The sequence below is a fragment of the Calidris pugnax genome, unplaced genomic scaffold (assembly GCF_001431845.1).
Source record: "Calidris pugnax isolate Ruff unplaced genomic scaffold, ASM143184v1 scaffold13, whole genome shotgun sequence".
Classification (NCBI taxonomy): domain Eukaryota; kingdom Metazoa; phylum Chordata; class Aves; order Charadriiformes; family Scolopacidae; genus Calidris; species Calidris pugnax.
In genome coordinates, this window is record NW_015090810.1 from 15,373,106 (window position 1) to 15,493,794 (window position 120,689).

The 120,689-nt window shown below is 35.9% G+C and overlaps 1 protein-coding gene across 2 annotated transcripts; it reads right to left on the reverse strand.

The window, feature by feature from the left end:
* Positions 1–39,777: 39,777 nt before the first annotated feature.
* Positions 39,778–112,263, reverse strand: CDH7 (cadherin 7, type 2). 2 transcript variants are annotated; one of them, XM_014938707.1, is made up of 11 exons: positions 111,855–112,263; positions 81,757–82,051; positions 73,930–74,049; positions 71,546–71,713; positions 70,010–70,197; positions 60,592–60,845; positions 55,660–55,796; positions 53,553–53,674; positions 52,031–52,148; positions 49,804–50,055; positions 39,778–42,422 (listed from the first exon to the last, which is right to left on the reverse strand). In XM_014938707.1, exons 1-11 carry the CDS (start codon positions 112,062–112,064, stop codon positions 41,929–41,931), a joined length of 2,358 nt encoding a protein of 785 aa, XP_014794193.1. In that variant the 5' UTR covers positions 112,065–112,263; the 3' UTR covers positions 39,778–41,928. The 2 variants fall into 2 exon arrangements, with proteins under 2 accessions (XP_014794193.1, XP_014794194.1); XM_014938708.1 differs by lacking the exon at positions 39,778–42,422 and adding an exon at positions 50,628–50,676 and having other exon boundaries at positions 49,926–50,055; positions 111,855–112,250.
* Between the last annotated feature and the right edge of the window lie 8,426 nt (positions 112,264–120,689).

The following is a 120,689-nucleotide window of genomic DNA, read 5'->3' on the forward strand; positions in this document are numbered from 1 at the left end:
AGCCATAGTAACTTAAAAGAAGGGGATTTTAGAAGTGGCTGGGAAATTATGGAGACCTCTTTCTGTTCTCCTGCAATGCAGAGAAGGAGCCTGGGTTGGGCATACAGCTGGAACCTAAGTGACCCCAGTAACATCAGTTTCAGCAGCTCTTGCTAGCTGACTTACTATAGCCCATACTGAGAATATGGATTGCCCACCTCACTGCTCTCGATCCAGATATTATTGCAGAAGCACAGGTTGGCGATGTCATTGCTTCCTCATTTTTATCAATCTTTGCTACCCAGAAAGTGACACAAAATGACACAAAGTTACTCTTATCAAGCTGTAGATTTCTTTTTTTTTTTTCCATCTCTCTGCGCCACTAATTCAAGTAATTTTTGATGTTGCACTCTATTTACTACCCTGGAAGTCACATGCACAAAGTCCAATGAAGAAAAATCTTCTGATCTTATACTATTGTGTACAGTTAGTTGATTCAAACAAGGAGCACAGACAAATAACAAATCCTAGTACAGTATGAAAAATACTACTACAACTTGTTACAATTATTACAAATCTGAGAATGAGAAATGTGTGTAGTAGAATCATAGAGCAATTCAGGTCAGAAGGGAGCTCCAGAAGTCATCTACTCTGATCCTCTGCTTAAAGCAAGTCTAATCAAACCAGGTTGCTCAGACTTGTGTCCAGCTAAGCCCTGACCACCACCAAAGTTGGAGACACAACATCTCTAGGCCCATGCCCCAATATTTGGCTACATTCAAGATAAAATAAATGAACAAAAAAAGAGAAAAAAATGAATAAATAATTCCTAATATATAATTAGGATTTCCCATGTTTCAGTTTGTGCCCATTTCGTCCTTTTGTCCTATTGCTTTGCACTTAGAAGATTCTACTCTGACCTGGCTGTGGTCTTCTCCTGGCTGAACAGAACATCTCTCTCTCAGCCTTTGCTTGTATGCCACACTCTCCAGCTCCCTGACCAGCTTGGTGGCCCTCTGCTGGGCTCATTCTAGTACCTCAGTGTCTTTTTTTCTGGTGGGGAGTCCAAAACTAGAGAGAGTTCTTCTCCAGATTGATGAAACATTATGTGCATTTAATTAATTTAATAATTTCAATTCCTGGAACTAAAAATAATCTTGAAATGCATTCAGTTTGGATTTGAAAAGTGTAATGTTTCCAGCATTGTAGATGTCAAAGCAATTTCACTGGCTGATTCAGCTTCAGTTTTGGCACAATCAGCAGACTGGCATCTTGAGCATTTAGAACTCGACCAGAATATGAAGAAAGAACAGCTTGTTAAGCAAAGAGAATTCAAGGGCAAACAAAGTCTGGTGAGCAAGAAATGTTTTAGAATTGATTCTGAACCTGCATGGGTAACAACAGAGTGAGCTAAAAAAGATACAGAATGTGCTGAGTCATCTCAGTGTTATTATTTAGGTATGTGGAAAATAATTTGTCCTTAATAGCATTAGGAGACCAATAAGAAATTTATAATTAAAGATGGTCCTGATGTAGTAAAATTACGGTTGGTTTAGGTACATGAAAAAATATAGAGAGCTACTTACATGGCTAAATGTAAGGGCTATCAAAATGATCAGAGGACTGGAATACTTCTCCTATGAAGAAAGGCTGAGACAGCTGATGTTGTTCAACCTAGAGAAGGCTTCAAGGATACACTACTGCAGCCTTTCAATATATAAAGGGGGTTTATAAGAATCATAGAATCATAGAACTCATAGAATTGTCTCGGTTGGAAGGGGCATTTAAGATCATCTAGTCCCACCATTAAGCTAACTGACAAAAAAACCCGAACAGTACTAAACCATGTCACTAAGCACTATGTCAACCCATCTTTTAAATACCCCCAGGGATGGTAATTCAACCACTTCCCTGGGCAGCCCATTCCAATACTTAATAACCTTGTCAGTATAAAAATTTTTCCTAATATCCAATCTGAACCTCCCCTGGTGCAACTTGAGGCCATTTCCTCTTGTCCTATCACCTGTGACTTGGGAGAAGAGACCAACCCCCACCTCTCTACAGCCTCCTTTCAGGTAGTTGTAAAGAGCAATAAGGTCTCCCTTTAGCCTTCTTTCTCTAGGCTGAACAACCCCAGCTCCCTCAGCCTCTCCTCACAAGACTTACTCTCCAGACCCCTCACCAGCTTTATTGCCCTTCTCTGGACCTCAATGTCCTTTTTTGTGGTAAGGGGCCCAAAACTGGACGCAGTACTCAAGGTGGAACCTCACCAGTGCCGAGTACAGGGGGATGATCACCACCTGAGTCTTACTGGCCACGCTGTTGCTGATACAGGATGCTGTCGGCCTTCTTGGCCACCTGTGCATACTGCTGGCTCGTTTTCAGCTGACTGTGGACCAGTTCCTCCAGGTCCTCTTCTGCCAGGCAGCTCTTCAACCTCTCTGCCCCAAGCCTCTAGTGCTGCATGGGGCTGTTGTGACCCAAGTGCAAGACCCAGAACTTGGCCTTGAACCTTGGCCCATCGATCCAGCCTGTCCAGATGCCTCTGCAAAACCTTTCTATCCTCCAGCAGATTAACACTCCCACCTAACTTGTTGTCACCTGCAAAGTTACTGAGGGTGCACTCAATCCCCTTGTCCAGATCACCGGTAAAGTTATTAAAGAGAACCGTCCTCAATACTGAGACCTGGGGGACACCACTCATGGCCAGCCACAAACTAGATTTAACTCCATTCATGACCAAGAAAGGTGAAGGAAGACTTTACATCAGTTCCAGAAGTGACAATACAAGGGGCAATGGTTTTAAAATAAAAGAGGATAAATTTAGATTGGACACAAGTAAGAAATTTTTACAATAAGGTTGATGAGTTAGTGGAACAAGTTGCCCTGAAAAGTTATGAATGTCCCAGAATTGGGAGTGTTCAAGGTCAGCCTGGTCAGGGCCTTGAGAAACCTGGTCCAGTGGGAGGTGTCCCTACCCATGGCAGGGAGGTTGAACTAAATGACCTTTAAAGGTCCCTTCCAACCCAAACCACTCTGTGATTCTATAGTATGTCATTTGATTGCCATCCATCAAAGTAATTTAAGTTACGGGAGATATAGCAGGAAAAAATAGGCAAATATAGCAACTAGTGTTAAAACTTTATTATATATTACTGTTCATTATCACATAAATATTAGGTTTTCTCAGGTTTTTGTCAAGTCATCAGCAGGTTCTTAATCCTGGGTACAGTTACTTCACCACTAATTAAAAGCTCTTTGATATAAGTTCCAAGATCAGTGGAATTTCATTTCTTTCAGTGTTATTTTTAATTTAGTTAATCCATCTAGCACTACTGGACATATAAAAGACAGTAGGATAATAATGTTTTTATTATATATTGAAAAAGCTGAGTAAATCAGCATATTTTTTTCTGGACAGCAATGAAAGCCTGGATCACTCAATCAAACCAGAGAAGCTAAAGGGAACAGACAGATAACAAAGAGCAGGAGACTTATAACAGAACCCCTGGACATCTCAATACATGTTGGACATACCACAGATAGCCAAAAAATAAAAACTCTCAGTATAAGACAAGATCTAAACCATTCTGAATCACTGCTGGAGAAAAGTCACCTCCACTGACAACCTCTAAGGTTGGTCCAGGAATCCTGCTGTTGAATAGCTAGAAAAGATGGGACTTGAAAATATGTATTGTTTTACTGGGTATTGCATTAGGTAATTTCAGATCTTTCAAATAATTATTTTCTTCAGGCAGATTGCCCAAAAAATAAGGTAGAACATACAAGTTGGAAGATGAAAGCATCTTGAGAGTCCAAACAAAATCAGGAAAGGAAAATAAAGTGCACTTTCAAAAGTCATACTCAATTAAAAAAATTAACCACGTGTTTAAGTTAATTTCATAATATTGTTAGTGTGAAATATTTTAACTAAACATTTTATTTCCTCTCAAATGTGTCAGTGAAATTATATGTTGAAATAGTAATAACATGAGAATACATTTTTTTTTGATACATCATTTTTCTTTTAAAGTATAAAAAAAGTGACAGTTAAAAAAGTTAAATAACCTTGAAGTGCAGGAGTAAAGGGAAGAATCAACTGAGGATGCTAAACAAAGGGTAACATGATTTTATAGTCTTTGTAAAGAATAGGTCTGTGGAGCTAGAGATTATGGGAGGTCTTTCACTCTAGATGCCTCTGGTTTGGGAATGATATACTAATTGAAATTTCATGTTCAGTAAAAAGAGCAGAATTCAGGACATGAGGTGAAACTATGATTTGTCTCTTTTTGATCTTAAATTCTAAATCTAAAACTATGGTTAACATGCAAGTAGCTCCAGATAGTTTTACTTCCTTCAGTGATTACAAAATGGTTAAATAAAAAAGGAAAATTACCCATAAAGGAAGGCTCTGTAGAAAAAAAGATCTGTGAAAATATAAAAAGGTTCTGCCTGACTCATAAAGGTCATTTAGATTCAAGTGCTTTAAATAAATGGATTAGCATAAATGGATTAGTTAGCCAAGTTTTGCACACTACTTTGAAGATATATAGGCATCAAACTTGTTCCTAAATGGCCTATATAAGTCATGCAGAAATTATTTTTCTCTGGGTCAGTTAACTAATGAGATATGATTCCATTCTTGGGTACCAAATAATTTTGACTTAGTTGTTATATGAATTGTGTATCCATATCTACATAAGTGCATGCCTGTATGTGATGATTATATAATTATATAAACATTGTGATTAATTCATTCTTAAAATCTTTAGATATTGTTATTTTGGTCTTCTAATGCCTTATAACAGATAACAGTACATAAATATTTAAATTAAGAAGCACATCTTTAGTAATTGTAAGATTCATTTTTATGATGCTTTCAATTAGCATGAATCAACTGGTTAGTTGGAAATGTCCAACTCCTTGCACATAGTGAAATTGTTTTATATTAATCAAAGATAATGCAATAATGTAATAAAAAAAGATTAGATGCTTCAACAAAATTATAGATATGCCCAGAGAATTAATTTCTGAGTACCTCAATGTCTTCTGCAGAAAAGGAACAGAGTTCCTAAGTTATTAAGACTGAGACCAAAGGAAAAGCATTTACTACCTCATGTCTTATATCTCCATTCAGTAAGCATTCCAAACCTAAATTCAGTTCTTAATTTTCTTAGATGTTCTTAAACTTTTTTCAGCTTATTTGATCCTTCCATGTAGCAAAGCTTTCCAGTAGCAAGAACATATTTAGTAGAGAATCTTTAAGAAATGCATTCTCTCTGTATCCAATTTCTATTTCATGTTTTGTATGCCACTGACTTTGACCTTGTAACTAGTGACAATAAATGCCACAGTCCTCTTTGACTGCATCGTATTTCATGATATACTCTTTGAGCATGTCTCTCATAAGTACATTACCAGTGTGTTATGTGCCATACTCTTATACCTCTATTTGCCATGAAGAGAAGGGAGTGAATTAGACCCTGGAGAATAGTTAAACCATTGTCTTATGCCAAGACAAGCCAGAGAGATTGTACTGGTGAGCTGACACCTTGCAGGTCCATAGAGCTCCAGGGCTCGTGCTGAAGGGACATGGTGTCTAGGAGACAATAATGTGGCACTCTGCAAGAATGCAAACATTGTTACATCAGTGACAATGGTTTGAAGGTTTACAAGCTATACTTTCCTTCTGGTGCCTGAATTGAATCCACTCCTGCATAATACTCCTGTAGGGCTTTTTTTTAATTATATATTATTAGTGTGCCTCATTCTGATGGCGTGTTACAGCAATAAATCATCAGTGCACTGCTGCTCTGATGAGCTGTTGCTTCAGCATGCCATTGAATCTGTCATGCAAATGATGTATTAATAAGGCATTCCAATAGGGTGCTCTGCAAAAGATGACACTGCCCAGAAAACAAAGGGTTTAGGAATGTGCTCAGTATGACTGCAAGATAAAAAGTCAGCCAGCGTACAGCATGCCAGGAGCTGGTTTCCCAGCCACACTATATAATCTTGTTTTTCCAAACTATTTTGGGCATTATGCTTTGCAAGCCTAATTTGCAGGGAACAGGCAGGGGAAAACACTTTCGAAAAGTACTATTTCAGTTGAGATAAGACAACCGGTATAAAAACAGCTGCTTGTTTCTTACCAAGCAAGAGGTTTTAACTTCACTATATAAAGAATGGGGCAGAAGAGAAAGTACACAAACACATAAATTTAGTTCTATGAAGCAGCTAAATGAAGGAGTAGAAAACTGCTTTGATAGATACGAATCTTACATACATATTTAACTATGTCCATGAGTAATAATCACAAGATCAAATCTCTTGCTGTGACCCTAAAATTATGTCCTTGATATTAGTAATACCATAAGAAATCTTTTAAAAAATGATCACGTCTCCACCCTAGTCTTTTATTTTAATCTAGATGGAATAGAAGAAAACATTGTAACAGTAAAAGAAATCTGTGATCTTTGTAAACACTTTGCTAATACTTTGCTAAGTATTAAATTATCATGACAGATAGAAGGCCATAGAATCTTCCCATTTTTAACTTCTCAAGGTTTCTTACTTGAAATAGATATATCTTTGAATATCAGATATTCTAAATATTTTGGAATACTCTCCAACAGACCATACTAGTAGAAACATACCAGTATAGCCATACTTAAACTAAATTTTAAGCATTTTTATCTGATTTGCGAAAGCACAATGTAGAAATTTTAACTAACCAAAATTTGTGTGAAAGAATATTTCAGTAGCCTTTAGATTTTGCAATTCAAAGAATTTTCCAGCAGACAATGAAAAACTGTTAACCTTAATTGGACACAAATCTGGTATTTTGTCAAAAAACTATTGACTGTTATATAGGCCTGTTATATTATGGACAAGAAGCACCTATTTTGGATTACACATAATACAAGATCTGAAAAATGGTGAGACGAATTGTTCATAACATAGTTATATAATGGTATATAGTGGTGTCAGATTGGTGCTATATTATGTTGCAAATATGATAATATTTTTTCAAACTACCAGCATTTTGAATGCATTTAATAACACATATGTGAAAGTAATTTTCAGTATTTTCTCAAGTGAGTATTGCCTGTTAGTGATAAATATATGTTTTATTCTGGTACTTAACTTCCCTCCTTCTTGTATGATTTATTGTGTTTGTTTATTTTTTTGGTTTTTATGTTTCTGCCAAGTTTGAGCATTTATAGAAAAGACAGAAGAATAAAGGTCTAACATGAAAAATCTGTGTGTCCAACTGTTGTTATAGATTCAAATTATATCTTTCAGTTAAGTATCAGAATTAAATATAGAGAAAATTTGAAAAATAAGCAAGTAAAATAAAATATATCCTTGACCCAAACCACAGGTGTTTTAAAGTCATGTTTGCAAAATGTTTTGATTATTGAATTCATTGCTTTCATTTCCAAAAGTTGAAATGTGCTTTCCTATCAACAGTAAACATTCTCTGTCTAATGTGGAACATATTATTTTTTTTTGTTGGAAGTAAGTATTTTGACCCTTTTTAAGTTTTCTGTGAAATAAATCAATATCAAATTAGAACAAAGAAATAAAGTCTGAAGGGAAAATTGCCTGGCCATGGACTAGACAGATCACTGGTGAAGATTTAAGAACATGAACTACCTTTGCAATGTATGCTACCAATTCACCATACTGATTTTCTGAAATAATCCAAATCCTGGCATTTAGAAGAACCAGTGGTTTCTTCAAAGATCTCTCTACCAATTTACCATTTTACCTTTTTTCCTGTTTTGTAAAAAATTAAATGATTTAGCTGACAGTACAACAACAATATGAAGAAAGTAGAATGTGCATGACAGTTTCTTTGCAAAGCAAATATTTTCTCTGTCCTTCAAATCCAACACAGTAAACCAAAAGGAATAAGAACTATCAGAGACACCAGAATAGCAGCACTGCGAATAGTCTAAAACTTAAAATATAGAGAATCTGAAACAAGTTTTATAGGGAAATGATCTTTTACAAATTAAAACGTAAATTTTGTACTTAAAGATTATAAAAGTAGAATGCTTTGACCATTTTAAATTTGCTCTCATCTCAGTTTTTAATAAATACAATCATTTTGTGGGAATAATTTAAGTTTTGACATTTCATTTACTGTCAGAAGCATTTCAGCGAAAAATTTCCAATCAATCATTTCATAAACTCTCTTCTCAATGCTGTCATCTAATTTCCACATGAAATGGTGTCCATCAAAACTGTGTCTGGTTTCTCTCTTTAGCTAAAAAGCAATACTTTTTTTTGTAATAAATGTTTCAAGATTAGATTAAGAATCTCTGAAAAAAGATGGTTTGCTCATTGTTCACAGCTTACAGGCTCCTGCCAAGATTTCACTTATTCTTGGTTTTGGAATCCCCATCCATGAAATTTTTGCAAAAAAAACCCTGCTATCCATGCTATTGTCTCTTTACATCATTTCTGGCTCGGTGCCCGCTTGATCTTTCTGCTTTCTGAAGGTTTATGTGGTAGTTCAGACCCTTGCAGTATGTAGATGGAATGAAGCATCCCACCTATTCTCTTACATGGGACGTCTAAATGGATGGCAGCAGTGAGGGTGTGTAGCTTCATGAGGGATGCAAGCTGGCATCCAAGGTGACAGTGTGAATGGCAGAGCAAGGACATCATGGAGGTGGGATATGGTCTCACAACTCCCAAGAAAGATCAGAGCAGGACTGGTGCCACAAACTAGGAGTAGGCACTGCCCCAGGGTGGCTGGGTAGGCCTGTGGGGAGGATAGCAGTGGATCAGGATCCTGGTCAGCAAAGGTGCCTGGGCAAGGACCAGGGCTGAGGGACTAAACTCCAACACAGCCCCCATTGGAGAAGAGGTCCCACAAAAGTCATTCCCAGACTTTCCTCACCACAGCCTTGTCCCAGATCACTGCCACACTGCAGCAGAGATAGCCCTCATCTTTTTCATAGACAGGTATTTTTTTATTCACACAGTTTTATGATAATTTTCTCAGTCTATATTTGAAAAACTATTTCTAGAGAAATAGAAGTTTCTCAGAAGGTAACACTGCCATTTGATAGAAGCTAAAATATGTACAGTAGATGATGTACTTTCAGATGCAACAGAACCTGGTGTCCATACATGAGGTATAATGACAATTGGCTTACATAAAAGATGCAAACAGTGTGGACGCAAGCTGAAAGCTAAGTTAAAAGAAAACATTTGATTTCCAACAGATGTGTTGAAGGAACCTTTGTGTGCAGATTGGCTAGTCTTTTATATTAGACTCAAGCAGCTGCCATGCAATAGTCACTCTCAGCAGATATATTAATCTATGACTACATAGGAAATATTTTAGAATAGGTATTTCCTTTAGGATAGATGAGAGCAAAATATATCTAATAGGAGAAACATTTCTCCTCTGAGCGGGAAACAAACATCCTTTCTCTGCCTGTTACTGTTTTGGTGAAATTTCTTAAATAAATATTTTCATGAGTTTTGGAGAAAGTAATAGTGCCAACACTCAACAAAGTGTTAAGAATGTTGATTAGAATGAAAAATCTCCAGAAAACCAATCCTTGGTCCAGTAGACTAAAGCAGGTACTCAGAAAGACTTATTCTTTACGTGAGATTTTCCAAAAGTGAAAAAATTATTTTCTTATATTTATGGAGCTAAGCAATATTACACAAGTATTTACTACTGTGATACTACTATGATACTACTTTCTCAAGAAATACTCTTTTTTTTTCATATTCTGCAAACAGCAAAAAAAAATAAAGAAATATACATGGATTAACATTGTTTTTCTGTAATTGACAAAGCAGAGTAAAAACAGATATTTCTTAAGAGTTAAATAACATTAAAATTGTATTTTTGAAGAACAATACAAATCAGCCTCTAATGAGCAAGATTCATATTTTTTGAATAAGAGCTACTTACAGTATTAAAAAAAATTAATCCTTTTTGTATCTTTAAAGATGTAGCTTATGCATTCATAAGAATATTTTAGATGTTGCTTAAATATAAAGTGGTTTCCATTATGAGTGCATAAAAGGAGAGAAAAGGTTGCTGGAGTCTGTTAATTCTATGGCAGCCCAATTTGTCTGTTTATTAAAATGACTTATTCATCATTTGAAAAACACTTTTCACAGAGAGTCTATGAGAGTCATGGATTGCAGCTCTGCAGCGATGAAATTATAAATACGTTTTATAAATATAAAGGAATAAATAGGAATTTACTATAAAGTTATAATCCTCTTTCCTGTATGACTGTTCCTTTCCTACCTTGAGTTTAACTAATACCAGAATCAAAATATGAAGATTCACACACAGTCTCTCTCCCTCTGTCCCTACTTTGTCTCTCCCCCTAATACTCTCCACTCTATTTCTCATCATTTGAATGACAATGTTTGGCAAAATAATGCTAACTAGTAGGCAATAAGCTACTATGAGATGTCTCCATGATATGATCTGTTGTTCAGATTTTATAGCTAAACTTCAAACGAATATTCCCTGCAGTCCAAACATACGATTCTGTTTAGCATGCAATAAAATATTAACTATTAAAAAAAAACAAAACCCAAGACCTCTTTAGCCTGCTGGTACCCCTCTGTTGAAAATACATTTTCTTTGATTGATCACTACTGCAAGGCTGGGTTTCAGGTTTCATTCTATCTGTCTGTGCTGATCTCTCTCCTTTTATATTCAGGTGAAGTCAAAATTATTAGCATGACTCTGACAGAGATGCTGACATGAGGTGTTTGAAACAAAAGTTTTTGAATTGTGAATGAAACTACAAGGACAAAATCAGATGATTCAATGGAAGTTGGGATTTTCAAAGGACCAATAATAGGTACTAAATTTTGATAAAGTTCCACAGTAACACTGAAATGCGCCATTTCATTTGCCGTTAACCTTTTTGATATGCTGCTCTTTGGAATTTAACTTCTTTAATAAAGGTTGCCTCTTAATTACAAGAACATGTGACTGTTCCAGTTAAATGAACATAACTAGAACATGGCAAGGGAGTTAAAATCAACAGGGATTAAATATGAAGGGATACAGCAGACCTAGAGGATACCACCAAAGACAGAAATGAAAATGGCAATGAAAAACACAATGAAAAAGGTCTAAATATCTTCTCTGAAGAGGTGCTGAGAAGACTTCGTTCTTAAAACTCTTCATGTGCAAATATGCCAAGCACTGATGAGGAAGAGACAACACACTCTAATGTCACTTGGAGGGTTAAGACTGGTCGCTAATCTCATGCTGTGTTGCAGGACCTGGGATCTGAATTCAAATTCTTGTTGTTTTGTGTAACTTTAGGCAATCAATAAGAAGTACTCATATGTTTAGAGAGAGACATACACCAGGTAAGCAATATATTTAAGACTTGAACTCTTTTTTAAACCGGGGTGGGGGCAGGGGGTAGGTGGTTATAAAATTGGTGGAATGCTCTTCTACTGAACGAGTCCAACTTGGTTATTTTTTTAAAGCAAAACTGTAGGGATTTTAATGAAAGTTTATAAGTGAAATTATAAAGAGTATTTCAACAATTGGCATAAAAATTATGAATCTTTACTGCTTGAAGTTTTTCTAAACAAAAAGCATCCAGGGTTTCAGCTGCTCCCAAATTGCTGTTTCATAAGCCTCTGATTTCTACTGGGAAGTTTGCTAAGCCTGTGATTTGGGGAACTCTTGGGGATGATACTTTTCTTTATGGAAAAGGCATGAAAAACTGATGACAGACTAGTAAGAAAAGTCTTACCTGAGACTAACCTCTGTCCTTCAAAAATATTCCCTGTACTAGATAGTTACTGCTTTTCTTTCAAGCTATAAATACCTATACATATCTGCAATCAGCAGCCCTAGAGGCAGCTTATTTTCACTTCTTAATCACTGGCTTCAAAAACAACCTTATCATCATGTTGGTTTATCTCCAGTCCTTCAAAGATTAACATTTTGTATTTATTCATTTTATATTTGGGCCACCAGCTCCCAAGCCTTTTTATATGGGGTCTTTGGGGAAAACTTCTAATGCTCATACCATTTTTTTAATTCCCTCTAACAATGTTCTGATAAATGTTATCATAATTCCTTCTTTATTCTCTGTTTTTCCTCTTGTTTCTTTTATGTACATCCCTTTTTTTCCCTTTTGTTCATTTTTAAAAAAAATTACTTCAATGATTTAGTAGAAAAGTATAATGAAAAACTCAATAAAAAGTTAAGGAATTATGTTCAATTTTTATTCTCATTTTCTCTATTTCATTCAATAATTCCATTTTTTCTGCCTTTGGAGAACCATAAAGTCTTGACCTATACTGTTTATACTCTTCATAGTCTTGCTTATGGGTTTGAAAAAGCTAGTTACTCAAAAGGGACAAATAGAATTAAATTTTCCACAGCAGATGTGGTTAAGAAGAATCTCATTTTTTACATGGATAGAAATTCTTAATTAATATGAATGAGCTGAAATAGGAAAAACTAGGAAGAGAGTCATTTCTGAAGCTGTATGTGGTGACTGAAAGACAAATTACTATGAGATGCATTTGGAAAAAAGAGTGAACAAAGTGTCTATTTCCTAAAATCTCCTTTCCATAGACTTGGTGGACAAGGGCAGAGCAACAGATGTCATCTACCTGGACTTATGCAAAGCATTTGACACTGTCCTGCATGACATCCTGGTCTCAAAATTGGAAAGTCATGGATTCAATAGATGGACCGCTCAGTGGATAAGGAACTGGCTGGACAGCCACACTCAAAGGGTTGTGGTCAATGGCTCAATGTCCAAGTGGCGACCAGTGATGAGTGATGTTCCTCAGGGGTCAGTACTGGGACCAGTGCTATTTAACATCTTTGTCGGAGACACGGACAGTGGGATAGAGTGCACCCTCAGCAAGTTTGTTGACAACACCAAGCTCAGTGGCGTGGTTGACACACTGGAGGGAAAGGATGCCATCCAGAAGGACCTGCACAGGCTTGAGAGGTGGGCTCATGCAAATCACATGAAGTTTAACCAAGCCAAGTGCAGGGTCCTGCACCCAGGACATGGCAACTCCAGGCACAAATACAGGTTGGGCGGAGCATGGCTGGAAAGCAGCCCTGAGGAGAAGGACTTGGGAGTGCTCATGGATGAGAAGCTCAACATGAGCCGGCAATGGGCACTGGCAGCCCAGAAAGCCAACCACATCCTGGGCTGCATCAAGAGAAGCGTGGCCAGCAGGTCACGGGAGGTGATTCTGCCCCTCTACTCTGCGCTTGTCAGACCCCACCCGGAGGACTGTGTCCAGTTTTGGAGTCCTCAATACGGGAAGTTATGGACCTGTTGGAACGGGTCCAGTAGAGGGCCACGAAGGTGCTCAGAGGGATGGAGCACCTCTCCTATGAGGACAGACTGAGAGAGCTGGGCTTGTTCAGCCTGGAGAAGAGAAGGCTCTGGAGATACCTTATAGCAGCCTACCAATATCTGAAGGGAGCCTACGGGAGAGCTGTGGAGGGACTCTTTGTCAGGAAGTGTAGTGACAGGACAAGGAAGAGGGGAGATTTAGATTAGATACCAGAAAGAAATTCTTTGCTGTGAGGGTGGTGAGGCACTGGAACAGGTTGCTCAGGGAAGTTGTGGATGCCCCATCCCTGGAAGTGTTTAAGGCCAGGCTGGATGGGGCTTTGAGCAACCTGCTCTAGTGGGAGGTGTCCCTGCCCATGGCAGGGGGTTTGGAACTTGATGATTTTGAGGTCCCTTCCAACCCAAACCATTCTATGATTCTATGATTCTAAATCCAGAGGTCAAATAGAGGAGGGATTCAATCACAAATATGGATTTGTTTTGGCTTATAATAATTACCTACTCTGTTCAAAATATATCTTGAAAATTATTTTGAAAAATTAGTCTGAGTATTTGCTAAGTAGGGGAGATTTGATAGAAAATTTGTAAAAATTCTCTGCTCAAAACCTACCACTTTATACTTACTGTAGGTGTTTTTAATCAATAGACAGTTATGTAAATATGTCTTGGCGGAATTTACTGCAGCACCTAGACTCAGGAAACTTTATTACTGTATTAAAAGTTGATGCTGCCTAATAAGAATATTTATCTACATCACATCACTTTTACAGGACATCTATATTTAACTGTTTGTATAGTGTTCCTTTTATTGCATAGTCATACAAGCCTCATCCAGAAACCGTCCAATTCTAGTTCAGTGACTGTGAGCATGAAAACTGCAGGGTGCTGTTAATAAAATAGGGAGTATTCACAGATTCTACACATTTGGAAGGGAATTGTTTTGTAAGATTAGAAATCTAAGCAAATATAAAACAATCCCCAGTAAAACTTTTATTTTATAAAAATGTATTTGATACCTTGTAGACATATCAAATGAATAATGATTTTCTAATGCTGCTAATTAACAGAAGGTCAGAAGTAACAATAAATAAGGTGGCATTATACCTGTTAAAACACCCAAGAGGTGGTATTCTCTCTGCTTTTCAGATGCACATGCTGCATCTTGCAAGCGGGAAGTGAAAACTATTTGAAAACATAACTAAACATAAGTAATTCAAAATATGTGGTTTTTTTTTCATGTAAAAACTGTCATTCCCCAGAGAAACATTGCTTGTGTTCAATGGGAGGATGGTTACTTGTTAAAAGGATGGGCATCTGTAAAACTGATGAAGAAATAAGACAGTGCACAAATAAGTCTTGGACACTATATTTACTGTTCCAAAAAAGTAGCCTGCCTTCCAAAATCTTTGGAACACAATGGTTTTACTGGTAAGTGCAAGAAACTTAATCATCTTGATATTCAATGAAGATTAACATTTATCCTATACTTTTTACTGAAAACTAAACCTAACACTGATTTCTACTAATTCTATGTTCAGAGGGTTTCTTCTTACCAAGACCATCTGTAAGAACCTCTTCAATATTTATCTCTAACAAAGAAAATGTCATTTTTTCTTACATATCTTTAAGAGTGCAATTAAATGTTTGATAGTTATCTGCTTTGCATGACAGGATATGAAAACCTACAAAAGAAGAAATAAATTAATCCACTCTCTTAACCTAATTCTGCAAAATATTTACTCCAATTTTCAAAAGCTTTCAAAAGTAACCCTAAACATGATTTACAGGTGTGTCCCAATAGGAGATGTCAGTAACATTCTTTCAGTATTTCTAGGGCTTTTAAAGGCTTATGCATTCAAGGGAGACTTAATTGCTTGGCAAAGGCAGTGTTAAAAAGGAGTTGAAAAACTCACAGAAACATGAAAATGAAGTGATGAAAGGGAAAATCTGGTGAAAAAAAAAAATATATCTGCTGCATTTTTGGGATATCAGTTAGTTTCCCAAAGGGTAATTCTTTACAAAAGATTTTGTGAGTGACAGCTGTTCCTGTCACCCATAACTTATGGAATAGAGGTAAATGCTCACAGAACAGCGATGGCAGTACCAGGGTCAAAGGAAGAAACATGGCAAAATGTATAAGTAACATAATTATGGGAAATCAGAAAGAGAATAAAGTGGTAAATATACTAATTATTACTGTCTCAACTCTTTCTATTCTTCAGTTACTTTTTAAGCAAGAGAAAACAATGTATCAAATGAAACACCAGATGTAAAATGCAGTGGAATTTCAATGAGTCATTTAAAACTTGAGATAAAGATAAATTAAAAATATCAGTGGTCAAGGGGTTTTGAGAATGAACATTAAAATCACTACTGAAGAAAGGCCTGTGCTCATCAAGTTCATTATCACTCACAGAAGCATAGATAAGTATAGGTTCAAAGGAAACTCTGAAGCTCACCTAGCCCAGCCTTCTGCTGAAAACAGGGTTAAATTCAAAGTGAGATCAAATTGCTAAGAATCTTGTCCAGCTGAGTTCTGAAAAGTTGTCAATAGCAATAATTATAGCAGACAGACTGGGAAATTCCAAAACTATAAACACGAATTTCAACAGCTTGACCTAAAAAGTCAATCTTTCAACAACTCTTATGTACTTATATATTCATATTTTTCATGAAATGAGGAAGGTTGGGTGCTTAGCTCACATTCACCAGTCTGCTATAGTTGTAATTCATCTTTAAAAGGGATTAGGTTAGCTCCAACCTGCACTGTGTAATAAATTCTGGTGCCGTACAAGTAGGTCTTGTAATGCTCAGCATTATGCTAACGAGGGCAACTTTAACTGTGTCTGTACCTGACACTGTATACAAAAGAAATAGAAGCCCAGCAGCACAGTAGCTGATTGAAGGAAGTGTTCTGATTCAGAATAAAATTTGAGGAATAAATTAAAGGAATCAAAGGATAGGAGAAAGTAGTTTACATTTGAAAAGTGAGGAAGATATGATGAGACAGCAAGTATCCAGTAGAGAAAATTTGTTGCTCAGACATCTCAAAAAGCAAGACGTAGAGGATAAGGTATTGCTAAGGAACACTTCATATTCTGTTGTCAGCACAAACATAACATTAACAATAGCAGCTGAAGAAAAGATATTAGCTTTAGAAGAAAACTCAGAAACCTAAAAAAATAATACTTAATATATTGCAAAGTGCTAATCAAGAGCCAAAAAAGTAAACTTTTTTCACTTTTTTTTCACTTTCAGTGAAACTTTTTTCCCCCTAAATATTTTTCCCCTATGAAAATTAATATTGCAACTCAAAGGCTCAACAGAGTTATTCTTTTTAGGTTGTATGCATTTTCCCCCATTGTTTCTCCAGTGCAGTTGTTAATGTGTCTCAGGTGATAATTACTGTTCCTCGTTCTGCAGTCTAAAACACCTTTCTTAGTTCTCCCACCTCAAGCATTATTTTTTTTCTCCTTGACACAAATCAAGTCTAACAGCATATTAAGATATTAAGTAAACATAAGTAAGTTAAACTCAGGGTGTGATCTGACGTAGTTCTTTCCACATTTGTTAGTTCCCAAGGCTTCTAATTATTCTGGATCATTTGACTCACCTGGTTTATATTGGTGGCCTACAAGCATTTTCTGTCACAGCTGAGGCACCCACAAGTTGTACGAGGGATCCTAGAAAGGAAAAGCCAGGAGCATGAAAAGCCAGGGGAAGGTATATGAACCTTAACAGCCACTACTAGCCTGGCCTTCATCTGAGGTTTACTTTTTCTCTTTTAGATACAAAGAAGAGGTGACAGGTTCAATAGTTTAGTTTTCATAACTGCATGATTTTTTCCTAATTAAGAATAGTAGTTTTCACTGTAGCCTTGTCTCACTTTCTTCTACTAAGTGTTGTGTTTAGAAAGTGTTATCTTCTCCTTCTCCATTTAAATTTCAGAATAAATATTTTAATTTTCAGTTGCTAAAATCCTAGTTGGAAAACAGAAGAATTGAATGGCATTCAGTTTTTAAAAGGCAAGTTTCTCTTATAGTTTTGACTGTGTCTTGGTTTTTCTTGAGTTCCTGTAATTAATACAATAGAAGTATACTTGCTATCAAAACTGCCTGATGTAATTTCACAGAAAGCTTCCATTTTCCAGTATGCAGGTTTTTACAGAAGTGGGGATCCCTGGGTAGAGATGATGACTGCAGACTGCATTGTCCTTGTTCTATTGTGCTCCCTGAGGCAACCAGGGACCAGGGACCTTCGCACAGAGAAGCTACAGCTACAGTAAAAAACTTCTATACAGATGTACCTCTCCTTGAAATGGTCACAGCAGCACTATTCAGCAGGGCCTGGAGCATGGGTCCCTGATGAGGACTGAGGCCAGTCCAGACCTGACATGGCTGAGGGGATCCTGTCCCTGTGGAGCCCTGGGGAGAGGCCCTGATGCCCTGTGGTGACGCTCTGGACTGACCTCAGCTTATATCTGTCCCCACAGGCCTGCCTTGGGCTCCACTAAACCAGATCCATCCACGGACCCATGTTCCAGCCCAGCCTTATCCTGTTCCTGTCCCCAGGGAGGTGGCTGCCCCAGTGCCCCGCCAGCTGCCTACTCCAGGCTGGGGTGGTGGGATGGGCCCTGGCTGCCAGGTCCAGCCCTGACATGGCCCCCGATCCCCACTGTACCTTGACACACTCCTGCGAAGAATCAGGAATAAAAATGCAGATAACTTTCAACTTGCTTTCAGCCTGCGCATGAACTTACCATAGTAGTAATATCAAAATTAAATAAACACTGGAGAGGAACAAGAAAATGGGAGGTACTTAATTATTTTCAATTAATTTTAATTGCTGACATTTTGAGCAGCAATTTAGTTTCCTGAGCTCTCCTCTTCTCCCTGCCCCCTCTGGATGACATTGGGATTTCTGCCAGTTTTTTATTGCTTTGGGTTCCCTCAGTGCTGTTTCAGAAAGAAGAGCTTTAACAGGTGAAAATTTTAAAATCTGTTTTAGTCAAGTGACTACATAGAGGCAGGATAGCATATGAAAGCTTAGCACTTTATTTCAGGGAGGGAAGAGGTATAAAAGGAGCCAGCTCATCAGCAGTAGACTGAAATCCATCTTGCCAATTTTGTGTACTGATGTTATATATAGCGAGTGCAGCCATGCACACCTCATGCACTATACAAAAACAGCCTTTGGAACCATTTGGACTAATAAAAAAAATGAGTCTTGTCTGGCATAAAAAGGGGGTTGGATGTTTTTCTTCTCTTCAGCTGCTGTTGTTAAAATAGGACAAGCATTTTAAGGTAAAACTTATTAGACAAGATGGAAGAAGACCAGCAGGCAGAATTAACAATAACAGGCATGTGCAGTTTTAGATACCATAATCCATTTATAGGTATAGTCATTTTCAGATGAGTATTTCTTAAGAAGGCACTTGCAAACATTTGCAAAACTCCCCGCAGTTGTCAGCTAGATGTTTAAAAAACATACTCTCCTACCCTTCACTATGTAAATGCTGACACCCTCCTTTTTTTCTTAAATCCATGAGCCATTAATTACTGAAAATTTGCCTTCTGCCTTTGAGATACTTTGGTGACTATAAGATCTATTCCAAGTTCGAAGTTAAGCATCTTATGTTATGTCAGGATTTTGCTGCTGCTGCGGTTGTTTGCGGATAAATAATTGAAATATTCCACCTGTCTCATCTGGGTCAATGTCCATGTTTTATTGTACCTGTACAGCTCCACACCACTCATAGATTTCTTGGAGCCAGTGTTTCCAGCATTACAGCCAGTATAGTCGTTGACTATGCACATTAACCATCATGATCGCAAACTTCGCTAATCTACTTGTTTCCTGTAAGACATACTGCTAAAATAAAACCCTGTATAGCCCTCATGGTCAAAAATTGCCAAATGGTCAGTAATGGGTTCACTGAAAATGGCAATGAGTAATATTGATTTTCCTGAAAGGGAGAATTTTTCTATCTTACAAATAAATAAATAAATAAATGAACATTCCTATAACTTCATCCTGCATTTTAACAGCTATAAAATGCATCTACCAAATGTCTGTATTTATAGAAAATGGTCACATATTATACTTAGATAAAAGCACAGCTGGATATTTATGAGGTACCAGTTTTCTATAAATATAGAAATTTGGTAATTATCACTGTTGTGCAGTAGTAATAAGCACAGCTGGGGAATGCTACTGCTGTTTTTTCATTGGCTACAAAGCTAAATTTCAGACTTGCAGGTCCTTTTTTGCTCTCATTTGTTTTTTTATTCTATATGGAAAAAAACCAACTTCAGGACATCAGACTTAAATCTATGCCTTGTCCATACATCTTGTCATCAATGGCATGTTCCAAGGCAAGTGGAGTCAGAATGACTGCTTCTGTGCCTTTGGATCGAGCCACAGATGTTATTCAGAACTGAATCGCTGAAATCCCTAAGCAAAAAGCTGAACTGAAAACAACATTCTCTCTTTCTTCCCCGCCCCCAATATGTAAGTCTCCTAGCTGTTATAATTAATGTCTTAAATTACTTCATAGCTCTTAAGACTTGCATACTTGCTTCCTACCTTTCTGTCTCCTTCCTTCTTTACTCATTCCTTCTTTTTTATTAAGCATTCAAATATCAGTGGTGTTGAAACTAATAGCCAGTATATCATGGAAGAACACCAGCTAATAGTGTTCTATTACTGATAGACAGCTAACCTCTACAAATATTCAGAACGCCCAAATTATTTTGAAATTATCTGGACATGTAGGTGGCTGGTGGCTAATATTGCAAATTGTCACCTACTAATTAAATGTGAGACATTCATGGACAGACTTCATTTACAGCTTGTAAAGCTTGGAACTACCTGACTTGATAGAAAGTATAGTTTTGGGGTGGTCTTTTTTGTTTGGGTTTTTTTGTTGTGTTTTTTTTTTTAAAAAAAAAACAAAACAAAACAAAACATTTAATTGCAGTATTTCTTTTTATTTCCTCTCACTTTGGACTTCTAGAACTAACACGGGGCTGGAGCCTTTTGGAGGGCTGTTTGATTCTATTTTGGAGTATATCCTTCATGACCTGATACAATTATCCTTAATATCAGAATTTACTTTATATACGCACCTCCCTTTAGAAACAAAATGTCAGCAAAAGACAATTAGTAGAATGGCCTTTGTTGCCCCTTTGCACTGCCCTTCCAAGCTGGCTGGCCACATAGAGGACAGCTGCACTTCACACTGTGAAAGCCATTGTGGATGCATTTCACTCCACTTCCTTTTCCTTTTTAATAACCAAGAAATACATTTTCCTTTTTGAATCTCTGCCCTTGATATTTCTTTCAGTTTTCTGCAAACTATGTAGATGGATAAGTCATGTAACCTCCAAGTCAGACTAACCACTGAATTTCTACTGGATTCCACCCCATGATTTCCAAGAGGTTCCTATAAGATCTACAACGTAGAAAAAACCAGACTGAATTGGATCCTCTTGATGGAAGGCATCTTGTTTAATCACTGTTAAGGGAGACATTTTTGGAACTGGCTCATAATCTAGCTGTACTTCAGTTTTTGTTATTCTTTCTTGTAGACCTCTATGGCCTGAAATTGCTGTCTGTAAAACAAACTCTTAGGGACCACATCTTGGTATGTTATTTGGGGTGTTTGGTTGGGTTTTGTTTGTTTGTTTGTTTGCTTTGTTTTGTTTTGTTTTGTTTTCAGATCATGCAGAAGGAGGATATATGATAAAATAGAAAATAATAAGAACAAAGGAGAAATAGACAAGGTAGGAAGTAGTGTCATAACACAGTAGCAAAAATGTAGGAAAACTTAGTGCAGACCTCCTAGGAAGAAAAAGTGATTTTATTAAAAACAGAACCAAACCAAACAAACCCAACTAATTTAATTCATAAACACACTCACATACTCACAAGCACAAAGACCTTCGTGTCTTAGCAGCCTCTCCAGTATGTAGTGGCCAAGGTGCTTATACAATAGCAGTTGGTCCCAGGATGATACATATTCCAAGGAACACCAGTTTCTCATAATCTCATCAGATTATTTGTGATTATGTGTTATTTTTGCATGTGTCTGTTCGACTCTTCAGAGATTAATCCCTCCACCCTGTCCAACCTCACTGAGTCCTTAAATTTTACTCAGTTTTTTGTCTATTGATATGGATGTTTTAAGAATTAAAATATAGGTGTGTGTGGGTCTTGATGACCACATGATAATCTACATGCTACCAGCACATGCTATTCTTATAGGCATCACTTTCTTCTGTTTTTCTTTCTGTTGCTTCTACGGCTGAAATATACTGTTCATTTTCCATTCACACTGATCTTAATGATTTTACTGCAGTTCTCTACAAATGGAAGTTGCAGAACCAATTTCCTTTCTTTCTGTTTGTTTCTCTTGTATCAACTAATAGATTAAAGCTATTTCTCAAAATGCAATGGTATGTTTTTTACTTAGTTTTTAAGCAAACCACACAGATCAGTAAACTTTACTGTCTGGCCAGATGTGACGGCTGACGAGTATGAGTGAACTCATAAAGGTCCATGGTTCTCTGACTAGTAAGTTGATCATTACCAAAGCATGTGAAGTCTCTAAACTGCAGCATGTTTATACAATGACAGGCAAAGTATTTTGAGGAAAACAGTCTGACTGTGATAAAAGCCAAGAAGCCTGTCACATCTGCCTAGAGATGTGACAGCACTTTCCATTCCCAGCTTTCCTCTGGTAGACAAGGACATAAAGCTGCCTTGAGTCCTGAAACTGCAATTCCCATCTCAAGGCTGAGAAAGTCTTTTGAGAACATTTCAGCACATCCTCTCCTTGCTAGGTTTCTTCTATATTAGCTTTTCACTTCTGAATACAGGGCCTTCAGTCTGAACTATGGTCATTCTTATGTTCTTATTTTTGTGGATATTAACTTCTTAATCTTGTCTGTGTTCCAACATATATTTACAAATTTTCAAGGCTTCTTTGAATGATATAATCTTCTTGTTACCTAAAATACTGATGCAATATGAAGAATTATTCACATAAATATATTGTCATTTCACAAAAATACAGCAGAACATGAATATTTTATATTCTCTGCACTTTCATCTAGACTACAATTATTGCCACATAAGGCCAAGAGTGTGTGAGGGGGGAAAAGAATATGAATGACAGATGATTACTCTCCATTGTAGTGCTGAAAGGCAGCCAGCCACATCTCCTTTGACTGTAGGCCTCTACTTTCAATCTGTGAATGAAAAATATAAGTATGAATGAGAAACAAATAGTTAATCACATCCCATGAAAGCTTTTGTGGGACCTCATGCAAGAGCAAGCCCACAAAAAAGAAAACATTAAAATGGCAAAGCTGCAAACCACTCAGAGTATTTGACAAATCGACTAAGGCGCAGCAAGATATACTGATACTATAAAAGATTAACAAGTAGGTGTTCCATATTCACTTTGTTAGATATTTTAGTCCACTGGCACTCTGAGCAAAGTACTAATAGGTACATTATAGCACCCCAAAATAATACAGCAGGAATCTAGTTCTCTAAATCTGTGCACAGGTTTTAAATAGATCTTCTGCAGAAATGATTAACTAACATTTTTTTCAGGTATGCTACAAAAATGTAATTTTTAGTGGGTTTTAATGGATTGGTAATCTACTGGAAAATTTTATACAGTTTGAATATTTTAACGTCTGCCTGAATTCATAATTAAAAATTGATTAATGCTATTGCAAACACTGGGAAAAAAAGGTGAGAGCTCATGAAAATGGATGTTTGTTATTATTCTGTATTTTCTCACTTAAATATTGATCATAAGGAAATAATCCTCTTCCCTGTCTTTCTTGGTCTGATTCTACGTCACCTTAGGTAATCACTGTCTTGTGTGCAAAGAAGTGCAAGCATGATCAGAATAGTAGTATTTTACATGCACACTGAGAAGCTCTAAGAAACTACACAGGCTTCAGGCAGTAGACAACTGGATTCCCTGCCTATGGACCATTGTACACTACTGGCTAGTACCCGGTTTTGCAAAAGTAAAAGATGCACAAAAGATTTATAGATAGCTGTTCTCTCAGGCAGTGAAGCCTTAATCAAATACTCTTTCCTCCTGACTTTCTTATTAATTTATTTTTGTTCCTGTTTTATTGACATCAGAAGAACAGATCACTCTGCAGGAAGAAGAGATGGAGATTGCTAAAAGACTGCACTTATTTTCCTGGCAAACTTTTGCTAGTGATTATATAAAAGCCTGTGACAAGGAAAAATTCACCTAAAATAACTAACTGCTGGTGTTAGAAATGTTATGGGTCTGAATGTCTTTCTGCACTGACTCATCCCTTGAAAGTTACACCTGCTTTTGGGAATTACTGTTCAGAAAGGCACATTGTGTTACCTCGGAAACAGCTGCGACTGCATGTGTATATTTAGATAGGAGGTATTTCACTTCCTTCACATTTCTGTCTGATATGCCATTTACTTTTTATTTAAGCTGTTAATGTACTGAGTCCTTTACTATCACATCTGCTCTCTCTTAAGTCTACCCAACTGCAAAAGATGGTGCTGTAAGGTTGCACCTCTGGTGGCACTGCCACATTTCTGTTATATCCAAAATTTCTACAGAAGAGAGAGTAAAAGAATATTATTAACATATCTAGGACCAGAAAGATAAATTCTATGCACCATCTTTAGAGGATTCAATATTTCATCAAGACAGGTCAGCTAATAAAATCACACAAGGTGACTTCATTTCCTTTCATTTCAGTTCACCATAGAGAACAAGGGTATTTGTCTATAAGACAGGTGCTTGGCAGGAGTGAGGTCTAGCTAGGAAAAAAGGAGCCTTAAATTACGGAATCTTATTTTTGTCACTGGAATTGAATTGTTTGGCCTTGGGTAAGTCACTTAAATAGTCTCTGCCCTGATTCTTAGCTGCTTCTGTGTAAATAGAACTCTAATACTTGCCTAAATGCTATAAAGGTAAATTTTTATCACTATGATTATTATTCTCATTCTACACTGACCTTTCCCTAACTAGGGGAAACAATTACATTGGTGATTTAAAGGTAACATGATTCAGCTGTCAGTGAATCTAATATTATAAGGTATTCTGCTTTCTGTAGATGAATGATATTTATTTCAAAAATATGTACTTTGTAAAGTTATTATGTAAAAATTACTAAACAGTGCTTTAAAACAGACAACAAAAGAACTGAGAAGATATAACCTTCAATTTTCTGCTACTTTCTTGTCATTTTGGAGCCGAAAAAGCAATGGAGAATACAAAGATTAAGAAACTAAAAAAATGTTGTCATATAAACCTGTTTCCACACATTTGTTTATTTTTGCATATAAAATAAGTAAAACTTCAGACTGAAAGTATGAAAATTTTGTGTTTCCTCCTCAGTATTAAAAATATGAATTTCCCTTTGTTTCTTTTTTTTTTTTTTTTCCCTAACAAAACCCCTTCACTTTTTCCACATTTCTCTTCTGGAGGACAATACAGAAAGATACTGCAGACACCTTCTGAATTTCTTGGTTTTCTGTACAATGATATGTGGAGCTGCATTAGTCATGGTAACCGAGCGAAAAAGACTCCTCTGTGCAAATGTCATGAGGCTAGAGAATGCCAGGGTGACCTGTCTTTTCCCAATTAAGTACTGGGAAAGTGGTCTTGAGTGGGTAGGGGAATGACAACAGGTAGTTTCAGATATTCATGCAGAAATGGCAGAAATTGGGAAAGGCAAGATGAGTGCAGAGGAGGGCAACGAAGCTAGTGAAGGGCGTGGAAGACAAATCATATGAAGTGCGGCTGAAGGAGCTGGCACTGTTTAGTATGAGGAAGAGGAGGCTGAGGGGAGACCTCATCACTCTACAACTACTTGAAAGGACACTGTAGAGAGGTTGGTGCTGGTCTCTTCTCACAGGTAATTAACGACAGAACAAGAGGGAACGGCTTCAAGCTCCAACAGGGTAAGTTTAGACTGAACATTAGGAAGGAATTTTTCACAGAAAGAGTGGTCGGGCATTGGAATAGGCTGCCCAGGGAGGTGGTTGAGTCACCATCCCTGGATGTGTTTAAGGGACGTTTAGATGTGGTACTGAGGGATATGGTGTAGGGGAGGACTTTGTAGAGTAGGGTAGATGGTTGGACTCGATGATCCCAAGGGTCTCTTCCAACCTGAATGATTCTATGATTCTATCAGTAAAAGTAAAAAAAAAGAGAAGTCAATGTTGCTTAACCAAACCCAGTGATTTTGTCGGCATATGCATATGTAGTGTTTAAGAGAGTTTTACAGCTAGAATTTGGTTCTTTATAATCTCAATCCTAAATTTTAAAATATTGTCCCAGTTTGAAGTAAAACTGAACCAATTTTGTGTGCTGTAATTTTACATTTTAGCTAGGCCTCCTCTAACTCTCTGAAATTAACAGCATATTGTGGAGAAAACTGCTCATTCTCAGAATGATAATACCAATGTTTGTGCTACATGCCAAGGAATGATATGCAGAGAGGCTCTTGCTTGTACTTCTTGCTGTAACAACCAAGGTCAGCCAATTTTCATTATTTGTCCGTTAGAGGGTCGGAAACAGAAAAATGCAGAGGGGTCACATCTGTGGGGAGGAGTGGACAGGACAGGTGACCCAAACCTGACCAGCTGGGGTATTCCACCCCATCTGCCCCATGCTCAGTATAAAAGCTGAGGTGATCAAAGGGTCAACTCTCTTCCTGCACTGGCCGACGTCCGAAGAGGACCCTGTCTGTTCATCTGCCTTTGATCCTGATACGAGTGTTCCTGACTCCAGAGCTGGAATCCAGTTCCCATCCATTGCTGAGTCCTGTGTAGGACTTCCCCGGTGCCTTCCGGTGATGGGACTATCATCCTGGGAGCTTGATATGGTTTTGTATATATTGTATCTATTTCATTATTTTCTTCTTTTTTTTTTTTTTTTTAATATTAATTCTTCATTAAAGTAGTCTAATTCATTCTAAACTTCTGAATCTCTTTATCTCTTCCTCTCCTCTTTTGGGGGATGGATGGGTCATCTATTGGTCCGGTTGCGGTGATTTCGGCTGAAACCGCAACAAATATTCCATGAATTTCATCTAATCTCAAATCAGATTTATACCCATTCAGTAACACAGACCCAGAATGCTGGTTTAAGGAACAAGACTTGTGCTCTAGACCCTCCACCAGCTTTGTTGCCCTTGTCCAAGGACTTCATTGTTCACAGGCAACGAAGCTGGTGAAGGGTCTAGAGAACAGGTCTTATTAGGAGCAGCTGAGGCAACTGGGATTGTTTAGCCTGGAGAAAAGGAGGTTCGGGGGAGACCTTATCACTATCTACAACTACCTGAAAGGAGGTTGTAGCAAGGTGGGGGTTGATCTCTTTTCCCACATAACAAGTGATAGGATGAGATGAAACAGCCTCAAGTTGCACCAAGGGAGGTTTAGATTGGATATTAGGAAAAATTTCTTCACCGAAAGGATTATCAAACATGTATAACCTTGCCTTGTAAAACAGATAACTCTTGTCCTTCTTATATTTGCACACTTACAAGGAAAGCAATCTTCTCTCAACATTATTACTGTCTCTTCTAACATGATTTCTTAGGGATTTTTCTATTCTTGTAGTCATCTGTATAGTCTTTTTCTGCATTTAATTCAGATTAATTTCATCATTATCAGATGAGTAATACTGTATAGAATATTTTGAGTAAGATCCTGCAAAGATGTTAAAAAAAAAGGAACAGTGTTTTCTTATCTGTACTGAGAATATCTTGCTTGATGCATCCCAGGATATCATTAGCATTTTCACAGCCACATCACATTGCCATCCCATTACTCACCAATGGATTCAAATTTTTCCTTTCATTTGTCACATACAGTCAATGTAGTTTACTTTTATAGGCTCAAATTCTCATTAATCCTGAAGTATATGTCTTTGCACTTTTTAATTTTAAATTTAATTCAGTTTTGATTGCTTTAGTCCACAAATTCTTCTGTTTCTTCAATTTATTGGTGTGTCCTCCAGAGTATCGATAACACTTTGTATTTACACTTTGTATCACCTGCACATCTCAGAGCACCCTTTTACTTCTTGCATGAAGGTCTCTATTGAAAATATTAAATAATTCTACTGCGAGAATAATGTCTAGGAAAATCACTGTCTAATCTCTTTCCAGTCTGATTTGTTTGATGTAACTTGTGTCACTTTCCTGTTACCTAGCCATTCATAATTTCTGATTAATATAAATCCATTTGAAATATTATTTTCTATAGGGAGCCGTATGAAGTGCGTTTATAAATCTATATAGATTGGACTGACAACAATGATGATCTAATAGCTCATCTGTCAGAAAATATGTATATAAGTGTACTTGCAAATATATATATAGAGGGAGAGTGAATCTTATGTGCTATCTAATGCAATTTTGTAACTTGCTCAAGAGTCTGAGGAGTTCCGTGGATTTGGTAATTTTTTTCTCCAAAATGTTTTGAGCTGTTATGCAGCACTGAGTTCTATTATCCTCTGCTGTACATACAGTGCTGTATTTCCTGCTCTCCATTCAGAGCGCATTGCCATCATTCATTTCTAGTAATGAACTTTCAATTTCAACTAATGATTCTCTTAAGGAATAGATTCTTCAGGGACAGAGACTAATGGAATATCCTGATTTTGTCAGAAAATGCAGCCTAAGGTTTGTTTACATGTCAGATATCCGTATTTCTGTCACAATTTTTTAAATTTTTGTTTTATGATAGGTTACCATTATTTTTCTGTATAGCAGTCACATTTAAAAAAAAAAAAAAACTGAGACAAATATATTCCTTTGGCAGCTGGAATAGATTAACCTTGATATTTATTCCTTTCTGAGCATATGTTAGTATCACTTTTCTTCTGTTTCCTATCCCTGATGACCCTTTTCTATTTTTATCTTTGTCACTGACAGCTGTAATTTTCCTTAAAAAGTTCATCTTAACTATGTTTTGACTGTTTTCACTTTGCTTCTGTACTTCCCTGCAATGATGTCATAAGTTTCCTTCTTGCAGATTCTTTTTCTGTACTTTGTTCTTGCCTTCTTAATATTATTTTGGATATGTTTGAAATTGTTTCATTATTTTTTTTTGTACTTCCCTGCAATGATGTCATAAGTTTCCTTCTTGCAGATTCTTTTTCTGTACTTTGTTCTTGCCTTCTTAATATTATTTTGGATATGTTTGAAATTGTTTCATTATTTTTTTTTGTACTTCCCTGCAATGATGTCATAAGTTTCCTTCTTGCAGATTCTTTTTCTGTACTTTGTTCTTGCCTTCTTAATATTATTTTGGATATGTTTGAAATTGTTTCATTATTTTTTTTTGTACTTCCCTGCAATGATGTCATAAGTTTCCTTCTTGCAGATTCTTTTTCTGTACTTTGTTCTTGCCTTCTTAATATTATTTTGGATATGTTTGAAATTGTTTCATTATTTTTTTTTTCATTCATTCATTTTCCATACCAGTTATTATGCCCTCTTGCTTTGAATAAAAGATCCCGTTCAAATTTACCCTTTCCACAGAAAATAATTCTTTGTCTGTTCCACATTCAAATCCTTGTGTTTCTCATTCAAGCCAATGAATATCAACAGCTAGAAGTAGGAAACTAAAACGTCAGAGGATTGCATTTTAACACATCAATAACAGATTACTTTCTCTGGCTAATTCTGTTAGAAATATACTTTCTGATCTAATAGAATTTTCATTTCAGTATTTTGTGGAGATATCTGCCAGTTCTATGTACAAGAATATTTTTTCCCCTAAAATTATTATGATATCTATTTCACAATACATATCCAGAAAATTGTAGTGTTTCATAATTGTTACTTATTACTTCCAGAATTTTACTGAGATTATTCCGTAGTGAACATCTGCAATATCCTATAGGTTAAAGGAAAAAAAAATATAAGAAAGAAGACATTGGAACCTTGTGAAAAAATGCATTTAAATTCTATCTAAATATATACCAGGCTTAATGGTTACTTTTGACCTGATTTGAACATAACCGCTAGAAGTCTTGAAAGTTGAACAGAGAAGCTGATTAAATATCAGGAAGATATTATGAATGACCTTGACTTGAATTATTTTTGCTTACTCAACTATTTTCTTTTGTTTCTAATGCTATTATAAAAATGCTGAATTAACAGTCCGTTAACATCTGCAGCTTTCTTGATCTTGTTCTGTGATGGCTAATACAGGTTTTCTTCACCAATGGGATTGAAAAAAATGACCTGAAGGGAACATTTTGAAATCAGATGGAAAGAGAGAGGGCATTTTAGTGTGTATTAATTCAATACTTTTTTCTTTATGGAGACTGCTGACAAAGGTGCTAAATTAATGGTCAGCATTTATGTGAAGACTTATTCTCTATGACCTAGTTTCAAAACACAATCCATGTGACACAAGCTTCCTGATAGCCAGCTGAGTGTAATGCAATATCTTTCAAATAATACACAGGTAGGAGGGTCTTCCTAATTAATAATTAACTTCCTGAGATGTGAAGTCCATTTTCTTACTCTGTCCTTTCCTCAATACTGTCCCCAGTACCACAGTTTTTTGAAAAGTCTTTTTCTTTTAGAATTCGTAGAATACACAGGTAGGAGAAGAAGACATCAAGCAGTGTATTGGTTTTATATCTTTTGCCTGACAAAAAAAGGCAAAATCCTGACCACATGTAAACACTGGTAGAGAACTTTGGTGGATCTAGAAGACAGAAATACCAGAAGCACAGATAAGAAACCCCAGTGCTGCAATTTAATCTTGCAACCCGAATAGTGAGAATACCTGGTACATCTTAACCTTTTAAAGACTGAGAGGTTGTATAATAAAATAGATTTATTAAAGGAGGGAAGTAGTGAAGGGGAATAAGGCTAGGAAAAATAACACAGTAATGTGAAGGAGCATGGGCCTAACAGAAGTCTTTAAAATCATTTGACCAGTCACTTATTTTTAAAACTGCCAGTATGGTTAACCTACATAATACTGATGGACTACCACTTCTTGTTGACCTTTAAATTGTATGCTAATATTATATGTTATATCTATTTTAGAGCTAGGAGAAGGTTAAATTTATTTCCTTGCAAACTATCATTTATATAGCAGTGTCCCACGTTCAATTACATTTTCTGAAGTGCACTAAGTTTAATAATTCATACTTAACAGGTCTCTGATGAATACACTTTGTTGTAAACAACATGTTCTGTTTCTAAGCTGGTTAAAATTGCATCCTTTTAGTCTAATATCATGTCATGCCATCTTGCACATACTCACTCTTCTGTCCATTGACTTTAAATAATACGTGTCTACAGCTCCTTGGACAATATGTATTAAAACCATTAAGTTTGCTCTTGTAATTTAAAAGTCAGTAGGATCTTATATATAAATAAAATAATAAAAATTAAAAAGAATAGGATGTTTCAGGAACTATTACAGTTTTGTCCTAAGCCCAGCTATCTTGTTATTCTTCTAAACACAAGATATTCTGATTTCACACTTCAGCTCACATCGAATATCAAAAGATTATATTCTATTAAAAAAACGAATGCCAAAAAGAAAAGCTTTATTACTGACCTATTGTATGGTTCTTTATGCAGCAGGTGGAGAAAGAAGGCACAGCAACTGAAAAATAATTAGAAATTATAAAAGACCATTGTGAACTACCAAGAAAAAAATCCCAAGAAAAATTAAGGAGAGTTTCTAAAGAATTTAGGTTATGCAATTTTAATGGGAATTGTGCAAATAAAGTTTCTTGCAATACTTTGGTTATTTGTAGATAAAAGACTGGTATGATCTCTTTCATCATAATAACAAGATATGGAAAGGCGAAAGTTGTATACGACCTTTTTTTCTCTTATAACTAGATTGTCTAAGGTAAGGAGTCTTGTTACATTTCAATGTCTAAAGAGTGTTGTACTCAGATGTCTTGTCTCTAGGGAATTTAGAATATGAGGGAACAGTTCTGATCCTGGCCCTTAGAGGTGTTTAACTACCACATTGTCATTGATCACGTTCCTAAATTGCTCTGAAGATCTGAACCTGGCCTCATCGTCTGAAAGACATATTGTTCTCTGGGTCAATTCACTGCTGCTCTTGTACAAAATTATTGCTGCTATATTGCAAAATTATGAGCTACTGGATGACAAATAAAACAGCTGCTGTAGTTATGGAAGTCCTGTTTGAGGTCTTTGAACTCTTATGTCTTCTATTTCCTTAACTTTTTTTCATTTAAACATGTTGAAAGCAAACAGTGGAACACATGTTCTGTGAGATCCCATTTACTTCAGAAAATAACTTTGGTATCAGAGCATTGGCATCCTTTTTAATTCACTCAGCAAAAATTTGAGCAGTTGTTGTGGTTGAGGCTGGGCTGGCCACTAAAGAAATGACAGGTGCTCTGTTTAACCTCTCTCCCTCCCCCAAAAGAGAAGGGGGAGAGTTCTTTTCAACTTGGGGGTTGAAAAGAAAACGAAAACTATATTAATGAAATATTAATACTAAAAATAAAATATAATAATATCAATAAGAAAATAATGAAGTACATACTAATATATACAAAACTAATGTCGAGCTCCCAGGATGATGATCACACCACTGGCAGGCACTGGGAAAGCCCCAGACTGGCCTCAATGGTAGATGGGAGATAGATTCTGGGTCTGGATTCGGGAATGCACAGATCAGGATCAAAAGCAGATGAACAGAAAGACACCGGCCATTGAAGAAAGAGACTGACACCTTTGATCACCCAGCTTTTATTGTGAGCATGATGCAGATGGGATGGAATATCCTGCTGGTCAGTTTTGCATCACCTCCTCCCCGCAGGCGCAATCCCTCGATACTCTTCCACTTCCAACCCTCCAACTTCGTACATAACAAAGTTAGCCACCCTTGTTTGTTATATCAATAAGTGCAAGCAAGAACCTCTCTGCATTCCATTCCTTGGTATTAACTGTAAACATCAGGTTTTATCACTCTGGAAGCAGACACTGTCTGAAAAATATACCATTAATTTCAGAAAATTGTTAGAAGAGACTTAACTGAAAAGTGAAATTATTGAAAAGAAACCTGATTCTGTTCTACCTCAAGCGAGGACAGAAGTCCATCTTTATTGGCCTGAACCTTGATAAATTATTTCACACAGAATTTTTTGGAACAGTATGATCACCTTTAAAATTAATAATGTATCAATTTTGTGTGTGTCAATTTATATAATTTCTATCCACCATAAAATTACAAAGATAAAGTGATAGAGCAAAACCTGTCTTGTTACTGAAGTTGATAATAGCTTCCCTGAGCTGTCTCCACTTTGGTTTTCTAACAGAGCAGCAATTCCTGGTGTACATGGCAGATAAACTTTAGATATTATTCAGTGGAGTAGCCTGTTCAACATCATTAGCTTTTCCCCCAGTTTTCCAATACAACTTGATAGTGAGGGAGCCATTAATTTATTTCTAAAGGGAGGGCAGATTTTTAATTTTACAAAAGCATTGGGGTTTTTTATGATTGAAGGCAAGAAAAATGAATTAATTTTCCCTCCCCAAATGGAGCTTCCATGTCAATAAACTTTATATTTATGAATCTCAGATTAGTTAAACCATAAGTTTTACAAAGATACATGTTTTACTTTAGGAGTGGATTTTAACAAGCTTCAGGTGCCAAAGTAAATTAGCTGAGGAGAATATACATTCTCAAAATCTTTTCCGGGTACTTGTGAATATGGCTTCTTCTGTATTAAAACATCAATTAAGTATTTATCTTTATCTACATGTATACTCAGCAGAAGGACATGAAACTTTCTTTTACCTCAAAACAAAGTGTATACTAGCCCTCCAATATATTTATATGTCACTGTTTTGTCATGGATTTGAGAGAACACTAACTTCAAAGACAGAATGAATAAGAAAATGAATTCAACCTCTCTGTCTGAAACTCTATGGAACACAAGATGTATGAAATGAAAGTATTGGCAGCCTTTATTTTTGCTTTTTTTCTACAACATTCTATCCCACTGATGTGACTATCATATGGCATTCATGTGCCTTCCTAATGCCAAATCATTTTCAGTAATGCTTGTTGTCTCTTGATGCTCCCTTGTCCTCCCATATGCAACACTGAAATTACATTATTGCTGACATTGCCTCAGGAATAGTTTACTCCACAATTAAGACAGGACTGAATTCTACCCACTAGTATACTTCATATTTTCAATTTAAAAGAGAAAACAAGCAAACAAAAACACAAACACACTACTACATAGATGTTACCATACTGATTTCATTCTCCAAAATACTGAGAACCCTCTGTTCCTCTTTTGGCCTTTATATCAGCAGATGAAAAAGATGAATCAACAATTATCACAGGAAAGATCAGTGAAAAAGATGAGCAGATAACTTGATATTCTGATTCTAAGGCCACCAATGTCTCATTTCGGCTGCATTTTTATTACTAGTAGTAAGAGTAACAGTAGTATCCCTATTTGCTTAGAAGGTCCAATCATCATCTGTGACTAACTGTATGAAGTACTATACAGAAAGAATTAAAAAAGATAATATTTTCCTCTAGAAAATACCAACTAGAGAAAGAGATGAGCAGTGGATGTAAACAGGAAAGGATGACAAATGAGACATGGTCTCAACATACCCTCAGTTTTATATTGTGGGTTAAAGCAGACTGACAGTCAGCCCCAGCTTTGGTATGTATTTGCTTTAACTCTTCATGAATGCAAATTCACCAGAAGACAACAGAAATCTTTTCAGTTTCTGAAGTTGTTTGGGGTTTTTTTGTAGTACACAAAGGCCAAGCTAAAAACAACTCAATACAGATGACAATAATTGGCTAAAAGAGACTGATTAGAATGCATGCCGTTGAAAGATGCCTCCTCTGCTTCTGTCTTGCTTTCAGTTGTAGTCAATTTGATTTACATACACATTCACCACAGGTGTTAAGTTCTAAAAGCTTCCTTTTCCTCTCTTCTCTGTATATGTTTATCTGTTCCCAGAAGGACAAGAAGTCTTGATTGTTTGTTTACTCTGTTTATTTCCAAGGAACTGTGGATTTTGAATGTTGAAATAACCCCACATTTCACAGTAGCTATTTGAATTAAAATCCCTTCATGAAAGTGCTTTCAGCATGAGCCAAGGTGTTCTACGTTAATCTTTGAGTCACAATGAAGTATATTGACCTGTGGTAAGCCACAGAAAAAAAATATACATAATACATTTCCCATGATCAGCTGTTACTAAGTATCCATTTTTCATATTACTTTATTGTTATCAAATAATAATTTACACTGAAAGATAAATCATAGTTTTTACTCAATGCCAGTTTGTCAAGGTCATAAAAAGAGTAAGAAACTATTAAATCTTCTTCCCAATTCCCAGGCTTTAACTTTGACGCTGGCTTGTTTGCCATTCACCTTCTACATGTGACTACTAGAAAAGATAATGAATGTGTACCCAAACGAGCAAAATGATATATTACCAAAAACTTTAGTTTCATACATTATCTTTGAGGGTACAGAGGATGGAAGAATAGAAAAGAAGAGAAAGAAGGAGACAAAGTTTTCATCTTTTCATTAACCTGTTATAAAGAAATTATTTTTTACACTGCTTGAATCTTCACAGTGTCCTTGGAGGTAAATATACTGTACTTTTTCATTGCTGTAGTTGTTTTCTATATGTCACAGTCAAACTTTACTAAAAGGGAAGACTGAAGGGGAAAAAAATATGAACAAACATCCAGCCAGAAATAGTAACTGCATTAAGAGCTTGTATGTCCTGTGAGAGCTTCATTCATGTGTTAATTACACATAAACTAGGAAAACATAACATTTTGAGGAATAGCAAATTTCTTGTTAAGCTTGTCACTTAGATATTTAATCTTTCTCCTTAATAGTTCCTTCTTCATATTTGAATAAGAATATGAGACCAGGCCAAGTACTGTAGACTGCTGGAAGATATTGTTCCACAGGATGGAAACATTATTAGCTCAGAGGAAATTGTATTCCAGTAGCATCTGGTAATGTTATTTTTCACATCATATGATCATGCATGAAGCAATAAAAATACCAGGAAAAACTCTTAATCTCTCTGTCATTTTGTTGCTTCAGCCCCTTTCTATGTCCATAAAATCTCAAGCAACAAGGAGATAACAGACTGCAAAACAGGAAGATTATGATCCATTTGGATTGTATCTACTGTCATGGAAGTCAACAAAGCTACAGATGGTCACACATCTGAGGAAAGGTATAATCTTTTGATTTTATAGCTCAGAAATTCTATATGTTCTTAATTTTAGGGAGAAAGAGATACTTATTTTTTCTCCAGTTCATGTTTCACCATTGGTACTTCATCAAGTGTAAACCCTTTGTAACACTGTCTGTATTTTGTATGTGCACAAAAATGATCTTTGTGAGCCAGGGTATAGTTTGTTACAGCAAGGTTATGTGTACTATGCTGATAGTAAGTAGTTTATGCCATTAAAAACACCCTATTAAGCTACTTGCATTACCATTAAACGACACAGATTGTGGCTTCTAGAACACAAAATTCAGTAGAAGAAATTGTGTAAAAAGAAAGGGTATCCAGTTCAAATTTAAAATATTGATGCTGTAAGTGGTCATTTATCAGTCTTCCCTAACAATGTATAAATCTTGACACCTCTTGAAAACCATAGGGAGATCTGCCAAATAATTTAGCATGATCAGGATTTCTCCTAGCATTTTTTAGGTGCATCAGTAAACACTTCTTTCTCTGTACAGTTTCAACAGTGTGATGATAATAAAGGATGTTTTGATCATTAAGGACATTAAAATTCAGACTGACCATTCTTGTCAGACTTGAATGGTCTAATGTAGCTTGAAAATCTTGCTGAATATCACACTTACCCTAATTGATGAGTAGTTAGTCTCAATGAGAGGAAAAGCTATCAATGTATTAGGAAGTGCTAAGGTAAAGCAATAAGTAAAACACTGCATTAAAAGTCAGCGCACTTAGGGGCATTTTGTACTTGTGCTGCTTTTCCCATTATAAAATTTGATTTTGCTTAATGTGTAAAAATGTGTTAGTGCCTGAAAATGACAGTATATTTTAAAGTTGTAAGATTAGCCCCATGTCATGATTTGAATGGTGTTAATGGCAGTTTAATTATATTGTGTGTGAGCTCGTGTTTAAAGTTACAGATTAGTTTCACTGTAGTCGGTTGATGTTATGTTTAGCTTTTTCTCCATAGCTCCTTGACATCAAAGAGAAGGAACATCTCAGGACTTTCTTTTGTGCTATTAACATGAGAGAAAAAGACAGGTTTGAAGTCAAAATTGAAGAAAAGTCAGGTTATACCTGGCTGGTATGTTTTTGACCAAAGAAAAAGAAAAACAAAAAATCCAATTAAAAAAGTCAACTCATCCAAATGTAAACTTTTCACCAAGAATACCAGTTTTAGCAATAACAGAAAAAGGAAAAAAAAGAAACCAAAACCAAAAACAACAACTTTACAGGTGTCAGTTAGCATGACCTAGGAAACAAGACATCATCAGACAGGAATAATTGAATAGAATGACCTAGTAAACAGTCATTTTGTGAGGAGCAGACCAAGATCCAACTCCCTACTGTGTCTAACTTAGACTCAACATGATTGTACTTTGATGTACAATGAAAGAAATTCTGACTTCGGCAGAGATAGTGGGGACTTGAAGGAGAAAATAAATCTGTTCCTTTATTCTAGTCCTTATTCAGCATTCAGCTTGCTGTTATTATGCACCATAGATTTATTAACTTAGTTAATCAACCAAAAATTAAACTCCATTAAACTTTATGCCATTTCTACTAATAGGAATTTCAATATGATACAATTTTATTATAAAACAAGCTATGGCTTTTAGACATTGTGGAAATAGCAGTCCTTGCAACACTTCTAACAGCTTCTAAAATGTTTTGAGTCAAAATATGAAAATAATTTCCTTTTATTGTGGGGGCATTCTTAAAAGTTTTGCCTGAGTCTAAGTCATATTTTTCTACTTGATAGACAAAGTTTTTGAGAGTGCGGTTAATTTTTTTGGATACTCTCCAGTCATGGATACCTACAATGTATCCATACAATAGTCATCCATACAATGAAGTGTTTTTAAATATATAGTGTGTGGGTGGAATGTTTAAATATACATATAATTTTATGAAATATACATTCACATATGAGGTAAGAGAAGAAACATGTAGTTCCAAATTAGATTTTCTTCTGATTTCCAAGAAACTCCTATGCTGTTTTCTGCTTTTATTGTGTTTGATCAGATATATAAAGATTCCAATCTTATTTCATATTTCATATAATACTTATGTAAATCAAGTTATCCTCAACCAATATATTTCGGTCTGCAATTGTATGGTCTAAGTTCTCACAGACTTTTCAGTAAAAAAGACAGTACACTTTTAGCTACATTGCTATTGAACAGAGGAAGAATTCTTGGTGTGGAAGAAATGGTGCTGGGGTGTAAATATATCTTAGGATATATCTGGGACACTTACATGTCTGAGATGCTTAGTGATGCCACAGTTAAGACTGCATCTTGTAGACCTCTGGTTATCTGGTAGGCTTTCCTATTTCAGCTAAATAAATAAAATGACATTTTTATCTTTTGCAATGCACTTTTAGAGTCACAGACTATCACTAATGAGGTGAATACAATTGTGTCTCACACAAGTATTACTCTATGTAGATCCTAAAGTAGAGAAAAATTCTACATATGGGAAAATAAAATCATCCACATGACAGGCTGCAATCCCTAACTTAACACTAGATTTGATATAGGTAAGTGTTTTCATCTTTCAACTCTTTAATGATCTTAGAAGTCAATGTAATTGTATGTTTTATAATATATTTATTTCTTTTTCAGATTGACAAACTACTACTTTTCTTTATATCATACAAGAATACTTGCTCATAAAAATAAGATGCTGACGTTATATTTCATAACAGGTTTCATCCAAAATCTCTAAAAAGAAAAATAAACAAAACAAAAAACCCAAAACCAGGAAATATGAGTGCCAGCACCTGAAGGCTAAATAGGACAAAATTGTTGAGAAAAGATTTTAACTTTATAGGGAAATTCTATGAATTCACCCCCTCTTTCAAAACAATAAAGAAAACAATTAAAAAGGAAGCTTTTTTTTTTCCTCTTAATTCTTAGGGAGAAGGAGAGGTTTCAGCTGGTATCATCAAATTTCATGAGTCCTGCAGTGATTGTATTAACCTACTTATCAGAATTAGTAGGCTTAGAAAGGCCTATACTATGTCTTGATGGGGATACAAGCTAGTAGGGTAAGTACACTCAGTTTATTCTTTTGAACAAAAAATATGAGTCATAATGTCCACTGTTTAACTCTGTTGAGTTCAGATTTTTCAATGGTCAGAGGAGTAACAAGTCTTGACCTAAATCTTCTTCAAATGGGTTAACTTTATGTGGATTTTCTCAGTGACACTCTGAAAAGCGCACACTTTTCAAGGCGCTTAGAAATCTCAATTTTAAATTAACCTCTTCAGTTGTCATATGGAGGAAGAAAAAAGCTGTTGGAATTTCGCTATAAGATGGGAGTGGTTGCAATGTTTGACATACTTTTTAAAGAGGACTTGTGGCCTCTAGTTAGGTACTGGAAATTTCCAGAAAGTTAAATAAATAAATAAAATAGGAAGTCTTTTTAAAAGGCCTTTCTAATTAATTTTCTCAGATAACTTCATAACCTTTCCAGGACATAGAAAATATTTTCCTCTATATAGTCAGTAGAATATACTTTATGGCATTAGGCTATGCAATATAAATAACACTGAAAGAAAGAATTTTAACTAGATTATAAGATGTGAAAACCTATAATGACGGTAACTTATGGAGGGCATTATATAGTATGTGTATTATGTAGACCATATGTATATACTTTAGCAACGTCTGTCATCAAACATCAGGGATTTCCACCTTACTTTCTTACGGCAATAATATAATCAATAGGCAACAAATTTACTCTATTATTTTAGAACTGTGCAACAGATAACATACATATGCAAGAATTTTCGTGGTTTTAGATTAAAGCATATTTCTCTCCATAGAAAATATACCAAAACAACCAAACCCTAACATAGTTTCATAACAGGAGAGCTTTTTAATTTTTTACAGATATAGAAGGTGGTAAAGCAGGGGAATCGTGCTGTTTACTCTAAGCCACATCAAAATCTCCTTTGAGTGTTATGTGCTAAAATCAGCTTTTTTGACATCTTAATCCAGATGCATGAGTTATCTTTCCACAAACAACAAGGAGATTAATAAAAAACTGTTCTCTCAGCACCTTGCTGATTTAGTAACTGCTTAACTCTTGCAGCATATCTCACTGTCATTAAACTACATACACGTGGCTCATTTTGGGTTTTTTTAATTTTTTTTTTATTGAAAATCTTACATGTATGACTAAAAGTCATGGGTGATGTCTTTCAGTTCCATTACAAAATCTTTCTCATATATATATATATACCTATATATATATATTTAATACAACCGGAAGCAAATCTACTGAATTATGAAACAATGATTGTCTACCAAAATGTAACTCAAATTAAAAATGTTGCAGATAATTAAAATTATTTTGTTTTCTCGGATGGAGCTGAAGGCCACTTTCACATAGTTAATTGATAATGCTGGGCTGCAAAAATTACAAAGCCTTAATGATAATTTCTCATCTTCCAGCCTGGTGTCACCCATACATTAGGATTTTAGTACAAGGATCCTTCTTTCAGAAAGAAGTACTTTTAGACTGAGCATCATCCTCTATGGAGTACCTTCTATTCACAAACACAGTCCTGCAAACAATTCTGTACGCCTCAGTAATTGCAGGCAAGTCAAGTCATTTCAAGTCAGGTACAAGTGAAAAAGTTTGCAGGAGCCTAGTCTAACTTAGGAACTCATCTACAGATTATCTAAAACAAAACAATTTGAAATAATACTTAAAACCACTATTTTACTTGAATATATTCCTTATTATCTAGTAATAAATCATGAAAGATGAAGTATAAATATAGTCAGAATCATAAAAAAGTTGTCTTATTCTAAGAAATCCTACTTCAAAATCATACAATATTTTAACCAATAGCAGTTGTCCTTCTGTTTTGGCACTCTTGAACCAGCGTAGAAATTATGTGTAGTGAGTTAACACCTTTGGGGAAACATACTCATGTGCAGCAGGATCTAAAGATGATTTCTGGAGTTAATAGTATTACATTGCTTAACATAAGAAAGAAATTGAAAAGAGTCTTTTACTGTGATTCATCAGCAGCAAAAGAGAAAGGGAAGGAGAAAAGCAAAGTGTTTAGAGTCTTTGAAGCATACAGCATACTTAACCTTCAAAATTAAATCTTGCATTAAAGACACTCTCAGCTATCTCTGTAGTCTTCTTTCCAAAAATTCAATGTACAAATATTTTATTTAAATGTCTCAGACTTTGTAATGGCTCAGAAGAACAATTGCATGTCCTTGTAGCTGCTCTCCTTTCTGAGAGATGAATGGCGGGTGAGATTACTTTACTGTAATTTCTCCATTTCCATGCTTCATTTCCTACATTTATCTGAGACCGGAGAAAAATCAGCATGTTCTGACAAGTCTAATACCATGAGGCGGTAAAATGGACCTGAATTTAGAGGAGATTGGAGCTCCAAAATAAATATAACACTTTATGACAAATAATAATAAAAAAGGATAAACTCTCCTGTACAAATCAGAAGAGATAATAAAAAATAGCAAATAGATAGCAACTTCTTTTCTATACCTACATGGGCATCACAAAACCTTTCAGCTATAAGAATACCCCTCCATATTTCTCATTTTATGTGGTTTGTAAACTACTTCAGTAAGTTGATGACAAACATTGTGGAATTTCTTTGTACAAACAGTAATTTTTCATAAAACTACCCAAAAATTACAGAGACTTCTAATTAAATAGCTCTGAGAACAGAGAAAAGCAAAAAAAAAAAAAGATCTGCTGGGCTTTTTTTTGTTTTCATGTCTGTCCTTCTCCTTTTTGACCTAGCAAGCCGCATGCAGCAGCACTGCAGAGAAAATTTGTTAAAAAACCCTTACATCTGTAAATACTACACATTGTAATGTTATATTGAACTATATATTATATTTGAAAATTTGTTTCTTCTGGCATTTATCCATACCAGAGACTCTGTGTTCTGGATATAGCAATACTGCAAAGGCATCTACAGAGTATCATTGGCTCATTGAGGTCACAGTGCATAACATACTCCTGAAAGTGAGTTGCCTCTGCAGGTATCTGAGGGTTGCTATCTATTTGAACGTGGCTGAGCATTTCATTTTATCAAAAATGCCACCAGATGCTCATATTCTGTGGGGTCAGTGCAGTCCCTAGGACAAGTCTAATGAAGGTATGTTCCAGCAAGGCAAAAAAACCTAAAAGGTTAAAAATGGAGAAATATTTACAACTTTCTTCAGTCTGTAAGGTTGAGTTTTCTGGTTTAGTATTCTTCAGTGCATTTTCAGAGAAAGGTTCCAAGGCTATGAGTATAAGCAGTCTGGTCCAGTCCCATACATATCCGCCAGCCTTTTAAAGCGAGGGCCCCAGTCACTGAGGTAATCGTAGTTCTGGTCAGAGTTTGAGCTGATCGAATCTAAAGAACTGAGTGACTCTGCCACCGAACCATTTCCCTCAAATGCATATGTCTGCAAGGAGTCGTAAGGTGGTGCGCAGGGGTCCACATCAGCTTCTTTTAGTCTTTCCCAGATAAATTCCCTAAAAATGACGTTATCTGGGATGCTTTTAAAAGTCGGTCTGCTCAGGAACTGAATCTCAGGTGTCACGTCCCTTCTGGTCTTGGTGTCTCGGATAATATTGAGGTTTCTCAAGGCAGCCATGTCAAAAGCCTCGGTGTCTTCTTCTCCACCACCCTCATCATCATACCTGACAATGTTCTCTCTGATATCTCTCTCTTCATCAAAAATGAGGGGCTCTTTTTTCCGTCGCCTCATGGTGACAATCAGCAAGACAAGAACTGAAACACAGAAAGACTGGAGTTTTAGCAATGCTGAAGCTTCCTTATATTTTTTCTAGCAGTGGAAGTACTCATTAATTTATATGGCAAAGACCCAAGGACATAGGAGGCAATTTATGCAGTTAGATTTGAAACCTAGCAGCTTCTGAAACAGCTTTTAAACCATAAGCTTTTTAGACATTAAAGAATCTATTTCCAAAACCATTCTGGATTAACATCTTCATCTCTAATTCTATCTCATATGCTGTCCACTAAACATAAATTTTAAGGCTGGTTCAGTCTGACTATTACAAACTCACAGCCATGAAATAAAAAAGGACCTTTTCCTGAACTCTTAATTGGCCAAGCGATAAAAGCACATTCATAAAGTCACTGAATAGAAGTTAACAACCGTGGTTAGGGAAGTGACTGAATTAACACATATGCCCAAACTCTGCTGAAAAAAAAATGTTAAAAAGTCATAGATTGGTGAACACTGAATTGTTAAGCAATGTGTAAAATAAGAGTTCATGCATTAAAACTATTTCTATATAAGATCTCACTTTCCTATAAAATGCAAAGTACTATACTTCAGGTTTATGAATTACATCTAATGTGAACTGCTAGGGCTGGAGTTTATTGGATGAGCCAGTGCTAGCAGTGTAATTATTTTTTTAATTGTAATCCTTAAAGTTTCTCTCAGCTTGAAAGGTAATACTAAGTTGCAGTGACAGCGAAAAGAACTGGGAGAAATTAAGTCAAGTCTCCTCTTGTTCAAATGTAGTTTTGGTAGAGAAACTTCATTACAGACATACAAAATATGAAACCAGTAATATGAATATTGCACCCATCTGTGGGACATGATGGAGTGTGAATTGACCTCCCACAAAAATACTAATACTGTGTTGTAGCATCTGGATAACATTTTCTGAGTTAATGATACTCCTAGAAATTAATAGGCATCACTAGGAGTATAAAAATAACAGTACGTGGAAAAGTGTCATTCCACATTCAATTAACCTTTTCTGATTTTATGTTTATTTTTAATCTTAAGAATAAGTGACATGCATTCATATGTCTAAGGTTTACAAAGTTTACTTACAGTATTTTTATATGCCAACTAAATGCTGTATAAACATCTGGAAAAGCAAAAGTTGACAGAGATAAAATTAAGCTTAGGCTTCCCTCATTAGTCTCAGAAGTTGCCTCCATAAATTTTGTAATGTAGGGCTAACATTCTTGAAAGCCCTCCTTTTCATGAAGGAGTTTTTAAATCAATATCAATCTAGTCATCATGAGGCATGGTTTAATATTGGGGGTCACGTGGTTAGAATAAACCAGTCATGGCAGTCAGACTGAACATGTAGAAAACTGTATCACACATCTACAGATGTTACGGTACTATGTGGAATTGACTAAAGTGTAAGATGACTTTAAAAGTGGACTTTTTGCAGATATTTTTATTTTTCTTTGGAGCCATGGAGCCAAGTTCCATTTTTTTCTGAACTTTTTGACAAATATATTAGGCAATATTTTTCCTCCTTTTTAAAGTTGCTAGGAGGCACACATCTAATGATCCATCTACTAACAGATGCCTTGTGACTCTATATTACTGCAGCATCAGCAGCACGCTTTCACTTTTTTGCTCCTGGCATCTTCCTCATTCGTGCTTTACGTACTGAATTCAGAAACCACCAGTTTGCGGCATTTTTCTTTGAACAATATTTACATAAGTAGTTTGACAATATAAGATTTTGACCTTTAAAGTGGCTTTTGTGAAATTTCAAAACATTCTGATATTTGTATAATACAAATTGAGCTGTGAATTCTACAGCAGAGAACATAAAATTGTCATCACAGAGACAACAATTGCACTCCACTCTTAATGCTTTTCCTTATTATAAAAAGTATTTTGAAGGGAAAGAAAAATTAGCTTGCTGACAGTAAAAATATACATTTAAGCTGAGATTTCTATTGACATAAATTTTCAAATAATATTTTTATATTTACTGCCACAATTTTTATTGCCACGTAAGTAAGCAGCTAATTATTTTGTTTACTCAAGTGTAAATGCATATTCACACCACTGTCCCTCTTAGCATACCTCAGTTTGAAAGTTAAACACCTGCTAATAACTGAAAATTATGCAACTTAGTAGGCAGGTCTGCCTAAAGGTACAATAAAAATCAAGATATAATGAATGTTTTATATAGTATTCCTTTTATGTCCCACAATTTCTTGAAGCCAAGAAAAATATGGAATCTTTGTGAAGGTTAAATATTTTAGCATTTAGATGGCTTTATGAGATTATTAATTTCTAGGCTTTCCAACAACTGTGAACAATAAAGTTTAATCTCTAAATGAACAAAGCTGTAGCTGTAGTGCTAGAACTGCAGAGATGAATACAACCCCCAAACAAATTTCACTGATATCTAAATGAAGTAAAATTAGTTTTAAAGCTTATGTATTTCTCATGAAGTCATGGTCAGTTTTTTCTCCAACATGTATCAGTAAGTAGAGATTAAGTCAGTAATTAGTGAGTGGCTGAACACCTACAAAATGTAATTTTTCGCTTATTAGAGAAGAAATAATGGAATGGAAAAGCTTTAGGGCCATACGTACTGCACATTGATGCCACAACTTTGGTTCCATACTACTACACTGAACCCATGCTGAAGAGTTGAAATGTCAATGCTGGTTTCATATGTAATTTAACAAATAAATTGATATTAGAAGTAACTAGTCATAAAGACTGAATAATCAGAACTAATAAAGACAGATCTAAACTAACCTTTTTGTTCGGATTTACCTAAATTGTTAGAAATGTTGATTTTGTTTAACAGGTACAATAGCCAAGAGAAAATGTCATTTGTGTTACATTACCTGTGGTAATATGTAGTTTTACCCTTGTGTCAGTATAGATGTAATCAGTAGTTTCAGTCCACCTTAATCAGTCTTTAAACAAACACCTCTGAATAGAAAATGGATTTCTGCTTCGCTATTATGAAGTGTGCTTTGTGGAATTATTATGATCTGGTAAAAAGTCAGGTTTAGGTCACCTGAGCATATTTCTCTGTTTTAGTATTAATCTTTCCTTTTGTACTTAAGGCAACTGCAACATAATTGGAAGGAAGTCATAAAAGCCCTGAGACAACCTGAGGGAGAAGACTACATGCAGAGCTATACAGTAAGGGACAGAGCTAAATCATAAGCATTATCATGCAGTGTATACGCTATACCCCTAAGCCTGGCATTTACTACAGCAATAAGCCCTATCAGCTGCAAGCAAATCTGCACATTGGTTTATGCCTTAGGTCTGTCATGATTCATAAAGCTGAAGACTGGAGATACTCAGCCATCTAAGCAGCACACTAATAACCTATTTAGTTATACCTTGCAGTTGCCAGTAGAGTCAGGCGAGATTTGGGAATTACTGAGGCCAAGACTCAGGAAATCTGCATTTAATTCCCAGTTAACAAGCTTCATATACAAGTGTTGTTTAATCCATTTGGACTGATATTTGCAAAGGACCGTGACCTTTAGATGCTCACATTGAGTGACCCTATAACTTTCAGAAAACAGCTTTTGCTTTGCATACTCAACCACATTTTAAATGACCTAACTTGGATACGCCCAAATTAAATCAGTTATAGATTTATCACTTTTAAAAGTGCTAGACCAAAACTCACACATACTACATAGTCACATGCTGTACACATTTTACCTATTTAGAGAATAAGATCCCTATGACTAGGCCTGTTTCTTCTTCTTTACAAATCACACAAGTATGTGTGCTGACTAAATTAGATTATTTATTTATTGTGATAATAATAAAAAAATCCTCATCTTTCAACTGAAAAAATAATAATTTAAATCTGTATTTTGAAGTTTAATCAATGTATTATTAACTTGTAAGCTCTAGTACAACACTAATAGGAGGCTTTCTTTAGTGCTTCTAAGAAAATAGGTGGTACTAATAGATTATATTCAGAAGTATGGAAGAAAAAAATCATGAAAAAGCATTATGTCAATCTAGCTTTCGATTGTTTCAATATAAAGAAAATCTTTAACCTCTCAAATATGATTTGGTTATCATTCTTTTTTTGTGTGATTTTATATACACATTTTATGCTAAACACTTGTTACAAAAGCAATTATTGTGTCTGGAAGATGCTAAGTGAAAAACAAATTACCTTGAATTAAATTACCATATAATTTTCAGAGGAGTAAAAAATTTTCTACTCCTCTGAAAATTATCTACAGTCTAAAATGAATACAAACTAGCTTTTCATGTGCTTTTACAGAATGAATTGCAAGCACCTTTTTTTTTTTTTTAGTTTTTCTTTAAAACATAGCCTCACTGCAGAGTGAATAATTATAAAACTGTTTTGAGTAATTAACAAAGTACTGAAACTTTCTTGCAGAATAAAACATAGAATGTAATCTCCACCAGTCAATATGAGGAAGGAGAAACATTTTGGTAAAATGCTTTTAAATTTTAAAAAATATTTTACTTTGAAAAACTAGTCTACACCATGTTATATGTTATTATAATGAATTAGAATTATTTAGTAACCCTCTTCCTTCTTAGTATCAGTGAGAACATTGCGCTTATCTAAAACTGATTTGTTACTTAAGTAGTAACACTAAGAAATCCCACTGAGACAATCTGATTCTTGGTGAAAACAAATGGTTATTTATTATACAAAGGAATCTACGAAGCAAGAACAAATATCAAAGTACATCATACTAACTTGCAGAAGAGCTTGTTGAGAATTCAAGATATTAGTGTCAGAATGCATGTATCCATGATACTTATGCAAATCTCATGTCTCCTCCACTTTACAACTGTCACTCACATTGAGATGACATTGATGAATGTGACTGAATTTGCGCTGCATGTTAGTTTTGGGTCAGAAAATTATTTTGACATCGTAGCCTGTCTCCTCTTTTCACTGATAAACTCTTACACAAAGAGGTGCCTTGGTCCCAGCCCTGGAATCACTTGCCAACAGCTGAAGCTTACTTTTTATGCTGTGCTAGTGGATCTTCAGGATTTTTTCTCAGGAATGGATGTGAGAAGAAAAAGGGAGAAAGAGAGGGTAAATTCCTAGTAGTACTACTATTCAGCTGCTTCCAAAAAAATGTCTTCTAGGAAGAAATGAGAGAAGAAGAAAGGCTCTGGGACCAGACAAGGAACAGCACTTGACTGGGGTTTCACTGGGCAGCAGTGATGTGTAGGCACCTCTTCCTTGTGAAGACTGGCACCTGGCTGGGAACAAAACAGCAGCAGGATACAGTACCAAAATGAAGGACTCGAAGCCAGGCTTAGCATACAAACATACCCTAAACTGTGCCTCGAGCTTTGAACTGTACCCAAAAAGGAACAGTTTAGATTGGAAGTGATGACTGCACATAGAAACGTCTATTTGGATAAACAGTGGTGATGAATCCAGACAGCTGATTTTGGAAGTACAATTCATTGGCAAATTAAATCAACGATAAGGTGGTCGTATGCCAGATTCCTCTTCAGTGCACAGGGCATTATTCAAACACTATGTTATGTTCAACACTATGTTATTCAAACACATGTTCTATTCTTTACCAAATGCTTGTTTGACACACTCTAAAAATGACCGGAATAAAAACACAGGTTTCTTGATTTATTGGTTGTATTTGAATCCTGGTGTACTAAGTAGAATAAGCAAGTTTTTGTCTGGTAACATGCTGTGTGTCCACTCAGTGCTCTTGTTTAAGATATGTGACACCTATTTAAGAAAAGCTTATTCCCAGGCTAGGCTACAGTAGTTTTTTATGCAACCTTCAGAAACTCCCTTTACATATATAACAGAAATTGTGACATTTCAATTTGGGATTAAGTAATTGCTAATGTTACAGAACTTTTCTTCTTAAGTATATTCGACCAAAGTTTTGAATGGGTGTTTTTCCAGCTGATAGAAAAGAATCTTTTGCATATCTTTTTGAACTCTACCATTTAACTTCATGTCCAAATAAAGTTTATTTGGGTGTATAAATGGCCTAGAAATGCTACTAGAAAAACAGTATTTTAAAAATGTTCATTAAAGCATTTGGCAATCATTTCTTTCCATTTCTCCTTTAACCTATGCCTACGCTTTGAGTGACTTTAAACAATCTTATGTTGTTAGGTTTTTTTGTCACAAAGATGGAAAACTCTGGAAATCCCACCTCCTAGACAGAGCTTTTGAGTAAATTGGTTGGGTTAATTGCAGAAGTAATGATTTTTCTTACTCTGTAACAACAACGCAAGAGGATTTTCTTTTCTGCATCCTTTAGAAATGTTTGTGGCAGAAGGGACTTTTCCTTCTAATGGTTTACAGTGAGGTGAATCAAAGTCAATAAGAAGAGAAATCCATACATTGTTGAAATAATGCCATGAACAGAAGCGTGGATGAAAGTCTCTTGATTTGACCTATCCAAATTACTCGGATAACAGTGACAGATAAATCACCACTGGGATTTTACCAACCTGAGGAGACTATGGTCTTTCCTTGTCCCTTAGACTAATACATAGAGCCATGGAATAGAGAAATCTCTCCATTGATAACATCACTCAAGAAAATTCTTGTGTGCTGAATCTATACCCTTGTTAACATTTGAACTTTCTGACAAAAAGCAAAGCCGCATTTCTGCTCTCCTGCACCTCCACCCCGCAGGTTGATCCTTCATCTTTACCCCTTGATTTGGGCCTTTTTATGTTGTAAACACTTTATTTAAGGACTAGGTATGAAATAATAAATGCTGACCAAACTAGGATTTTGACACTGTTCCACCATTTTCCACTGTCTTTTATCTAGTCGTAGTTTCACTGCACAACATAATCCAACTGTGCTACCAGTTGCAGAAGTAACAAAAGATCAATCTGTAGAAGATATTCAATTAAATATGACATGCATCAGTAAATTACATCTGTTGTATTTTCTGAATGTCTTTTGCTCTAAGCAAATCAGTAAATGGTTAAAAATAGTTATGTTTCTGAAAAAGGAACGCACACTGATACTGGCTATACCAAGAGTAGGCGGAACCAAATACTACCATAAATTACATTGTCTGTCTCTTAAATATTATATTTGATGCAACTGATCTTTTTTTCTTTTACTACTATTTCATACATACATCTGGAGGCAGTTTGACATAGAAGCAAAGTATGTGAACTATATTATCCCAAACTATAGATTTTGTTTCTGTCATGATACAAAATCCTGTTCTGCCGGCAATATTAGGCATTTCTGTTTACAGAAATTGAGGCAGGGCGAGGGGGGAGATGTTGAAGCTTATATACACACACATACACGCATATATATATATTTCTTTTGCTACTATACACTGAATGGAAAATAAGGATAGCAGGAAGAAGACATACCTAGCAATGTCAAGACGCAAGCCAATATTGCTATCAGAGCTCCAGTGCTAAGTCCCGCAGGCAAGATATACGCTTCTGCATTGCATGTCTGAGCAATACCATCTGCATCACAATCACAGACTCTGATGGTGAGGGTATTGGTGCTACTAAGTGAAGGTGATCCACTGTCCACAATGAATATTGGCAAGTAGAAAACAGACTGCTCCTGTCTTCGGAACCCATTTCTTCTGGTTAATACTGTTGCAGTATTATCTAGATAAGGGAATAAAAACATAAAAGACTTATAAAGAAAAAAAGACTTAAAAGACTTTATAAACACTTGTATATTATTTATATTATTTCTGGTCGTCTATTTTTGAAGCTGCAGGGAGAGGATTATTTGAGAAATGATACCAAAGAGGTCTATTTGGTTTTAGTTAAACTCACAGTTCCACACTCTCGAGAGACAGTTGAAGATGAAATCATTATAAAAAAGAAAAAAATTACCCTTCAGTGATCAGATTAAGTATCTCTATATCTGTTTCAGGTCTAATTTCCAAGGATCTGTTTCAATTATTTACAGATATAGATTTCATATTAATGGAAAAGATGAACGTATTAATAGGAGAATAAGTTCTGAAGACCAGTGAAATATTTTTTGAATGAAAAAAAATCCAGTTAGTGCACAAATACAGGTAATTGCACATGTAAGAAAGACATGCACTTGTTTTCAGTCTGACAGTCAAAGTGACTAATATAATCAATCTAAAATACGTGGCTCGATGCTGCTCTGAGTTGGGTGATTGAAAAGTCCATGTGTTCCAGAAAACATGTGCAAAACTCACTGTGTTCAATACAGGTTGACAGCTCCTGAGAGGTAGGGAGTTACATCTCCTAGAATGCATAGAAAAGGTCGGTCGGTCGGTCGGTCTATCTATCTATCTACTTATCTATCTATTAATAGACAGATATATCAATAGTCCTGTAAAGTTATCTTATTGTGTCATCTATTATGACCTATCTGGAAAAAATATGCAAGAACTTTTCTATATAGCATCAGATGAGATATGCATAAAATTAACTAACATTGAAAGAAGCAACTGCTGCTGTGTTGATTTTACTGGTATTGGAAGTCTATTATTACTTTTTCCCAATTATAAGTTCTCTGGAAGGGGGCCTGTCTTTTTATTAAATACTTTACAGTACTTTGAACAATGTTAGATTTCTGAACTGAGTCTTATTCTAATGCATTTTTATTATTTTGATTATTATTACTATTACAGTCTGTCATTTCGAACTTCAAGCTGCTCATATGAAGAAAACAAAGCATGTCAGTAACTACATGCAGGGTAAGGCAATAAATAGCTGCATGAGAGAACTTTATTAGTCATGTTATACTTAGTGAATGTTCTTCAAATTCTTCTGTACAAACAGTATACTTTAGTCCACCATATGTCTGTTTTTCTTGTTTTATTAATAAAGTTGACTTTGTAGATCTGGTTTAGTACTGATCCATAAAAGAGCAATGCAAGAGTAATATAGTGTCTATTTAGTTCTATTTGCTTCAGCTAATAGCTAAACTGACTGATACATGCTCAGCTGCCCTACTATGCAGTGCAACTAATGAGAACACTAATTGGAGTGTGTTTTAACTAATAGAAACGTGATGTCAATGGGAGTCTTTGCAAAAGTCTTTAGGGAAATAGTCATAAAAAGACTGTGTAAATATTGTAGGCAGCTTCCATTATCAAAAGCATTCTTCAATAGCTGGTATACTTACTGAAAAGAGGCATTTTTCTAAAAAAAACACCCCCCCCCCCAAAAAAAAAAAAACCCAAACCCAACCAAAAAAAAAAAACGAAGAAACTCCTCATGATTTACCATTCACTCATTTTTTATGCCCTAAGTTACATTAATAGAACATGAATTCCTGGACATTTTTCAGTCACTGCCCCAAGGTAAAATCTAATTTAGATAAAACCCTACAAATACAAGGAAAAATTGTGAGAAGTGTGACTTAAGGAAAAAAAAAATTAAAGGTGCTCTGTTTGGCTGAAGGCTTTAAATGTTTCAAACAACATCTTAATTCCCTTGACAAATAATGTACAGATAAAATTATTTTGCAGTATGATTGTAGTTCGATTTATGTCCTTACCAGAATAAAAAATTAGGTAGGTCATAATCAGCATGGTATATTTGAAATGAAAGATGTTAGTTGTGATTATTTACCCAAATAAAATGTCCTTACCTTTGTTGTCCTGCAGTGTAAAATTGTGGTTATTTGCTGCCTCCGCTGTTAAACTGAAGTAAAACTGATGGCCATTTGGTGGGTCATCTTTATCAATTGCACTGATTTTCTGGATCACCTGTTTTGAGATATATTGGGTTTCATCATTTGGCATGGTAAGAAGCATGAATATGTATGTACATTGTATAATGCTTCTATTACTTATAAAAGTACCAATCCTCCATTAAGTCCTGCTCATATTGCATTTTGGTTTTCTAATCTCCTAACCATGTACAGATACTATTAAAACTAAAATGTGACTCAATACTTTATTTTCTATGTAACAACTTTATTGGCCAAAAGCAATGATCTGCAGGGCCTGTGAGAACGTTAGGTCCTGTCATTCACCAGGGCTTGGAGTAAAAACTACATAGCAGTGGAAGAAGTGTATCTTCCGGATGGCCCTTGCTGTAGTTATCAGTGGCTGCAATCAATGTCATAAACTTTCGCAAGGAGAAGATTATATGCTTTTAAGCATTTTAATGCATGTATTTTTAAAAAATATATATAAAAACCCCAAGTCATAAGTATATTAATATTTTCTGCGTTTTCTTTTTTATTATCGTGATTATTTTTCCAATTTTATTTCTTAAAACTTCGTCAAAATCTACCTCTTAAAAAAGTGTCACCATTGTTTAAAGCCCATAAAGAATGACTACTCAGAGCTAACAGTTCTGATTATATCACACAGAAAACAAACAGGTTCTGCAATAAGAACACACATATTCTGTGTTACTCATGGACACAAGCTAATAATCATAGTGTTTTGTGTTAAGTATGTAAATTATGCTATGATTTTGAAATGTGCAATAAACAACATCTGCCACAAGAAGGACAATATTCTGGGAAAAGACACAAAAGTGCAAAGTCTCCCATGCAGATTCTGTGTGGGTGAAACATCTACTAGTTTTCTGGAAGAGAGAAAGAGAATTTTTTTTTTTCTGAAATCCTACAAAGTGGAGAGGAAACATCCATATATGAGAGACACCAAGGATAACCAACACCTGTTACTTTCAGTTGGGTCTACGACTCCTTGGAAGAAATTTGGGGGGTTAAAACCACTGGGTAATACGATAGGAATACATTTCCCTTGTGTAATTTTGGCCTTATGACCCATACATCCTAAGGGAAATAAAAGTGTGTACTCATTTTAGGAATGGTAGACCTTCAGTCTCCAAATAACCTCTGTGTTCCTAGTAAAATTAGGAAATACGTATTCTTAATATTATTCAAAATTAAGTGAGTTTAGCAAAATATGTCCAATTTTACCAGTATCTTCAACAAGTAATTTTTACACCTGAGTCTTTCTCTTCAGAGGTATGGTGAAGACATTAAGGTTTGATTAATATTTGTTTGTGCTGCACATCAAAACATCATTTTTGCTGGCATAAGCTGATTATATTTTATCTTAAAGCTGGCAGACTTTCATAAGGAATGGCTGCTTATCTGATAAAAATAAACATAAAAAACTACCAAGCCATACCTGACCAGGTTGAGCATTTTCACAGACAGTTGTCTCATACTCCATGGCAAACTCAGGAGCATTGTCATTGATGTCAAGGATAGTAATGGCTACATAGCCTCTCCCAATCTGTGCTGGATTCTCTACAGCAAAAGAAGCCAACAAAACAATCAAGATGAGCTCCATGCAAGTCATTCTTTGGGTCAGTACCTTTTCTTTTGCATTCTTCTTTTGCCTATACATGTCAGATCAATTACAGTCCCTCCTAGAAAGACAAAGGAAGCTGTGGCTTGATCTTCTGGACCTAGTGGAAACAGTGTTTATGTTTTCCAGCAGCTTCAATTAAATTACAATTTTGCTCTCAGGTTAAAATGGAAAATCTATCTCATGAATCACAGTGTTGAAACACATCATAAGGAAGGATAAGAGCAAGAGGATGTGAAACCATTGCTAGGCAGGTATAGCTAGCCAGAACAGCAACTATTCATATCAGAAATAGCACGGTTATCATGTGTTAAAGAAATTTTTGTTGCAAATCTGATCTATCAGGCTATTAAGAAGTTAAAAACAGAATTCCATCAGCTACATATAACAGAAAAAAGAGGAAGCTGTATTCCCAAGCAAATCCCAAAGTGTTTAAAGTACACACATAACTATTTCAACACTGTCATTAACATGTTGAACATCTTAACTACGAATCACATTCTTAAACTGATGAACATCTCTAACTATAATATGAATCTATTCAGGGTCCAATGTCATCATTTAATCTTAAACAGTAGATATTTTTGGACCAAGCATAAGGAACATCAATGTGTGCTATACTTATTTGTCTAGATAACGCTTCTGTTTTGGAGCAGGGGAAAGAGAGGTTGCATTACTTTTTTACCAAAATTGGTGATAAAATGGTGATGGTTGGACTAGGTGATCTGAAAGGTCCCTTCCAACTTAGGCAATTCTATTAGTGATAGAGCAGGACAGAATGGAAAACTATACAAACCTTCAAATAGGTATCTATCTTTTTATAGGGTACTCCAATCACATTTTAGTAAATATTTAGTAAATATTTTAAGCAATGCATCCAAATGTAGATCACGAAGTGTTTTGTTCTAGTTTTGTCTTCCACATGTGAAATACTGGAGGAGGAACCAATTTTGACACCAAATTTCTGACACTTTTTCTTCTGCTGACCTAAGATTATTGAAAGCCAAGCAGGCCATGAACATAAATTGAAGCATTGTAAGGTATCTATCGCTTGTGCTCCTAGACTCTCACTTGTGTCAGGTATGCTCCTTGGCTACCTTGTCAGTCTTGTTACTATCCAGGAAAATTTTTGGTGTCCATTCTGGCCTCCTAGACAAAAATTTTACTCCTGAGAATACAAGATAAATTCATATAGACACTAAATGGGAAATGTTAGCTTTCAGCTTAAAGATTAAATTAAGCTCACTGAAAGTAATAAGTGAGTTTTTAAAATAGCAGGCCAGAGAACTGGTAATTCTTTTATTACCAGAGCCCAACAGAGTAGTAATAAGGTTCGAAATTTGAAGAAATAAATTCTTCAAATATAAAGGCAAAACCACATAGTTTTTCACAGAATGTATTCAGAGCTGAGCTAGTTCAGGTTTATTTTTATTCTTCAAGACTTTTCATCTTACACCAGAGAAGGTACCAAGTACAAAATATCCTCTACATTCTTACCTTAGAGTCAGGAAAGTGAAACCACATAAGCATTCACATTCTCTTTCCTACATATCTTTAAAGAATGCTGTGGTTGACCAACAACAATCAACCCTAAGTGAGCTAATTGCTTTCCTCTATAGTCCATATCACTTTTCCTCTAATGATACTTGGTCTGAGACTGCTCACTTAACATATTTCATCTTTCTTTGTACTTGTTTTTCAGAAGTCAAAAGACTACACAAGGTATGAGGCAAAGACAAGAGCCAAAATATAATCAGTTGTATTTCTTAATTCTGATCACACAGGTTTCTTTTACATTGAGTAAGAAGTTATTTTTATCTCCCATGGTTTGAAACTGTCATAATTTCTCTGAATGCAGCTGGTCACAACCAAGCCTGAAGTTTTACACACAAAGAGCCAATAAAATCTTTAAATTATTACTTACGACTCTCCATAGCCAAAACTGTGATATTATGAACAGCATTAGTTTCCCTGTCCAAAGATTTGGCAGTTGTAATGACTCCACTGTTGGCATCAATATTGAAATACCTCTCCAGGTCTGTGTTTCGATCTATTGAGTACCTAGGTGAGGATGAAAGAAAAATTTTGATTTATGTTCAATTACAGCTTGTTAAAATTTTTCATTGATTTCTTACTAGAGAGAAAGACTTTCCACTGTTTCCCCAGTTTGAGCTTTGTTTTGTCCATTATCTCTGGGGTGTCGAGAGAAGCAAAGCTGTATGCAAAGGCGTTACACAGCAACCTGTGCTGACAGTGGTGGGCTCCATTCCCACAGTGTCCTCTTAAGTGAGGATATAGATATTCCCCTCTCTTTTCTTTCTTTGTCTCTGCTGTAAGGTGATCTTTCTTTCTTTCATGGAATAACATCCTCCTGAATGCCATCTAAGGAGAAGGTGAGTTGGAAGTTTGCAATGTGGCTGTACCAGCTGGGCGCTGCTCACACTGGGGCTGGCAGTTTGAGCACAGAGCTTTCTACCACCAGCATAAGAGCTCCCAAGTTACCCAGAGTTGGGTTACTCAGGGATAAAAAGGAAATTGCACAGATTAGGTCAAGGGACAACATGTCTCATCACTGTCAACTCCTGGTGCTTCACTGTCATTAGACAAACACAGGCTCATGCCCTTAACTCTTTGGCTTAATGTATCTTTTATCTCCAAATTTGTTTTAGGAAGGAGAAATGAGCTCCTTACAAACAGAAAATAGAATACAGGAAAAGGTCAAAATGCCTGTAGGTGTTTTGCTTGTAACCCTTTTGAAAGAAAAGGACAGTTGATTAGGCAGATTTAGAATTACAACTGAAATATTCTTGACATTTGATTTAGTATTGGGTCAGATTCTTGCACTCTCATTTAGATCAAGTATGTACTCCACAGCACTTCCCTACACTAGGAATGAATTAAAATGTCCAGATCAGACCAAGTGTGATCATTAAAATTACTGTCATTGCCCAGGACCTTACACTGTCAAACTGATGATCTGTTAGATTAGTGATATAACATTAACTGAATCCTTTGAGCAACTTGGAAGAAAAGAATTTTGGAAGGTATAGTTATAAATGGGACTTCCCAGAAATAATGATCTTTTGATTATTTTTTTGTTCTATGTTGTACATACATGCTTCTATGTTGTTGTATTACTCTGCTTTTATCTATTCCTCTTGGCTGCAAAATCTTAGAGCAGGGACTTGTTACATAATTGGAAATGTTTTACTGCATTATATCACAGTGAGAGAGAGAATGGAGTAGAGTTGTAAGAACAACAGTAACAGCAGTTTTCATGGATTAAGGCTCTCCCTCTTTCACTTTTTTTTGTTTGGATTTTTTTTTTCATTTCATGTCAACTGTAGTTCATTTTTTTCATGCCAGAACTGTTGTTTATTTGGTCAGCAATGCTCTTCAGCTGTTTTGTGGCTGGCAAGCTTCCCCATGAGACTATGCTTGTCACCTCTGCTATGTAGTCAGTCTTAGCAGGCCCTGTAGCTGGGATTCAATCTCCTGCCAGCTTTTAGATTTCCCAATTATTAACACTATCACTATGCAATTTAAAGAGCCAAAGACCTTTCTTGACAAAATAGTAAGAAAGAAAGAGAGAGGAGAAGGAGAAGGAGAAGGAGAAGGAGAAGGAGAAGGAGAAGGAGAAGGAGAAGGAGAAGGAGAAGGAGAAGGAGAAGGAGAAGGAGAAGGAGTGAGGTGAGAAAGACAGAAAAAGGAAAAGAAAGTAAGAAAGTGATAAAAAGAAAACAATAAAAAAGCAGAAGGAAGGGAAGGGAAGGGAAGGGAAGGGAAGGGAAAATAAATAAGTTATATAAATTGGACAACAAACAAGAAAAAAATATTTTTTATGCATAGGAAGCAATCAGTTTCCCTTAACTTATTTACAAGTGTTGCATCCATATTCAAATTCTAAAAAACCTATTTAATATACTTTTAATCCTTTAATTCCTTGCAGCCATTAATACTTGAAAATCTTTGAGCTGCAGGAGTTTTAAATCCTTCATTTAAGCTAGTTCAAACATCAATAGTTCTCAGGTCCATACAGATAACCTCTTTTTTTCAAACTATTTATTGCTTCCCCCACCCCGTGTTGTCAAGGTTTTATTTGTGTCTGATCTTGTAATTTCAGCATTTCCTGAATTGTAACAAGTTAATTTTAATCAATATCAATATAATTCAAAGTTCAGAATTTAGAATACTTATTTATAGATTAATAATTTAAACTTCTTAAATAGATCATGAAAAGTATTATGTATTAATCCTCCTTAACGCATTCCAATTTTAGGTGAATCTGACTCTGATGTACATCATAGCAGATGCAGGACAGCTTTAAATTATATGATCTGTCAGTAGCCCAAATGATGTGCATTGCAAGTTCACAGCCATATAGATACACCCTCACCATTTCTCTTTTTCCTCCTTCTCAATTCCAAATGACTTTGAAGCAGAATAAATCCTCAAGATGTTAGTTAAAATGGCAATATAACTTTTTTTTTTTATAATAGAATTGTAAAAATTGACCGGATCAAGGCCAATAAACAGAAGTCAAAAGCATTCTGAGCATGAACTGCATTTATGGAACTGAATTTAATCCTACTCTACATGATTCGCTAAACCTGATATTATACACCAGATGCTGACATCAGTGCCAGAAAACACTGCCACAGCAAAGGAAGAGCTCAGCAAAGATAAATTTCACAAGCAAATCCCTGCCAACCATCCATCTAGGACTTCTTTATATATGATAGGAATCAGCTATTTTGAATATGTTGCAAATATATAATGAAAGAGAGAGAGTGAGCACTTATGTCACTTCTAGGAGTGAAACACATGATTTATTTTTACAACTTAAGACTGCTGCTTTAGAAATTAAATACCTACACTAGATTCCCAAGTTCATCTCCAATACATGAAAGTCAAAAATTTAACATCACCAAAATGGTGACATCCAAACGAGTTCTGTACCTGTGAAATTCTTTTCTATATATGGACTAAATGAACAATAATAATGAAACTTCACTTGTGCAAGTCGCATGAAGTTTAACCAAGCCAAGTGCAGGGTCCTGCACCCGGGAGGGGGCAACTCCAGGCACAAATACAGGTTGGGCGGAGAATGGCTAGAGAGCAGCCCTGAGGAGAAGGACTTGGGAGTGCTCATGGATGAGAAGCTCAACATGAGCTGGCAATGTGCACTGGCAGCCCAGAAAGCCAACCGCATCCTGGGCTGCATCAAGAGAATCAGAGCCAGCAGGTCACGGGAGGTGATTCTGCCCCTCTACTCTGCGCTTGTCAGCCCCCACCTGGAGGACTGTGTCCAGCTTTGGAGTCTTCAACACAGGAAGAACATGGATCTGCTGGAACAGGTCCAGTGGAGGGCCACAGAGATTATCAGAGGATGGAGCACCTCTCCTATGAGGACAGGCTGAGAGAGCTGGGCTTGGTCAGCCTGGAGAAGAGAAGGCGCTGGGGATACCTTATAGCAGCCTACCAATATCTGAAGGGAGCCTACGGGAGAGCTGTGGAGGGACTCTTTGTCAGGAAGTGTAATGATAGGACAAGGGGAAATGGTTTTAAACTGGAAGAGGGGAGATTTAGGTTAAATACCAGAAAGAAATTCTTTCCTGTGAGGGTGGTGAGACACTGGAACAGGTTGCCCAGAGAAGCTGTGGATGCCCCATCCCTGGAGGGGTTCAAGGCAAGGCCGGGTGGGGCTTTGGGCAACCTGGTCTAGTGGGAGGTGTCCCTGCCCATGGCAGGGGGGTTAGAACTAGATGATCTTTAAGGTCCCTTCCAACCCTAACCATTCAATGATTCTACGATTCTATGAAACTTAGTACTAGCTTTTAATTGTTCCTCCTACTGCAGATGTTTAAGTTTGCAAAATTCCTGAGTCGGAAGTATTATCCTGTAGATCCTTTTTATGTTCCCTTGACAAATAATATTACCGCTCTGCATAAGAAAAGTAATCAGTAACTCATTACTGGTTTAACTTAAGTGGTGAGTCTTTTCCTTGGACTTTAACCTTAGATACAGGCAAACATAAGATGGATACTCTGTGTTTTCTTATGGTTTCTCTATGTTCCTGGACATTAGAATGTGGAAAACTTGCAGGGTCTTCACACAGCGAAGACAAAGGAAGAGGCCTTTGATGGTTTCAGTGTTCATATCTCTTCTAATTCAAACTAAAGATATTTGGCTGTGGCAGTATTTAAAAAAGCCAAAAGAATGTGGCCTTTAACCATCCTGACCAGGACAGGACACGTTTTGTCCTATCCATTTCTCTCACATTAAGTGTTTTTTCTAAGTTGTTTTTTTGGGGGGGGTTTGTTTGTTTGTTTGTTTGGGGTTTTTTGGTTTGTTTGTTTGTTTGTTTTTCCCAGGGAGACCTCAGCTGTGGTTTACTATGCAAGAGTCTATGTGCTATTAAGATCTTGTGCATAGTGCATGCAGAATATGAATCATTATGCACACACACACAGACACACATGCATATATATATTATATACTTTTTTTTGGTCCTGGTTCATTTAAGATAACAAAATTTGTTATAGATAATAACGGACTCTTCCTGAACTTAGAGAGAAAGAAATATGGGTAATATGTTGAGATTTTTTTCTTTGGAATCCTAAAATTATGTGCTCTCTTCTTTGTTTTACAGAGGTTTAAATATATTATTTTTTTAAAGGTTCTCTAGTTCAGGAGTATAAAAGTCAAAATACACAAGCTCTTAGAACATCTCAATTTCCCTCTACAAGGGAAAAGACTAATTGCTTTTGGTATAACCAAAGACCCTCCCACAATAAAATGAAGAACAACAATATAAAGGCTAAATAAATAAACAATTAAGACATCTTATAGTTACCTGACAGGACTATTTGAGGCATCTGGATCATGAGCTGCTACAGTTCCGATGATAGTGCCAACCTTTGCTGCTTCAGACACCACCATGGAGTACAAGCGTGAAGTAAAGACAGGTGGTTCATCAACATCTTCTACAATTATCTTCACCGTTGTCATGTCACTGAAGGGTCCCAGACTCAGGAAGCGAGGGTCAACATGCATATTGGCTGCCTCTATCCTCAGGGTATAGCTTGTCTTAGCTTCAAAATCCAGCTCCTATCCAGGTAAAGTTATTTGGAAATGTTATTATCTAGTGATGTTGCTGCAAAACTATTTCACTTAAAAATACCAAGAAGTACAAAATGAACTTTGCCATCTGTATCCAACCAGCACTTTTGATTGGCAGAGTATGGTTGATGCCTCATTTTTTAGCTTTCTCAAACACTATTTGCAATGTCTCGCTAGTGAATGACTTCAATGGCAAAACTTCCTGTGATTTCTGTGAGGATCAAATTCCCTGTAGGATTTCATTATTGTGAACGAATACTTATTTTTTTCTTATTCATATTTTATATAAGGAATGTCAAATTCAATATGTCACACTGCTCAGACATTAGAACTAAATACAATATTCACTGGTGAAAACACTTCATTCAGAAAATTGTGGTGGTTTTTTTTTTTGCATAGTGTTGGGATTGACTAATCAATTATTACTCCAAGCTCTGTATAAATTTGCATAGAAAAAGCAGCAATTGGTTAAACTACGTTGTTTATCTGGCAATATTTTGTACTGGGGTGCAGCCTGGAGATTGTTTTGTTTTGTTTAGCTTAACAAAAAAAAAAACCAACTTATTTTTTTCCACCTTCATTCTGCTTTAATTTTCTTTCATGAAAGTATATTTCTTTTTAGAATAAATGCTGCATTAGAATTAAAAAATACCTTCCACACCTAAAGGGATATCTGTGATGTGGAGGACAGTGCCATAAATAAAGTTATTTTGGAGGCAAAAAATTCATTTTACTTCACAGGCAATTATTGAAAGAAAACATCATGTTGATATTAGCACTGTGTAATATTAGCACCTATATCTAAAGTTTTAGTTTGTGAGCTTTTACCAAATGCCCAGCTAACTGTTTTCAAATTTAATGATTAAGAATAACAACAAAAGACCCAAGAATTTCTAAAACTGCAATCTGGTTACTCACCTATCTTATCAAACTATAATTTGAAGTGTATAAAATAGATTAAAAAAGGTTTTCTGCAGTTCTCATTCTAAATATATCATTGGGATCTGAAATGTGCTTGGAAAATAATCTGACAGCATCTGCAAAACATTCCTGTAGTCGCTCAGAGGAGCAGTAGAGGTGAAACACACATCTGTTGACCTACAAATGCAAGGGTCTAAGTTCTCCATCAAGTTACAGTAGAATAAATCCCAAATGAGCATCTTAAAGTCAGCGATTATACTGATGTTACAGTACAGCTGTAAACAGTCTAGATTTAAAAACGAAAAATGCATTTCAACATATGACACTCTGAAAAGCACTGAACATTTATAAACTCTGTGTGGCAGCAAAAGTTTCTCTGAATGGGAATACGTGTGATTCTCTTGTTATGCAAGCACTTACTTCTCACAGTGAATCAGAGCCACAGTATTCATAGCTCTCCAAATACAGACATGCCATAAAAGAAAGGTTGTCTGGGTACTGGTCACTATACTGAATACAACCGGTCACTATTTATTACTAAAGCATGTTTAATTGGTTTTAATTTTAATCTTGGTTATACATTTCAAGTACAATATGTGTGCTTTGAAACAAACTTCCCAGACACAATGCAAATGTAATGTGTTGTGTCCTGTTTTGAGCTAGGACGAAAAATGTCTCAGAAACTATATTGTGTGTTGGTAATAATTAAGCAACTGATAGGACCAGATGAGCAGCAAAGTTAAGGAGAAGACAACCACACAAAAAAATATCTTGACTCCTAATTTTCCAGTAAAAGCACCATATTGACTAGAGAAATGATAACCTGAAGAATGTGAAAGACAAAAGGATGAGATTTGTTGAACTTAAAAAAACCAGCAAGCTTTTAGTAAACAGCATATTTTCAGTCAGAATGTACAAAAATATGCAGCAGAGAAGCTAGTTAATTCGCATTAATCAGTGATACATGTAGAAATTGGATGACTGAGATTACAGTGATACTTAATCAAACACATGGAAATATATCAGGAGACTGTGGACAAGACAGTTTCCTGTGATATGCTAATGTTAACACCACAGTCATCCTAAGAAAAAATGATTATGAAAATTCTGATTTAACAGAGAAAGTGCATAAAGCACAATATATGTAATTGAACAAATTATATAAATTTTAATTTAAATAGACTAAGCACAATAATAAAGAAATATTATTTAAATTATTTTTAAGACGTTCACGTTTCTATATTGATTAAAGACTAAAGTAGAACTTTAATAACTGATACCATAAAAACATGTTTTCCATGTGAATGTTTATCACAAAGGCAGACCCACACTTTTAAATCATAGTTCATTCTTTTAATGTAGAAAGAGATCATTCTTTATTTGACTGGATTATAGGAGTGTTAGACTAATAGGGAATACACAAAACCCACTTTCATTAGAAAGGTACTTCCTCACAGTATAGGATGCAAAACTAATTACGGTGTAGATGCACATTCTAAACAGGCTTGCTTACTAAGAGCAGGTTTCACCTTCTCTAACTTAGCCATGTACACCTGAGAAAATCACTATATGGTGCTTACTGCACGTGTAGCAAAATTTTTATAGAGGAGAAATCAGTCAGGCTACTTATGAATGTCTTCTTTTCAATAGTCACTAGTAAGGGAGTCTCAAGAACTGGAAGAAGTAAACATCTGCTTTCAGCAACGTGAATCCTGCCCTAGGATTCCCTCGGATATGTTTTGGCCATCAATGCTGCTGTTAGCTTCCAGAAGCTATAAGGATCCTTGTTAACAAAATACACATATACAGTGGGAACAGTTGGTGTTTAGAAGAGGGAAGTATGGATTGGCAAAGGGGTTTTACAATGTCAGATGCTATTGTGTAACACAGGGGCAGTAATATTGTTTTATTTTAGTTCTTTGTAACGGAGTCTGTCTCCTATGGGGTGTGATAATGTCTAGAAAAGCCCCAGTCATCCTCAGTCTGTTTCTATAAGATACACATCCTCAGACCCTATGGTGAATACACAGGTATCAAGTTTTGAGGCAAAAAATAAACAAAATCTTTAAGATCTGATTAGTATGCTGGAGTTTGTGACCTGCTGGAAATGTTTCAACAATTTCTAGATAATAAAATGAAGACATCGCATACTACACACACTTATGAAAGACTTAAAATGTTAATTGAAAAGAATTCCTTTTTTTCTTTCTTCTTATCTAATTATCAGTGATGTCTGCTACACAGAGAGCATTATTTAACTTCCCTTTGGATCATGTGTTCATTATTTCCTGCTATAACAAAAGCACAGGATTCCAATAATGGAATACCAAGTCAACAGACTACAAATCACTCCATCAGTGTTGAAGGTTAAACTCACAATGTATACCTCAGTCCTTCAGTACAGTGAATAGAGCTTGACAGCTTCATTAATATCTCTGCATTAGTGTTATCTGATTACATCCTGTGCAGGATCAATTAATCTTTCTCTCCTTTGGGGGTTTGTGGGGTCTTTCTATTTCTTTTTTTTTTCTTTTAAGGGCTTTTAAGGTCCAGGAAATTACAAAAAAAAAGCCATCTCTATTACAGAGGATGAATATGAAGTTATCATTCACAGGAAGTTCATTTTTGTAATGTTCAGTTTTTATTGTATGGTAACTTTGTAATAACATACTTTTCAGAGGTGAAAATCCCATTTTTAAGCCCAGTTGAGGTCTTATATTGAAAACTGCAATACATCAAACAAATGCACATTATCTCTCAAAAGAACCATGGAAGCCTCAAGTTCTTACATTGTAAACTCTGATATAGAATTAAAAGAAAATTTTCCAGCTGCAAAAAAGGTGAAATGTTAAGAGTAATAGAAAGATATCTTTTCACTCCAAAGCTTACAGACAACCCCCCCATTTTTATAATTGCCAATATTACTTTTAGAATGAACTCAGGTTTTAGAATAATCTCTTAGCAGTCAATTTCAATGAGAAAGTACTTTGCAACACCATTTTCACGTTTTTTTGCTCTAACATTCAAATTGGCTGGTGATATTGGTGATAGGGCTGTGTACTAGGGGAGAAAGTCAAAGAGGGCAAGAACTGGGCCATAGGAAATCTTCTTAAGTCCTGTCACTTGCTATAGTAAGACATGACAACCCTCTCTCTATTGCATCTTCAGGCTTTTTTTTTCCCCACTTAAGTCAACTAAAATCTCTCCATAGACTTCAAAGTGGCTGGAATCAGAATTCATAACCTTCCAAAAAGTCACATATGATATATAAAATAAAATTATACTTTTCAGCGTTTTTTATTTCTCTTCAGTTCTAAGGCAGAGACAAATCCAATGCATTTTTAAAATTCTAGTATATTCAGAAAAATTACACTTTCCTTCCAGGCATGCTCACCACTGTGAAATGTAGCTATGCAAATGATCTGAGTCCTTACTAACAGAGCATTGATAGAAGAATGTAAATTATAAATGAAACCACAGGAAAGAATTGATCCTTCTCTACAGATGGAGAACTGAGTCACAGAGTGAACCAGGATAAAATTTTCAAACACTTCTAAGAAATATAAATGCCTAATTATTTTTTCAAAAACGATACAAGTCATTTTTTATTTCTGACAAGATCACATAAGATGGATGTTTTCCTAAATCCTGTTTAAGTAATTTAGACATGGAATTGAGCTCTACTTAGGAATTCACTACAAAGAGTGTGCCTACAAGGTGGAGAATAGCCAAACTCTCTTACTATTTGAAACATCAGAAATGTAGCATGAAGTTTGAGTAGGTGGTATCTTTAGACTTCTCAGTACAGAATAAAAATAAAGAAACATCTTTATTCTGTTGCATTTGACAAGTGAAAAATTTGTATTTCTTTATTATCATTAATATTTAATAAAAGAAAAAGTGGGAAAAGAAAAAAATAGGAAGTTTTCCACTTAAAACTACTAGGCAACAAATTGTATGAACACAGCAGATTACAAGAACATACCCCACTATTTTCCCACCACTGTTCTACCCTTCCTGTAAGCTGAGAATACCACTCTGAACATTTACTTCTTGTTTATACCAGCTTCTGGAAAATAAATTTTGTCTTCTAGAATTTTTCATACCCTATTTCAGGTTAGAAACAGAGCATCCTAAAAAGAACTTACTCACTAGATACAAGCAGGTTAAATGTTTTGCATATTAATTCAGTCAATTAATTCAGTTAATGTATTGCAGAAGAAGGTAAACTTTATTTTTTAGTGCCAATAACTGAGTAAATTTTCAACACTGTCTTTATTAGTTCCTGTCATAAGATGAAATTCTAGCTTCACTGATCTCACAAAAAAGTCAATTTACCCATTCTTAAGCTCTTGTTATTATTTAAGCCATAAATTCGTGAACAAAAGTTAGCCCTTGTCCCAAATAATATTTTGAAAAAGTCTTTTTTTTCTGGGTCTAGAATGAATTTAATCAACTTGCTGGAATACAAAAACTTCACATCTCATTCATTTAATTCTCATTCAAACATCATATCCACGACAAAAGAAAAAAGGTGTCCTAATGATGTAAAAAGCCACATAGCAGCAAATACTGGACAATGGTACAACATGCATGCTCCTTAGTTGTGCTGCATAAGGTAGTTCAATTCTACTCTTTACTCGTTGGAGTGATAAAGATCAAATGATTGAAATCACAGAGAAAGTATTCCTCCCTTTTCTGATTCCATATGGTCAAGGGAGTTAAAATAAGAGTACCATTTTCAAAAATTTCAACTTTTGTCAAAATGTTACTGAGAACTAAGATTTAGTCAAGTAGCTAGTATATACTGACATTAGGCACTAGGTAGCAACAGTGCTTGCATGTTCAGCAACATGTAAGCGTCAGTCCTGCCACGACTACAAAAACTATGAGCAGAACTACTACTACTATTTGAAAAATAGCACTGTTTTCAAACTGTTCAGAGAAAAATCCATCCTCAATAAACTGTGCAAACCAAAGAGATATCTGGGTTAAGCAATGCAGAAGAGATACAAACGAAGAAAGAATAAATTCTGTATTTCGAGTAATATCACTATTAGAGTAAAACCATGAATTTATTTTTTTTTTTGTGGAGGATGTTTTGAAGTCTCTGTGTCATAGGATGCAGAGAAAAAATGTGTTAAAATGTGGATGAAAAAAACCAAACCAAACCAAAAATTAAACACACTCAAATCTCATTCACCAATTTTGTCAGCTATCAAGTCAATATATGTATTAGTTAAGTCCATTATACACAAGTAATCTTGGGAAATATGTAGTGATGCAATATTTTTCTTTTTCTAATATCACAATTCTTGGTATATCTGCTTCAAAAAAGTTCATTTTCCTGAATTTATATATATAAGTATTTTTTTTTAATTTTTTGCTGATCCTTGGTCATTTTCTTTCATATTCCACCCACTTGGAGGATACTCAAATCCTGCTTTGCTCACTGAATTCTTAAATCTCACTTCTCTTTTTTTTTTAAATTTTTTTTTACTTGATGCTCCTTACGTGTTAAAAAAAAATCTTAGTTTTTAGTGAGGAAGTCAAGTTTTCAAATTGTCTCAAAATGGTTATCCTTCTAAAAACAGAATGTAAAATCCTCAGTTTGTGTATGGAACTCCAATAACCAGGTGCCAAACTTTGTTCACACCACCCAGCACAAAAATGGAGCTGTGTCTTCAGCTGCTCAGAGATACTGGCAGTGATTTTCATGCCTGACCTGCTGATTCGTATGTATGATTGCAGCAAAAGTATGAAAAGCTAAAGCATGCATTTGCATTTAGAACCAAAGCGTGCCTTTTCAGAAGTCTTTGTCTTGGCATTTCACTGCTTGATGTGTGCACAGACATGTCATCTGAGCATAGAAATACACACAAGTTCCAACTGATGGGCATGTGTTTTGAGGCTGAGCTGTTTCTCAATGCCTCAGTTGATTTCAGGGGCATGAAAAGGAGAATTGCACTCGGAGGTGTACAGAGCACCATGTGCCCAATCATAAAATGTTCAGGCAGATTCCAGGCTTCAGATTTAATTTCTTCACCAATTCTTTACAACTAACCACACATTATCACACAAGTATAACCTCTGCCTGACTCTATAGTGACCTGGCAGGTAAGGCTTGGTAGTTGAAGACCATTTAACCTGCATACACTGTCATTAATGGTCTTCTGCAGTTGCCTGTTAGCCACTGTGCTTGAGTTCTTCACTTACTTTCTTCCCTCCTAACCAACGTTCTCTGGAGGGTTGGCAGGGAGGATCTTTCAGCCTTGGACAAGGCACCAAGTTCCCTGGAGTCCAAATGAAGAGCTAAGGGCATCCTGAGGTTTGGGAGGTGTCCCTCAGCATGGGGACTCACCTTTGGGTATGGCAGAGGAAAGTAAGTAGAAAACAGTAGGAAAATAAGAGGAAAGTTCTAACACTGCAGAGAAAAAATGTCTGATTTCTTGTGTCAAAATATAGCAGCATCTAGCTTTAAAAATGATTAGCAAATTGGAGCATTTTATGAGGTCAAAATTTTGTAACCTTCTTAATGTAGTCCAATAGCTATTTCATAGGGCACTTCTCTGGATAAATGTTCAGTACTGAAAAGTCCAATTCAGCTTTCTGGCTAAAGTGATTATAGAAATAATAAATGACAACTATTTGATGCACTGTACAACACTGGAATCAGGATATTCCAGAAACAAACATGATGACTACAAGAGCATACTAAAAATTAAAATGAACTCATCAGTTCTCAAATTAGATTGCTGAAGCCCCCAACTGATTTAGTGTTGTTCATTGTGGCACTGATAAATGCTCTTGCTGTAGCACAGGCATATTTCTTCCAGATCTTTGCTTAAAAACCTTAAACAAGCAAACTGAAGGAGCCACATTGAATTTGGCTGTTGAACAGCCAAACTGTACATCACTTGTATTTCAAATGTGCTAAGCAGAAATTAGCACAGTTTGCAAGAAGCCTGAGATGGATGTTTTTGCCTTGACAAAAGATGATTCACATTACACATATTAGAGCCTGATCTTTCAAGAATGCTGAACATCCTCCATTTACTGTGACATCTATGGACGCTTACCAGGTCTCAGTAGGTGTTCAGGGCATCAGAGAATTAGTGTGTTGCTTTGCAACACCATGCAGTATTTACTTTTTTGAAAGGAAAAATGTTACTAAAGTTTTATATTGTTATAGAAAGGAGATGATGTTCTGAAGGTAGGAAAAAACCAAAAAAACCCCACAACTGTTAGGTGAAATTTACCGAGTTTAAAGACTATATAGGGAAGAAAAATCTGCTATGAAATCATATTGACTACAAACAAAGGTCCTTCTTCAGGAAATTACTTACACATATTCTAAAATGTCAGGTCAGTCCCACCTTTTAGAGGGTATTAAAGTACTTAGCAGTGTTAGGGCCACAGATTCAGTATTGTCATCATGAAGCACTCAAATATTAAGAGTGTGAAACTATATGAGAAGTGATTATCCTGTCTAAGGTGTTGGGATTTTTTCCTGCTCTCCTCAAAATTAAAATTTTCTTGCAAAATATTTCAGCACACTGTTATTTTGTAAAGGTATACTCTTTAAAATGTGTTGCAGTAAGTTAAGAATGACGAGCTTTAATGTTTTATATAAACAATATTTTTCAATTTTAAAATATTAGTTTCCTAACTGTACATATAGAAAGCTAAGAAAAAATAAGTCTTTAAATGTTTCCATTTTTAAAATAATATTTTTCTTACATATTATCTTGTAGAACAACTATTCTTACTGGTACATAATTTTAACAATAGAAATGTGTGTCTTCTGATTAAAACAACACCAGAGAAAGACAATTAGATTTTTGCATTTTTTATAATTATGCTTAAGATCCATTTTGTATTTGGAGTGTGCATTTTTACTGTAAGATATATTTTCACATTTTCTGTTTAACACAAAGACAAACAAAACTAAAGATTAGATTCTCATACAGACTTTTATGTGCAGGAGCTTTAAAAAAAAATCAAAACAATGCAGCTACTGCAAAAAAAAAAAACTACATGAATTTTCAGTGTAAGTCATTAAGAAAGCTCAAAATCACACTCACACATGCACACACTGAAGTCAAGATGAAACATGTCAGTGGACACTTTTATAGCAGTTAAGGCTCTTAGGAAACAGAAGCTCATACTCTCATTACCTGCCCTCATCTTGCACAGAACCAAACAGAATCATTGAGAAAAATCAGACTTACTTTCTGAATTGTTATGATTCCCTCCTGGGTTTCTTTGTCGACAGAAATTTTGAATACTCCCAGACCATCACCATCTACAATCTTATATTCCATTTCAGCATTAGGTCCCACATCTGCATCTGCAGCTTTTATTCTTGCCACCACAGAAGACACTGGCAAAGACTCTGGAACATTATACTGATATGATCCTGTGAAATTTAAAAATCTAATGAATTCAAAGTTGTCTGGGACTGTAGGCTAAAAAAAAAATCTCACCTTCTTAAAATCTACCTCCCTTCAAATCATACACTCAAATACTTACTTAGACTACAAGAATATGTTTAGTTAAACAATAGAATTACCCCTTTTTTGCAAGGTTTTCCTTATGATGGACTCTACTTGAAGTACTATGGACATAATTTCTTCCTACAGTGAGAGAAATGTAAGGCAGAGATACAAAACATAATTAAAAATTTAGGTGCAAATCATGAGGTGAATTGCTCCTACGGAGTTCCAATGCAGAAAATATTTTACATTGTTTTCCACAAAAGAAGAAAAACAGCCAGTAAGTCAAATAATATCAATATAAACTCTTATTCTTTTATAGCTGTATATCTTGGTCAGTTTGCAATTTGAATATGACCAGATACTGATATATATTCATTTCTTTAACAGTAAGTGCACGATCTGCATTCTTGAAAATTCCAGGTTTTTTATTCAAGTAGAAAATGATATATGTGCTGTCAAAAGGGTATCTGAGTGCAGTGTGTAACCAACAACACCCTCACCTTCAAAAATAACTTTACTTACTCTATTTTTATTTCAGGTGGTTGGTGGCTTGAAATAACAGGAAATCTATTATGTACAGATATCTTTTTATATTATTGGACGTGAAGCTGTAGTGGATGTGAATATATTCTTCATGTTATTTTAATTCTACTTAGCAAGGACTTTTTTTTTTTTTTTTTAAAGATAAAAGCACCCCAGGCAGAGTGCTATTAATAAACTGAGCTCTTCAGATTTGAGTGTACAATAGTGTACTCCTTGCTTTCGTTAGGAAGAAAGCCACCTTAGTCAAAGAAACTAAATGGAAGGAAGACGACTTTCCAGCTTTTCTGTGATTAACTCCTTAGGAAACACTGTATGTACAAGAGAAATACTGCTAAAATGTCAAAGGAATATGAAGGATTAAGAGCCAAATTAAAGAACTATGTATCCTCAATCAACTGGCACAAGCTAAATATCTGTTAAGGTGTATCCTTTTTTGTCTTTTTATTCATAGAAAGGAAGTAAAGGGCAATAAATGTACATACTGGACATAATTTCTTATCTGAAATATTTTAGGTAAAAAAAAAATACACTTACAATGTAATAATAATAATTAAATAATATCAGTAATAATAATAATAATAATCAGCAGCAGCCATGCTGTCAGTGATTCTCAAAGTATACATGGAAGCTGAGCACTTTTAATCTTTGTTTAAAACTAGCATGTGTAAGGAAAATAACGATGTTTAGAAATAATATCACAAGTCATATTTTTACAAAATAACTTACGTCGTGGAAAGCGGGGTGGGTTGTCATTAACATCAGTCAGGGTGACAGTTACAGATGTAGTCCCTGATAATCCCCCATTCTGTCCAACCATATCCTTTGCTTGAATAACTAGTAGGTATTGGTCCTTGGCTTCTCTATCCATATTTGGAAGGGCAGTCTTGATAACACCTGCAGTAAGACAAGATATGTCAATGGGCACACGTTACCATGAAAGTTGCGTTTGCCTTTAAAAGGTAGTAGCAGATCAATGATTACAATAAGAGAGGAAAGAATTCATTTCAACACTGATATCAGTTTTTACTAGGAGTTGATCTGACATACTACAACCTTATTTTAAGAAGTCACCAAAGCCCACCAATTTTTATTTAGTATTATATTCTTTGGTTAATGCCATCCATGACTGTTTTTTCCAAATATCTTCTCTCTGAACTGTAGACTTTATAGTGTCTTGGGTAACACTCCCTTCCCTGGAAGATATCAGCCTCTTTGTTTGATTTACCACTCTTTTAGAGCTAGGAACAACAGAATATTCCACATTCATTTTTAAGATTCCAAGGTCAAGATTAATTTCACAGTGTCTTGAATAGTCATTCACATAATCAGCTCTTACTAATACTGATATCATTCCACACTCCATGTATATATGAAATTATCTTACTTTACCAGGTATTTGCTTTAACAGTACTCACTTCTGTAGCATTAGTGTAATTAAGAGACTTTTTATTTATTAATGGAAATAGTGTAATATCTGAAGTATTTCTGTTATATCCATTTGATGATCTGCATGCAATTTGTAATTGATTGATTTGAAATGAAAACCGAAAGAAAACTCCTCGTCTTATCCTTTCAGTTCTGTTGATATAGATCAGAAAATAAATATGCCTTCTTAAAACATGATGACTTTATGAATATTTCATGCTGAGTACAGTACAGCCGCTAACTCTGATTTCCAGAGACACAGCCGTTTACTCCACCAGCACTTAGTGTCAGCAGCAAAAGAAACATAAACAAACTAAATAAAAGAGAGGCACATTGGGACACATATCTCTTCATCGGATATTTGTTGAATGTTTAGTTAGAGTTTTATTTCTTTCTTCCTTTATGAATGCAGGACTTGTCATTAATCATTTCTCATTTCACAAACAGACTGTCTGGCACATTTCACTCATTTTACAAGACATGTTAAAATAAAATTAACATACACTTTCATAATGTTATTGTCTATACATTGTTTTTTTCTGGCCTGCTTGTTTTCCTATAGTAGCTAAATTGCCAGGCAATGTTTACCAATCGCTTGAAAGGTAATTATCAGATACACAAGAAATTTGAGTATCACATCAAAGTGAAAATGTATGCAAACATTTTAGTCTGATTCTTTAAAGATTTTTATTTAGCAGAAACTGCTATGGTACTGTTCAAGGGCTGTCTGCAGTCATTATTACAATATACATTGTACATGAGGAGAGAGAAAGAAAACTACTATAAATCATACTTAATGTGGGGAAAAAGAAAGTGTTATATATTCCTGCTGAGACTGGACCTGTTGCAATATGAAAATAATTATAGTGCTTATTTCCACAAATTTAAGTATGGCCTTTGCTGTTTCCTATAAATGGGGTAAATAGTTGTTTCTCTTTTGTCTCAATTTATCTGTCTCTGAAATGAAGATTTTAACTCTTCTCCATGTTGGTGTAAGTGAAAGTTCAGACATCAAACTGAACTGAGCAGAGTGAGAACTTATTTTCCTGCTCTATGAAATGATACAGTAGAATGGATAATGTTTATTAAACCAACAGAGCATTATAGGTTATATCTTGTTGTGGCTTAAAATATTCACAAAATGTCATGAAATTAGTAAAAAAAATGTTCTCCCAGTAATTTGATTTGAAAGTGGTAGTAAAACATTGTATCAGATAAGGATTGGAAGCACAGTGCTTTCTTCTTCAAACTAATAAAGAAATGATATATTTCCCACAAAAAAAGCCTTTCAGTTTAAAAAGTAGAATGGAGAAGTGATCATGCCGTAAACCTATAGCTAAGGAAATCCAGCCATGTGACATTTAGATATTTCTAAAACAAACATCTGCAAAAAAACTTGTTCACAGCATCTTGAAATTTTCATTTATCAGAAAGACAGCACCAGGCAGCAGACCAGGGAGCTGTCAGATTGACAAGATAAAAATTCCCATTCCAGCAATGTCTGCTTATCACATACCTCAGGTGTGTGGTTTTCATAATCTATTCTGAACAATAAGAGATTAAAAGATTAAGAAAATCCAAATGTATTCAATTAACTAAGAGACCACATTAATAAGTTTCTAGCAAGTTTTAATGCACATTTTCTTTTTTCTCAGCATTACTGTAGAGAGTTTATGGAAAGTTACCTGTTTTTGGCTCCACAGAAAAGTAAGGTTGCCCTTGCAATATGCTGTAAACCACTCGAGCGCTGTTGCCATAAGTAGGATCATCTGCATCAGTGGCTGTCACTTGAACCACAGAGGTACCTGCAAAATGTTTAAAGGACTATTGTACATAAAAGATCAAAAAATCTGAACTACATGTATCCAACATGCCGTGCCAATATGTATCTGTAACAGTGTGAGGTGGCTTCTTCACAACTATTTATCATTTCCATTCTGATTCAGCTTCAAGTAGAAGGTCATCTTTGTAAACCAGTAATATCAGCTATTACAGAGTTCCGTCTTCCCAAATAGTCTCAGCCTTTGACTCACAGCAATAAAAAAAATCTCACTCAGTAGCTCACCATCTCTATCTCTGCCTTTGGTTAGTGGAGGGTGTGTGAGTAATATTTCTTAAATGATGGTGATGCCTAAGATATGCTTAAGTAGGAAATGTAATGATAGTTTCCCTTTGAAGTCTGCATGCTAAAATTGTAACAAGTAATTGGAGATTCAAATATACATTCATACAGAAGTACTATATCTTTTGAAAATTGTATACATATATATATAATTACTTTTAACCTATAAAATTGTTTACCCTATTGTAAAGAGATGGCTGAACAGTTTCTGTAAAATAAAACCAAACAAAACTGGTGAGAGGTGTCTCTAAATTCCTTTAAAAAGTATTAATTTCTTTCAATAATCTGCAGTATTTTAGTATCAGTTGTGATAATAATCTGCTGCATAAACATTTCTTAAGCAAGAAATGTCTCTGTGTTGACAGGAATAAGAAAGCAAAATGTCTAACTGGCTAGAAAGAGAGATATATTTTGTGAGGTTATCATGCTGCATCCAGCTCCTATTTGTTATGTTCTCTATGTCAGTTCCCATTTGTTTTGTTCTGTACAACAACTACCATAATGTATGCTGAGAGCAGGATGAAACAATACTTGGGAGCCAGGGTCTTGGCCATGGTCACCACCCTTTGATAGCCAGAAAGGATTTTTTTTTCTCACTGGCAGATTGTCTGGAACATTGAGACCTTCCATTCAACAGCCCAGGGAACCATTTAGAGGTTAAGCTGAAAATTAATAGTGTAGCAATTTGGCAGACGCCCAGTAAAGTTCTTCAAGAGAGGATCAGATCCCTTCATAAACTGTGTTTAGACACAAGATTAGAGAAAAACATTTGTTAAAGAGAGTGTTCATTTTCCAAATGAACACATTTTTTACATGCGAAAATAAGAGCAGCAAGTCATGACATTACACTATAAAAATAAGCTACAATAGCAAATGGCCAGGGTGAACTTAACATAAGTTGTATTCTGGTCAGCTTTATTAGGATTTTTTCATGAAGTGGGTGGCACAAAGTTCTGAAATTCTCCATGTCTGACGTAGTATGATCCCCACCTATTTTCCTCAGCTTTTTTAATTCTGTTAAGCAGACAATCATAAACAGATCCTGGGACCAGGCTGAAGGCTTGGAGAGTCAGAGGATTAAATGCAGCCCTCCATAAAATGGTACAGATTACAAACGACGGGACCTGCTTGAATGAATTCTGACCAGAAAAGATCATTCATAACATAACTTTATTCACTTAAGTTATGGCCTAACTAACCTATATTCCTGGTCTCTCTTCCTGAAGTATCCATGACAAAGTATTATTATTGTAATTCTATTTTAAATGCAATTTTTCTCTCTTGTGAACTATCTAACATTTTTGGACAGGGAAAAGGTTATTCTCAACCTGAAATTTCACATGCAACTATTAAGTAGATGGAAATTTTAAAAAGAAAATTGGTAGTTAATCCATCAAGTCATTTATCAGTTATGGGACTTAAAATACATCAATTTTCTGTTCACCAATAACTGAGAGCTTTGATTCAGTATGTCAAACTGATTTTATAGATTACCCTATAATGTAATTTCTTACAGGAACCTATTTTAAACTTGCCAGAGTCCCTCCAGCTTTTGAGTACAAGGGTATCATAATGACTATTTGACATCCTGTGTTCTTTGTGAAAGCCGGGCTTACCACATTTACAAAGTCCCTAAGCCCTGCCAATGAAGCTTACAATGTCTGCAAATATTGGCAAAAGTGCTTATAAACCTCACACACAGTTATATCTCTGCTCCTTGCTCTTGTTGCTTTCAAGGACTCCAGACCAATACAAGATCAAAGAAATCACAGGCTCTGCAACCTTAACACAGACATTTTGGAAATCCTGCAAGCTAGAATTGCTTGTTTGCTGTAAGAATCTATTGATATAGCAAACAAACCCTCCACATTCCGCGAGATGAATAAAGTCATTATCTGAATCTCTAATTGGCTCTCTCCTAATACACATAGGTCCTTTAGAAAAAGAATTATTTTAGGTAGAAACTCTAATACTAAATCTTTATGCACTCACCCCACTGGAGTGTAACCAGCAACTAAAAAACAATGACACTTTTGTAGTCCCTTTGTGATAATCAACTTCTCTCAAACCTCATGGGGGAAAGATCTTTTAAAACAACTGCTATTGTCATTATGTCTTTACCAGTTGCACCCAAAAAATTTGAGCTTCCGCAAGTTCATGCCAAGAGGGAGAATTCAGCACAATATATTTTTTAAAAAGAATATGCAAGCTAATATAAGGTATGCTAACTATGTGAAAAGCTCTACATGTAGAAAATCAGTTCGAAGGAAACATAATGCACGGAAAGATTAGTATGTGAAGATTTCCAGAGATTTTTCCAGAGAAAGCAGATTTTTCTTGAAGAATAGGAATTCCTTCAGAGGACAATCACTGCAACACAGAGCTGTCATAATTTTTCTTGCAAGAGATTGATGTAAAATGCATACGCTTATTTTCCTTAAAAAAAAAAAAAAAAAAAAAAAAAAAAAAAAAAAACACCAAAAAAAACCACCTTCCAGCCTCCAGGTTAAAACAAGAAGTCTCACAGTAACTGTGCCACAGCAGTATGACGCTTAACTAAAAGTAGTTTGGTGCATTTTGAACATATCCAGAACCAACATAAGCTTACGGAGTTCCTGTTCATTTGTTTGTTACATTTAAATTGTAACTTACCATTCAACCACCATAACAAATAAATTACAGAAAAAAAAAAAAAAAAAAAAAAAGAAGTAACCAATAAAGCTCTACGGATTCTTATGGTCTTATGGATAGTAAATAAATGTATAGATTGAGGAAAAATGGGTAGTTGCATCATAATTCCAACTACATCATCTTAGAAAAGGAGAATTTGTTTTCCTGCACTGAAATTAAATTTTTCTTTTATTTGTGAACACTTTGCCCTACGTCATAACACAGGCAGTGAACTGTCATACCTGAGTCCAAGATTAGGATTCATAGGTAATGTGGGACTTTCAAAAAATGGCACCACATCTTCATCCAACAAAATGAGTGTCCTAGTATCTTGTTTATGGCAGCGTTATTCAGAGTGCTAGGCTGCAGGTGTAAACAGGTCACTAGCTCTGCTTCAAACTTTCATTACTGACTTGTTATAACCCATAGCTTCACAACTACAACTTTAAATATTTCTTAACAGTTTGTGTATCTGCTATGAGTTGAAAAAAAATAAAATAGGGGCTATTTACTGAAAAAGTGTCTTTCACTCTCAGATATGGATTCCTCTATATTCCTATATTTTACAAATATTATTTTCTAGAATTACGTCTTTGTAACAAAGTTTCAGTATCAGTTCATTAAAAAGAATTCTATGTGTAGCAACTTCATAAACTCCTCTGCAATTGCAGCAAATACTGAGGGAAAAAACTGTGCTGTTAATCAAAGGGCGTTTCACATATTTCTTTATTGATATTAACTAATACCACACTGGATTTTGTGTGGCTGGCACAGACTTCTGCTTTTTTCCAGAATGTTTAAGCTATCAATTTTAACCTAGCTTTTAACAGTAGTCTGAGAACTTGACCTATTTAAGTTCTAATATTAGGGCAAAAGTGAGGGAAGGGTTTTTGCAGAGAGGACCTTAAATTTAGGATGTTTCTTGTACTTTAATTTACCCAAGTCAAGACTCAGCAACGTTTCCAACATTGCAGAGACCAACTTTTTTGTGAGAGGGTCAGATAAAGGTAAACTGGTTGCTGAAGTTTATTTTGAGTTGGAGATCCTTCAAAGGGATCCTTTTTAAATCTCTGAGTTTATTGCTTTAGAAACCTCTGCACAGAGCTTTTAAAAAGCTTGCTAGCAAGTTTTGTGGTATTTTACCAAAGTTTTTTAATTAGTTTGCATGAGAGATGCTTGTGCTACTTCCGGTTTTAACATTGGTGAAATCATTTAAGGGAAAACTGTTTTCTAAAATTAGATGAACTTAAAAAAAATTTTTTTTTTGAAACTGCACCAACCCTTACCAATTGAATTATAGCCACATTAACAAATTCAAAATAGACCCTTAAAGGCAATAAGTTATTAAAGGCATTGACTGATATGAATTAGTGATGTGTAATATGTGACAGCATCATATTTCTACTTGATATCAGCTGCTACTAGAAATATCAAACACCTTTATTATCAAGTTATCCATAGTAGCTGCTTATTCTAGGCAACAGCCTAGTCTGGTTCTGCTCTGTACTAGCTGGTATTTCTGTGCTTCTGCCACTGGCCTTCACTCAGAGCTGATGCAGTAATGCCTCCACAGCCTTTTCCCTCCAGGAGTATGAAGGGGGAGAGACAGCACCTGGAGGCAGGTTCTACTGTCTTCACCTCCTCTCTCTCTTCCCACAGCCTCAATAGGTTGCCTTCACTTGGGGACAAGACCTAAGACTAGTTCCAGGGCAGTAGCAACATCAGATAAAGTGAAGCAGAGGGGGCTTATGACCAGAGAGAGACACTCTTCCTTCATTCAGGCTCTCAAAAACCACTACCCACTTGTACCAGATTAAGCATGACATCAAGATATTTTTTTTTTCTTTTTTTCCTTTGGTACAGATCAAATGTTTCTATCTATCTCAATGAGAAATAATAAATGTGGCACAAATGTGGTTACCCTTATGCTGAGTAACAAGCAAAGCTGTTGGTATGTCTGGAGAGTAGAGAGAGTAAACAAAACCAAACCTACGTTGGGTATTGGAATTTTTATCCTAAATTCCCTTGGCTATAAGCCAAACAGACCCGTATCTCACATCAGTTATTTTTTTAGTCAATATTACAGGAACACTTTTTTAATAGTTCTTTAACTAAAATTTGTAATCTTTTTGTTTGAAATATAAGACTGCTAGATTTTTTAAGAGACATACTTTAAAAAAAAGCCCTATGATTTTCAGACAGGCTATATCTTTGAGGGTTTTGCTATGAATAGATTTACAAGCCATCAAGATATTTACCCTATTCAGCATAATCAATATAATTGGACCTGACCCAAATATAATTTGAACCTGACCCGAAGCCGTTTCAAATAACAGAAAAGATTTACTTCAATTAGCCTTAATGTCCTAAAGTATTTGTCACATGAAATACAGAATCATTATACTTGCATTGCTACCCTTTGGGTTACAGGTTATAGTCCTAGCTTTATAGTTGATTTGGGTTTATAATCCTGTGATCTCTTTCATTTTGTGTAATATACAATTAAAAATCCTTGTCATGGATATAATTTTAAACAAAATAGGAGAGAGATACTGTGTTTCTTCTTAATATTTTATGAATGTTCTGGGTGATTAATTAAAAATCATGTTATATGAATTAACTATGAATCTATGTGATGTAGGACAAGTGCCACACAGGCATTTCATGGTAATCCTTAATTCATTAACAATGCAGTATTCAGTAGCTGCGTGATACAAACCATGAAGATATTTAAAATATACAGTTTCAGGAAGTTCGTGAAGATGAAACTGCCTTTAGTCAATACATATTTCAGCGAGTGCAAAAGTCTCCATTAGTGATTTTGCACAATATTCCACCTAAGTTAAATATGTATTTGGTGTTGCAGTCTGAATGGGAGAGAATTTCTTTCAGTCATTTTTGTGGTAAAGATTCATCCAAATATGCAAAAGCAGCGCATTTTTAAAGATAGTCCTTATGTTCTCCACTGCACACTATGCACTCCCCATAGATTGATTCACAATATATTTTTGGAACAAATGGAGCATGGATGAGGGGTAGAGGCATGGATTTGTGTGTGTAGGTAAGTAGTAGCTGTCCATATGTTAATATGCCAGAACAGGTCAAGACAGAGGTAACTCATGGAAAAGGGAAATGTGGAGATATTGCTCTTCAGGACACAAGACAAAGGTGTAAAAATCTAATCATTGCTGCACACTGCAGCTCACTTAAATAATCTAATTCTAAAACAAAACACCAATTAAAAGAACAAACAAACAAACAAACAAACAAAGATGTATTTTTCACAGAACATATTTTTGGAATGCTGAGTATTTAGGTTTTATGGTCTTAGATTATCCCTGTTTTTCCAAAGTGCAGCAGTAAGAAGTTCTTAGCAGTGTATTTTGACTCATCTCCTCCCTGATGCTCCTCAAAAGCTATGGTGTCCATCTTTCTTTCCAAGGCTACTATTGCCTCTTCAGCCATCCACATAGTGTTTGAGTGACAACGAACAAATGCCAAGTAGCAAATGAGAAAGAGTATCTATGCTCACTGCTTAGTAAGATAAATAAATCAAAAACTCATTAGCAATGTTTTACTCATCTCTGATTGGCTCCTAAGCTGAGTTTCAAATATAAAAACAATGTTTACTAATGGTTGCTGCAGGGCACTTAGGCAGGAAAGATTCTTTTTTCCTCTCCAGCTCTAATTTTGTGGCATTGTTTGATGCCCAAAACCACAGGAGACGGTATTGAGGAAACTACAGAAAATTCCATCTGGGCAGTCTTATTGTAGGAGTATCAAATTTTGATATGATTCAAAATCAGTCAAGCAAAGAAAATCCTAACTTCAATCACCATCTCTTAACCTGAAGTGAGACTTCCTATACACATATTTCCACTGAGGTAGATTCTTTTTTTTTTTTTTTCTTTAAGCTTTATGCTTACATTTTATAATTTCATGTTAAAGGAAATTTTAATGAAATGCCTCTGGGCCAAACTCCAATCCAGTCTATATCAGTCAGCTTTCAAAGGAACAGTGGCACCTGACAATAGATGAGCATTTGGTCTCTTTAAAATGAAGAGATAGTGGATTTGATGTTGAAATTCTTCCCTAATTCAAACTCAGGGAAAACTAGCATTTCTTCTTTTCCAACAGAGGATCTGTTTAGAGGATGAAGCCTCTAAAAGACATTCTTCTCTGATTCCACTGGAGTTTTGACACTCTCAAATTGTACTCCAGTCTGTGCTGCTTGCATATATTTCCTAGAGAGCTGAATTTTCAGTATTAGAAAAGATGTACAGTAAACTGTTACTTATATATGCAACACAACAAAAAATTTATACTATGCACTAGCAGGAATTTGAAAAGTTTTTTTAAGAACTGATTTTATCTGAACAAACTGATATATTATCACCTCTGAGTACCACAGCACAGGCGTGAAATTTATTATTGTTAATGAGAATTACAAAACAAAGCCTCTGGGCACTGGAATGAGAAATACACCATAACAGGCTTATCTGAATCCCTACATACCTATTTGAGTTTTACAACATTTTTGAAAGGGTAAATACTTAATCTAGCATGTTATTTCCAGTTAAGTCTTGAAATATCTAACTGTTGCAGGTGTCTCATAGATAATTAAGTAGCTTAGTTCAATACAGAAAAAAAAATAATGAAAATTTGTAAAAGGCAATAGGAACAGATTTCCCACAACACCAACAGTGTATTTTGCACTTACCCACAGGAGACATCTCAGGAACTCCAGCAGTGTAAGGACCATCCAGAAATTTTGGCTCATTGTCATTGATGTCCTGAATCTTAATGACGAACTCAGATTCTGGTTCCACGGGTTTATTAGTCAGCCTATCTAGTGCTTGTGCTCGGAGCGTGTAGTAGGCCTGCTCTTCTCGGTCCAGCCTCTTTGTAGCATGAATATCCCCTGTGTTCTCATCAATAATGAAAATGGAACTTGCCCCTTCGCCTGACAAGATGTATTTGATTGAACCATCTCCTTTATCAACATCAGAGTGAAGCTGGTGAAAAATTGATGAGAGATGAGATTAACTTACAAGACAGTCAGTGGCATGGAGATATGTAAAAATAACTCTTATGTCGAGCAGTAGTACATGAAATTTTATTGTTCTTGGAAAGATAAGCTGAGTGTTTATCGTGCACAGTATACGAATGACCATTAGAATCTGTCAGCTTGCTCTTTTGAGCAAGATAATTTCATTCTTTCCTCCAAGGAATCTCATTTTCAAGTGCAGTTGATGTTGTCTTATGGTCTTTTCATAGAGAATTTTACAGAGCCACACATACACACATGTGCATATATTATTATAATGATGACTTTATTTCTACCTGAATTTAACTACATTGTTGATTTCAGCTTATTATCCTACTGAAGGGTAAGACTTCAAGTAAATATCACTATAAACTTAATGTCAGTATGTATTTACTCCTGCACTTGTATAGGAAAAAACATACTGATTTTATACTTTCTACAGTGCAGAGCAGTAAAACATATCAAATGAATTAAAATGGGCTGGTTGATAGATTTCTAACTACTATCTAATGGGCTGGTAACTTCACTTCCATATCTTGTTTTCCATGATCTAACTTTGTGGGTGAACAGGATTGTGGAAGAAGCAGAGACCAGAAGAAATAGAAGCAGCAGGAACACCAGCAGGGGAAGGCCCGTGAGCAAGTCCTAATGACACATAACCATAGAATCATAGAATCATAGAATCGTCTAGGTTGGAAGAAACCCTTGGGATCATCGAGTCCAACCATCTACCCTACTCTACAAAGTACTCCCCTACACCATATCCCTCAGTACCACATCTAAACGTCCCTTAAACACATCCAGGGACGGTGACTCAACCACCTCCCTGGGCAGCCTGTTCCAATGCCCGACCACTCTCTCTGTGAAAAATTCCTTCCTAATGTTCAGTCTAAACCTACCCTGTTCGAGCTTGAAGCCGCTTGAAACCAGTACCTAACGACCCTACTGATTGAGGGCAATTCTGCCCACCTGGCAGTTGGGGGTTGCAGGGGTGTGTCGGTTGGGAAAGAAGATACATTAGTACTATATAAGCTGCCTGTTGTTTATAATAAACGATTCTGGTTGTATCACCGACCTGGGTCTGTGCCTTCATACGCTACATAACTTCAGAAAAATGCAGGGCCTGAGAAAGACCAAGAATTGTCCCGGCACTGCCTGGACTACACAGTATCGAAAGTCAGGTACAGTTTCCTTGTAACAGCACATAACAAATGTACTCCAATAGATCCAAATGTATCTTCCATTGGAATTGGAAGACTGATTTACAGAAAGAAACTTCCGTCTTCATCACACAGGCTATTTTAAGTTACAGAGCAAAATTCCACAGGTTTTTGTAGCTCTTTTTTATGTCTTCTGAGTCTCATCTTCCTGTTGCAGAACACAGATTCAAACAATTCCCATATACTTTTCAAACTTATATCAGAAATGTAATTGATCTATTGATATCAATTAAAGTAACACACACACTTGATGTATTTAATATGATACAACTGAAAAGAACATCAGTAAAATTCAAAGTACTTGCTCGTTTGTTAAAATGTAGATTATTACTTATAAATAGCCGAGGACAATGTTAAAGATGTTCCAATTCTTTATGTGTCTTATCTACTTTGTACTTCTACTAACTCCATGACATGTTGAGTTGGGAGGTAACTCAACTGTCATCATCATCATAATTTCCTCCATATTTTTTTTTTTTTTCTCTCAGCTGGGAGTATCACTGAGATAGTAATCACTTCCAGAATACATGCAGAAAATTGCTATCTCAGGCATAACTTAGCACAGCTGCAAAACCTTTTCCTATTTCAGCAGGGAAGTATTCGTGATCAGTTTTGAATTTTTCAGCTGGATAAAAAGCTGCCTATTTCTTACACATTATTTCACTTACACTGCCTGGATATCTTACGCTTATGCAATTACAGTGCACTCTCTCTCCCTTTTAAGACAGAAATGGAGCCTGAGCTTTGGACTGGATCAAAAAACAAAACTGGGATGTATAAATCAGATTAGCCATGTTATTTCAAAATATGGCTTCTCCCCATCCTGCTGCTACCTAACTCCTGAGACACCTAAACAAGCCTGAAATGTCTTTGGTAGAGTTTCCTGAGCGTTTAAAGTCCTACTTCTCAGAACACTCAGGAATAGTCAATGCTGACACTGTGGGCAGATCAAGGTAAAATGTATCTCCCATCCAGGCTCTTTCAAGATCCACAGAAATACATATTCCTCAGCCCTGATGTCTGGGAGTTTATTCAATAAACCATACCTCTGTTCACCTCATAAATCTGGCAGCTGGAACTCTTGCTGCTTTTCCAAACTTAACTGGAGTAGTACCCATCTTCCCTACAAATAAGCAGTGGGACTGTGCAAGTAATAATATGACAATTTATTTTTACTTTTTTTTCCCCTCTTCTTTTTCTAAGACCCAATTCAGGGTGTACAAGTCTCCTATGTGCTACAGAAGCATTGTGTGAATTCCCCTACACAGTCAGAATCCTATAGTCTAGACTAAATGCTGAACATCACATTACCCAACAACTGAAGTTATGGGATAGAAAGATTCAATGTCTTTGTCTTCTTGAAGTGATTCCGTTTTCTCCATATTCCATATTCTAGCAGAGCACTGCTCTTTCTGTGGCGGCTGGGACTCTCCTACTCTCCCTGTAAAAGTTCTTCCACCTTTGATGGCATACTTAAGGATGTGCTACATGAGAAAAACGCAGGTGACACCAACATAACCAGCAGTTTATCAGGTAGAGCAGTTTTCTGAAGGTTAGAGATGTGCAAGTAGATCTCTTCAGGAAGAGAAGAGAAGGGATTCCATGTCTCAACTTGCTGAGAGCAACATAGCGCTCACATCTGGGTCCCATGCTGCAGGGCTGCACAGCCTCCCTTTCACCTTGCATTTAGATCCAGCCCTATCTTGATTAACTTTCTAGCAGTGTTTTGAAAGAAAAGAGACCTTCAGGGGAGAGGCCAGAAGTGTAAATCCTCAAAGATGCACCGAGTAAGGCTTTCACATCCCAGAGAAAGAATAAAATCTGTAGCTTCAGCATTTCGCTTTTGCTCACTCAGTGGCTCATTGATTAACACACTGTTTTTTAAAGAGTCCCACTCTGAGGTCCATAAATTTCCTCATGGATTACACCACAGTGGCTGGTGCCCCGAAGTGAAATGCTGAACAGAAGCTACTTTTTGGAAAGATGCCTTGGTAGAAAACTGCAACTGCACGGATTAGTAAAGTGATTACAATGACCTTTGTTACTCCAAGGCTGAAGTTCTGGGAGAGCAAACTTTTTTTGTATCTTTTATTGAAACTTTGTTCTACTAAGCCTTTAAAAAACAATGCTGGCCCATACTCAAGTTAGTAAAGCACTGTTCTCTACCCACTCAACCCCAGGAAGGTAATATAGCTCAAGATTTAGCTTATCTTTGGCACATTAGTACAATCAATTCCATGTAAAAGACTCTAAAGAACTTTTTTCAACATTTTTATGTGTATTTTAGTGTCAATCTGAGATAATTTTAAAGTACAATACAAGAGAACAATGCAAAAATAAACTAGGCGGACAGAATAAAGATGTATGTTTGGTGCAATTTTCTGATCACTATATTCCCATTCTACCCAATATAATCCTTCCAACAGTGATCTTCAAAATCATTAATGTAGAGGCATCAGTAATTAACAACTATCAATCAAATTTTTAATGCAGCAGTCCTGTACTGTATTTATAACTCTGCTACTACCAAATGTGATTTCAAACTACCTTCCAGCTATTTAACTCACCATCCTAGTTAGTGAGAAGTAATATTTTCCTTATAATGTTGGCTTTAGAAATCAATGCATGTTTTTTTTATTGTTGTTGGTGGTGGGCTTTTGGGGGTTTTGGGGATTTTTTTTGGTTTGGTCTTTCCCTCCTTTTTTAGAGAAGAAGCACATTTAAGAATGAGACTTGGGATTTTTATTAGTTCTTGTGATTAATTTGGCAACAATTATGTAGAATGATATTAGTCCTCAGGACAATTGTACTTTATAGGCAGGCTCCGAAAGGCATCTATGGCCGTGCCATCTACTAACTTGTTTATCACTCCTCCCCCTTTCTACAGCGACATTCATGTAGGAGATAGAACCGCAGCTCAGTCTGTAGCTGCACATGGGAAATATGACTTTAGAAGCAGAGAGGATCAGGACATAGGCAGTTTCAAATCCTTGTTTTAAGACACATAGAGGATTCAAGGATTCACTGAGTAAACCTCATCTGATTCCATTCTGGAATATCCCAGACAAGTTTTCTTTCAGCATTACTTTGCAATAAATATTGTCAATAAAATTTCTCCCTTTGTGTTCTGACAGAGGAATGCTATAGATATAGATATAGATAAAGATGGTTTCATATTCCAATACATTTCATCCATAGCCGCCTCCATGCAATATCCATGATGGTTACTCTACAGTTTGCCTTGGCTTTCAAGTAACTCAATCTACAGTATAAGAGTCATGATCCAGTTATCATATGATGATACTATTGCTTCTTTGTTACATTCCACATACATTTAACCTGAAGATTTTATGAGTTTTGTTGTTGGGTGTTCCCTGCATCATGCCATGTGCAAGAAAGAGTACACAAAAACAAAACAGGCTTTTGCAAAGAGACGACACATTTTAACAGGAGAATAACTTTTGATGTTCTAGGAAAGTTATCAGAGAGCAAATAAATCTAATAAGAAAAGTCACACAAGCCTTGTGGAAGCAGAGAGGACCAGTGTGTATAAGAACTACAATTATTATTTTTTTTAGAAGACAATTTACTGAGTGCCCTCTACTGTCTCTGAACTCAGCCTAAAAAGAGGGCACTCATATCTTATCAGGTCCAACTCCTAAAACTCCCCTCATTTTTAGAAAATTCTTGTATGAATATGTGTGAGAGAAGGAAACAGTCAGCCTCACTAAGTAAGAAAGGCAATGTTACCATAACTCCTTAATGAAAGCAATTTTATCCACATGGTTTTTTGGCCCTGCAGCAATATAGCTTAGTATAGGGTCTGACCTAATGCATTTATGTTTATGTGGACCCTTAGGATGACGATTATTCCAGGAAAACCTAAATAATACATTTCCTTCCAGATCCCTAATACTCAATAGTTTCTTGATTTTGCCTATTTGTAGGTATAGATCTGTACAACCAAATATGAAGTCATTTTGCACCACTTGCCATTATAGTATGCTAATGCAGTGTTTTCAATAGAGAAGGAAATTTATATTTATCAGTAAGCAGAGATATTGCACTGCATTAAAAACAAATTATCTGGCCATGACTGATCTGTTTGAGGTCTGAATGAGAGGTTTGCCATTTCTCTGATTTTCAGTGCAGGCTCCCTTAAAGCGGGTGCAATGTTCACATGTCTCTCTCCTCCATTTCTTCTTCCCCTGAGATCTATCTTTGCATTTGTTCCTCCCCGTGGCAACATGGCTAATGTTTCATTGCATTGCAGAGTTTACAGATTCTGGGTGAAGGAGAAAAGCACAGGGAGAACATGGGGAGCTGCCAGGTTTTCAGCACCAGGAGGATCACAGAGGTGTGGTAAAAAAGAGCCAGAAAGAGCAAACACAAGATGCTTCAGTACAACCTAGCTCCATAGAAACCATAAGAAATATGCACTCATTTGCAGAATCACTGAAAAGTTTTCTGAAGGAGAAGTTACCTTGCCTGCACCCTTTCCTTTCTCACTATGAAAGTAACTAGAAAGAGAGGAGACAAATGAAGACTGCCTCCTCATGACTAGGCAGGCATGGTGATATGGTGATATTTGTGATACAGAGCTGACACAACTACAGCTTTATTCTTATCTTCTCACTAAAAGTGAAGAGGAACTAGGAAGCAAAAAAAAGGACAAAAGAAAGAAAGAACACAGAGCCAGGACCAATCTTGTTGTCAATTCTATAACCACAACTTACTATCACAAAGCAACTTAGAATTGATTATAGGAGGAAGACGCTCTTTTCTTCATATACAACATGCCCCCCATCCCTGCATTCTCAGAGGACTTAAAAAGGACACTTCTCAGGTCTGGACAGGTTAAATATGTAGCCGCCAGCAGATGAAAGAAAGCAGGTGATTTGAAACAAAGACTTGATTTGGCTATTTCTATTAAATCTTGCTCATCACAACAGCCAGGTTCTTAAAATTTCTGTTTGTGGATTCAGTATTTACTGCAGTTATACCTGGAAGGTTTTGAAATTCCTTTTCCCCTCAGATTATCACTGCTAGTAAGTGTTTTGAATTGTGATGACTCATAAAATACTAGATTATTTTTTCTCTTTTTTTTTAAATATAATTATGTTTGTTAGCTATCTGGATAACTAAGGGTTCAATGTTGCTGATTTGGAACAATTTCAATGCAAATAATAACTAAAATTTAAAATTCAGCATAGACAGTGGAGTTAACATTTAAGTTAAAAACAATGTGCACACATAAGACAGTTCTGCATTGCTTAAGGGCCTTACAAACACATTAGTTACTAATAAATTGTTATTCTCAGAGGGAGCTATGAAACTCTCACCCTTGTAAAGTGTAACCATATTTCAAAATCAACAGCTTAAGACATCTTTTTTAATTTCCTTTTCAGCTGCATTAGAGAAGTCATGTGGGACAGAAACAGATTCCTCAACATTTTATTGATGTCAGCAAAGGCTTGTGATTCATATAATTGACTTCATGCCCAGGCACTAGTGAAACTATTATTCAGCAGGTAATGATTTTCTTATAAAAGTCTTTTTTTCCCAAGAAACATTGAGAAAGTGATAAAGGAGTTCCTGGAGGGCTTTTGTTTGCTTTTGGTTTTATTAATTTATGTAAAACTATAGTACAAGCCTGAGGTCAGAAAGAAATATTCTGGCTTATGTATTATGCTTTCAGCATAACAGATAATACTGAGGACAAGAGATCAAGTCAATATAAATGGCTATACCCAAAACCCTAACATTTTAATTAGAATTTGAAAATAAGAAATACGCTTGTAATGCTGTCCGAGTTTCCTTGTCTCAGCAATGTTGTCAGTATAGTAGGGAACCAGCATAGACAACTGTGCCACAGTGGCACAATTTGCCACTTTGACATACTAGCAATTTCATGCACTGTTTTGTTGCCTCCAGACTTTCTCCTTGACAGGCAAGCACACTGATAGTCATGTGGGAATACAAAAAGGTCCCATGCTGTAGACCACAGTATAACCACATTGTATTTATCTAACACAAGCAGCTGGTGACAAGCTTGCTCAAAACTCAGTCAGCCTAGACAAGACTTCTATTCTGTGTTTATCTAAAACCCCCCAAATTGTGTCTAGAGTGCTCAGAGTTGACCAAAGACCTAAGAGCTACTGAAACAACCAAAGTCCAAGACATTCCTGAGATCTCTTCACATCTAGCACTGTCCTTATGGGCTGCCTGAAGTCAGACTGTCTCCAAATTCTCTTTTGTCTTGCTATGGGTAATATTAGAGTCCCACGAATGACTACAAGCCAATATATCTCCCCAGGATCATCAGAAAGGCAATGAGATAATGAGAAGTTACCTGTCACTTAAGTACATTTCACATTCAAGGTAATCAGTTGTGTCATCCCACAGCTTGTCCTTAATAGACCTCCTGCAGTCAAATTGTATGTCATTTGGTGTATTTTGACCTCTGAGATCTATATAGTCAACAGTGTATATAAAGCCAGCGAGAACAAAGCTCCATCAACACTCAAGATATTCATGCAGATGCATGAAAACATAGAATAGGAGAGAAAATAAATTAGAAGGGTAAAGAGGGAAGAGAAGAAACGGCGTTAAAAACAAACAAACAAACAAACAAACAAACAAACATAAAAAAAATCTACAAACCAAAAAAACAAATTGGATCAAAATGTGGACAGGTCTGAAGGACCAGGAGAGAACTGGTGTGGGAAACAGACTGTTGGAAGACCTCAAATGAATGTGATGAAGCAGAGGAGATGGGGCAAGAGGAAGACAAAGGACAACAGGCAAAAGGAAGAATGACAAGTTGAAATGGGAAGAAAAAGCAAGGAAAAATAAAGAAGTAGAAATGAAAGAAAATGCTGAAGTGGTAAATGGAGCTCACCTTCAGTGACTGATATGAGTTAGACAAGAACAGCATTTGAGGGTAAAGCTGTATAACTTTACCAGCATCTTCTTTTCATGCTCTTTTTAATGCAACAGGAATTTAAAAAGCTGATAACCTGAATCTGGTCAGGTGTCATTTTAGTGAGGGTGTGTAATACTACTACTCAAAGTTCACACACAAAAAAAAAGGCCTACTCTGGAGGGGAAAAAAAAAGTGTGCAATTTAAATTGTTATTGATTTTAAAGTGCTAGAACCAGAAGAACAAACATAAGAAACATAACCGATAGGCAGGGAGAGTAGCAAACGTGTCAGCTTGTTCTGAATTAATTGGGCATCATTATTTAAAAAAAAATAAGTCCTTATTTCCACACTAATGTAGTTTCTGAACTGTTTTTGCTGCTGCAGAATATATGTTTTTGTGCCTAAGAAATTAAAATAATAAGAATTTTTATTAATTTGCTGAGGCTTAGTCTGTCCTATCATCAAACTTGGAATAAGCAGTTAGTCTTTACTATTGCCTCCTTTCCTCATGTTGTTTCCCCATTAAAAGGTTCAAACATGTTGGTGGAAGAGTTCAGTGAAAACTACATAGCCCTTATACTTTTAAGTGACTGATCAGTGCTCCAGGAGGATAATAACCTTATCACCTCAGCCACATGAAGAGAAGTGAATATTTAATTTTGCCAACCTTTTGAAAAAGAGGGGTTAAACATGAAAGAGAACAATGAAACTTCTTTAGTTCCTTGATGGTTATTGTTCAAACAAAATTCAAAATAGAAGTACCAAAATTCTAAAACTTACTCTTCATAACATTCCAGTTAGTATCTAAGTAAGCCCTCAAGGCTTCTAAGTGGAAGACAAAGTTCAGATGAAAGTTTCCTCTAGGAATAAGAGATACTGTCATCTAAAGGCTTGTGAGTTGAATAATTAATAGGAAATACTGAAAATTGGATGTGATAAGAGCAACCATGTCACATTTTTATGACATTTTTTCTCTTAGTAACAGTCAACTGTGTTTATAATATTCTATCTCTCTGTATACTTATATAATTTAGCTTTTTATATACACAGTGATATAGTGATTGCATATATACACACTGTATGCGCACATTTAAGTGTGTGTATGTATACACACATATGCACGCGCATACACGCACACACACATTTCCTTATTCTGTCCTCTTCTTTTCCAGTCCCTGCAGATGCTGTACTCAGAAATCTGTGCCTCTCCCCCCAGTTTTAATAAGAACACAAAATGCCCTGTGGCGACAGGGAATTGTGCAGCCAGCCCATTAAGATTAGTGCAACTACAGGAGGAACTCAGAAGCAGCTGCTGCTGTGGATGAAGCTGAGTGGGCATATGTAGCTGACTGAGTATACTTGAGGAGTTTTAATGGGCCATCATCACGACATGTCACTCTCCAAAATGACTATTTGTCATTCACGCTCTTAAAAAGACAGTTTGGCAGCTTTGGGAGGTAAAAGCCATCTGTATACTGTGCATCATCACGTACTAATTGCATAATATTTATTGGGGGGTGGAGAGACAACAATACTGTATTGTAGCACCACCAAGAGCCTACAGGCAACATAGCACATTCAGAATAGGAATGGAAGAAAAAAGACTTGCTTTCTCCTCACTCATTCTTCAAGCTTTTCAGAAATTATTTTACTAGAACTTAGAATGGGAAACAGACCACAGTGTTTGTAAACAACACGCACATTGGAGTCCTTACAGACCTGTTCGATAATCAGCTTTGTTTTGTTTTGTTTTTTCCCAAACCACTCTCAGTCCATCAATATTTATTCCTTGGAGTACTCATTCTGAGTATTTCAGTAACAAAACTGCATCACTGACAAACCAAACCATAGAGTAGTGGAATTGCTACCTGACTTGTCTTATAAAAGCTGCTTCTTTTTTCACCCAAATAGATTTAATTTTTGATTAAAGAAACCAATGACTCAAACCTCATTTACACAAGTGCCTAAAACAATTAAGTCATGTGAAAATACTACTGAAGTGACTAAGTTCTCTTCCATACATACCGATAGTATTGTCACATGATCCATATCTATTCATAATGCGCCATACTACTTGCTGTTATATAGTAAACTACCGTATTTACTGGTCCAGTGATTTGATTTATTTTGTTGCCAAGAATCATTGAAGCTGTAAGACAGAATTCTCTTAAAGTCACTACTCTCTGCTTCAGCAGTGTAATAAAACTGTGTGAGGATGCTCTCTCCCTGCATTCCCTGTGTATAGCTTCTATGAAAGTGATGAAGCTTAAAAAATGTAGCATGGCAAACAAATACCAAAGACCTTAGTATAGTTCATAGAAGAATATCTCTGGGCTAGCAGATGTCCATGGGCTTGAAAAGTTTATGCATGTGTAGCAGCTAACAGAAACAAAACCTTCAAGAAACTTCACTCATTCCTCTTCTCAAATTACTTCCCCACTATACCTGAAACACGATTTTCTTGTATAATATCAACATACACAAAGAACTGTTTATTGAGCACACACTTTTCTTGAATTAAGTACATGCATGTATATGTGCATAAATACATACATTTTTACAGTGATATGAACATTTTATGTTCTTATACCACTGTACATTGTAAAAAATGTTAATCCTTTTATTAAATATTTATGATTTTTAAGCCTCTTTTAAAAAAAATGACTAGAGAATGCATGAATGCACTTTGCCTTGTGGCACAGGAAAGATGGGAAGAGGAGAGATGAAACAAGAAAGGCAATAGCAGAATTTATATATTTACAATAATGCAAAATGAATGCTTTTACTTTGTCCCCGTTCTTGAAAACAGAATTAAGAAAAAAAAATACAAATATGCTGATTGGAAAGTTGTTTCTCTCATATTGCTTTTTCTACTAAGCCATGATAATTCAGGCCTAGGATTTCAACTACAGAAAATGAGAGCATATTAGAGGATCTATTTTTCATACCTGACTCTGTAATCTAAAGAATTATCTGTAATAGCACTGAGTGGGAAAAAATAATCATATACACTTCTTGTTTGACTACCATATCAATAATACCAATTTTACAAACAAAAAATCATTTGATATTAAAGTCTTTTCTGAGATAAGATATATACTTATACTGAATGTCTTTTTTTTAGAGTGGAAATTTTACCACCCATATTGTCAAATTTGCCAAACTAGTGATCTATAGTTTAGACTGATTATCCTGTTTCTGCTTCAACTATCCAAAACAGCTTGCAGCGTTGTTTAGTTGAGAATGATTTTTCTCACAGGAACCTGCTTCCAAAGAACATTAGTACCAAGGAATAGATACCCAGAGGGTTAGAGCTTTTTTCTGTTGTTTTTAGTTTGTATCAATTCCTCAAATTTAATTTACGCTTGAAAGTTTAATGCTACTAAAAATCCACTTCTAATCTTACCTTGCAGGTTAGTGGGAAGTGCTGAAACTCTGACAGACTAGAAGACAATGGTGAAATATATAACCATAGAAAAGTTGAATTACTATGACTAATTGTGTCTGCAGAAGCTTGTAAAGTACTGGGCTACAGAAGACAGCACAGTATGATCATTTTAATGATGAAAGATTTACAATACAAAAAAAATGTAATTAACCGGGTCCACAGCCACACTAATCTATAATTCCCTGAAAACAGTTAAGGATTTGTTAAATAAAATTTATGAAACTGATAAAAAAAACAGAATTAACATGTTGGTCTATGCCTCAATTTTTAACATACATAAATGATAATATACATGTCAAAGCATCATGCTTCTTAAAACGTAAATTTCTATTGTCTTTCTTCATAAAGTTTTATGTATTTGGATAAATGCAATATCTAGTGCTGACTTTCCTGAAAGTTTCATAGTCAACACACAGATATTTCTCAAAGTATTTCCACAAATCTAATCCCATAAGTATTCCCACTAAGATCATTGAGACTACTCCTAGATTTAAAGTGCAAAATTAAGAATTTGACACAATGCCTATATCACACATAATTAGTACTTGGAATGTATGTTGGGAGAGTCATAACTGCTCAGAGCTGACAGTGGGTCAAGGAAATAAAGCAAGAACAAAGAATTTTGAATGTAAAATTTTACTGTAAGATTTTAATATTAGTAAATTATTTCACATGAAAAGGGCAGCAATGAAAATCTACAGCAAAGCATTACAATTTCATTGCTAGTATGACACAATATAACACGAAAAAGCAATGCACGACCAAATAAAGTATAATATTAGATGTCTTCCTGTAGAAACTTGTCTTATATCTTAAAATGAGTTCACTTAGAGCAGAAGAATCCCTTGGTTAACTCATTATCTTAAAACGCAAGTTACTGTTGTCAGTGCATTTATGTTTCATTTAGAATCTCTTTTTCAGTGTGGCTTGATTAAACACCCTAACATTTCTGTAGTACTTTCTATTAACTACATGAACACTGCAGTTCAGTGAAGGTAAAACACCGAGTGACAAATAAGTGGTTCTTTTTTCAGTAGGCTATCAGACATTTTTTTTTTCCTATTTTTCCCCTGCTCTTATGTATTTCACTGAAGACGATGTATCACATTGATTTTTTATCCAAAAGCATTTCTAAAATAGATATCCACCTATCCATCCATATATACTAGCTAGTTAATTAACGGCCCATTGTTCAAAATTTACTCCAAAAAGTAGGGAAATGTAAGGCTGTGCTAAGTCAAATTAAATCTCTGTTTTAGAATTCTTTAAGTTAGAAAATCATCCTTATCCATTTACAGCATGGCAGGACTTGCTTAACACTCATGAAAGTTGGTACTAAGCATATGCCTAAGCGCCTTTCCGAAATAGAGCTTTAATCCCTGTGCAAAAGAAGGGTGCTTTAATGAACAGCAGTGTGCATCACATAGACTAATTGTAAGAAGCAGAATTGAGAGCTTAAGTGATTCCATTACATAAATTCACACTGTAGCTGATCAGTATTCAGAACAAGCTGAAATAGGGTATGCACAGTAGATACGGACATTTGAAAGTCTACCTTAAACTGTGCAGATCATTTAAAGTGATCCTTTGCAATTAAATACTTTAATAGGTTTGATTTCATCTTAACTTTTTTTTTTTACCATTCAAATTTGCAGATCTGTCAGGGCTTTCAGATATAACCAGATTGATCTCCAGATAGTAATTCATATTTTGATAGGCATTTTTACTCCCTAGGATTAAAGGCTAGAAAAGAAATGTTTATAATGCCTGTGTTTTGCGCTGTTTTTCAGAAAACATTTGGGGAGGATAATGCATTAGTATTTCAAAACCATAACAAACTGCCTTAACATGAACAATACTAGGTTAATTGTAAAACCTTCCAGCTTAGAGGGATTATAACAGCTGTATGTATAGGGCAGTGCTCTCCTGGTGCCTTTTTCTATTATGGTATGATGAGTGTTTAATAAGGACAATCTAATCAAGTTCCTACATAGCCATTGTACCTTGTTTCCTTAAATCATATTTTGACATTTCAAATGTAAGGGGAGTATTTATGGATTAAAACTGAAATTCACTTATTGTTTCTCAAAAAGCGCCCATAGATATTTGCCATGTATAATGCTGATGCCAACCCAGGATTTTTTCATCTGTTCTTCGAATTTTCACCAGAACACATCCTTGCTGGTTTTCTTACTCACTGCCATTAAATGCTGGCAATACAATCAATTTATGTGCCATTGATAAACAAATTATGAGAAAATACTGAAATGGCAGGTGTTATTTTGCATTGGTCATGTATACTTGCTGAATCTACATTAAAATTCAAATTGTGCAGACCTGTTTCTAATTCTGAAAGCCATCTGGATTCTGCCGAAAATGTTTAAAGTCTTCTTTCAGAAACTCATTTCTGAAGGTTCCAGCACTTCACATATATTGAGAACTTTTGATTTACATGAAGACCCCTCCAATTATCTGAAACAACATGTCCCTTTGCCACTATAAAATACATTGCATAGGAATGAATAATTCAAATTCCTAGATGGTCCACGATGAAATTAGAGCAGTCTTATCTAAATACCATTTTCATATTGTTACCCTTTTGAGTGAGCTCTGGTTCAATAAAAATACAGTACACAATGAGTTCCCTAGGAGAACACTCCATGCTTCTGAAGCACTGTGGTCAACATGAAAATATAGGAGTTATTAGCATTGTTAGCATTGCATATTCCATTAACTACAAACAAGATCAGTCACCTGAATTTACTCTCATCCACATCAAATGTTTCAACTCAGATGACTGTTACTAAACTGTCTGTCATACTTCTTGTGTATACCATCAAACACTTCTTAAAGGGCTCTTTTGTTATAGTATCTGATTGTTTTATTATAGTATCTGATCAGTTTTATAACCGAATCTGAAAACAATGAATTACTCTTGGAGATTAGAGTTTAAATCATTATAATACTTGCCCCCCAGCATAAAAGACTGATCTTTGTTAAGTTTCACTTCACACAGCATGTAAACTTCTCTACCAGATTGTCTGAGCACTCTCAAAGCTTAATTGATCCAATTTGCATGCCTTACCCTGGCAGAACTGTGCATCATTTCTATCCTTTTGGACTAAGTGATCACAATCTAATCACTTTGTATACAAAGCAGATGGAAAGTTTCCAGCTCCTTTCCTATCCCCTTGCATGCATCTGTATTAAAGCAATTCCAATTCAACAAGCAATCTGATCTTTCTGTATTTTTATAGGATTACTGTCTCATTGATTGGCCTTCTGTCACCAATTGTAACGTTCAGAACTTTATACTCAAGGCATTTTCACTTTTGTCTCATACCTTCTGTGTGGTCCATTAGAATGATCACTTAATTTAACAAACTGTGCTAAATATCCCTTAGGGAAGTTCTATATGGGTTGGTGTAAATCAGTACAACTCTGTTCACTGGAAGGAGAGAGCAATTTCCATTCATTGAGGATCTGCTCCTATATTTTTAAGGGAAAACAAATAATTATAATCCCATTCATGCAGTTCTGAGCCTTACATTAATTAGATACTGCCAAAAAATGTATACATTTTAAAAGGAAAATATTATTTTTAATTCAGTAAATATTTTCCAAATAGCAATTGTTTCTGTACATAAAGCAGAAATCTTTTTTTATGCTATTTTTCTGTACTTTATTCCCTTCAAAAATGTGTATTTAAATGATAATTTGCAATGAAGGTTTTGTAAAAAGTTATATTATTTGTGAATAGATGAAATCTAGCTCATGAAAATTACACAGATAACAAAAGCTTCTACAAAGAAAAGTTGTAAGTCAAACTAACGAGGATCGAGGATGTATATCCTTAAAATAATATCATTAAAATCAAACTTTCTGAACTGAACAGATAATTCTACTTAATAATCTCACTTGTAGTTCACAACTGGAATTTATATTCCCCACCTGTCTCTAGTTTATATACATCTTCAAAGGTCATTGTGCTTCTTCAACTGTACTATATTCCTTGTATTCCTATCTTGTGAATTCTTTGTCTTTCTAATGTCCGCAGATCCTCTGGGTATTTGTGGTTGGCTAGTATGGACTTATTTTTGCCTACATACATCCTTTTTACTGCTTTTTCCTCTTCTTCTTTCTCCATTAATCTCTATTCGTATCTGCTCAATAAAGTTTATGAGATGGCAAAAACATTGTTTGGGGGCTTTTAAATTTGTTTTCAGTGAAGAATACATGAGAAACTGTAACGCATGTTATTCACAGAAGCGATCTGACACTGGTGGTCAGTGCTTATGACAGCACAAGATAAGGAATACCCTTCAGTCTGCCCTGCAGCTACTTTTAAAAGAGGTGGAAGACTGGAAGGCAAAACCAATGGCCATAAAAGAGAATAAACGAACCAGAATGCACTATTAAATTCTCCAATTTTTATCAAAGAGAAAGTATGCCAGTTCAGTAATAGAGCCATGTTGTTGCGTCCATATATACACAAAAGTAGCTATACAAGTGGAAGGATAGCAGTTTTTCAATAGCAAATCTAGTGAACTCAATGTTAACTGGCAAAAAGCATACTGAATTAACCAAGTAAACCAACTGGATCATAAAAAAGGGACTGAGACAGTAAATAGTCTTTCTATTAATGTGCTGCATGCTGAAGAGTGGTAGTATAAAACCAGCAATGCCTCTCCGTGACTCACATTTCAAATAGACTCAATGGACAAGTCATATGTAAGCTGTTCGTATTGTAAACTTGCCTGAGTCTTGTAAAGACAAGCTCTCTCTTTCCGGGAGACAAATTATGCCTCCAGTTACATAAGCAAAACTCCTGCTATCTTCAGATTCTGTTCTCATTGTAAAAATGTACGGTCCCATAAGTCACAACTGGGCTGTGCAGGTGTAAGTCAGTGGCACATAACAAACATGTCTGTGGATGACACTCCAGAAATAATAGAATGCAGTTTGCTGTCTCTCAGCTGTGTTAGCTCAGCAGGACTAATAGCAATAATAAGTAGGAAAAAAAATTATCACCAGAATAGGCAGGTGTGACTCACACATAGAATTCATCTACTGAGTAACGAAGTATAATTTTATACAGTGACTTTTAAAAGCAAATTTTCTGCTAGTCTGCAAACATTCAGATGCATATTAGACCATCATATTGTATTTAGTGAAGACACTCAGGGTTTCTAAGCCAATGTGAAGAATCATGGCTCCGATCTGACTCTTCCGTGTAGCAACCTGCTGCTTCTTTTGACAGTACCACACTCCACCTGAAGGCATTAAAACCTTCAGCTGAGTTAAAAAAATTAGCAGTATTGAATGTTTCACTTGACCCAACTTTACGGCAAATCATCAGGGAGGGTCTATTGATTAATGAGACTCACAACTTCAGGAGTATGAATAGCAGAAGAACTCTTACTTTGCCTTCCAAAACTTCATTCATAACATTATCCTCTGCCAAACATTATTAAATAATATATTAATGTTCTCGAGTTTAAGAAAATCTCTTATTTTATTGCGTTACTTCTGTTGCCACAAACAAAACAAAAAACATTCTTTGGATTTGAGAATATAGGAAAGCATTGAATGTAATGTTCATGATCAGTTGTATTTATATTTCCAACAGATCCAACTAATTTATGGAAAGGTCTGGTTTCACCTCATTACTCTCTACAACGGCCCTTGTAGCAGTTCTGTCAGAGTTCTGTTATTAGTAAATGTTATTTACAGATGTAAGAGTGTTTCACTCCAGGAAAACTTGCAATATTGCTAATCAGTTTGTTCACTGTCATAAACTTAAATCTTCTAACCTTGATGGTTAAGCTACAGCATGTTTCCCCTGTATCTTGCTAATTACCTTACAATTTTCTGCAGAATTGAATCTGATCTACAACCTGTTAGATCACCCTGATACAGTCCAACACTGTGTTCCAAATTGGTCTTTGCAATCTACGGTCAGTACAAAGCAGGTATGAAATGCTCAGAACTGGAAGTTGGGCCACTCTATCTAATAGACATAAGATAAAATTATTTCAGAAGCTAAGGTAAATATCTGATATTTTAAGTGTAGATACAGATCCTTGTATCTCTAAAGGTGTCAGAAGGATCTGTCATTGAGGTAGACATCTTAATCTTTCTGCCTTCCTCATAGCCTCATTGCCTGCTTGATGGACATTTTGGAAGCAAGACAAAACACCTGGGCCCTCAGTCTTCAGCATTTCGTCTGAAAAAGCAGTCATTGATTTCATTTTGTACTTCTAGAAGTAAAATTGGGAAAAAAAACCCAAGAAGTGTGGAAAGATGATTTTGCCATCAGACTAGCAGAATGGACCATCATCTTCTACCCAGCTCTACTTACTAAAATAATAGATGAAGGGACATTTTTGAATGTGATGCTGTGGCTTACACAGTATGGAACAAAATCTAATCTTGACAGGACATTGAAATTAATCTGCAGGAAAAAAATTCTCATGTAGCCTGCAAATAGATTGAAGAAAACATAAACACATGAAGTGATGAATGTCAAAATACCAGTCTAGAAGGAAATATGTCTACTTAGTTTCTGAAAGACCTCAAAAACCCACAAGTGTCATTATTTCATCCCCTTAACTCCAACCACAAATAAGACTTGGGCTGATTTCCTTAGTGGTAGACGAGCACGAATCCTTTTGATGTTCAGTTCTTATTTTGGAAACAGTCTGGACATGGCCCAGCTGATGCCCTGATAGCTGCATATATTTGCATCCTTCTGTCCATCTGCTGAGACCTCAAACTTGCCTGGACTTCTCCACATTTGCATGTTGCTTTTTTGTTTATCCACACTCTAGCTTGACCTAGTAGTTCTTGGAATCTCTGCAGATGGAAGGCCTTTCTTTCTTGTTCTATGTTGTTTGGCATCACGTTGATCACATTTCAGGCTTTTTTGAGTCAAATTCTGAGTTCTCTAGCCCTCTCCAGGAGTGTTTTATAAGAAATATTTACATCTTTCCTTTTCTATTCTTTGCTTCCCTGTTCCCAGAAAATAAACATAAAATCACTTTTCTACTAGTTTCTATCTTGATGATATTTGGTTTTGCTGCTGTCTTGTATCACAGATTACCTTGGCATCTTCCTGTGTCAATTACAAATGAGCTTTACTTACCTTTTTGCCTCTTTCAAGTGTATCTGCACATTTCTCAGACCTGAGGGTTACTGGATCTCTGACTAACACAACTAAGCTAACATTGGTACTTACAAGGCCTTCTTTCTAGAACCCCTGTTCTAGAATCCCTATTCTGTGTGGTGGATTGATGTGACTTAACCAATGTATGACCCATACACCTGCACACAGCATCCTTAGCAAAGAGCAAAGTGAATCAAGACATACACATACTATTCTTATACCTTAATCTAAACTAATCTTTTCATTGATTCCTTTGTCAGCTTTACATCAGGCTCTGGAGTGAGAAAAACACAATGTGTTGCTTCATCATGGGCCTTGCATTCTCATGCTTTCTGGGATGCTTTTTCTTCAACTTTTTCATTCTCTTTTTTCCTGTACTAAGATTGTTAAGACTAAAATATTTACATTTTCTTTCAACCTTAAGATAAAACTGAATTGAATAAATGTGTCAGTACAAGTGGGAATTCTTTCTCAATGTAAGGTACCTCCATTATTTCCTATACATTTATGCATACATTCCACCACTGCTATCACTCCAGTTCCTGCTGGTGTCCTCCATAAAATGTCCTTTGACATGGCTTCATTCAGTTTATCAGTGAAATCAGATAAATTGACATAACTTTTTAAACAAGTCTTATTTCCCTTGCTCTCCAAATTTTTCAAGAGGGATTGATACACACCTAGGAATACACTTGATTCAGCAGAAAGAATAAAACAGAAAAGCAATAAAGCTTTAAGATCCTCAGAGTAGTAGTAGACGAACTTGCAAAGAAAGAAACAAACAAATATGAATTGAGCAATTTGAATCTTACAATGAGACAGGAAATAACAGTTTCACTTGGCTTATTTCCTGTTTAGCAGAAGGTATAATAGAGTGCTTTTGCTCACGGCTGTTTATTGTCAGGTAGATATTGAAAAAATAGAGGGAATGAATAAAAAAGCAGTAAAAATGAACACAGGACTGCAGTGCTGACCAATGAGGAAAACTTTTAAAAAGCGTGAAATACGTATTGCTTGGTTAAGCAACAGTTAAGTGGTAAAGGGTAAAAGAAAGGTGAGGACAACAGTCTACATATGCATGAAGATTATGAATATCCAGGAGCAAGAGGAATTATTTAACAGTTCTTAATATAAACACTATGTAGCACTATAGTCCTGCAAGTTAAAAAATAAACATAAAAATATGCCAAGTACTTTCCCAAATGCCAAATCTGCCCATATAATGTGTATAAATTGTATAAGAAAGACAAGTTAAGTAGTTTGCTAATTTATGGCATTGCATTTATACCATGATTATGGAAACTTAAGAAATGACCATCTGCTTTTCCCAAGTGTAGCTGAAAACTTTTCATTGTTACAGAATAACAAGCTAAACTTTGCCTAGTTCTGCACCTGCCTACCTTGTAAGGAAAATGAATTGCTTGATTGTCTAGTCAGCAGGGTTACAATTTGGTACCTCAGTATGAAATGTTTAAGCAGCTTATCTTCCTTACACATGTATCCAAGTACCAGATTTTCCATATTTTGGAAGCATTTCAAATGAAAAATAACTTTGTGGGCTTAATTCTTCTCACATCCACTCCACAGCAGCAAAATTGCACATCTCTATAGTCCTCAAGGTAATTTCTCACGATTTACAGAAACAAGAAAACTAAATGGGACAGTATGTCTATGGTAACATTTTGTGGAACTCATAAAGCACAATCTCCCTATATCACCTGGAAAATGACATTACGTTTATTTTTTTTCTACTCAGAGATGGCCAAAGAATCTCCTGTGCTGTAGGCAGAACATTATGTCAGACTGCCCTTAGCTGTACTCAACACATACCCTGTTCACCCATATGAATCCACATAAAGCAGGCCTTCAGTGCTCTAAGAGTGCTATATGACTATATGAAAGGAAGGCACTATTTTTTAACTGTCCAAATGTGGAATATATTGCTTTCTGTTGTCAATCAGTCCTCAGTTCTCCTCTTTTACTAACCTACAGAATAAAATATCAGCTAAAAATTAAATTTTAAAATGGCCAAATAGTTGTATTCTGATATTAATATTCTCAAATCATCTACTAAACAACACACATTAAGAAAATTTTGCCACCTTCTCAAATGTTTAGAACTACCTTCTCGCAGGGGAACATTCTGAAAAAGAGAGTTTAAGACTGAGTCAGTAAGGCATATTTTGCATTTTGTGGTACATGAATACTTTCGCATGAACTACTATATGCAAAAGACCTATATTTGTCTTGGTATTCTTATTTATCTGAAAGATAAAATAATGTTTATTATTTGCTATATTGTTTATGGCTTATACAGCACTACTACTGTACTACATGTTTTGTGCCCACATAAATAATATTCCTTTTGCAATAGCACAGGGCTGTAGCACTAGCAAATACTTGAATATGGAAGGAGATGTTAATGGTGGAAGTTTCTTAGCAAAGTCAAAAACATATGCAAGAATTCATCCTAAATATATTGTATATTTTCTTGAGCATATGTATTGATTGCGGTGATTAGCACCTTTTCATGATGCATCTTTCTATTGTAAATAGAGCTTCTTCATTGGCTAAGTTTACACTTAGCCTGGGAAGGTTAAGGTAGTTCCCCTTTATACACTGGGTCAAGTGATCTACAGTTAGGTGTTGACAACATATTTTTAATACTATGTAAACAAAAGAACCTCGATTTTTAACTGGGTGATCCTCCTTCTTACAACCTTGGAGCTATGAAACATTAAACATTATGACCTTCTCAAATTTATGCTTGCAGTGTAGGCTTGTATTCATACCATGACCAAGGTCTGGACAGCTAGAACAGAATTAGGGTTCTCCTAGGAGCATAAATTCCACTGCTTTTTCTAAGAACTACTTGTCTCTAATTTACGTGACAGTAAGTGTCTCTTCCAGTGCAAAAGAGACAGAGAAGATGCTGGTAGCATAAGGCAGCTAATAGTTATTCTGAAGGAAGTGAGCAACCTAGTGTATTAACTTCTCTTAGCTCTTCCACCATTACCACTTAGCTCAGCCACTTCTTCCAAGGAAATGCATGACACTAAGAGAAAAAGATTATACTGCAGAGATTTTTCCATCATTAATCACCAGTATATTTATGTAAAAGCCAACTTATTGGACATGAAGAAACCATTTCTTGATTTTTTCAGGATCTCTTAGTATGTTGTCATAGGTACTCCCCTTAACCAGGCGAGCACCAAAAGAATGACATGTGTACACAGATACTTTTTTAGCAAGTGATTATTCAAAACAAAATAAAGAAAGAAAAAAGATGCAAAGAACTTGAGAAGTGCAGTGTAATACTAAAAAAAACCAAAACCAAACCACAAAATGAAAACCAACAAAACACCACCAAAAAAACCCCAAACAAACCACCACCAATAAAAAACAGCACAACAATAGCATAGAGCAAAGAAGAAATTCAGCAGAAGAATTGTGACAAAGCAGGAATATCCCTAGTAGCACTTTTAGACTGTGACACAGGGAAAATACTAAATACATGGAATGAATGCCCGGTGGGTCTCTAGACACTTATGTCTAACAGCATAGGTATCAGAAAAAAGACAACCTGGAAAAGGTAGTGTGATAGCAGGCTACAAGATGTAAAATTTTAAAGCATATGCAGTTTGATATTTTGAAATTTTGGAAAAATATCCTTTATCTGGTCTGAAAGGAGAAGTAAACTTATACTAACATAGATATCAAATAGACTGTACTTATGAATTTCAACTAACTTGTCATCCATAAAGGATGGAAAATAAAAGCTGGGAAGAATTCCCTGTTACTTGTTCATAATGTTTTAATATATTGCATGATTCTCATCTTTAGAACAAATAATATTCTATCTTCATAGCAAAGAACATTGGTGAGCTATTGTTCTGAAGCTTTTTTGGGGATGTTGACTAATGTTTCCATATTTCTCTGGTTTCTGTTGTTGCTTCTTAACCCACTATTGCCTCTTGTCTTGCAAGACCACTGCCTCAGGGCAGGGGTTCTGTTAGCTTGCACTGTGCCTAGCACAGTAGGAATTTGGTTCATGACTGGACTTCCTTAGCCCTACAATAATGCAAATACTGTTCTTGGTAGCCCTATTTTTAAAGTGCTGGATTTCCAACATCATTAATATGCAACTGTGAGACTAAAGAACGGAGGTAAAACTGGATATTGAGTGACAGACAATAGCATGAAGTAGAGGACTAACAACAAGCTCAGCAGATGAAAAGGAGAAGAAATGTCAGAATATGACTACAAAAAGTCAGCTGAAGCAGCATGAAGTTGACTGACATCAAAACTGTAAATCTCATGCTCTCATGAAAAGAAGGTATTTTCTGATAACCATCCAAGCATGCAGGGTACTTGCATCTACATATCATTGCAAAATTAGCTTTTACTCTCGCTTTTCTATTTTGCCAGAGACCCATAAAATATTGTTTTAAATAATGCCCAAAAGAAATTCAGAGCAGAGCGCTGCAGGTAGACCCTATTAGTCTACTGAAATACAGAACTGGTATTACAGGATTATATAAATAGCATAGCTGTGCTATTGAATAAAAAGCTGCAATGAGGGCTACTTAATTTACGGATGTTGTCATCACCTTCACTAACCTTCTTCTTCTGCAATGCCACATGTTAAGGATCAGTGTTCTATATTATACTAAAAGATCAAAAAGCTGCATGTTCTGGTTCAGTATCCAACCATAAGTCTCTCAACTCCATTATCACTTCTAATAATGAAATTACATACAAATTGTCTTTTAGTGCTTGAGCATGTGAAATTGTCATCACTTTAAATCCCCAGCATAAAACTCATTTCTGTATCCATTCAGCTATGTGAGAAGACGACTTCCTATAAAGAGAGAAAGAGGAAATTACACTATAGCTGTGCAGGCTAATGAAATCAACCAGGAAAAAGCAGTAGATTTTAGGTTATCCCTTTGGATAATTCTTCCTGTGTGCCTTAATCTCACCATTCTCCCCAGAGACACTTTAGCCCTGCATACTAAGTAGGAAACATTCAGATTGTCAGTCCGCTCTCAATTATTTGGGGTAATTCAAATAAAATAAAGCATGGAATAACACAAAGCCCACAGTGACTATCCAGTGCAAAAAAGCATGTGTTACTAGTGACTGCATAGTACAAGCTCAGATGGTAAATTCATACCACTACTCTACAGTTGAAACATACCTTCACCAAGACCTATTCAATCCACAAAGTAGGTAAGCAGGAATTGACTATTTTGTCTGTTCATTTGTTTCATTTGCAGCACTTGTGGTAGAAAAACATTGACAGGAATGACATGTCCCATTCTATTTAAAAGGTCAACTGTTATCAATTTTCAAAGCACAGAACAGAGAGTTCCTCAGATGGGTAAATTACAGAAATATAGCAATTTGCTTTTTCACTTTCATAAATGGCTTTTGGGAGTATATAAAACAACAGTGCTTCAAAGATTATACTAAAAGTAAAGTTAACAAACAGAAAAGGAGTAAAAAATATACTAAAAAGGAAGTTTCTCTCCGAGTTATTACTCCATCTTGGCTTTCCACAGTGTCCACAAAGACAGATGAAGAATAGATGTTTTGGCTGGATTTGGTTTTGGTTGGTTTTTTTCCCCAAAAATACTTGGGGTTGGGGCGGGGAGGGAGAAAATGAAAAAAATCTGTGTAGAGTTGTTAACTACTTTTAGCCAGGAGCTTACTTGCAGAGCAGACATGAACATTTATCTTGTGCAGGATGCCTGGAAGGGCAAGGCTCCAGGCTAAGAGTAGGCAGAGAGAGCAGCCCCATGTGTTGCCCCCATAGACAGAGTGAGGGACAGAACCCTCCAGTGAATCACTCCCAACTCACCTTCTGCTCCGTTATCTGCAAATGAGGCAGCCTGGTCCCTATTACCTACATTTTGGCTTCCTAATTTCACCCCATACGCTCTCCATTTCCCAAATGTCAGTAAAACTGCTGTAGTATAGTTTCTAGAGAGATTAAAATTCTCAACTCTTTCACCACAGATGAAGTTCCCTCAGTTTCTCAGCAGCTGCTATTCCAACAAATCAGTCCGAGTTTGACTGACTGGTTAGCGCTTCCACAGTACTCACCACCTTAAAATATTTTAGCAAAGACACTTATCATCCAAGTCAGTCAAAAAGTCATCAGCTGCGTCTGGAAGTGTGAGACTATGATCTAGAAAAAGAGCTCTATTTCTGACTGCATCTGTATGGCTTGGTAAAAGGTCACACCTCAGATAAATATCATATGTGATTAATTCTGTCACCCTATCGACACATTCACCAATACCTTTGAAAAAGAAAAAACAAACACAAAAAAACAATATTCTTCCCTGTCTGGCCTGCCTCCCTCTGAAATGATGAGTCTGGGAAAAATAATCCACTCTCTATGCCAACAATAACTCACACTTCTTGTTATTTTGCTGCTTGAAAAATACTTTCCCCACCATATCTTGGAACAAACCTGTAAATTCCCTTAAATGCACCAACTGTCCAGGAAATGTTTAAGTTCACTGCATTTTTTTAATGCTTCACTCATTCTGTACTACTCTAGAAACTAAGACAAACATTTGCTTTTATGCATTTTGGTCCATGTTTGAAAATTGAATCCAACAAGCCTTTTTATCTTAATATAGTTAGAAGAAAAACAAAGAGGCAGGTAAAATGCAATTAGAAGGCAATGACTGTGAGCTCTAACAAACTACATGCTCTTAGTCCACTAATTTAACCTTTTTTCTTGATTTTACCATTTAGAATATGCAGGTCAGATTTATGCTTTTCTTTCCCCTACATTGTAAATAACAAGTAGACGCAAGGCACCTCACAAGTTCCAAGTGTTCCTTTTTAGAAGTACCAGTGAGCCTCTCAAAGATAAATATCAACTTCTGGGGTTTGTGCTCAAGCAATCCTATGTGTTTTTCTCTTTTATTTTCAGTCCTTTGTATCTTAATAAGGTTTCAGAGGGAAAAAAAAAAAAAAAAAAAAAAAAAACTGGGATATTGGCAGCTGTTGGAGGAGGTAGCTCCTTGCTTACTGATTGCTACAATCACTGTTTCAGTAGATGTAGTACGGGGGAAAAAAAAAAAAAAAAAAAAAAAAAGAATTGAACTCAGCAAAGAGCTTGAAACTGTCCCTGTCTTCAACTGTACACAAATTTAGAGACATTGGAAAAGAAGCTTTGGTTTGGATTACAGCCTTGTTTTACTTCTTCAGGTTCATTTATGGATTATTTTCCTACTTCTATTTTTAATAAGAAAAATTAAAGGATTACTGGCTAAGATTTTGTGTCATTATAATGCTTTTGAGGAGACTGTAGCAGAACACATAACATGAAATTAAAACCAAAAAATACTAACAGAAATCAAAAAAAAACAACAAACCACCATAACCAAAACCAAACCCTGGATGTCTGATAGTTATGTAACAAAACCTAAAAAAGATATCAACACAATTTTAAAGCTCTACTTTAACTGAACTCCTTTTTGCCAATGTGTAGACTTTAATTGCAAGATTGTGTACTGCTTTTCAAATATTCAATGTAATAGCATACACTTTTTCCTAATTTTAGGTGTTTATGCATTGAATCATTTAAAACTGCTCTGTACTATTATTTTTATGCCCAAATATAGTCTATTAAAGTAATTTATATGGAAAATACAGAGTAAGGCATTTCACGAAACATATTACCATGCTGCAGCAAACATTTTCTGGAAAACAAAAGCCACCTATGCTTCTAGCTAAATTAGCATCATAGTTAACTGCCTCATCTACTACATGGCATGTCTGGAAGACAAAAGTACCTATCCGAACAGGTAAAAGGGCTAAATAGTAAAATGCTTCAGCCCTTTAAGTGAACATAACTTATGCTGTGCTGACAGACAGAAAGAAATTGTATATGGTTCAGTCCACAGTCTGATTACATGTTAAGCACCTCCCAAGAGACACTCAGAATTACTCAGGATTGAATTCAAGATGATTAAAATTTATAATACAGAGAGGAAAGACCGACATTAAAAAAAATAACAAACACAAAAAAAAGGCAAAAAACCTCAGTCACCTCTGACTCCTATTAGTGTAAAATTAATGGAACTCCTCCAGAGGTTTCTCCAGAGTGATGTGAGAAACAGACCCCTGCTGCCTTAAGAAAATAAATACATTTTTTTTCAAAAACAAACACAAAACATTCTGCCAATAATTAGATGTCAAGGATGTAAGAAGGAAGGCTGTAATATACCTCAGATATGGATCTGAAGTCTTCTTAAAAAAACATGAAAACACTGAAAAATTATTTTAAGTGAAAGACTCATCTTACTGATGTGAATAGGAATCCCGTTCCACTACTTAAAAGGAACAGAATTTTACCATGCACGATCATATAATTAAGGTATCAGAATGCACACACCCAAGAGGACAAATTTAATGCTGACAATGGAATTAACATTGTTATTTCATGAATAGTGGTGTAACCCTAACATTCTCTGAATGCTGCCTTCCAAACAGAATTGCCTAGGCTTTGTAAAACTGAATAGGGGTGGGGAAAAAAATATTCCTTATTGCATCCCCATTTGCCTGTGTGTTTCTGAAGCGTTTTTATCTCACAGCCCTTAAAATCTGGAGGAAGGCTCCTCATTCCTGGATGTGCACTTAGATTGGCACCCTGCAAAGCATCCTGAAGTAAGGCAGTGCAGGACTGACCTCCCCAGGAGCAGAGCACTCTGCAGAACATGAGGCAGAGTCTGGTTGCTGCTTCCACTGCACTTGATGAGGGAAGTGAGTTATGCCAGCTCTTCTCTTGCTGTAGCTTCCTCACCAAAGAGAAAGAAGAAAAAAAAAAGAAGAGGAGGAAAGTGAAAAAAAAACCCCAACTTTCCTATCCAAATCTCAGTCTTCTCACTCCCTACCTACCTGCAAAGGATTTGAAAAAAGAGCAGCAATATTTTTAAGAGAAGAGGGGGAGGAAGATGACTGCTGCTCACTTCAGAGTGGTGCTACACGTAATATGTTAACATACAGAAAGAAAATCACTTCTTCACCTCTTTGCTCCCCTGCGTGGGAATGCAGCTTTGGTCATGATTGCACCTCAGGAACCACGCAGTAAAAAGCCTCTCCAGTGAGAAGGTTAGGAACCGGCCACGTCTTATCTTATAAGACGCTCAGCAAGGATTCTGTTTCCAGGAAGATGGGCTTCCTTTTGCAAGTGCAAATTTTTATCTGCTTTTCCTACAAAATGAATTGCTGGTACAAATGTGAGTTCTTGAGCCAACAATTCATACTGCTGCTGATGCAAAAGCAGGCTGGGCACAGACTGTTTCAGGAAAAAAGGTTTGCTTTTCAGAAGATATCTGCTTATGAATACTAGGACTCTTGTAAAGGACAGGAAAGAGCAGACTGTGAAGCTAAAAATAACCACATACTTGCAAATATCATGTACTCTAGTGCTACCACAGCATCTTTGGCCATAATATAGCAATTGAATGAATATGAGAATCACTATAGATCAAAAGCAGTCTTCAGTCAAGTATTTAAAGATACTTTTTTTCCAGGAGAGAAATTCTAATTTGTAAGCCACACTTCCCTTTTCATCACCAGCCAAGAATGCCAAATATGCCATTTTCCAGAGGCACAAGAGAAACTCCAACCTGAGAACAAATTTGGCTAAAAACCAAAACTTACAAAGCCAAGCAACAGCTTCATGGCATCAGAAAAGAAACTGCTACATAACCTAAAACTTATCAAAAACCTTCAGAACCACTGCAATAAGAGACAATATTTCTGATTCTAGCACATCTTTCCTAAGGGCTCAATTGTGCGAAGTACCAGCCCCAGTTCAGAAAAGTCCCTAAACACAACCACAATTGTAATCATGAGAGCAGTTCCCTATTTAACGTGATTATTTAGTTGGCATGATTAAATTCTAAGTGCTTAACTATGTTAACACAAACATCAAGGTTTTTGTCTCAGTAGGAAGAATTAAGTAAACTGAAATTCATTGCACTCATATACTTGAAGCAGTGGATTTCAGATTACTTCATCTCCTTTTCTGTAAGCATGCCATTTTGCTAAAAGCTGTCACTCCCCTGTTTTCTACACATTTGCTGTCTTTTAATGAGAAACACTATTTTTTGATTCTGATACTGCATAGAAAAATAGGTTTTTCTTTCAATAAGATGATTACACTTAAATGTTACATAGAAACACAAGAGGGATTTTTTGTTTGGGGTTTGGTTTTTTCCATCATAATTGCTGAAGGAAGCGTATTACCCACCAGCACAAGGCAGTGAATGAGCTAAGGCCTGGATTCACAGCTGTGCTCAGTGTGCTCCACGTGCAGCGCCAGGCTGGCAAAATGAGCCATTTGGGATGCCCTGATGTAAGGGCTTGCTCTGTGCTGGCCTGGTGCCCATCAGAGGGAAGGTAAAGCCACAGAGCCATGCTATGCACGGAGGGCAGTGAGGCCCCCAAGGTACCAATCTGCCACCCAGGCAACATCAAAACAAAGCAGTAATGCAGACATGCCCTCCTTTTCACTTGTCACACCCCCAGGTGCCTGATTCTTTCTCTCTTGCCTTCAGTAGTGCTGATCTTTAGGGAGGAAAGAACATGACACAGAACTTCTATGTTCTAGGACTAGCTGTTAGCTCTTATAAAAGAATATTCATCATTATGTTTCTCAATTCCTATGAACAAAAATATATGTAATATTAGTAAAAAAAAATTTTCTTTGTATCAACGGTAGTAAAACACTTTAATTATTGTACTTCTTTATAGAAGCATAGCTAATATGTAGAGGTCCTAATAAAAATTACAAGAGGAATCAGGAACGAAAGGTATTGCCATTTTGAAGTATTAATATTTCTTCTTTTTCAAAATACAAAATTTTGTCCCATCGTGGTTTAAGTCAACTGTGCTAACAGAATTACGATTTTCAGGTTGCACACTATAAACACATCAAAACCCAAGCATCTGCACCCTCCAAAGTTTGTTTAAATTCCCTACCTTTCCTACATAGAGTGGGTCTGTACCCATGTATTCTTCCAGCACAAAGAATTGATTCCACACCCAGCTGCGTTTGGTTCTCGTCCTCCCTGATTGAAAGTAGGGCTTTGACCTGGACCTTGAGAGCTCTGCTTGATTCATCCCAGAAAGACACAAGAAAAGAGCTAGTATCTGCAGAAAATGGCAGAACTCCACTTTGCCCAACTTCATCTTTTTTCTTTTTCTTTTTTTTTTTCGGTGAAAGAAAAAACCTTGACGAGAGCAGGCACAATTCCAGTTGTCTCTGTAGCTCTAGCCTCCGGCAGGGTGTCAGCTGGGAGTCCAGAGATAATAATTTGTGGAGTGGTTGATTGGAAGAAGTCACCAGCGTTGAATAGCCTTCACCAAAGAAATGGTGTAATAGGTACCTATCCAGGAAAAAAAAGAGCTGTTGTCAGAACTCTTTCTTTTTTTAAAGAACGCAAATTATTTGCAGCTTTCACATAATGCATAAAAATGTTTATTTATGATTTTTCTTATCATCAACGCAGTTGAGTTTACATAATAAGTATCTGAGAGTTTAGAGCACATTCCTTGGATGGCATTATTATTGCTGATATGTCTGTATTTATAGTATAAATTTTTCTCGAGACTGTTCTCTTAATATACCGGTTTCCCCAGCACAATTTTTCTCTTTAAAATAATCAAAGCAAGTGTAGTTATTTACAGTTATTTTGCTTGATTTCTCCTTGTCTGTCTGCTACAGTCTGCTGTGCCTGCCATTACAGTGATATAATTACAAACCAGCTACAGGCAGGAAATGATATTAATGGCAAGGACATATGCTAGTTTAACTCTCTTCCATATAACTGAAAAGTAAAATAAAAGAGTATAAGATGAATTGGAACAATTTGATTAATCCTTAGTCACAGCAGACCAGATGTTATGATTTGTTCTGATCTGAAACTGACCCGCTAAAAAGCTTCAGTCTCCCCACTCATTTTTATTATATTCCAAAAGCAAATGTCAGGCACGGTAAAAAGCATGTTAGGCTAGTTTATACATTTATACACAAATATGTTCCTAAAGATCAGAGGATTATGTGATTTTGTGTTTTCAATGAAACCTTGCTGTAATGACAAATGGTTTTTCAACACTAACACATACAATTTTCATCTTTTTGTGCATCTTATCCATTTTTATTTCAAAATCTTGATTGTTCAATAAATGGTTGATCTCACTAAAAAAATAATTTACAAAAATACCCAACTAACTTTCAATACTTAAAGCAGTCTTTTTTCTGCCTTTTACAATTGTGAGCCTTCTCTGGCCAAGTAAAATGTACATTTCGTATAATGTTTTTAAAAGTGTAAGTTCTGTCAGTCAGAACCAAAGGTAGCCTTGCCTTTCAGGGGAATCACTTGCATTAACCCCAGCTGAGCAATGCTGTCTCTGAAATAAGCATCCTCCTTGTCTGATTGAGCAATGAGGCAGACGGGAAGTATTTAAGAAGTGCCGAACACAAGGTGAAAATGAGGATGAAATTAAAACAGATAACAAGGCATTCATTTAGAGTGAGCCACTGCTACTTAGGAAGCCATGGAAGAAAGAAGATTTCATCCTTTCTACATTTAATTAATCTTAAAAGGCTAGACGTTAAATTGCATACACATTAAATGCTCTAGATAGATTATCATTGTATCCCTACTCACTACTATTAAAACTGAGTGAAATGCGATCTCTGATATCTGTTTCCAGTATGTCAGGCTCTTTTAGCTGAAGAACGCCTATGTATCGTGCTGCCAAAGGTACCTAGAGGGCAGGAACATGAAACAAATAAAAAGCTCTTCTGATTGCAGACTGTATTTAAAGCCTTTTTGTAGTAATCCCTTCTGTGGTACAGCCCTGCACCAGAAAGGCTTTGCTTAGAGACTGGTGGGATAAACCACAAACCCACTGAGCGTGTTTGCTAAGCAGCAGCAATTTGAAAGCTTCCATATGTGAAAATCCAGTGTCTCCCTACAGGCAAAATAAAGAGAATAGGCAGTGTCTTACCTAAAGACCCTAAATTCCAAAATGTGATGTTACAGCTATAAAGGATGTCTCTCCAACGTGGACCAAGATTCTTTTTGCAGCAAGATTAACACGCAGGTGTCATTCTCACTAGCAGAGCATAGTTTAAAATGATTAATCCCAACTAGTCATAGCTCAGTTTTGATCCGGTCCTTTGGGTAAATCATGACCATATGACATAGTAATTACTGAGAGGGCTGCAATCAGTGTTAAAGAGAGTAGCTGTGCTTCCTTGGTGATACGTTCACTTCCTACCGCTCAGTTCAAATAAGATAAACATTGTTTGTAGTAGACGCTGTTTACACACCCTTTACTTTCCCTCTCTGTGTCTAAATTGCGTCAGGTTAAAGACATCTGATATTGATAAACTGTCAGTTTATTTCAAAGAGGCAGCAGATTGTTATTTAACAGAGATAAAAATATGAAATGGATTTTCTTAAGAAATGTCAGTAAAACGTTTACAATATGTTTGAGTCTTTCCACTAAGCAGTTTGAAGTGTCTCATTCTTGCTCTGAACAGACCTTTCAAATCTAGAATTGCTCTAACCTTTATCTTGAACAGTGTTCTCTTATATCCTTTCTTTTACACCTGCAGGAAAAGTATGAAAGCCACCATATGGAGTGCCATGGTCCTCAGCCACACACCACAGCACAGAACTGAAAAACGCACCCAAAATACCAACTGAAAAACAGCCCATATGCTAGACAGCACAATCTGATGAAAAGCAGAATACTCACACCCCCTGGAAAAAAAATTGTTGTCATTTACTCATTCTCAAATACTTTCACCGCAGTCTCCAGAATGCCAATTATTTTTATTCAGCTGTGTGGCAGCACTTTCTGCTCTGAAATACTCTTCCCTCCCTTCCTCCCCTTCTTCAGGATAAGTCTTCCTATTCCTCTTAGAGCCCTTTTTTTTAGTTTTTTATTTATAGCTCTTTCAGCACATTGCCTTTTGAGTGTGATACTTCCCAAAGCAGAGTGAAAGTGTCTGATATTTAAAAATGTTTTCTGTTTTAGGAAAAATTATTTATTAAATTGCATCTCACTACCTTTCTTACTGATATAAATACACATATTTATGTGGAATTTTCATGGCTATGAAAAAAATGAAGTTAAAAAAAATATATATATTTCTGTCGAAGCACAACTTGCACCTTAGCATCAACTGTTCTGTGAAGTCCAGAATTATGAAGTCCACAAGTCCACATAAGCATCATCACAGCACTCATAAAACTGAAAACTATAAGGTGCTGTTCGTTTTTTTTTTCCTCATCAAGGCATAACTTCAGTGTTCACGGTTGCAGTTTATATGACTAACACAGACAGCAACAGAGGAAATGCAGTGCTCTGATTCCAGTGTCTTCTCTGTCATCTGCATTTAAAAGTGTGAGTGTGAAGCGAAGGCAAATCTGAGCTGCAAACGTTTTATATTTTGTGTTTAAAAATGCTCTTCTATAAAATAGAATCACTTTCTGCACAAAAAGGACTCAGAATACACAGAACTGAGAAATATTTGCACTTGTAATTGATGTCATTAATTACCTTAGGACAAAAGTGCACCTTCACATCTTGTTTCTGGATCCCTAAAATACTACTCCTCTCCCCGAATAGGGGCAAATGCAATCTTGTCTCCTCACTCATGCTTTGCCTAGATAAAAACTAATTTGGGCTTTAAAAATAAAATTCATTTGTCTGCTGGTATATTTAAAACACTAGGCTTTACCTTCCACAGCTAAGCTTGTATTCCCTATTGACTCCGTATATAATCCTGACGACCACAAATATGAAAAAAATAAAGTATAGTAACCTCTGTGTAATTCCAAAAGCATGTTATGTGATCTGGACTGTGCATGTAGTATGACTTACCAGAGCAGTAACATGCTGTCTGTGTAAACAGCTATAAGAATCAACCCTCACCCCCAAAAAAGAAAAAAAAAAAACACACCACAAAACCAACATAAAAATTATCCACTAAATATCTACTCTCTCATGTTTGTGTTCTTAAATAGCTGGTTGATATATAAAACACCAGACTGAAATATATACATCTGAAAAAATAATAACCTCCTTATTCAATATATACCATAAAACTTACATTTTCTCCCATCTGCTCTACAGAAATTAAACTATATTTAAGCCACAGTCGAGTAGCAGAAGAGTTCTGGTGAACACTGCTAATCTGAAAAATGTTACTACTCTACTTTGCCAAAACAATCTGCTAGTGTCAAAAAGACACTATTATGCACTGTCTCCGAGGGGCAATCTTGATTTGTTGAAAACATTCATGTCATGAATAAGATCCTCAGCTTTAAGGAATAGCTCCCTTCACTGCAAGCAATTAAGGGTAATTTACACCCACTGAAAATCTCTCTGAATATTTTGCTTCACTCCATAATTTCTGAAACAACTCATCAAGACTAGTCCTTGCTGTTTGTATGTAACAGCAAGCACCAGTAGGCATGGACAGAGTATGTCTTCAGTCTCCTGGATATCCTCGTGGAAGCTCTCTTTCCCTACCCTTGAGATTTCCCTGGCCTTGCAGGGCCATTCGCTGAAGGCTCTTGAGATTGTCTTCGTACCACCTAACCTTTGCAGCCAAAGTGCAAATTCCTACAGACTTCAACTCACACATTGTTACTAGTGTCACAGTGCCAGCCTAATGTATGAACCACAGCATTCCCAACCAACCTTTTCAACCCAAGAGGGAATTTTGTCCTTCACTGTATATTGTTGTAAAGTCTTTCCATTGCGCAAAATTCTTCAGGAAGAAGTGGAAATCCAAACCTTTTCCATTACTAAACTCTACCAGCCTGGATTACATTTCTCAATTTTGAAATCTCACTCTCAGCTTCAATTTTTGACACCATTGCAAAATTTACTGCATAGAACCTGGACCTTGCTGTCTCAGAAAATGCAGCCCAGACAACACCTTGCTTTAGCATGGTCAATAGTGCATAGCTATCCCATGTTTGGGTTGTGTTTTTTCTTTCTACTTTATCCATTCACTAAAATAATGCCCTGTGTACTGATACAATTCTGAAGGTGACTGTTGCCACTGGAGTTTGAACCATGATCCCTGAAACATAGTGGAATCAGCAGGTGAGCCCCCTGACAGCTGAACTGCCCCCACTGAAATATTTATGTTTTGACATTCAATTTTACAATGCCCATTGGAAAGGGTGTCACTTTCCATGGCAGAGAAAATTCCCCTTTGTTATAAGCCTGCAGCTTCTCAATGTCACACATCCTAAATATCGAAGGAAACACTTTCAGGCACAGGAACTCTGTGATCCTTGAGACAAAGGGTTTAGAGAGGATAACATGTCTAATTATGTTGTAGATTGCAATGTCTGGTTATCATTTTTTTTTTTTCAGGGAAAGGAATAAAAAAGTAATAAAAAAAAAAAAGGAGCATGCCTTGGAACAAGTGAGGTAGGGACCCTTCCATGAAAAGAAGCTCTGCAAGTCAAGGCAATATAATGAAACCTATTAACTCCCTGTGCCAGATGACATTACAACTACAGACCACAACCTCCTGCCGCTAACTGGCCTAAATATTCACATGGGAGATCTGTAAATGTAGTGCACATCCTGCAGTCTGCATCTGGTTATCGAGGAAGAAACTATCACTGTTCCAAACATATGGCACTGCTACACTAAACTGGCTCAAATACCCTCTGACTCAGGTGAAACAACCTGATGAGACAACAGAAAAACACTAGGCACACTTCAGTAAATGATATGGCTTCAGAAAATGCTTAAAGAAAACCGGGGAACAGCTTTTAGTCTTTCACACTGCTCTGAAGTCGATCATAAGATTGTATGTGGCTAGAGTGCTAAGTTGTTTGTGCTGTTGGTAGGTTTCTTTTCCCCCTCCAAGAAAATTTAACAAATAAATGATATTTTTTATTATTATTATTTCCACCACATGAAAGTGTTCTGTTGGTTTTTCACCTTGCTATGGTACATTTTACAGATCCAAGTTGCTGGAAAGGGTTGTGCTGATTTGATCGGTTATTGAAAAGAAACACCAGCAGTATTTGTATATCTGTGACCAATCAAGTCAAATATTTAGATTTCCACAAGTTCAATTTCTGCAGCCTCCTTTAAACTGAGGAACTTCACATAATAACTATGTATAACTTTCTTGCAGAACCGCTAAATCCCCAGAGGAGGCACTCCTGCACTACTGCTTAGAGTTAAGCCTGGTTTGACAAGAAGGAACCATCATCTATTTTATGCACCCTCCCTCAGCTAGAATTTAATGATTTTTACTGCCACGAGAAAACAACACCCAGTAGTAGCAGAAAGCATAGATGGGGAAAAAACCGAAACCAACTGTGCATGATAAACTAAAGGAAACTGGATGGCTCGGGAAAGGCCTTCATTGAAGAACCGCTGAGCAGATCACATTTCGAAACCAGTAGCCAAAATTGTACACTGAAACTTACTAGCCAACTTGTCATTAAAACTGACTCCCAAGCACTATATTCATCTACAAACCATTTGAATTTGAAAATATTTTCTATTTTCATTGGACATTGGAGTCAATTTGCGAGTTGAATACCTTTGAGAAAAGGTTTAGCCAGGTTTATAGCAAAGTAGGACTTTAACTTTGAGTAGAACAACCTAAGGTTCTGCATTAATAATTATTTTCTTCAGTCAAGCCTCTGACTGCTGAAGAAACATAGAAAAATACGGACACAACATGCATACACACACAATTATACATGAAAATGTTAGGCAAAAATCTACATGGATGCTATACTCATTCTGCTTATCAGATAATTCATGGATAATCTGCAGTTATACAAATGCGTTACAGTTACCCTTTTATATGGAAAGATAATACCTCTTTGTTATTAAATCAATAGCAAACAATCAAGAGTGCTTTGCTATTAAATCAGTAAAAGTAGACTTAAGAGAGTTGTGAGGCTGTCATCTGACTCAACACAATTCTAATGACCTACATGAGCCTTTAATTACAGTAAAGTCTCCTATTACAAGGGTGAAAGGCCTCTGATTAAAACTGCAATCTTTAATGGCTTTTTGCAAGAAAATAGTCTACATTACTGATGTTTGGGTTTTTAGTTACATTAACTGACAGCCACTTCTAACATGCAATGGTAGCTCAGATTATTACCTTTGATATTTCCCTAATATTCCAGGTAGCTTTTAATCTATATTAACTACTCAAACCCAAGATATTTCCCATACTTAACATTAAAACTCGTCCGAGTCAGCTTTTAGCTCCTTTGCTCTTCTCCCCTTGCTGTAGATATTATTACAATTGGTTTTTTAAATCTCACTTAGCCTTTCTTCATGACCCTAAAAAAGAAGTGTGTCTAGATTAGTTCCCCTGGTAGTTGCAGGCTGGAGAACTAGAAAAGTGTGTACAAGGACTTTAAACAGGATGTCACATTTAGTCTCTAGATAGTTCTTTTGGATTTGTTTAATGGCTTTTTTGTTCTTTTTTTTTCCCAAAGATAATAACACACCCATTGCACTGAACTAGCTGTAATGAGTCACAGTCATATTATTTCTAAACAACCTCACTTCGCTTCTGCATCTTGAAAACTGTTATGATATTGCTAAGTGCAAAGCAACATCATTTCCCAACTGATCTTTATCTGTTGACCTGTTGGACCTTCAGAAGCTATAGTCTAAGCAAAGTTAATTTACTTATGTAACTTTCATGCTAGTAATCCAACTTTCATATTTGAGTAGCTCTTAACCTGAAATTATGTAGATCTATCTTTTTCAGAAACGGAACAAGTATCTAGCTTTCAGCAGTAACAATTCCCTGCAAACTTCAAATAATGTAACAGAGGAACAATTAGTAAACATAATAAGGGTAGAAAAGTACTACATCACTTGGCATCACTGCCAAGGAGAGACTGTTTCAGAAACCACCATTCTTAAGAGTTTGGCTCCATTTATTTACTTATTTGTCCTGGAAAAGCAATTTATTTTCTGCAAAGCTGTACAATCACCTATGTTTCAGCTGAAAAATGGCAAGGTGGTATGTCTTGTTAGAGAGACTATAAAGTATATGCTGCCCTTTCAAGTCTCTGCTTTGACTTGAGAAGTTATCTATCAGAACACAAGATTTTATCCTTTCAATGGGAAAAGATTAAAGTATCAACATTTCACTTCCCAGAATCAGAGTGCCTCACCGGTCTCCGTCTCCCATCCCTCCCTAAATCCTTCGATTTGCCGGGGAAGAGATCATTTGCGGAATCCTGGCTCACCTGAACTACCTCACCTTTTGAAAACACGAGTATAAAGGCCAAATCTCATCTCAAAAAGGGCTATTTTTTCCTCCATGTAGCAACTAGAAGTCTGAGGATTCAGACCACAAACCACTGGCTAACGGAGCACGCAAGCTGTTACAGGAAAGCAGGACATGCCTGTATGTGGGTATGTGGATAGCTGGGGGCACGGGGAAGAGGGGGAAGGGTCAGCATCAAACAACCAAGCACTGCAGAGCTAGCCTTACCGGATGAATACTAATCAAAGAAATAAGCTCCCATCATTTCAACATTTGCAAACTCTAGAACACCCTTGACATAAAAAAAAAAAAAAAAAAAGGAAAGCTCCGGGAAATAACTCAGGAAATTTCCTGGCCTCAGTAATCTTTTGCTCTGTAGCATCAGCGTCGGACGCCGGCATCAAACACGACAGCCGCGTCCGTTTGGCAGCAAGGACCGAGACGGTCAGGACTTAGTGCTGCCTACATTTTGCAGAAGTCTGTGGTCCCCCCCCCGCTTCCCCCACCCC

Bases quoted from the DNA above. Each gene is read 5' to 3' on its own strand.
- CDH7 (XM_014938707.1), bottom strand. From the start codon at position 112,064: ATGAAGTTGGGCAAAGTGGAGTTCTGCCATTTTCTGCAGATACTAGCT. The intron at 71,714-73,929 runs GTAACTTTCCAT...GTCTTACTGCAG, and splicing joins TTCTGTGGAGCCAAAAACAG to GTGTTATCAAGACTGCCCTT. The intron at 53,675-55,659 runs GTAAGTAATAAT...CTTTTGCTGTAG, and splicing joins AGTTTTGGCTATGGAGAGTC to AGAATCCAGCACAGATTGGG.